We start from the raw sequence: 144,179 nt of genomic DNA, 5'->3' as shown, positions 1-144,179 counted from the left end.
TAACAATATTCAGTCAGACAACTTACCATCCCAACATTCAGAAAGACAACTTTACCATCCCAACATTCAGTCATTCAACACTACCATCACAACATTCAGTCAGACAACATAACCGTCACAACATTCAGTCAGACAAAATTACATCACAATAATAGGTCAGACAACATTACCATCACAACATTCAGTCAGACAACTTTACCATCACGACATTCAGACAACTTTACCATCACAATATTCAATCAGACAAGAATACCATCACAATTTTCAGTCAGACAACTTCATTATCACAAAATGTCTAGACAACTTTACCATCAAAACATTCAGTCAGACAACTTTGCCATAACAACATTCAGTCAGACAACTTTACTATCACAATATGTCAGACAACTTTACCATTACAACAATCAGATAGACAACTTTACCATCACAATATTTAGTCAAACAACTTTACCATCACAATATTCATTCAGACAACTTTACCATCACAACATTCAGTCAGATAACCTTTCCATCACAATATTCAGTCAGACAACATTACCATCACAACATTCAGTCAGACAACTTTACCATCCCAACATTCAGTCAGACAACTTTACCATCACAATATTAAGTCAGACAACATTACCATCACAACATTCAGTCAGACAACTTTACCATCTCAACATTCAGTCAGAAAACTTTACCATCACAATATTAGGTCAGACAACATTACCATCACAACATTCAGTCAGACAACTTTACCATTACAATATTCAGTCAGACAACTCAACCATCACAATATAAAGTCAGACAACTTTACCATCACAACATTCAGTCAGACAACATTTCCATCACAATATTCAGTCAGACAACATTACAATCACAATACTCAGTCAGACAACTTTCAAATCATGACCTTCAGACATTTTTACCATCACAAAATTCAGTCTGAAAGCTTTACCATTACAATATTCAGTCAGACAACCTAACCATCACGACATTCAGACGAATTTACCATCACAATATTCAATCAGACAAGAATACCATCACAATATTCAGTTAGACAACTTCATCATCACATCATTTTTTAGACAACTTTACCATCACGACATTCAGTCAGACAACTTTGCCATTACAACATTCAGTCAGACAACTTTACCATCACAATATTCAGTCTGACAACTATACTGTCACGACATTAAGTCAGACAACATAACCATCACAATATTCAGTCAGACAACCTAACCATCACAACATTCAGTCAGACAACTTTACCATCCCAACATTCAGTCAGACAACTTTACCATCACAATATTAGGTCAGACAACATTACCATCACAACATTCAGTCAGACAACTTTACCATCTCAACATTCAGTCAGAAAACTTTACCATCACAATATTAGGTCAGACAACATTACCATCACAACATTCAGTCAGACAACTTTACCATCACAATATTCAGTCAGACAACCTCATCATCACAAAAAATTTTAGGCAACTTTACCATCAAAACATTCAGTCAGACAACTTTGCCATAACAACATTCAGTCAGACAATTTACCATCACAATATAATGTCAGACAACCTTACCATTACAACATTCAGTCACACAACTTTACCATAACAATATTCAGTCAGACAACCTAACCATCACGACATTCAGACGACTTTACCATCACAATATTCAATCAGACAAGAAAACCATCACAATATTCAGTCAGACAACTTCATAATCACATCATTTTTTAGACAACTTTACCATCACGATATTCAGTCAGACAACTTTGCCATTACAACATTCAGTCAGACAACTTTACAATCACAATATTCAGTCTAACAACTATACCGTCTCAACATTAAGTCAGACAACATAACCATCACAATATTCAGTCAGACAACCTAACCATCACAACATTCAGTCAGACAACTTTTACCATCACGACATTCAGACAACTTTACCATCACAATATTCAATCAGACAAGAATACCATCACAACATTCAGTCAGACAACTTTACCATCAAAACATTCAGTCAGACAACTTTGCCATTACAATATTCAGTCAGACAACTCAACCATCACAATATAAAGTCAGACAACTTTACCATCACAACATTCAGTCAGACAACATTTCCATCACAATATTCAGTCAGACAACATTACAATCACAATACTCAGTCAGACAACTTTCAAATCATGACCTTCAGACATTTTTACCATCACAAAATTCAGTCTGAAAGCTTTACCATTACAATATTCAGTCAGACAACCTAACCATCACGACATTCAGACGAATTTACCATCACAATATTCAATCAGACAAGAATACCATCACAATATTCAGTTAGACAACTTCATCATCACATCATTTTTTAGACAACTTTACCATCACGACATTCAGTCAGACAACTTTGCCATTACAACATTCAGTCAGACAACTTTACCATCACAATATTCAGTCTGACAACTATACTGTCACGACATTAAGTCAGACAACATAACCATCACAATATTCAGTCAGACAACCTAACCATCACAACATTCAGTCAGACAATTTTACCATCACAACATTCAGTCAGACAACATAACCATCACAATATTCAGTCAGACAACCTAACCATTACAACATTCAGTCAGACAACTTTTACCATCACGAAATTCAGACAACTTTACCATCACAATATTCAATCAGACAAGAATACCATCCAACATTCAGTCAGACAACTTTACCATCTCAACATTCAGTCAGAAAACTTTACCATCACAATATTAGGTCAGACAACATTACCATCACAACATTCAGTCAGACAACTTTACCATTACAATATTCAGTCAGACAACTCAACCATCACAATATAAAGTCAGACAACTTTACCATCACAACATTCAGTCAGACAACATTTCCATCACAATATTCAGTCAGACAACATTACAATCACAATACTCAGTCAGACAACTTTCAAATCATGACCTTCAGACATTTTTACCATCACAAAATTCAGTCTGAAAGCTTTACCATTACAATATTCAGTCAGACAACCTAACCATCACGACATTCAGACGAATTTACCATCACAATATTCAATCAGACAAGAATACCATCACAATATTCAGTTAGACAACTTCATCATCACATCATTTTTTAGACAACTTTACCATCACGACATTCAGTCAGACAACTTTGCCATTACAACATTCAGTCAGACAACTTTACCATCACAATATTCAGTCTGACAACTATACTGTCACGACATTAAGTCAGACAACATAACCATCACAATATTCAGTCAGACAACCTAACCATCACAACATTCAGTCAGACAACTTTACCATCCCAACATTCAGTCAGACAACTTTACCATCACAATATTAGGTCAGACAACATTACCATCACAACATTCAGTCAGACAACTTTACCATCTCAACATTCAGTCAGAAAACTTTACCATCACAATATTAGGTCAGACAACATTACCATCACAACATTCAGTCAGACAACTTTACCATCACAATATTCAGTCAGACAACCTCATCATCACAAAAAATTTTAGGCAACTTTACCATCAAAACATTCAGTCAGACAACTTTGCCATAACAACATTCAGTCAGACAATTTACCATCACAATATAATGTCAGACAACCTTACCATTACAACATTCAGTCACACAACTTTACCATAACAATATTCAGTCAGACAACCTAACCATCACGACATTCAGACGACTTTACCATCACAATATTCAATCAGACAAGAAAACCATCACAATATTCAGTCAGACAACTTCATAATCACATCATTTTTTAGACAACTTTACCATCACGATATTCAGTCAGACAACTTTGCCATTACAACATTCAGTCAGACAACTTTACAATCACAATATTCAGTCTAACAACTATACCGTCTCAACATTAAGTCAGACAACATAACCATCACAATATTCAGTCAGACAACCTAACCATCACAACATTCAGTCAGACAACTTTTACCATCACGACATTCAGACAACTTTACCATCACAATATTCAATCAGACAAGAATACCATCACAACATTCAGTCAGACAACTTTACCATCAAAACATTCAGTCAGACAACTTTGCCATTACAATATTCAGTCAGACAACTCAACCATCACAATATAAAGTCAGACAACTTTACCATCACAACATTCAGTCAGACAACATTTCCATCACAATATTCAGTCAGACAACATTACAATCACAATACTCAGTCAGACAACTTTCAAATCATGACCTTCAGACATTTTTACCATCACAAAATTCAGTCTGAAAGCTTTACCATTACAATATTCAGTCAGACAACCTAACCATCACGACATTCAGACGAATTTACCATCACAATATTCAATCAGACAAGAATACCATCACAATATTCAGTTAGACAACTTCATCATCACATCATTTTTTAGACAACTTTACCATCACGACATTCAGTCAGACAACTTTGCCATTACAACATTCAGTCAGACAACTTTACCATCACAATATTCAGTCTGACAACTATACTGTCACGACATTAAGTCAGACAACATAACCATCACAATATTCAGTCAGACAACCTAACCATCACAACATTCAGTCAGACAATTTTACCATCACAACATTCAGTCAGACAACATAACCATCACAATATTCAGTCAGACAACCTAACCATTACAACATTCAGTCAGACAACTTTTACCATCACGAAATTCAGACAACTTTACCATCACAATATTCAATCAGACAAGAATACCATCACAATATTCAGTTAGACAACTTCATCATCACAACATTTTTTAGACAACTTTACCATCACGACATTCAGTCAGACAACTTTACAATCACAATATTCAGTCTGACAACTATACCGTCACAACATTAAGTCAGACAACATAACCATCACAATATTCAGTCAGACAACCTAACCATCACAACATTCAGTCAGACAATTTTACCATCACAACATTCAGTCAGACAACATAACCATCACAATATTCAGTAAGACAACCTAACCATCACAACATTCAGTCAGACAACTTTTACCATCACGACATTCAGACAACTTTACCATCACAATATTCAATCAGACAAGAATACCATCACAATATTCAGTTAGACAACTTCATCATCACAACATTTTTTAGAAAACTTTACCATCACAACGTTCAGTCAGACAATTTTACCGTCACAACATTAAGTCAGACAACATAACCATCACAATATTCAGTCAGACAACCTAACCATCACAACATTCAGTCAGACAACTTTTACCATCACGACAATCAGACAACTTTACCATCACAATATTCAGTCAGAGAACTTTTACCATCATGACATTCAGACAACTTTACCATCACAATATTCAATCAGACAAGAATACCATCACAATATTCAGTTAGACAACTTCATCATTACAACATTTTTTAGACAACTTTACCATCAAAACGTTCAGTCAGAAAACATTACCATCACAACATTCAGTCAGACAACTTTACCATCCCAACATTCAGTAAGACAACTTTACCATCCCAACATTCAGTCGGACATCTTTACCATCACAACATTCAGTCAGACAACTTTATCAGCACAGCATTTTTTAGATAACTTTATCATCACAACATTCAGTCAGACAACTTCACCATCACAACGTTCAGTCAGACAACTTACTATCACAACAATCATTCAGACAACCTTAGCATCGCAAAATTCAGTCATACAACTTTACCATCACAACATTAAGTCAGATAACTTTTCCATCACAATATTAAGTCAGATAACCTTACCATCACAATATTCAGTCAGAATTTACCATCACAACATTCAGTCAGAGAACATTACCATCACAACAATAAGTCAGAAAACATTACCATCACAATATTCAGTCACACAACCTTACCATCACAACATTCAGTCAGACAATTTTACCATCACAACATTCAGTCAGACAACTCTACCATCACAACATTCAGTCAGACAACTTTACCATCATGACATTCAGACAACTTTACCATCACAATATTCAATCAGACAATTTCATTATCACAAAAATGTTTAGACAACTTTACCATCACAACATTCAGTCAGACAACTTTGCAATTACAATATTCAGTCAGACAACTTTACCATCACGACATTCAGTCACACAACTTTACCATCACAATTTTCAGTCAGACAGCTTTACCATCACAATATTCAGTCAGACAATTTACCATCACAATATTCAATCAAACAACCTTACCATCACAACATTCAGTCAGACAACATTACCATCCCAACATTCAGTCAGACAACTTTACCATCACAACATTCAGTCAGACAACATAACCGTCACAACATTCAGTCAGACAACTTTACCATCACAATATTGAGAGAACTTTACATCACAATATTCAATTAGACAAGAATACCATCACAATATTCAGTCAGACAACTTTACCATCCCAACATTCAGTCAGACAACTTTACCATCCCAACATTCAGTCAGAAAACTTTACCATCACAATATTATGTCAGACAACATTACCATCACAACATTCAGTCAGACAACTTTACCATCACAATATTCAATCAGACAAGAATACCATCACAATATTCAGTAAGACAACTTCATCATCACAAAATTTTTTGACAACTTTACCATCACAACGTTCAGTCAGACAATTTTACCGTCACAACATTAAGTCAGACAACATAACCATCACAATATTCAGTCAGACAACCTAACCATCACAACATTCAGTCAGACAACTTTTACCATCCCGACATTCAGACAACTTTACCATCACAATATTCAATCAGGCAAGAATACCATCACAATATTCAGTTAGACAACTTCATCATCACAACATTTTTAGACAACTTTACCATCACAGCGTTCAGTCAGACAATTTTACCGTCACAACATTAAGTCGACACCATAACCATCACAATATTCAGTCAGACAACCTAACCATCACAACATTCAGTCAGACAACTTTTACCATCACGACACTCAGACAACTTTACCATCACAATATTCAGTCAGACAACTTTTACCATCATGACATTCAGACATCTTTACCATCACAATATTCAATCAGACAAGAATACCATCACAATATTCAGTTAGACAACTTCATCATTACAACATTTTTTAGACAACTTTACCAACAAAACGTTCAGTCAGACAACTCTGCCATTACAACAGTCAGTCAGACAACTATACCATCACATTATAATGTCAGACAACTTTACCATTACAACATTCAGATAGACACCTTTACCATCACAATATTCAGTCAAACATCTTTACCATCACAATATTCATTCAGACAACTTTACCATCACAACATTCAGTCAGATAACCTTTCCATCACAATATTCAGTCAGACAACATTACCATCACAACATTCAGTCAGACAACTTTACCATCCCAACATTCAGTAAGACAACTTTACCATCTCAACATTCAGTCGGACAACTTTACCATCACAACATTCAGTCAGACAACTTTAACATCACAACATTCAGTCAGACAACATAACCGTGACAACATTCAGTCAGACAACTTTACCTTCACAATATTAAGTCAGTCAACTTTGCTGTCACAACAATCTTTCAGACAACTTTACCATCACAACATTCAGACAACTTTACCATCATAATATTCAATCAGACAAGAATACCATCACAATATTCAGTCAGAAAACTTTACCATCCCAACATTCAGAAAGACAACTTTACCATCCCAACATTCAGTCAGACAACTTTACCATCCCAACATTCAGTCATACAACACTACCATCACAACATTCAGTCAGACAACATAACGGTCACAACATTCACTCAGACAAAATTACATCACAATATTAGGTCAGACAACATTACCATCACAACATTCAGTCAGACAACTTCCCATCACGACATTCAGACAACTTTACCATCACAATATTCAATCAGACAAGAATACCATCACAACATTCAGTCAGACAACTTTACCATCACAATATTCAGTCAGAAAACTTTACCATCCCAACATTCAGAAAGACAACTTTACCATCCCAACATTCAGTCAGACAACTTTACCATCCCAACATTCAGTCATACAACACTACCATCACAACATTCAGTCAGACAACATAACGGTCACAACATTCACTCAGACAAAATTACATCACAATATTAGGTCAGACAACATTACCATCACAACATTCAGTCAGACAACTTCCCATCACGACATTCAGACAACTTTACCATCACAATATTCAATCAGACAAGAATACCATCACAACATTCAGTCAGACAACTTTACAATCACAATATTCAGTCTAACAACTATAACGTCACAACATTAAGTCAGATAACATAACCATCACAATATTCAGTCAGACAACCTTACCATCACAATATTCAGTCAGACAACTTTTACCATCATGACAATCAGACAACTTTACCATCACAATATTCAATCAGACAAGAATACCATCACAACATTCAGTCAGACAACTTTACCATCACAATATTCAGTCAGACAACCTCATCATCACAACATTTCTAGACAACTTTACCATCAAAACATTCAGTCAGACAACTTTGCCATTACAATATTCAGTCAGACAACTCAACCATCACAATATAATGTCAGACAACTTTACCATCACAACATTCAGTCAGACAACATTTCCATCACAATATTCAGTCATACAACATTACAATCACAATACTCAGTCAGACAACTTTCCAATCATGACCTTCAGACATTTTTACCATCACAAAATTTAGTCTGAAAGCTTTACCATTACAATATTCAGTCAGACAACCTTACCATCACAACATTCAGTCACACAACCTTACCATCACAATATTCAGTCAAACAACCTAACCATCACGACATTCAGACGACTTTACCATCACAACATTCAATCAGACAAGAATACCATCACAATCGTTAGTTAGACAACTTCATCATCACATCATTTTTTAGACAACTTTACCATCACGACATTCAGTCAGACAACTTTACAATCACAATATTCAGTCTGACAACTATACCGTCACAACATTAAGTCAGACAACATAACCATCACAATATTCAGTCAGACAACCTAACCATCACAACATTCAGTCAGACAATTTTACCATCACAACATTCAGTCAGACAACATAACCATCACAATATTCAGTAAGACAACCTAACCATCACAACATTCAGTCAGACAACTTTTACCATCACGACATTCAGACAACTTTACCATCACAATATTCAATCAGACAAGAATACCATCACAATATTCAGTTAGACAACTTCATCATCACAACATTTTTTAGAAAACTTTACCATCACAACGTTCAGTCAGACAATTTTACCGTCACAACATTAAGTCAGACAACATAACCATCACAACATTCAGTCAGACAACCTAACCATCACAACATTCAGTCAGACAACTTTTACCATCACGACAATCAGACAACTTTACCATCACAATATTCAGTCAGACAACTTTTACCATCATGACATTCAGACAACTTTACCATCACAATATTCAATCAGACTAGAATACCATCACAATATTCAGTTAGACAACTTCATCATTACAACATTTTTTAGAGAACTTTACCATCAAAACGTTCAGTCAGAAAACATTACAATCACAACATTCAGTCAGACAACTTTACCATCCCAACATTCAGTAAGACAACTTTACCATCCCAACATTCAGTCGGACATCTTTACCATCACAACATTCAGTCAGACAACTTTATCAGCACAGCATTTTTTAGATAACTTTATCATCACAACATTCAGTCAGACAACTTCACCATCACAACGTTCAGTCAGACAACTTACTATCACAACAATCATTCAGACAACCTTAGCATCGCAAAATTCAGTCATACAACTTTACCATCACAACATTAAGTCAGATAACTTTTCCATCACAATATTAAGTCAGATAACCTTACCATCACAATATTCAGTCAGAATTTACCATCACAACATTCAGTCAGACAACTTTACCATCACAACATTAAGTCAGAAAACATTACCATCACAATATTCAGTCAGACAACCTTACCATCACAACATTCAGTCAGACAATTTTACCATCACAACATTCAGTCAGACAACTCTACCATCACAACATTCAGTCAGACAACTTTACCATCATGACATTCAGACAACTTTACCATCACAATATTCAATCAGACAATTTCATTATCACAAAAATGTTTAGACAACTTTACCATCACAACATTCAGTCAGACAACTTTGCAATTACAATATTCAGTCAGACAACTTTACCATCACGACATTCAGTCACACAACTTTACCATCACAATTTTCAGTCAGACAGCTTTACCATCACAATATTCAGTCAGACAATTTACCATCACAATATTCAATCAAACAACCTTACCATCACAACATTCAGTCAGACAACATTACCATCCCAACATTCAGTCAGACAACTTTACCATCACAACATTTAGTCAGACAACATAACCGTCACAACATTCAGTCAGACAACTTTACCATCACAATATTGAGAGAACTTTACATCACAATATTCAATCAGACAAGAATACCATCACAATATTCAGTCAGACAACTTTACCATCCCAACATTCAGTCAGACAACTTTACCATCCCAACATTCAGTCAGAAAACTTTACCATCACAATATTATGTCAGACAACATTACCATCACAACATTCAGTCAGACAACTTTACCATCACAATATTCAATCAGACAAGAATACCATCACAATATTCAGTAAGACAACTTCATCATCACAACATTTTTAGACAACTTTACCATCACAACGTTCATTCAGACAATTTTACCGTCACAACATTAAGTCAGACAACATAACCATCACAATATTCAGTCAGACAACCTAACCATCACAACATTCAGTCAGACAACTTTTACCATCCCGACATTCAGACAACTTTACCATCACAATATTCAATCAGGCAAGAATACCATCACAATATTCAGTTAGACAACTTCATCATCACAACATTTTTAGACAACTTTACCATCACAACGTTCAGTCAGACAATTTTACCGTCACAACATTAAGTCGACACCATAACCATCACAATATTCAGTCAGACAACCTAACCATCACAACATTCAGTCAGACAACTTTTACCATCACGACTCTCAGACAACTTTACCATCACAATATTCAATCAGACAAGAATACCATCACAATGTTCAGTTAGACAACTTCATCATAACAACATTTTTAGACAACTTTACCATCACAACGTTCATTCAGACAATTTTACCGTCACAACATTAAGTCAGACAACATAACCATCACAATATTCAGTCAGACAACCTAACCATCACAACATTCAGTCAGGCAACTTTTACCATCACGACACTCAGACAACTTTACCATCACAATATTCAATAAGACAAGAATACCATCACAATATTCAGTTAGACAACTTCATCATGACAAAAAAATTTTGACAACTTTAACATCAAAACGTTCAGTCAGACAACTTTGCCATTACAACAGTCAGTCAGACAACTTTACCATCACAATATAATGTCAGACAACTTTACCATTACAACATTCAGATAGACAACTTTACCATCACAGTATTCAGTCAAACAACTTTACCATCACAATATTCATTCAGACAACTTCACCATCACAACATTCAGTCAGACAACTCTACCATCCCAACATTCAGTAAGACAACTTTACCATCCCAACATTCAGTCGGACAACATTACCATCACAACATTCAGTCAGACAACTTTACCATCCCAACATTCAGTAAGACAACTTTACCATCCCAACATTCAGTCGGACAACTTTACCATCACAACATTCCGTCAGACAACTTTACCATCACAATATTCAGTCAGACAACTTTACCATCACAACATTCAGTCAGACAACTTTGCCATTACAATATTCAGTCAGACAACTTAACCATCACAATATAATGTCAGACAACTTTACAATCACAACATTCAGTCAGACAACATTTCCATCACAATATTCAGTCAGACAACATTACAATCAAAATACTCAGTCAGACAACTTTCCAATCATGACCTTCAGACATCTTTACAATCGCAACATTCAGTCTGAAAGCTTTACCATTACAATATTCAGTCATACAACCTTACCATCACAACACTCAGTCACACAACTTTACCATCACAATATTCATCAGACAGCTTTACCATCCGACATTCAGACAACTTTACCATCACAATATTCAATCAGACAAGAATACCATCACAATGTTCAGTTAGACAACTTCATCATAACAACATTTTTAGACAACTTTACCATCACAACGTTCATTCAGACAATTTTACCGTCACAACATTAAGTCAGACAACATAACCATCACAATATTCAGTCAGACAACCTAACCATCACAACATTCAGTCAGACAACTTTTACCATCCCGACATTCAGACAACTTTACCATCACAATATTCAATCAGACAAGAATACCATCACTATATTCAGTTAGACAACTTCATCATCACAACATTTTTAGACAACTTTACCATCACAACGTTCATTCAGACAATTTTACCGTCACAACATTAAGTCAGACAACATAACCATCACAATATTCAGTCAGACAACCTAACCATCACAACATTCAGTCAGGCAACTTTTAACATCATGACACTCAGACAACTTTACCATCACAATATTCAATAAGACAAGAATACCATCACAATATTCAGTTAGACAACTTCATCATGACAATAATTTTTTGACAACTTTACCATCAAAACGTTCAGTCAGACAACTTTGCCATTACAACAGTCAGTCAGACAACTTTACCATCACAATATCATGTCAGACAACTTTACCATTACAACATTCAGATAGACAACTTTACCATCACAATATTCAGTCAAACAACTTTACCATCACAATATCATTCAGACAACTTCACCATCACAACATTCAGTGAGATAACCTTTCCATCACAATATTCAGTCAGACAACATTACCATCACAACATTCAGTCAGACAACTTTACCATCCCAACATTCAGTAAGACAACTTTACCATCCCAACATTCAGTCGGACAACTTTACCATCACAACATTCCGTCAGACAACTTTACCATCACAATATTCAGTCAGACAACTTTTCCATCACAACATTCAGTCAGACAACTTTGCCATTACAATATTCAGTCAGACAACTTAACCATCACAATATAATGTCAGACAACTTTACAATCACAACATTCAGTCAGACAACATTTCCATCACAATATTCAGTCAGACAACATTACAATCAAAATACTCAGTCAGACAACTTTCCAATCATGACCTTCAGACATCTTTACAATCACAACATTCAGTCTGAAAGCTTTACCATTACAATATTCAGTCAGACAACCTTACCATCACAACACTCAGTCACACAACTTTACCATCACAATATTCATCAGACAGCTTTACCATCCCGACATTCAGACAACTTTACCATCACAATATTCAATCAGACAAGAATACCATCACAATGTTCAGTTAGACAACTTCATCATAACAACATTTTTAGACAACTTTACCATCACAACGTTCATTCAGACAATTTTACCGTCACAACATTAAGTCAGACAACATAACCATCACAATATTCAGTCAGACAACCTAACCATCACAACATTCAGTCAGGCAACTTTTACCATCACAACACTCAGACAACTTTACCATCACAATATTCAATCAGACAAGAATACCATCACAATATTCAGTTAGACAACTTCATCATGACAACAAATTTTAGACAACTTTACCATCAAAACGTTCAGTCAGACAACTTTGCCATTACAACAGTCAGTCAGACATCTTTACCATCACAATATAATGTCAGAAAACTTTACGATTACAACATTCAGATAGAAAACTTTACCATCACAATATTCAGACAAACAACTTTACCATCACAATATTCATTCAGACAACTTCACCATCACAACATTCAGTAAGACAACTTTACCATCCCAACATTCAGTCGGACAACATTACCATCACAACATTCAGTCAGACAACTTTACCATCCCAACATTCAGTAATACAACTTTACCATCCCAACATTCAGTCGGACAACTTTACCATCACAACATTCAGTCAGACAACTTTACCATCACAACATTCAGTCAAACAACATAACCATCACAACATTCAGTCAGACAACTTTACCATCACAATATTAGGTCAGTCAACTTCGCCGTCACAACATTCTTTCAGACAACTTTACCATCACAACATTCAGACAACTTTACCATCACAATATTCATTCAGACAAGAATACCATCACAATTTTACCATCCCAACATTCAGTCAGAAAACTTTACCATCACAATATTATGTCAGACAACATTACCATCACAACATTCAGTCAGACAACTTTACCATCACAACATTCAGACAACTTTACCATCACAATAATCAATCAGACAACTTTACCATCACAATATTCAGTCAGACAACTTTACCATCACAACATTCAGTCAAACAACTTTGCAATTACAATATTCAGTCAGACAACTTAACCATCACAATATAATGTCAGACAACTTTACAATCACAACATTCAGTCAGACAACATTTCCATCACAATATTCAGTCAGACAACATTACAATCACAATACTCAGTCAGACAACTTTCCAATCATGACCTTCAGAAATCTTTACCATCACAACATTCAGTCTGAAAGCTTTACCATTACAATATTCAGTCAGACAACCTTACCATCACAACATTCAGTCACACAACTTTACCATTACAATATTCAGTCGGACAGCTTTACCATCCCGACATTCAGACAACTTTACCATCACAATATTCAATCAGACAAGAATACCATCACAATATTCAGTTAGACAACTTCACCATCACAACATTCAGTCAGACAACTTTTACCATCACGACATTCAGACATTTTTACCATCACAATATTCAATCAGACAAGAATACCATCACAATGTTCAGTTAGACAACTTCATCATAACAACATTTTTAGACAACTTTACCATCACAACGTTCATTCAGACAATTTTACCGTCACAACATTAAGTCAGACAACATAACCATCACAATATTCAGTCAGACAACTTTACCATCACAATATTCAGTCAAACAACTTTACCATCACAATATTCATTCAAACAACTTCACCATCACAACATTCAGTCAGATAACCTTTCCATCACAATATTCAGTCAGACAACATTACCATCACAACATTCAGTCAGACAACTTTACCATCCCAACATTCAGTAAGACAACTTTACCATCCCAACATTCAGTCGGACAACATTACCATCACAACATTCAGTCAGACAACTTTACCATCCCAACATTCAGTAAGACAACTTTACCATCCCAACATTCAGTCGGACAACTTTACCATCACAACATTCAGTCAGACAACTTTACCATCACAACATTCAGTCAGACAACTTTGCCATTACAATATTCAGTCAGACAACTTAACCATCACAATATAATGTCAGACAACTTTACAATCACAACATTCAGTCAGACAACATTTCCATCACAATATTCAGTCAGACAACATTACAATCAAAATACTCAGTCAGACAACTTTCCAATCATGACCTTCAGACATCTTTACCATCACAACATTCAGTCTGAAATCTTTACCATTACAATATTCAGTCAGACAACCTTACCATCACAACACTCAGTCACACAACTTTACCATCACAATATTCATCAGACAGCTTTACCATCCCGACATTCAGACAACTTTACCATCACAATATTCAATCAGACAAGAATACCATCACAATGTTCAGTTAGACAACTTCATCATAACAACATTTTTAGACAACTTTACCATCACAACGTTCATTCAGACAATTTTACCGTCACAACATTAAGTCAGACAACATAACCATCACAATATTCAGTCAGACAACCTAACCATCACAACATTCAGTCAGGCAACTTTTACCATCACGACACTCAGACAACTTTACCATCACAATATTCAATCAGACAAGAATACCATCACAATATTAAGTTAGACAACTTCATCATGACAACAAATTTTAGACAACTTTACCATCAAAATGTTCAGTCAGACAACTTTGCCATTACAACAGTCAGTCAGACAACTTTACCATCACAATATAATGTCAGAAAACTTTACGATTACAACATTCAGATAGAAAACTTTACCATCACAATATTCAAACAAACAACATTACCATCACAATATTCATTCAGACAACTTCACCATCACAACATTTAGTCAGATAACCTTTCCATTACAATATTCAGTCAGACAACATTACCATCACAACATTCAGTCAGACAACTTTACCATCCCAACATTCAGTAAGACAACTTTACCATCCCAACATTCAGTCGGACAACATTACCATCACAACATTCAGTCAGACAACTTTACCATCCCAACATTCAGTAAGACAACTTTACCATCCCAATATTCAGTCGGACAACTTTACCATCACAACATTCCGTCAGACAACTTTACCATCACAACATTCAGTCAGACAACATAACCGTCACAACATTCAGTCAGACAACTTTACCATCCCAACATTCAGTCAGAAAACTTTACCATCACAATATTATGTCAGACAACATTACCATCACAACATTCAGTCAGACAACTTTACCATCACAATATTCAATCAGACAAGAATACCATCACAATATTCAGTAAGACAACTTCATCATCACAACATTTTTAGACAACTTTACCATCACAACGTTCAGTCAGACAATTTTACCGTCACAACATTAAGTCAGACAACATAACCATCACAATATTCAGTCAGACAACCTAACCATCACAACATTCAGTCAGACAACTTTTACCATCCCGACATTCAGACAACTTTACCATCACAATATTCAATCAGACAAGAATACCATCACAATATTCAGTTAGACAACTTCATCATCACAACATTTTTAGACAACTTTACCATCACAACGTTCAGTCAGACAATTTTACCGTCACAACATTAAGTCGACACCATAACCATCACAATATTCAGTCAGACAACCTAACCATCACAACATTCAGTCAGACAACTTTTACCATCACGACATTCAGACAACTTTACCATCACAATATTCAATCAGACAAGAATACCATCACAATGTTCAGTTAGACAACTTCATCATAACAACATTTTTAGACAACTTTACCATCACAACGTTCATTCAGACAATTTTACCGTCACAACATTAAGTCAGACAACATAACCATCACAATATTCAGTCAGACAACCTAACCATCACAACATTCAGTCAGGCAACTTTTACCATCACAACACTCAGACAACTTTACCATCACAATATTCAATCATACAAGAATACCATCACAATATTCAGTTAGACAACTTCATCATGACAACAAATTTTAGACAACTTTACCATCAAAACGTTCAGTCAGACAACTTTGCCATTACAACAGTCAGTCAGACAACTTTACCATCACAATATAATGTCAGAAAACTTTACGATTACAACATTCAGATAGAAAACTTTACCATCACAATATTCAGACAAACAACTTTACCATCACAATATTCATTCAGACAACTTCACCATCACAACATTTAGTCAGATAACCTTTCCATCACAATATTCAGTCAGACAACATTACCATCACAACATTCAGTCAGACAACTTTACCATCCCAACATTCAGTAAGACAACTTTACCATCCCAACATTCAGTCGGACAACATTACCATCACAACATTCAGTCAGACAACTTTACCATCCCAACATTCAGTAAGACAACTTTACCATCCCAACATTCAGTCGGACAACTTTACCATCACAACATTCAGTCAGACAACTTTACCATCACAACATTCAGTCAAACAACATAACCATCACAACATTCAGTCAGACAACTTTACCATCACAATATTAGGTCAGTCAACTTCGCCGTCACAACATTCTTTCAGACAACTTTACCATCACAACATTCAGACAACTTTACCATCACAATATTCAATAAGACAAGAATACCATCACAATATTCAGTTAGACAACTTCATCATGACAAAAAAATTTAGACAACTTTAACATCAAAACGTTCAGTCAGACAACTTTGCCATTACAACAGTCAGTCAGACAACTTTACCATCACAATATAATGTCAGACAACTTTACCATTACAACATTCAGATAGACAACTTTACCATCACAATATTCAGTCAAACAACTTTACCATCACAACATTCAGTGAGATAACCTTTCCATCACAATATTCAGTCAGACAACATTACCATCACAACATTCAGTCAGACAACTTTACCATCCCAACATTCAGTAAGACAACTTTACCATCCCAACATTCAGTCGGACAACATTACCATCACAACATTCAGTCAGACAACTTTACCATCCCAACATTCAGTAAGACAACTTTACCATCCCAACATTCAGTCGGACAACTTTACCATCACAACATTCCGTCAGACAACTTTACCATCACAATATTCAGTCAAACAACTTCACCATCACAACATTCAGTGAGATAACCTTTCCATCACAATATTCAGTCAGACAACATTACCATCACAACATTCAGTCAGACAACTTTACCATCCCAACATTCAGTAAGACAACTTTACCATCCCAACATTCAGTCGGACAACATTACCATCACAACATTCAGTCAGACAACTTTACCATCCCAACATTCAGTAAGACAACTTTACCATCCCAACATTCAGTCGGACAACTTTACCATCACAACATTCCGTCAGACAACTTTACCATCACAATATTCAGTCAGACAACTTTACCATCACAACATTCAGTCAGACAACTTTGCCATTACAATATTCAGTCAGACAACTTAACCATCACAATATAATGTCAGACAACTTTACAATCACAACATTCAGTCAGACAACATTTCCATCACAATATTCAGTCAGACAACATTACAATCAAAATACTAAGTCAGACAACTTTCCAATCATGACCTTAAGACATCTTTACAATCACAACATTCAGTCTGAAAGCTTTACCATTACAATATTCAGTCAGACAACCTTACCATCACAACACTCAGTCACACAACTTTACCATCACAATATTCATCAGACAGCTTTACCATCCCGACATTCAGACAACTTTACCATCACAATATTCAATCAGACAAGAATACCATCACAATGTTCAGTTAGACAACTTCATCATAACAACATTTTTAGACAACTTTACCATCACAACGTTCATTCAGACAATTTTACGCTCACAACATTAAGTCAGACAACATAACCATCACAATATTCAGTCAGACAACCTAACCATCACAACATTCAGTCAGACAACTTTTACCATCCCGACATTCAGACAACTTTACCATCACAATAATCAATCAGACAAGAATACCATCACAATATTCAGTTAGACAACTTCATCATCACAACATTTTTAGACAACTTTACCATCACAACGTTCATTCAGACAATTTTACCGTCACAACATTAAGTCAGACAACATAACCATCACAATATTCAGTCAGACAACGTGACCATCACAACATTCAGTCAGGCAACTTTTACCATCACGACACTCAGACAACTTTACCATCACAATATTCAATAAGACAAGAATACCATCACAATATTCAGTTAGACAACTTCATCATGACAAAAATTTTTGGACAACTTTACCATCAAAACGTTCAGTCAGACAACTTTGCCATTACAACAGTCAGTCAGACAACTTTACCATCACAATATCATGTCAGACAACTTTACCATTACAACATTCAGATAGACAACTTTACCATCACAATATTCAGTCAAACAACTTTACCATCACAATATCATTCAGACAACTTCACCATCACAACATTCAGTGAGATAACCTTTCCATCACAATATTCAGTCAGACAACATTACCATCACAACATTCAGTCAGACAACTTTACCATCCCAACATTCAGTAAGACAACTTTACCATCCCAACATTCAGTCGGACAACATTACCATCACAACATTCAGTCAGACAACTTTACCATCCCAACATTCAGTAAGACAACTTTACCATCCCAACATTCAGTCGGACAACTTTACCATCACAACATTCCGTCAGACAACTTTACCATCACAATATTCAGACAGACAACTTTACCATCACAACATTCAGTCAGACAACTTTGCCATTACAATATTCAGTCAGACAACTTAACCATCACAATATAATGTCAGACAACTTTACAATCACAACATTCAGTCAGACAACATTTCCATCACAATATTCAGTCAGACAACATTACAATCAAAATACTCAGTCAGACAACTTTCCAATCATGACCTTCAGACATCTTTACAATCACAACATTCAGTCTGAAAGCTTTACCATTACAATATTCAGTCAGACAACCTTACCATCACAACACTCAGTCACACAACTTTACCATCACAATATTCATCAGACAGCTTTACCATCCCGACATTCAGACAACTTTACCATCACAATATTCAATCAGACAAGAATACCATCACAATGTTCAGTTAGACAACTTCATCATAACAACATTTTTAGACAACTTTACCATCACAACGTTCATTCAGACAATTTTACCGTCACAACATTAAGTCAGACAACATAACCATCACAATATTCAGTCAGACAACCTAACCATCACAACATTCAGTCAGGCAACTTTTACCATCACAACACTCAGACAACTTTACCATCACAATATTCAATCATACAAGAATACCATCACAATATTCAGTTAGACAACTTCATCATGACAACAAATTTTAGACAACTTTACCATCAAAACGTTCAGTCAGACAACTTTGCCATTACAACAGTCAGTCAGACAACTTTACCATCACAATATAATGTCAGAAAACTTTACGATTACAACATTCAGATAGAAAACTTTACCATCACAATATTCAGACAAACAACTTTACCATCACAATATTCATTCAGACAACTTCACCATCACAACATTTAGTCAGATAACCTTTCCATCACAATATTCAGTCAGACAACATTACCATCACAACATTCAGTCAGACAACTTTACCATCCCAACATTCAGTAAGACAACTTTACCATCCCAACATTCAGTCGGACAACATTACCATCATAACATTCAGTCAGACAACTTTACCATCCCAACATTCAGTAAGACAACTTTACCATCCCAACATTCAGTCGGACAACTTTACCATCACAACATTCAGTCAGACAACTTTACCATCACAACATTCAGTCAAACAACATAACCATCACAACATTCAGTCAGACAACTTTACCATCACAATATTAGGTCAGTCAACTTCGCCGTCACAACATTCTTTCAGACAACTTTACCATCACAACATTCAGACAACTTTACCATCACAATATTCATTCAGACAAGAATACCATCACAATTTTACCATCCCAACATTCAGTCAGAAAACTTTACCATCACAATATTATGTCAGACAACATTACCATCACAACATTCAGTCAGACAACTTTACCATCACAACATTCAGACAACCTTACCATCACAATAATCAATCAGACAACTTTACCATCACAATATTCAGTCAGACAACTTTACCATCACAACATTCAGTCAAACAACTTTGCCATTACAATATTCAGTCAGACAACATTACCATCACAACATTCAGTCAGACAACTTTACCATCCCAACATTCAGTAAGACAACTTTACCATCCCAACATTCAGTCGGACAACATTACCATCACAACATTCAGTCAGACAACTTTACCATCCCAACATTCAGTAAGACAACTTTACCATCCCAACATTCAGTCGGACAACTTTACCATCACAACATTCCGTCAGACAACTTTACCATCACAATATTCAGTCAGACAACTTTACCATCACAACATTCAGTCAGACAACTTTGCCATTACAATATTCAGTCAGACAACTTAACCATCACAATATAATGTCAGACAACTTTACAATCACAACATTCAGTCAGACAACATTTCCATCACAATATTCAGTCAGACAACATTACAATCAAAATACTCAGTCAGACAACTTTCCAATCATGACCTTCAGACATCTTTACAATCACAACATTCAGTCTGAAAGCTTTACCATTACAATATTCAGTCAGACAACCTTACCATCACAACACTCAGTCACACAACTTTACCATCACAATATTCATCAGACAGCTTTACCATCCCGACATTCAGACAACTTTACCATCACAATATTCAATCAGACAAGAATACCATCACAATGTTCAGTTAGACAACTTCATCATAACAACATTTTTAGACAACTTTACCATCACAACGTTCATTCAGACAATTTTACCGTCACAACATTAAGTCAGACAACATAACCATCACAATATTCAGTCAGACAACCTAACCATCACAACATTCAGTCAGGCAACTTTTACCATCACAACACTCAGACAACTTTACCATCACAATATTCAATCATACAAGAATACCATCACAATATTCAGTTAGACAACTTCATCATGACAACAAATTTTAGACAACTTTACCATCAAAACGTTCAGTCAGACAACTTTGCCATTACAACAGTCAGTCAGACAACTTTACCATCACAATATAATGTCAGAAAACTTTACGATTACAACATTCAGATAGAAAACTTTACCATCACAATATTCAGACAAACAACTTTACCATCACAATATTCATTCAGACAACTTCACCATCACAACATTTAGTCAGATAACCTTTCCATCACAATATTCAGTCAGACAACATTACCATCACAACATTCAGTCAGACAACTTTACCATCCCAACATTCAGTAAGACAACTTTACCATCCCAACATTCAGTCGGACAACATTACCATCACAACATTCAGTCAGACAACTTTACCATCCCAACATTCAGTAAGACAACTTTACCATCCCAACATTCAGTCGGACAACTTTACCATCACAACATTCAGTCAGACAACTTTACCATCACAACATTCAGTCAAACAACATAACCATCACAACATTCAGTCAGACAACTTTACCATCACAACATTCTTTCAGACAACTTTACCATCACAACACTCAGACAACTTTACCATCACAATATTCATTCAGACAAGAATACCATCACAATTTTACCATCCCAACATTCAGTCAGAAAACTTTACCATCACAATATTATGTCAGACAACATTACCATCACAACATTCAGTCAGACAACTTTACCATCACAACATTCAGACAACCTTACCATCACAATAATCAATCAGACAACTTTACCATCACAATATTCAGTCAGACAACTTTACCATCACAACATTCAGTCAAACAACTTTGCCATTACAATATTCAGTCAGACAACTTAACCATCACAATATAATGTCAGACAACTTTATCATCACAACATTCAGACAACTTTACCATCACAATATTCATTCAGACAAGAATACCATCACAATTTTACCATCCCAACATTCAGTCAGAAAACTTTACCATCACAATATTATGTCAGACAACATTACCATCACAACATTCAGTCAGACAACTTTACCATCACAACATTCAGACAACCTTACCATCACAATAATCAATCAGACAACTTTACCATCACAATATTCAGTCAGACAACTTTACAATCACAACATTCAGTCAGACAACATTTCCATCACAATATTCAGTCAGACAACATTACAATCAAAATACTCAGTCAGACAACTTTCCAATCATGACCTTCAGACATCTTTACAATCACAACATTCAGTCTGAAAGCTTTACCATTACAATATTCAGTCAGACAACCTTACCATCACAACACTCAGTCACACAACTTTACCATCACAATATTCATCAGATAGCTTTACCATCCCGACATTCAGACAACTTTACCATCACAATATTCAATCAGACAAGAATACCATCACAATGTTCAGTTAGACAACTTCATCATAACAACATTTTTAGACAACTTTACCATCACAACGTTCATTCAGACAATTTTACCGTCACAACATTAAGTCAGACAACATAACCATCACAATATTCAGTCAGACAACCTAACCATCACAACATTCAGTCAGGCAACTTTTACCATCACAACACTCAGACAACTTTACCATCACAATATTCAATCATACAAGAATACCATCACAATATTCAGTTAGACAACTTCATCATGACAACAAATTTTAGACAACTTTACCATCAAAACGTTCAGTCAGACAACTTTGCCATTACAACAGTCAGTCAGACAACTTTACCATCACAATATAATGTCAGAAAACTTTACGATTACAACATTCAGATAGAAAACTTTACCATCACAATATTCAGACAAACAACTTTACCATCACAATATTCATTCAGACAACTTCACCATCACAACATTTAGTCAGATAACCTTTCCATCACAATATTCAGTCAGACAACATTACCATCACAACATTCAGTCAGACAACTTTACCATCCCAACATTCAGTAAGACAACTTTACCATCCCAACATTCAGTCGGACAACATTACCATCACAACATTCAGTCAGACAACTTTACCATCCCAACATTCAGTAAGACAACTTTACCATCCCAACATTCAGTCGGACAACTTTACCATCACAACATTCAGTCAGACAACTTTACCATCACAACATTCAGTCAAACAACATAACCATCACAACATTCAGTCAGACAACTTTACCATCACAATATTAGGTCAGTCAACTTCGCCGTCACAACATTCTTTCAGACAACTTTACCATCACAACACTCAGACAACTTTACCATCACAATATTCATTCAGACAAGAATACCATCACAATTTTACCATCCCAACATTCAGTCAGAAAACTTTACCATCACAATATTATGTCAGACAACATTACCATCACAACATTCAGTCAGACAACTTTACCATCACAACATTCAGACAACCTTACCATCACAATAATCAATCAGACAACTTTACCATCACAATATTCAGTCAGACAACTTTACCATCACAACATTCAGTCAAACAACTTTGCCATTACAATATTCAGTCAGACAACTTAACCATCACAATATAATGTCAGACAACTTTATCATCACAACATTCAGACAACTTTACCATCACAATATTCATTCAGACAAGAATACCATCACAATTTTACCATCCCAACATTCAGTCAGAAAACTTTACCATCACAATATTATGTCAGACAACATTACCATCACAACATTCAGTCAGACAACTTTACCATCACAACATTCAGACAACCTTACCATCACAATAATCAATCAGACAACTTTACCATCACAATATTCAGTCAGACAACTTTACAATCACAACATTCAGTCAGACAACATTTCCATCACAATATTCAGTCAGACAACATTACAATCAAAATACTCAGTCAGACAACTTTCCAATCATGACCTTCAGACATCTTTACAATCACAACATTCAGTCTGAAAGCTTTACCATTACAATATTCAGTCAGACAACCTTACCATCACAACACTCAGTCACACAACTTTACCATCACAATATTCATCAGACAGCTTTACCATCCCGACATTCAGACAACTTTACCATCACAATATTCAATCAGACAAGAATACCATCACAATGTTCAGTTAGACAACTTCATCATAACAACATTTTTAGACAACTTTACCATCACAACGTTCATTCAGACAATTTTACCATCACAACATTAAGTCAGACAACATAACCATCACAATATTCAGTCAGACAACCTAACCATCACAACATTCAGTCAGGCAACTTTTACCATCACAACACTCAGACAACTTTACCATCACAATATTCAATCATACAAGAATACCATCACAATATTCAGTTAGACAACTTCATCATGACAACAAATTTTAGACAACTTTACCATCAAAACGTTCAGTCAGACAACTTTGCCATTACAACAGTCAGTCAGACAACTTTACCATCACAATATAATGTCAGAAAACTTTACGATTACAACATTCAGATAGAAAACTTTACCATCACAATATTCAGACAAACAACTTTACCATCACAATATTCATTCAGACAACTTCACCATCACAACATTTAGTCAGATAACCTTTCCATCACAATATTCAGTCAGACAACATTACCATCACAACATTCAGTCAGACAACTTTACCATCCCAACATTCAGTAAGACAACTTTACCATCCCAACATTCAGTCGGACAACATTACCATCACAACATTCAGTCAGACAACTTTACCATCCCAACATTCAGTCGGACAACTTTACCATCACAACATTCCGTCAGACAACTTTACCATCACAACATTCAGTCAGACAACATAACCGTCACAACATTCAGTCAGACAACTTTACCATCCCAACATTCAGTCAGAAAACTTTACCATCACAATATTATGTCAGACAACTTTACCATCACAATATTATGTCAGACAACTTTACCATCACAATATTCAATCAGACAAGAATACCATCACAATATTCAGTAAGACAACTTCATCATCACAACATTTTTAGACAACTTTACCATCACAACGTTCAGTCAGACAATTTTACCGTCACAACATTAAGTCAGACAACATAACCATCACAATATTCAGTCAGACAACCTAACCATCACAACATTCAGTCAGACAACTTTTACCATCCCGACATTCAGACAACTTTACCATCACAATATTCAATCAGACAAGAATACCATCACAATATTCAGTTAGACAACTTCATCATCACAACATTTTTAGACAACTTTACCATCACAACGTTCAGTCAGACAATTTTACCGTCACAACATTAAGTCGACACCATAACCATCACAATATTCAGTCAGACAACCTAACCATCACAACATTCAGTCAGACAACTTTTACCATCACGACATTCAGACAACTTTACCATCACAATATTAAATCAGACAAGAATACCATCACAATGTTCAGTTAGACAACTTCATCATAACAACATTTTTAGACAACTTTACCATCACAACGTTCATTCAGACAATTTTACCGTCACAACATTAAGTCAGACAACATAACCATCACAATATTCAGTCAGACAACCTAACCATCACAACATTCAGTCAGGCAACTTTTACCATCACAACACTCAGACAACTTTACCATCACAATATTCAATCATACAAGAATACCATCACAATATTCAGTTAGACAACTTCATCATGACAACAAATTTTAGACAACTTTACCATCAAAACGTTCAGTCAGACAACTTTGCCATTACAACAGTCAGTCAGACAACTTTACCATCACAATATAATGTCAGAAAACTTTACGATTACAACATTCAGATAGAAAACTTTACCATCACAATATTCAGACAAACAACTTTACCATCACAATATTCATTCAGACAACTTCACCATCACAACATTTAGTCAGATAACCTTTCCATCACAATATTCAGTCAGACAACATTACCATCACAACATTCAGTCAGACAACTTTACCATCCCAACATTCAGTAAGACAACTTTACCATCCCAACATTCAGTCGGACAACATTACCATCACAACATTCAGTCAGACAACTTTACCATCCCAACATTCAGTAAGACAACTTTACCATCCCAACATTCAGTCGGACAACTTTACCATCACAACATTCAGTCAGACAACTTTACCATCACAACATTCAGTCAAACAACATAACCATCACAACATTCAGTCAGACAACTTTACCATCACAATATTAGGTCAGTCAACTTCGCCGTCACAACATTCTTTCAGACAACTTTACCATCACAACATTCAGACAACTTTACCATCACAATATTCAATAAGACAAGAATACCATCACAATATTCAGTTAGACAACTTCATCATGACAAAAAAATTTAGACAACTTTAACATCAAAACGTTCAGTCAGACAACTTTGCCATTACAACAGTCAGTCAGACAACTTTACCATCACAATATAATGTCAGACAACTTTACCATTACAACATTCAGATAGACAACTTTACCATCACAATATTCAGTCAAACAACTTTACCATCACAACATTCAGTGAGATAACCTTTCCATCACAATATTCAGTCAGACAACATTACCATCACAACATTCAGTCAGACAACTTTACCATCCCAACATTCAGTAAGACAACTTTACCATCCCAACATTCAGTCGGACAACATTACCATCACAACATTCAGTCAGACAACTTTACCATCCCAACATTCAGTAAGACAACTTTACCATCCCAACATTCAGTCGGACAACTTTACCATCACAACATTCCGTCAGACAACTTTACCATCACAATATTCAGTCAAACAACTTCACCATCACAACATTCAGTGAGATAACCTTTCCATCACAATATTCAGTCAGACAACATTACCATCACAACATTCAGTCAGACAACTTTACCATCCCAACATTCAGTAAGACAACTTTACCATCCCAACATTCAGTCGGACAACATTACCATCACAACATTCAGTCAGACAACTTTACCATCCCAACATTCAGTAAGACAACTTTACCATCCCAACATTCAGTCGGACAACTTTACCATCACAACATTCCGTCAGACAACTTTACCATCACAATATTCAGTCAGACAACTTTACCATCACAACATTCAGTCAGACAACTTTGCCATTACAATATTCAGTCAGACAACTTAACCATCACAATATAATGTCAGACAACTTTACAATCACAACATTCAGTCAGACAACATTTCCATCACAATATTCAGTCAGACAACATTACAATCAAAATACTAAGTCAGACAACTTTCCAATCATGACCTTCAGACATCTTTACAATCACAACATTCAGTCTGAAAGCTTTACCATTACAATATTCAGTCAGACAACCTTACCATCACAACACTCAGTCACACAACTTTACCATCACAATATTCATCAGACAGCTTTACCATCCCGACATTCAGACAACTTTACCATCACAATATTCAATCAGACAAGAATACCATCACAATGTTCAGTTAGACAACTTCATCATAACAACATTTTTAGACAACTTTACCATCACAACGTTCATTCAGACAATTTTACGCTCACAACATTAAGTCAGACAACATAACCATCACAATATTCAGTCAGACAACCTAACCATCACAACATTCAGTCAGACAACTTTTACCATCCCGACATTCAGACAACTTTACCATCACAATAATCAATCAGACAAGAATACCATCACAATATTCAGTTAGACAACTTCATCATGACAAAAAAATTTAGACAACTTTAACATCAAAACGTTCAGTCAGACAACTTTGCCATTACAACAGTCAGTCAGACAACTTTACCATCACAATATAATGTCAGACAACTTTACCATTACAACATTCAGATAGACAACTTTACCATCACAATATTCAGTCAAACAACTTTACCATCACAACATTCAGTGAGATAACCTTTCCATCACAATATTCAGTCAGACAACATTACCATCACAACATTCAGTCAGACAACTTTACCATCCCAACATTCAGTAAGACAACTTTACCATCCCAACATTCAGTCGGACAACATTACCATCACAACATTCAGTCAGACAACTTTACCATCCCAACATTCAGTAAGACAACTTTACCATCCCAACATTCAGTCGGACAACTTTACCATCACAACATTCCGTCAGACAACTTTACCATCACAATATTCAGTCAAACAACTTCACCATCACAACATTCAGTGAGATAACCTTTCCATCACAATATTCAGTCAGACAACATTACCATCACAACATTCAGTCAGACAACTTTACCATCCCAACATTCAGTAAGACAACTTTACCATCCCAACATTCAGTCGGACAACATTACCATCACAACATTCAGTCAGACAACTTTACCATCCCAACATTCAGTAAGACAACTTTACCATCCCAACATTCAGTCGGACAACTTTACCATCACAACATTCCGTCAGACAACTTTACCATCCCAACATTCAGTAAGACAACTTTACCATCCCAACATTCAGTCGGACAACTTTACCATCACAACATTCCGTCAGACAACTTTACCATCACAATATTCAGTCAGACAACTTTACCATCACAACATTCAGTCAGACAACTTTGCCATTACAATATTCAGTCAGACAACTTAACCATCACAATATAATGTCAGACAACTTTACAATCACAACATTCAGTCAGACAACATTTCCATCACAATATTCAGTCAGACAACATTACAATCAAAATACTAAGTCAGACAACTTTCCAATCATGACCTTCAGACATCTTTACAATCACAACATTCAGTCTGAAAGCTTTACCATTACAATATTCAGTCAGACAACCTTACCATCACAACACTCAGTCACACAACTTTACCATCACAATATTCATCAGATAGCTTTACCATCCCGACATTCAGACAACTTTACCATCACAATATTCAATCAGACAAGAATACCATCACAATGTTCAGTTAGACAACTTCATCATAACAACATTTTTAGACAACTTTACCATCACAACGTTCATTCAGACAATTTTACCGTCACAACATTAAGTCAGACAACATAACCATCACAATATTCAGTCAGACAACCTAACCATCACAACATTCAGTCAGGCAACTTTTACCATCACAACACTCAGACAACTTTACCATCACAATATTCAATCATACAAGAATACCATCACAATATTCAGTTAGACAACTTCATCATGACAACAAATTTTAGACAACTTTACCATCAAAACGTTCAGTCAGACAACTTTGCCATTACAACAGTCAGTCAGACAACTTTACCATCACAATATAATGTCAGAAAACTTTACGATTACAACATTCAGATAGAAAACTTTACCATCACAATATTCAGACAAACAACTTTACCATCACAATATTCATTCAGACAACTTCACCATCACAACATTTAGTCAGATAACCTTTCCATCACAATATTCAGTCAGACAACATTACCATCACAACATTCAGTCAGACAACTTTACCATCCCAACATTCAGTAAGACAACTTTACCATCCCAACATTCAGTCGGACAACATTACCATCACAACATTCAGTCAGACAACTTTACCATCCCAACATTCAGTAAGACAACTTTACCATCCCAACATTCAGTCGGACAACTTTACCATCACAACATTCAGTCAGACAACTTTACCATCACAACATTCAGTCAAACAACATAACCATCACAACATTCAGTCAGACAACTTTACCATCACAATATTAGGTCAGTCAACTTCGCCGTCACAACATTCTTTCAGACAACTTTACCATCACAACACTCAGACAACTTTACCATCACAATATTCATTCAGACAAGAATACCATCACAATTTTACCATCCCAACATTCAGTCAGAAAACTTTACCATCACAATATTATGTCAGACAACATTACCATCACAACATTCAGTCAGACAACTTTACCATCACAACATTCAGACAACCTTACCATCACAATAATCAATCAGACAACTTTACCATCACAATATTCAGTCAGACAACTTTACCATCACAACATTCAGTCAAACAACTTTGCCATTACAATATTCAGTCAGACAACTTAACCATCACAATATAATGTCAGACAACTTTATCATCACAACATTCAGACAACTTTACCATCACAATATTCATTCAGACAAGAATACCATCACAATTTTACCATCCCAACATTCAGTCAGAAAACTTTACCATCACAATATTATGTCAGACAACATTACCATCACAACATTCAGTCAGACAACTTTACCATCACAACATTCAGACAACCTTACCATCACAATAATCAATCAGACAACTTTACCATCACAATATTCAGTCAGACAACTTTACAATCACAACATTCAGTCAGACAACATTTCCATCACAATATTCAGTCAGACAACATTACAATCAAAATACTCAGTCAGACAACTTTCCAATCATGACCTTCAGACATCTTTACAATCACAACATTCAGTCTGAAAGCTTTACCATTACAATATTCAGTCAGACAACCTTACCATCACAACACTCAGTCACACAACTTTACCATCACAATATTCATCAGACAGCTTTACCATCCCGACATTCAGACAACTTTACCATCACAATATTCAATCAGACAAGAATACCATCACAATGTTCAGTTAGACAACTTCATCATAACAACATTTTTAGACAACTTTACCATCACAACGTTCATTCAGACAATTTTACCATCACAACATTAAGTCAGACAACATAACCATCACAATATTCAGTCAGACAACCTAACCATCACAACATTCAGTCAGGCAACTTTTACCATCACAACACTCAGACAACTTTACCATCACAATATTCAATCATACAAGAATACCATCACAATATTCAGTTAGACAACTTCATCATGACAACAAATTTTAGACAACTTTACCATCAAAACGTTCAGTCAGACAACTTTGCCATTACAACAGTCAGTCAGACAACTTTACCATCACAATATAATGTCAGAAAACTTTACGATTACAACATTCAGATAGAAAACTTTACCATCACAATATTCAGACAAACAACTTTACCATCACAATATTCATTCAGACAACTTCACCATCACAACATTTAGTCAGATAACCTTTCCATCACAATATTCAGTCAGACAACATTACCATCACAACATTCAGTCAGACAACTTTACCATCCCAACATTCAGTAAGACAACTTTACCATCCCAACATTCAGTCGGACAACATTACCATCACAACATTCAGTCAGACAACTTTACCATCCCAACATTCAGTCGGACAACTTTACCATCACAACATTCCGTCAGACAACTTTACCATCACAACATTCAGTCAGACAACATAACCGTCACAACATTCAGTCAGACAACTTTACCATCCCAACATTCAGTCAGAAAACTTTACCATCACAATATTATGTCAGACAACTTTACCATCACAATATTATGTCAGACAACTTTACCATCACAATATTCAATCAGACAAGAATACCATCACAATATTCAGTAAGACAACTTCATCATCACAACATTTTTAGACAACTTTACCATCACAACGTTCAGTCAGACAATTTTACCGTCACAACATTAAGTCAGACAACATAACCATCACAATATTCAGTCAGACAACCTAACCATCACAACATTCAGTCAGACAACTTTTACCATCCCGACATTCAGACAACTTTACCATCACAATATTCAATCAGACAAGAATACCATCACAATATTCAGTTAGACAACTTCATCATCACAACATTTTTAGACAACTTTACCATCACAACGTTCAGTCAGACAATTTTACCGTCACAACATTAAGTCGACACCATAACCATCACAATATTCAGTCAGACAACCTAACCATCACAACATTCAGTCAGACAACTTTTACCATCACGACATTCAGACAACTTTACCATCACAATATTAAATCAGACAAGAATACCATCACAATGTTCAGTTAGACAACTTCATCATAACAACATTTTTAGACAACTTTACCATCACAACGTTCATTCAGACAATTTTACCGTCACAACATTAAGTCAGACAACATAACCATCACAATATTCAGTCAGACAACCTAACCATCACAACATTCAGTCAGGCAACTTTTACCATCACAACACTCAGACAACTTTACCATCACAATATTCAATCATACAAGAATACCATCACAATATTCAGTTAGACAACTTCATCATGACAACAAATTTTAGACAACTTTACCATCAAAACGTTCAGTCAGACAACTTTGCCATTACAACAGTCAGTCAGACAACTTTACCATCACAATATAATGTCAGAAAACTTTACGATTACAACATTCAGATAGAAAACTTTACCATCACAATATTCAGACAAACAACTTTACCATCACAATATTCATTCAGACAACTTCACCATCACAACATTTAGTCAGATAACCTTTCCATCACAATATTCAGTCAGACAACATTACCATCACAACATTCAGTCAGACAACTTTACCATCCCAACATTCAGTAAGACAACTTTACCATCCCAACATTCAGTCGGACAACATTACCATCACAACATTCAGTCAGACAACTTTACCATCCCAACATTCAGTAAGACAACTTTACCATCCCAACATTCAGTCGGACAACTTTACCATCACAACATTCAGTCAGACAACTTTACCATCACAACATTCAGTCAAACAACATAACCATCACAACATTCAGTCAGACAACTTTACCATCACAATATTAGGTCAGTCAACTTCGCCGTCACAACATTCTTTCAGACAACTTTACCATCACAACATTCAGACAACTTTACCATCACAATATTCAATAAGACAAGAATACCATCACAATATTCAGTTAGACAACTTCATCATGACAAAAAAATTTAGACAACTTTAACATCAAAACGTTCAGTCAGACAACTTTGCCATTACAACAGTCAGTCAGACAACTTTACCATCACAATATAATGTCAGACAACTTTACCATTACAACATTCAGATAGACAACTTTACCATCACAATATTCAGTCAAACAACTTTACCATCACAACATTCAGTGAGATAACCTTTCCATCACAATATTCAGTCAGACAACATTACCATCACAACATTCAGTCAGACAACTTTACCATCCCAACATTCAGTAAGACAACTTTACCATCCCAACATTCAGTCGGACAACATTACCATCACAACATTCAGTCAGACAACTTTACCATCCCAACATTCAGTAAGACAACTTTACCATCCCAACATTCAGTCGGACAACTTTACCATCACAACATTCCGTCAGACAACTTTACCATCACAATATTCAGTCAAACAACTTCACCATCACAACATTCAGTGAGATAACCTTTCCATCACAATATTCAGTCAGACAACATTACCATCACAACATTCAGTCAGACAACTTTACCATCCCAACATTCAGTAAGACAACTTTACCATCCCAACATTCAGTCGGACAACATTACCATCACAACATTCAGTCAGACAACTTTACCATCCCAACATTCAGTAAGACAACTTTACCATCCCAACATTCAGTCGGACAACTTTACCATCACAACATTCCGTCAGACAACTTTACCATCACAATATTCAGTCAGACAACTTTACCATCACAACATTCAGTCAGACAACTTTGCCATTACAATATTCAGTCAGACAACTTAACCATCACAATATAATGTCAGACAACTTTACAATCACAACATTCAGTCAGACAACATTTCCATCACAATATTCAGTCAGACAACATTACAATCAAAATACTAAGTCAGACAACTTTCCAATCATGACCTTCAGACATCTTTACAATCACAACATTCAGTCTGAAAGCTTTACCATTACAATATTCAGTCAGACAACCTTACCATCACAACACTCAGTCACACAACTTTACCATCACAATATTCATCAGACAGCTTTACCATCCCGACATTCAGACAACTTTACCATCACAATATTCAATCAGACAAGAATACCATCACAATGTTCAGTTAGACAACTTCATCATAACAACATTTTTAGACAACTTTACCATCACAACGTTCATTCAGACAATTTTACGCTCACAACATTAAGTCAGACAACATAACCATCACAATATTCAGTCAGACAACCTAACCATCACAACATTCAGTCAGACAACTTTTACCATCCCGACATTCAGACAACTTTACCATCACAATAATCAATCAGACAAGAATACCATCACAATATTCAGTTAGACAACTTCATCATCACAACATTTTTAGACAACTTTACCATCACAACGTTCATTCAGACAATTTTACCGTCACAACATTAAGTCAGACAACATAACCATCACAATATTCAGTCAGACAACGTGACCATCACAACATTCAGTCAGGCAACTTTTACCATCACGACACTCAGACAACTTTACCATCACAATATTCAATAAGACAAGAATACCATCACAATATTCAGTTAGACAACTTCATCATGACAAAAAATTTTGGACAACTTTACCATCAAAACGTTCAGTCAGACAACTTTGCCATTACAACAGTCAGTCAGACAACTTTACCATCACAATATCATGTCAGACAACTTTACCATTACAACATTCAGATAGACAACTTTACCATCACAATATTCAGTCAAACAACTTTACCATCACAATATCATTCAGACAACTTCACCATCACAACATTCAGTGAGATAACCTTTCCATCACAATATTCAGTCAGACAACATTACCATCACAACATTCAGTCAGACAACTTTACCATCCCAACATTCAGTAAGACAACTTTACCATCCCAACATTCAGTCGGACAACATTACCATCACAACATTCAGTCAGACAACTTTACCATCCCAACATTCAGTAAGACAACTTTACCATCCCAACATTCAGTCGGACAACTTTACCATCACAACATTCCGTCAGACAACTTTACCATCACAATATTCAGACAGACAACTTTACCATCACAACATTCAGTCAGACAACTTTGCCATTACAATATTCAGTCAGACAACTTAACCATCACAATATAATGTCAGACAACTTTACAATCACAACATTCAGTCAGACAACATTTCCATCACAATATTCAGTCAGACAACATTACAATCAAAATACTCAGTCAGACAACTTTCCAATCATGACCTTCAGACATCTTTACAATCACAACATTCAGTCTGAAAGCTTTACCATTACAATATTCAGTCAGACAACCTTACCATCACAACACTCAGTCACACAACTTTACCATCACAATATTCATCAGACAGCTTTACCATCCCGACATTCAGACAACTTTACCATCACAATATTCAATCAGACAAGAATACCATCACAATGTTCAGTTAGACAACTTCATCATAACAACATTTTTAGACAACTTTACCATCACAACGTTCATTCAGACAATTTTACCGTCACAACATTAAGTCAGACAACATAACCATCACAATATTCAGTCAGACAACCTAACCATCACAACATTCAGTCAGGCAACTTTTACCATCACAACACTCAGACAACTTTACCATCACAATATTCAATCATACAAGAATACCATCACAATATTCAGTTAGACAACTTCATCATGACAACAAATTTTAGACAACTTTACCATCAAAACGTTCAGTCAGACAACTTTGCCATTACAACAGTCAGTCAGACAACTTTACCATCACAATATAATGTCAGAAAACTTTACGATTACAACATTCAGATAGAAAACTTTACCATCACAATATTCAGACAAACAACTTTACCATCACAATATTCATTCAGACAACTTCACCATCACAACATTTAGTCAGATAACCTTTCCATCACAATATTCAGTCAGACAACATTACCATCACAACATTCAGTCAGACAACTTTACCATCCCAACATTCAGTAAGACAACTTTACCATCCCAACATTCAGTCGGACAACATTACCATCACAACATTCAGTCAGACAACTTTACCATCCCAACATTCAGTAAGACAACTTTACCATCCCAACATTCAGTCGGACAACTTTACCATCACAACATTCAGTCAGACAACTTTACCATCACAACATTCAGTCAAACAACATAACCATCACAACATTCAGTCAGACAACTTTACCATCACAATATTAGGTCAGTCAACTTCGCCGTCACAACATTCTTTCAGACAACTTTACCATCACAACATTCAGACAACTTTACCATCACAATATTCAATAAGACAAGAATACCATCACAATATTCAGTTAGACAACTTCATCATGACAAAAAAATTTAGACAACTTTAACATCAAAACGTTCAGTCAGACAACTTTGCCATTACAACAGTCAGTCAGACAACTTTACCATCACAATATAATGTCAGACAACTTTACCATTACAACATTCAGATAGACAACTTTACCATCACAATATTCAGTCAAACAACTTTACCATCACAACATTCAGTGAGATAACCTTTCCATCACAATATTCAGTCAGACAACATTACCATCACAACATTCAGTCAGACAACTTTACCATCCCAACATTCAGTAAGACAACTTTACCATCCCAACATTCAGTCGGACAACATTACCATCACAACATTCAGTCAGACAACTTTACCATCCCAACATTCAGTAAGACAACTTTACCATCCCAACATTCAGTCGGACAACTTTACCATCACAACATTCCGTCAGACAACTTTACCATCACAATATTCAGTCAAACAACTTCACCATCACAACATTCAGTGAGATAACCTTTCCATCACAATATTCAGTCAGACAACATTACCATCACAACATTCAGTCAGACAACTTTACCATCCCAACATTCAGTAAGACAACTTTACCATCCCAACATTCAGTCGGACAACATTACCATCACAACATTCAGTCAGACAACTTTACCATCCCAACATTCAGTAAGACAACTTTACCATCCCAACATTCAGTCGGACAACTTTACCATCACAACATTCCGTCAGACAACTTTACCATCACAATATTCAGTCAGACAACTTTACCATCACAACATTCAGTCAGACAACTTTGCCATTACAATATTCAGTCAGACAACTTAACCATCACAATATAATGTCAGACAACTTTACAATCACAACATTCAGTCAGACAACATTTCCATCACAATATTCAGTCAGACAACATTACAATCAAAATACTAAGTCAGACAACTTTCCAATCATGACCTTCAGACATCTTTACAATCACAACATTCAGTCTGAAAGCTTTACCATTACAATATTCAGTCAGACAACCTTACCATCACAACACTCAGTCACACAACTTTACCATCACAATATTCATCAGACAGCTTTACCATCCCGACATTCAGACAACTTTACCATCACAATATTCAATCAGACAAGAATACCATCACAATGTTCAGTTAGACAACTTCATCATAACAACATTTTTAGACAACTTTACCATCACAACGTTCATTCAGACAATTTTACGCTCACAACATTAAGTCAGACAACATAACCATCACAATATTCAGTCAGACAACCTAACCATCACAACATTCAGTCAGACAACTTTTACCATCCCGACATTCAGACAACTTTACCATCACAATAATCAATCAGACAAGAATACCATCACAATATTCAGTTAGACAACTTCATCATGACAAAAAAATTTAGACAACTTTAACATCAAAACGTTCAGTCAGACAACTTTGCCATTACAACAGTCAGTCAGACAACTTTACCATCACAATATAATGTCAGACAACTTTACCATTACAACATTCAGATAGACAACTTTACCATCACAATATTCAGTCAAACAACTTTACCATCACAACATTCAGTGAGATAACCTTTCCATCACAATATTCAGTCAGACAACATTACCATCACAACATTCAGTCAGACAACTTTACCATCCCAACATTCAGTAAGACAACTTTACCATCCCAACATTCAGTCGGACAACATTACCATCACAACATTCAGTCAGACAACTTTACCATCCCAACATTCAGTAAGACAACTTTACCATCCCAACATTCAGTCGGACAACTTTACCATCACAACATTCCGTCAGACAACTTTACCATCACAATATTCAGTCAAACAACTTCACCATCACAACATTCAGTGAGATAACCTTTCCATCACAATATTCAGTCAGACAACATTACCATCACAACATTCAGTCAGACAACTTTACCATCCCAACATTCAGTAAGACAACTTTACCATCCCAACATTCAGTCGGACAACATTACCATCACAACATTCAGTCAGACAACTTTACCATCCCAACATTCAGTAAGACAACTTTACCATCCCAACATTCAGTCGGACAACTTTACCATCACAACATTCCGTCAGACAACTTTACCATCCCAACATTCAGTAAGACAACTTTACCATCCCAACATTCAGTCGGACAACTTTACCATCACAACATTCCGTCAGACAACTTAACCATCACAATATTCAGTCAGACAACTTTACCATCACAACATTCAGTCAGACAACTTTGCCATTACAATATTCAGTCAGACAACTTAACCATCACAATATAATGTCAGACAACTTTACAATCACAACATTCAGTCAGACAACATTTCCATCACAATATTCAGTCAGACAACATTACAATCAAAATACTAAGTCAGACAACTTTCCAATCATGACCTTCAGACATCTTTACAATCACAACATTCAGTCTGAAAGCTTTACCATTACAATATTCAGTCAGACAACCTTACCATCACAACACTCAGTCACACAACTTTACCATCACAATATTCATCAGACAGCTTTACCATCCCGACATTCAGACAACTTTACCATCACAATATTCAATCAGACAAGAATACCATCACAATGTTCAGTTAGACAACTTCATCATAACAACATTTTTAGACAACTTTACCATCACAACGTTCATTCAGACAATTTTACGCTCACAACATTAAGTCAGACAACATAACCATCACAATATTCAGTCAGACAACCTAACCATCACAACATTCAGTCAGACAACTTTTACCATCCCGACATTCAGACAACTTTACCATCACAATAATCAATCAGACAAGAATACCATCACAATATTCAGTTAGACAACTTCATCATCACAACATTTTTAGACAACTTTACCATCACAACGTTCATTCAGACAATTTTACCGTCACAACATTAAGTCAGACAACATAACCATCACAATATTCAGTCAGACAACGTGACCATCACAACATTCAGTCAGGCAACTTTTACCATCACGACACTCAGACAACTTTACCATCACAATATTCAATAAGACAAGAATACCATCACAATATTCAGTTAGACAACTTCATCATGACAAAAATTTTTGGACAACTTTACCATCAAAACGTTCAGTCAGACAACTTTGCCATTACAACAGTCAGTCAGACAACTTTACCATCACAATATCATGTCAGACAACTTTACCATTACAACATTCAGATAGACAACTTTACCATCACAATATTCAGTCAAACAACTTTACCATCACAATATCATTCAGACAACTTCACCATCACAACATTCAGTGAGATAACCTTTCCATCACAATATTCAGTCAGACAACATTACCATCACAACATTCAGTCAGACAACTTTACCATCCCAACATTCAGTAAGACAACTTTACCATCCCAACATTCAGTCGGACAACATTACCATCACAACATTCAGTCAGACAACTTTACCATCCCAACATTCAGTAAGACAACTTTACCATCCCAACATTCAGTCGGACAACTTTACCATCACAACATTCCGTCAGACAACTTTACCATCACAATATTCAGACAGACAACTTTACCATCACAACATTCAGTCAGACAACTTTGCCATTACAATATTCAGTCAGACAACTTAACCATCACAATATAATGTCAGACAACTTTACAATCACAACATTCAGTCAGACAACATTTCCATCACAATATTCAGTCAGACAACATTACAATCAAAATACTCAGTCAGACAACTTTCCAATCATGACCTTCAGACATCTTTACAATCACAACATTCAGTCTGAAAGCTTTACCATTACAATATTCAGTCAGACAACCTTACCATCACAACACTCAGTCACACAACTTTACCATCACAATATTCATCAGACAGCTTTACCATCCCGACATTCAGACAACTTTACCATCACAATATTCAATCAGACAAGAATACCATCACAATGTTCAGTTAGACAACTTCATCATAACAACATTTTTAGACAACTTTACCATCACAACGTTCATTCAGACAATTTTACCGTCACAACATTAAGTCAGACAACATAACCATCACAATATTCAGTCAGACAACCTAACCATCACAACATTCAGTCAGGCAACTTTTACCATCACAACACTCAGACAACTTTACCATCACAATATTCAATCATACAAGAATACCATCACAATATTCAGTTAGACAACTTCATCATGACAACAAATTTTAGACAACTTTACCATCAAAACGTTCAGTCAGACAACTTTGCCATTACAACAGTCAGTCAGACAACTTTACCATCACAATATAATGTCAGAAAACTTTACGATTACAACATTCAGATAGAAAACTTTACCATCACAATATTCAGACAAACAACTTTACCATCACAATATTCATTCAGACAACTTCACCATCACAACATTTAGTCAGATAACCTTTCCATCACAATATTCAGTCAGACAACATTACCATCACAACATTCAGTCAGACAACTTTACCATCCCAACATTCAGTAAGACAACTTTACCATCCCAACATTCAGTCGGACAACATTACCATCATAACATTCAGTCAGACAACTTTACCATCCCAACATTCAGTAAGACAACTTTACCATCCCAACATTCAGTCGGACAACTTTACCATCACAACATTCAGTCAGACAACTTTACCATCACAACATTCAGTCAAACAACATAACCATCACAACATTCAGTCAGACAACTTTACCATCACAATATTAGGTCAGTCAACTTCGCCGTCACAACATTCTTTCAGACAACTTTACCATCACAACATTCAGACAACTTTACCATCACAATATTCATTCAGACAAGAATACCATCACAATTTTACCATCCCAACATTCAGTCAGAAAACTTTACCATCACAATATTATGTCAGACAACATTACCATCACAACATTCAGTCAGACAACTTTACCATCACAACATTCAGACAACCTTACCATCACAATAATCAATCAGACAACTTTACCATCACAATATTCAGTCAGACAACTTTACCATCACAACATTCAGTCAAACAACTTTGCCATTACAATATTCAGTCAGACAACATTACCATCACAACATTCAGTCAGACAACTTTACCATCCCAACATTCAGTAAGACAACTTTACCATCCCAACATTCAGTCGGACAACATTACCATCACAACATTCAGTCAGACAACTTTACCATCCCAACATTCAGTAAGACAACTTTACCATCCCAACATTCAGTCGGACAACTTTACCATCACAACATTCCGTCAGACAACTTTACCATCACAATATTCAGTCAGACAACTTTACCATCACAACATTCAGTCAGACAACTTTGCCATTACAATATTCAGTCAGACAACTTAACCATCACAATATAATGTCAGACAACTTTACAATCACAACATTCAGTCAGACAACATTTCCATCACAATATTCAGTCAGACAACATTACAATCAAAATACTCAGTCAGACAACTTTCCAATCATGACCTTCAGACATCTTTACAATCACAACATTCAGTCTGAAAGCTTTACCATTACAATATTCAGTCAGACAACCTTACCATCACAACACTCAGTCACACAACTTTACCATCACAATATTCATCAGACAGCTTTACCATCCCGACATTCAGACAACTTTACCATCACAATATTCAATCAGACAAGAATACCATCACAATGTTCAGTTAGACAACTTCATCATAACAACATTTTTAGACAACTTTACCATCACAACGTTCATTCAGACAATTTTACCGTCACAACATTAAGTCAGACAACATAACCATCACAATATTCAGTCAGACAACCTAACCATCACAACATTCAGTCAGGCAACTTTTACCATCACAACACTCAGACAACTTTACCATCACAATATTCAATCATACAAGAATACCATCACAATATTCAGTTAGACAACTTCATCATGACAACAAATTTTAGACAACTTTACCATCAAAACGTTCAGTCAGACAACTTTGCCATTACAACAGTCAGTCAGACAACTTTACCATCACAATATAATGTCAGAAAACTTTACGATTACAACATTCAGATAGAAAACTTTACCATCACAATATTCAGACAAACAACTTTACCATCACAATATTCATTCAGACAACTTCACCATCACAACATTTAGTCAGATAACCTTTCCATCACAATATTCAGTCAGACAACATTACCATCACAACATTCAGTCAGACAACTTTACCATCCCAACATTCAGTAAGACAACTTTACCATCCCAACATTCAGTCGGACAACATTACCATCACAACATTCAGTCAGACAACTTTACCATCCCAACATTCAGTAAGACAACTTTACCATCCCAACATTCAGTCGGACAACTTTACCATCACAACATTCAGTCAGACAACCTTACCATCACAACATTCAGTCAAACAACATAACCATCACAACATTCAGTCAGACAACTTTACCATCACAATATTAGGTCAGTCAACTTCGCCGTCACAACATTCTTTCAGACAACTTTACCATCACAACATTCAGACAACTTTACCATCACAATATTCATTCAGACAAGAATACCATCACAATTTTACCATCCCAACATTCAGTCAGAAAACTTTACCATCACAATATTATGTCAGACAACATTACCATCACAACATTCAGTCAGACAACTTTACCATCACAACATTCAGACAACCTTACCATCACAATAATCAATCAGACAACTTTACCATCACAATATTCAGTCAGACAACTTTACCATCACAACATTCAGTCAAACAACTTTGCCATTACAATATTCAGTCAGACAACTTAACCATCACAATATAATGTCAGACAACTTTACAATCACAACATTCAGTCAGACAACATTTCCATCACAATATTCAGTCAGACAACATTACAATCACAATACTCAGTCAGATAACTTTCCAATCATGACCTTCAGACATCTTTACCATCACAACATTCAGTCTGAAAGCTTTACCATTACAATATTCAGTCAGACAACCTTACCATCACAACATTCAGTCACACAACTTTACCATTACAATATTCAGTCAGACAGCTTTACCATCCCGACATTCAGACAACTTTACCATCACAATATTCAATCAGACAAGAATACCATCACAATATTCAGTTAGACAACTTCACCATCACAACATTCAGTCAGACAACTTTTACCATCACGACATTCAGACATTTTTACCATCACAATATTCAATCAGACAAGAATACCATCACAATGTTCAGTTAGACAACTTCATCATAACAACATTTTTAGACAACTTTACCATCACAACGTTCATTCAGACAATTTTACCGTCAGAACATTAAGTCAGACAACATAACCATCACAATATTCAGTCAGACAACTTTACCATCACAATATTCAGTCAAACAACTTTACCATCACAATATTCATTCAGACAACTTCACCATCACAACATTCAGTCAGATAACCTTTCCATCACAATATTCAGTCAGACAACATTACCATCACAACATTCAGTCAGACAACTTTACCATCCCAACATTCAGTAAGACATCTTTACCATCCCAACATTCAGTCGGACAACATTACCATCACACATTCAGTCAGACAACTTTACCATCCCAACATTCAGTAAGACAACTTTACCATCCCAACATTCAGTCTGACAACTTTACCATCACAACATTCCGTCAGACAACTTTACCATCACAATATTCAGTCAGACAACTTTACCATCACAACATTCAGTCAGACAACTTTGCCATTACAATATTCAGTCAGACAACTTAACCATCACAATATAATGTCAGACAACTTTACAATCACAACATTCAGTCAGACAACATTTCCATCACAATATTCAGTCAGACAACATTACAATCAAAATACTCAGTCAGACAACTTTCCAATCATGACCTTCAGACATCTTTACCATCACAACATTCAGTCTGAAAGCTTTACCATTACAATATTCAGTCAGACAACCTTACCATCACAACACTCAGTCACACAATTTTACCATCACAATATTCATCAGACAGCTTTACCATCCCGACATTCAGACAACTTTACCATCACAATATTCAATCAGACAAGAATACCATCACAATGTTCAGTTAGACAACTTCATCATAACAACATTTTTAGACAACTTTACCATCACAACGTTCATTCAGACAATTTTACCGTCACAACATTAAGTCAGACAACATAACCATCACAATATTCAGTCAGGCAACTTTTACCATCACGACACTCAGACAACTTTACCATCACAATATTCAATCAGACAAGAATACCATCACAATATTAAGTTAGACAACTTCATCATGACAACAAATTTTAGACAACTTTACCATCAAAATGTTCAGTCAGACAACTTTGCCATTACAACAGTCAGTCAGACAACTTTACCATCACAATATAATGTCAGAAAACTTTACGATTACAACATTCAGATAGAAAACTTTACCATCACAATATTCAGACAAACAACTTTACCATCACAATATTCATTCAGACAACTTCACCATCACAACATTTAGTCAGATAACCTTTCCATTACAATATTCAGTCAGACAACATTACCATCACAACATTCAGTCAGACAACTTTACCATCCCAACATTCAGTAAGACAACTTTACCATCCCAACATTCAGTCGGACAACATTACCATCACAACATTCAGTCAGACAACTTTACCATCCCAACATTCAGTAAGACAACTTTACCATCCCAATATTCAGTCGGACAACTTTACCATCACAACATTCCGTCAGACAACTTTACCATCACAACATTCAGTCAGACAACATAACCGTCACAACATTCAGTCAGACAACTTTACCATCACAATATTAGGTCAGTCAACCTCGCCGTCACAACTATCTTTCAGACAACTTTACCATCACAACAGTCAGACAACTTTACCATCACAATATTCAATCAGACAAGATACCATCACAATTTTCAGTCAGACAACTTCATCATCACAAAATTTCTAGACAACTTTACCATCAAAACATTCAGTCAGACAACTTTGCCATAACAACATTCAGTCAGACAACTTTACCATCACAATATAATGTCAGACAACTTTACCATCACAATATTCAGTCAAACAACTTCACCATCACAAAATAATGTCAGACAACTTTACTATCACAACATTCAATCAGATAACCTTTCCATCACAATATTCAGTCAGACAACATTACAATCACAATACTCAGTCAGACAACTTTCCAATCATGACCTTCAGACATCTTTACCATCACAACATTCAGTCTGAAAGCTTTACCATTACAATATTCAGTCAGACAACCTTACCATCACAACATTCAGTCACACAACTTTACCATCACAATATTCAGTCAGACAGCTTTACCATCCCGACATTCAGACAACTTTACCATCACAATATTCAATCAGAAAAGAATACCATCACAATATTCAGTTAGACAACCTCACCATCACAACATTCAGTCAGACAACTTTTACCATCACGACATTCAGACAACTTTACCATCACAATATTCAGTTAGACAACTTCATCATTACAAATTTTTTTAGACAACTTTACCATCAAAATGTTCAGTCAGACAACTTTGCCATTACAACAGTCAGTCAGACAACTTTACCATCACAATATAATGTCAGACAACTTTACCATTACAACATTCAGATAGACAACTTTACCATCACAACATTCAGTCAGACATTTTTACCATCACAATATTCAGTCAAACAACATACCATCACAATATTCAGTCAGACAACTTTACCATCACAACATTCTGTCAGACATCTCTACCATCACAATATTCAGTCAGACAACCAAACCATCACAGCATTCATTCAGACAACTTTACAATCACAACATGCAGTCAGACAAGCTCTGTGAGGTAGGATGAGACAAGTACTGCGGGGGAAACAAATTACACACACACATATGCCCATGCCCTCTTAGTGAGTGTTTAGTTATGTTTCAATATGAGCACCCCCTACTCCCTGTCACCCTAGCCAGTGTACATGCAGGCAGGTAACGACAGACAGTGGTGAGCTGTGCTCAGACACAGAGCAGGCCAGGGTTGGAGGGGATAGGGTGCAGATGTTTGGCAGCTGTTTCACCCCTTCGATATACCCCCCTGGCCCCAGCACCTCTTAAACACCACACATTAATGGAACATCCCTGACCCTCTCGTGCACTCCGCTCGGGCTTTCGGATTGCCCCTCCCACCAATACTGACCACTTCATGTTGAAAAGGCTCCTCCTCGGAGTGTAACGGTAAACTTTTAGCTTCACAGATAGACTCGTTTTAATGGCTCTGTAAGGTTGAGATGTTTTAGGGCCACAGCTTGCCAGGTAATTTTATGACAGTCAAATTGGACTTCAATGGCACAGCGAGGTAGAACAGGACAGGCAGTCCCCGATTCTGAGCTGTAATTGACTGTAAGAAAGAAAAGGACAGGAGAGAGAGCATGGCTAGAGGTAATTACAGGCTGAGCCCACCTCCCTGCACGTTTAATGTGCTTGTTCTCCATTTCATTACAGCCCCACTCCCCTTTTTCCGATGACAATGCAATGCAGTTTGTCTGAGGTTGCCCTGTGCTCGCTCCGTGCCTGCCACCACATTCCCTGTGTGTATCTGCAAGTCACTCTATTGCTATTAAATGGTCTTTCAGCGGTAGCTTGTAACATATAAACACTGCTATCCGGTCCCTCAGATAGATTCAGCTAATGGCCGCAGGTGTTTACATGACGGCGGTTTCCGACAGAGGACATGAAAGGGACTTGGTATCGGTTAGAACCATACTCTCTGGCTTTATACTGCAAGCTGGGGCGCCCTCGGTCCCCAGGTCCCCAGCCCTCCAGCCCCCCTCTGACCCCAGTTCCCCAGCCACCCTCGCCCCCCAGCTGCCTTCGCTCCCCAGCTCCCTCGCAGTCCAGCTCCCCAGCCCCCCAGCCCTGGCCTCAGTCATTGCCCAGAGAGGGGCTGCCACTCTGGAGCAGGACAATCGGAACAGACCCCCCTTTGTTTGGGCCTCCACGGCCCTGGTGACAGTCACAGTAAACAGTGGTCTCAGGCTGAGGCCAGGCTGTATGAGCTGCACTGAGAGGCTAAAGCAGAACAAATAGGGTTTGAGCTTTCCGCCCCTTCACTGTCACACACACACACACACACACACACACACACACACACATTATGTATATGTAATACACACACTAAACCATTATCACACACAATCATATGCTGCATTTTCAGACAAGGCATACAATCATGTACACAGACACGCTTGCACACACACACACACGGACATAAACTATTCCTATCCTTCAGGGCAAGACCTGAAATCTTACACAATGCTCTGGTCAATATGACAAAGAGGACAGCCTCTTAGTTGTCCTCCTCCCTCTGTCCTACCATGCAGTCAGTGTGTAGCTGTGTGAAAGCCACTACTTGGAGCAGATATGCAGACAGGGGGCCCTGGTCTAGTAGACCAATCAGTGGCGGAAATGGAGGATGATCCCACATGTACATATTACTTCAACTACCTCAACTAGCCGGTGCCCCCGCACATTGACTCTGCACCGGTACCCCCCTGTATATATAGCCTCCCTACTGTTATTTTATTTTACTTCTGCTCTTTTTTTCTCAACACTTTTTTGTTGTTGTTTTATTTTACTTTTTTATTAAAAATAAATGCACTGTTGGTTAAGGGCTGTAAGTAAGCATTTCACTGTAATGTCTGCACCTGTTGTATTCGGCGCATGTGGCCAAAAACATTTGATTTGATTTGATGTGCCAGCCTACTATCATTAGCACTCTGAACAACTGAGCTGTACTCATGAAAAAACTATGTTTTGATTGCATAGGCATTAAAACCAGTAGATAGTGACAGCGCTGACGTCATCCACGTATTCCCATGGAAAACTCCCATTGGCACCTGAAGCTGGAAGTGTTTTAATTTGAAGAGCGCCATATTGCTGAATGGGGCTGAATGGCACCAAAAATTGTCAAAGGGTCATGGTGAAAGTGTCCGTAACAAGCAAAGGATCATGGTCGATGTAGTTGTTTTCATCGTGCCTGAGAGAGTCAACTCAACACAGCTACATGACATTGGTCAACCCCTCCATCTCCACTTGACAGGCTCTTGACTCCGTACTCTCATCTGGATAGGCTATGTAGGCTATGTGTGACGTTTTAAGTGTATGTATTTCAGTCCTTGACTAATAATATTGTTCTGTACTATGTATTATGTCATGTTTCATGTGGACCCCAGGAAGAGTAGCTGATGCTTTTACAGCGGCTAATGGGGATCCTAATGAATACCAAATACCAAATAGCACACCACACCCCCTTAGGTGCATGTGCAAAGAATGAGCCTCCTTGCAGCCTGCCGGTCCGTGATTGGTCTGTGTGAGTACGTGGTCCTGTGTGACGACAAAAGGTAGTCAGAATGGATCACTATTTAAAAACATATCTCGATTTGTATCGAACTTTAAAATAATTTACTGTGGGGATCGAAGTTAATCATAATAAACACATGTTAAAGTCCAAAACAGCTGTCTAAATGTTTGTGGTGATCCTATTTAAATAGGCTTTCTAGGGCAGACTAGGGCTTTTGGCACCGCTAGGTTGCTACGCAGTAGCCGACCAGCAGAGCTTGTGACTTCAAACTCCAGACGGGACACTGGGGGCCTGTTTTAATGTACCATACCTACAAGCCCTTTATATGTTCTGATGCAATTACAGTGAGGAAGTCTGACTTTCAAAGTGTTTGATTTTGTTTTGTTTGTCCCACTCTCCCACTATATATTTGTAAACTATATTTCAAGCCAGGCTTTTTCTCTTTAATCTGTAATAGGCTAGGATAGCTCTCACTCAAAACCTTGCCCTCAAGCACATATAATTTACCAAACAACACAAACACGCTGTCATGCCCTGACTCTAGGGACTCGTATTTGTTGAGTCAGGGTGTGTATTTTCTGTGTTGTGTTTGCTATGTCGATGTTCTATGTTTAAGATCTAGAATGTGTAGATCTATGTTGGCCTGTGTGGTTCCCAATCAGAGGCAGCTGTTGCTCGTTGTCTCTGATTGGGGACCATACTTAGGCAGCCTTTTGGCACCTGTTAGTGGTGGGATCTTGTTCCGTGTAAGGTATGTTGTGTGTATGCTACCTTGGACTTCACGTTTCGTTTGTTGTTTTGTCGTGGTGTTTAGCCGTAAATAAACATGTATGCTTATCACGCTGCGCCTTGGTCCTTCTCGTTCGTAAACAATCGTGACAGAAGATCCCACCAAAATAGGACCAAGCAGCGTGTTCAGGAGCAAACACCGGGAATTCAACGGGAGGTTACATTAGTTGATGTCCTCCTCGGTTGGGGGAGAATTACGGAAGAAGAGGCCGTCCGTTACCGGAGGGCGATGAATGAGGATGCCAAGGTAGGAGAGGAGAAACGGCGCCAACAGTGCCGACGACGGAGACCCGAGAGGCAACCCCAATAAAAAATGTTGGGGGGCACACGGTGTGGACGACGAGGCAGCGGGAGGCAGCGACAGGGCGATTCTGCAGGTTAGGAGAGGAGGCCACCAGGTTACGGGGGCTATTGGTTCAGAGGGAGCAGGAGTTATTTGGTCAGAGGGAGGAGCTACAGGAGGCTATAAGGGAGAAGGAGAGTGTAGAGGCACGGCGAGAGGAGCTGGTTAGGCAGCAGAAGGAGCGGGGGTTTATAAGGGAACCCAGTCCCGCTCCTCGCACCAAGAAAGTGGTGCGTGTCGCCAGTCCAGTCCGGCCCGTTCCTGATCCCCGCACTAAGCCAGTGGTGCGTGTTCCCAGTACGGCCCGACCCATTCCTGCTTCCCGCACAAGGCCAGTGGTGTGTGTTCCCAGTACGGTCCGGCCCGATCCTGCTCCCCGCACTAAGCCAGTGGTGCGTGTTCCCAGTACGGCCCGACCCGTTCCTGCTCCCCGCACTAAGCCAGTGGTGTGTGTTCCCAGTACGGTCCGGCCCGTTCCTGCTCCCCGCACTAAGCCAGTGGTGCGTGTTCCCAGTACGGCCCGACCCGTTCCTGCTCCCCGCACTAAGCCAGTGGTGCGCGTCGCCAGCCCGGTCTGGCCTGTTCCTGTCACTCGCACCAAACCGGTGATGCGCGTCGCCAGCCCGGCCCGGCCTGTTCCTGCCCCTCGCACCAAACCAGTGGTACGCGTCGCCAGCCCGGCCCGGCCTGTTCCTGTCACTCGCACCAAACCGGTGGTGCGCGTCGCCAGCCCGGCCCGGCCTGTTCCTGCCCCTCGCACCAAACCAGTGGTGCGCGTCGCCAGCCCGGCCCGGCCTGTTCCTGTCCCTCGCACCAAGCCAGTGGTGCGCGTCGCCAGCCCGGTCCGGCCTGTTCCTGCCCCTCGCACCAAGCCAGTGGTGCGCGTCGCCAGCCCGGCCCGGCCTGTTCCTGCCCCTCGCACCAAGCTAGTGGTGCGCGTCGCCAGCCCGGTCCGGCCTGTTCCTGTCCCTCGCACCAAGCCAGTGGTGAGCGTCGCCAGCCCGGACCGGCCTGTTCCCGCTCCCCGCACCAAGCCAGTGGTGCGCGTCGTCAGCCCGGTCCGGCCCGTTCCTGCTCCCCGCACCAAGCCAGTGGTGCGTGTGTCCAGTCCGGCACGGAGCCAGAGCAATCCGCTCCACCGGGGTCCAGTCCAGCTCCGGTCAGCGGCTCCACTCCGGAGCCAGAGCAATCCGCTCCACCGGGCTCTGGTCCAGCTCTGGTCAGCTGCTCCACTCCGGAGCCAGAGCAATCCGCTCCACCAGTGCCTGATCCAGCTCCGGTCAACGGCTCCACTCCGGAGCCAGAGCAGTTCGATCCACTGTCGTCGGGTCCAGCTCCAGTCAGCGGTTCCAGTCCAGACCCAGACGTCAGCCCCTCTCCAGGTTCGGGGTCTCCCACACCAGGGTCCAGACAGGGCTTGGTACGTCGTGGGAGGAAGGAGAGGGGAAGCAGCGCGCCGAGGTCCAGACCAGACCAGGGGCGCAACAGGGAGGTAGAGAGTAAGTGGTGGTCACGCCCGGAGCCGGATCCGCCTCCGAGGCGGAATGCCCACCCGGCCCCAACCCTGTTATGTTTATGTGGCGCGGTCGGAGTCCGCACCTTTGGGGGGGGGTACTGTCACGCCCTGACTCTAGGGACTCGTATTTGTTGAGTCAGGGTGTGTATTTTCTGTGTTGTGTTTGCTATGTCGATGTTCTATGTTTAAGATCTAGAATGTGTAGATCTATGTTGGCCTTTGTGGTTCCCAATCAGAGGCAGCTGTTGCTCGTTGTCTCTGATTGGGGACCATACTTAGGCAGCCTTTTGGCACCTGTTAGTGGTGGGATCTTGTTCCGTGTAAGGTATGTTGTGTGTATGCTACCTTGGACTTCACGTTTCGTTTGTTGTTTTGTCGTGGTGTTTAGCCGTAAATAAACATGTATGCTTATCACGCTGCGCCTTGGTCCTTCTCGTTCGTAAACGATCGTGACACACGCACAGGCTCACACAAACATCACACATTGAAAAACAAATCTCCCACTCTGATCTATGCCTGCCTGCACAAACACACACCTCCTGTCTCCTACAGGTTGGAGCACAACAGCAGCCTCTGAGAGACACACACACACACTCTCTCGCACACACACACACACGCTCGTTCGCACACACACAGAGATGCTTTCTCTCACACACTCTCACACCCTCACCCCTCATCTGATCACTCTTTCCCTCTCTTCTTCTTTTTTCGGTGCTGAGAGTCGGAGCTCCTCATCTGATCACTCTTTCACCCCCCCCCCCCCCCCCCCTCTCTCTTTAACAGCTCAGAGGAGAGGTCAAAGGACAGATTAATATTTATTTCGCGTGTTGCCTCGGAGAGCGCCGGGCGGCACTCCTTCGAAAAAGTGGGATCCAGCCAAGTGGCCCTGTAGAGGGTACAGTAAAACCTGCTTTTGGGGTCAACTGACATTTTTCTCCCCCCGTTTTGGCCCGTCTACATTCTCGGCACAGCCCCACTGTGTGCGCTGCACGGTGCAACAACCTGTTAAAACACAGCGACCAGGTGGGGCTGTGCGAATGCAAATGTTCCCCTTCTGTGGTCAGACACTTCCAGGGGCCTCAGGAACATATGAGAAACAGCTGTGAGACGGCCGGAGAGAGAACGAGAGGGAGAAAAACAAAACATAAAACTGCTTTAAACTTGTCCTTTGTGTTTTCCATTCCCTTTGTGGTTTTGCTCAGTGCTACCATAACAAAAGAGAGAGTCGAGACAAACTAACATCTCTCCAAATGGCACATGCTGATTTCCTGGTGATGAGGATCAGCTCATTTGAAATCCTGCACCTGTAGTTCTCCTTCCTATCATTCAGTACCTGCTTTCCCCTGTATCCTGTGTCTCTTCTCTCCCCGTCTGTGTGTCAGTCTGCAGACGGAGATAGGCCACGCAGGAACACCACAGTAGTCTGGCTCTTATTCATAGCACTCAGCAGCTCTGCACTCCCTAATCAGTTATGTTTGCTTCTGTTGACAGGCACAGATAGCATTTACTTAAGCTGTGCCCCTAATGCACCCAACACACAGAGTTGAGGCTTATTCACCACAGGATATCACCCACCTACTCTGTCACTCTGTGTCATCAGCGCAGAGAATAGGCCTGACGATACGCTGTTCTCTCCTGTCTTTACCCCACGCTCATCAGCGTTTCCATATCGGGGTGCGAGGGGTTAATAATGGCCCCTCCGGCTCAGCGGAGGCACCCAGTTATCCTTGTCTCTATGGTGAGTGGGTCCTTGTTCTCATCACTCTGTAAGCCTGTGCTGGGTTGTCAATCAAAGCCCTGGGTGATCAGCGATCAGTCACCTCCTGTTAAGAGGTGCTGGTCTGAGGCCCCATTAGTGGAGCAGCAACTCAGCCAGACCGGCCTCACTGGCCCGGGCCAAAAGCTGATGAGAAACAGGGTTAGAGGACCAGGGGAGGAGGGGTTCGAGAGGGAGGTGGACGGAGGGATTGGGTGGGGGTGTTGGGTGGTTGTTGGGTCCGTTGAGGCAGCTCTGTTTTCTATTTGTGAGGATTAGGCTGACAGATCTGTATTTGGTTTCTTTGGACCTCTAGCTTCAGCTAATCCCCCTCACCTGCACTGGGTGCAGCCCCCTCCCTCCCTCGTCTCCCTTTCCTCTGACCTTACAACCCCCCTCTAACCCCCTTACGCCCAATCCATGCTTCCCCCTTCGCCCAGTACAAACACTCCTCCTGCGACGAGCACATGACTCACTGCACTCTGTCTCTTCAGGTTAGGGCCTCACACTCGACACAACTCTCTCGCCAAAGGAACCAGTGGGGGTCCCTGCCTCTCTGGACCAGGGGGAAGAAAGAGAACCCCCACATCTTGTAGGCTTTCTTTCACAGATTATTAGTTTTTTTAGGGCGGGCGGGTGAGGGGTTGTTGCTTGTCACCTAGAGATAGCAATTACTTAGCGGTTACATTTACATTTACATTTACGTCATTTAGCAGACGCTCTTATCCAGAGCGACTTACAAATTGGTGCATTCACCTTATAGCCAGTGGGATAACAACTTTATAATGTTTTTTTTGTAGTTGTTTTTTTTTTGGGGGGGGGGGGGGGGGTAAGGGGGGGGGGGGGGGGGGGGTAGAAGGATTACTTTATCCTATCCCAGGTATTCCTTAAAGAGGTGGGGTTTCAAATGTCTCCGGAAGGTGGTGAGTGACTCCGCTGTCCTGGCGTCGTGAGGGAGCTTGTTCCACCATTGGGGTGCCAGAGCAGCGAACAGTTTTGACTGGACTGAGCGGGAACTGTGCTTCCGCAGAGGTAGGGGAGCCAGCAGGCCAGAGGTGGATGAACGCAATGCCCTCGTTTGGGTGTAGGGACTGATCAGAGCCTGAAGGTAAGGCGGTGCCGTTCCCCTCACAGCTCCGTAGGCAAGCACCATGGTTTGTAGCAGATGCGAGCTTCAACTGGAAGCCAGTGGAGTGTGCGGAGGAGCGGGGTGACGTGAGAGAACTTGGGAAGGTTGAACACCAGACGGGCTGCGGCGTTCTGGATGAGTTGTAGGGGTTTAATGGCACAGGCAGGGAGCCCAGCCAACAGTGAGTTGCAGTAATCCAGACGGGAGATGACAAGTGCCTGGATTAGGACCTGTGCCACTTCCTGTGTAAGAGCAGCTCCGTCTTACCAAGGTTCAGCTTGAGGTGGTGATCCGTCATCCATACTGATATGTCTGCCAGACATGCAGAGATGCGATTCGCCACCTGGTTATCAGAAGGGGGAAAGGAGAAGATTAGTTGTGTGTCGTCTGCGTAGCAATGATAGGAGAAGCCATGTGAGGATATGACAGAGCCAAGTGACTTGGTGTATAGCGAGAATAGGAGAGGGCCTAGAACTGAGCCCTGGGGGACACCAGTGGTGAGAGCACGTGGTGCGGAGACAGATTCTCGCCACGCCACTTGGTAGGAGCGACCGGTCAGGTAGGACGCAATCCAAGAGTGAGCCGCGCCGGAGATGCCCATCTCGGAGAGGGTGGAGAGGAGGATCTGATGGTTCACAGTATCAAAGGCAGCAGACAGGTCAAGAAGGACAAGAGCAGAGGAGAGAGAGTTAGCTTTAGCAGTGCGAAGAGCCTCCGTGACACAGAGAAGAGCAGTCTCAGTTGAATGACCAGTCTTGAAACCTGACTGGTTTGGATCAAGAAGGTCATTCTGAGAGAGATAGCAAGAGAGTTGGCTAAAGACGGCACGCTCAATAGTTTTGGAGAGAAAAGAAAGAAGGGATACTGGTCTGTAGTTGTTGACATCAGAGGGATCGAGTGTTGGTTTTTTGAGAAGGGGTGCAACTCTCGCTCTCTTGAAGACGGAAGGGACATAGCCAGCGGTCAAGGATGAGTTGATCAGCGAGGTGAGGTAAGGGAGAAGGTCACCGGAGATGGTCTGGAGAAGAGAGGACGGGATAGGGTCAAGCGGGCAGGTTGTTGGGCGGCCGGCCGTCACAAGTCGCAAGATTTTATCTGGAGAGAGAGGGGAGAAAGAAGTCAAAGCATAGGGTAGGGCAGTGTGAGCAGGACCAGCAGTGTCATTTGACTTAACAAACGAGGATCGGATGTCGTCAACCTTCTTTTCAAAATGGTTGACGAAGTCATCCACAGAGAGGGAGGAGGGGGGGGGGGGAGGATTCAGCAGGGAGGAGAGGGTGGCAAAGAGCTTCCTAGGGTTAGAGGCAGATGCTTGGAATTTAGAGTGGTAGAAAGTGGCCTTAGCAGCAGAAACAGATGAAGAAAATGTAGAGAGGAGGGAGTGAAAAGATGCCAGGTCCGCAGGGAGTCTAGTTTTCCTCCATTTCCGCTCGGCTGCCCGGAGCCCTGTTCTGTGAGCTCGCAATGAGTCATCAAGCCACGGAGCTGGAGGGGAGGACCGAGCCGGCCGGGAGGATAGTGGACATAGAAAGTCAAAGGATGCAGAAAGGGAGGAGAGGAGGGTTGAGGAGGCAGAATCAGGAGATTGGAGGGAGAAGGATTGAGCAGAGGGAAGAGATGATAGGATGGAAGAGGAGAGAGTAGCGGGAGAGAGAGAGCGAAGGTTGCGACGGCGCATTACCATCTGAGTAGGGGCAGAGTGAGTAGTGTTGGAGGAGAGCAAGAGAGAAAAGGATACAAAGTAGTGGTCGGAGACATGGAGGGGAGTTGCAGTGAGATTAGTAGAAGAACAGCATCTAGTAAAGATGAGGTCAAGCGTATTGCCTGCCTTGTGAGTAGGGGGGGGGGGGGGGGGGGGCGGTGAGAGGGTGAGGTCAAAAGAGGAGAGGAGTGGAAAGAAGGAGGCAGAGAGAAATGAGTCAAAGGTAGACGTAGGGAGGTTGAAGTCACCCAGAACTTTGAGGGGTGAGCCATCCTCAGGAAAGGAACTTATCAAGGCGTCAAGCTCATTGATGAACTCTCCAAGGGAACCTGGAGGGCGATAAATGACAAGGATATTAAGCTTAAATGGGCTAGTGACTGTGACAGCATGGAATTGAAATGAGGAGATAGACAGATGGGTCAGGGGAAAAAGAGAGAATGTCCACTTGGGAGAGATGAGGATTCCTGTGCCACCACCCCGCTGACCAGATGCTCTCGGGGTATGCGAGAACACATGGTCAGACGAGGAGAGAGCAGTAGGAGTAGCAGTGTTTTCAGTGGTAATCCATGTTTCCGTCAGCGCCAAGAAGTCGAGGGACTGGAGGGTAGCATAGGCTGAGATGAACTCTGCCTTGTTGGCAGCAGAACGGCAGTTCCAGAGGCTGCCTGAGACCTGGAACTCCACGTGGGTGGTGCGTGCAGGGACCACCAGGTTAGAGAGGCAGCAGCCACGCGGTGTGAGGCATTTGTATAGCCTGTGCGGAGAGGAGAGAACAGGGATAGATAGAGGCATAGTTGACAGGCTGCAGAAAATGGCTACAATAATGCAAAGGAGATCGGAATGAAATGAACTGAACATCTGGGAAAGGAGAGAGCGGGGCCTCCCTCACCACAACACCCAAATATAACTCTCCCAACTTCCACCTCAGAAACTATAATTGTTGTAAACTACAGCGGTTCAATGTTTTCTAGGAATAGACTAACTTAGTTTATTCAGCTAGCTAACTTGGTACAGTATTCTTCCGTGAAAATCGTCCAAGGGCACCTAGTCATAAGACGCCACAGCCAGCTAGCATGCCGGACTCCAACAACACGGTTTAGCACCAATACTCGGCCACAACAAACCACCAGTGTGTCAACACGCCAAGCAGATCGTTCGATTAAGAGCCTTTACTGCGGAAGCAGGTTGTCACAGCCCCTCAGGAGCGAAAGGTAGACCTCTGCTAAAGCAGCACGTTAGGAGACATTCAGGGTCAGGGGCAGAGACCTTCCCTTCCAAGTCCTGGCTCCCATATGCTCCCCTGCAAACCCTGAGCACACTGTGAGAGACCACAGTGCCTCTACAATCACACACAGCATGCCTGCAAGTCATTCTTTAAGGAGGAGACTCCAAAATGACCTAATGTTTCCAGAATCCAGAACAGATTCTCTGTGGTAACAATACAGTGACATGGATTTCATGCCTCTAAGTGGTTGCCAGATGAAGGGAATAGCCCCACGCAGGGCCTCTGAGAGAGAGAGAGAGAGAGAGAGAGAGAGAGAGAGAGAGAGAGAGAGAGAGAGAGAGAGAGAGAGAGAGAGAGACAGACAGACAGAGAGACAGAGAGAGAAAGAGACAGAGAGAGAGAGAGAGAGAGAGAGAGAGAGAGAGAGAGAGAGAGAGAGAGAGAGAGAGAGAGAGAGAGAGAGAGAGAGAGAGATAAAGTTAGGGGTGTGGGGCTCTCTGTATAGTGAGAAATTAAAGCTTCCCCCACTCAGCCCTATGGTGTTGTGAGGAAGGAAGGAATTTGAGGCTCAGGGGTGGTTTCGCTGTAGGGGTCACAGAGGTACCAAAAAATGTTTGGAGGGTCTAGGGGTAGAGTGCATGCAGTCTGCAGCTGGTGAAGCGATGGCACAGTATAGAGCGACACACACACACACATTCCTTCTAACACACTCCCAATGGAAAGCAGTCACAGAAAATTACAGCCATTTCCTGATGTGTCAGGCACTGCTGTCGCTTCGTGTTTCACAGAAAACACACGTTCACTTACTCCAAGACAGCTGTTTAGAGTGTATGTGCTTCTGCTGCACAGCCTTAAAACACATAAAGGTAAGCATAAACAAATTATGGATAACACATGCTCAATTTTGCACAATAAGCACATGCCAAAATCAAGTCCTCAATTTCTACATTTCAGTCAGACTAGATTATTAGCCTATGATTTGCATCTGCCCACACTGTAATAACACACACACACACACACACAGGAAGGAAGGCAGGATTATTGGTCAATTTGCAGCAGGCCTCATGTCAGGCCCTCATTAAACTCCCAGTTATCAGCAGAATGCGGTTGGAGGTGCTAATGGGGTCTAGTGGGGCGCTATGAGGTGCTAACTGGCCCACACACACTCACTGAGAAAATTACAAATGAAAATATCATCAATCAACATAGACCTAGGCTACTACAGCAGCCTATTATCGGGGTTGTTCAACATAATATCTAATATCAACACCTTCCTAATATTGAGCCTCAATTATTCGGGGCATGGACTCTACAAGGTGTCAAAAGCGTTCCACAGGGATGCTGGCCCATGTTGACTCAAATGCTTCCCACAGTTGTGTCCAGTTGGCTGGATGTCCTTTGGGTGATGGACCATTCTTGATACACATGGGAAACTGTTGAGCATGAAAAACCCAGCAGCGCTGCAGTTCTTGACACACTCAAACCGGTGTGCCTGGCATCTACTACCATACCCCATTCAAAGGCACTAAAATATTTTGTCTTGCCCATTCACCCTGTGAATGGCACACATACACAATACATATCTCAATTGTCTCAAGGCTTAGAAATCCTTCTTTAACCTGTCTTCTCCCCTTCATACTGAAGTGGATTTAACAAGTGACATCAATAAGGGATCATAGCTTTCATGTGAGAGTGTGATTTGAAGGAGTCAGGCACAGGAGGGTAAATCACCAAATACAGAGTTTATTCCGTAGTACAGTTACACTGGATACAGGGCGTAATACAGGCGCACTGGAACACAATACAAGCACACAGGGAGAAATAACCCTGGAAATACAAAGTACGGGTAGCTCAACCGAGCTACACTCATCTTCACATAAAACAATCACCCACAAGGACAAGGGGCCAGAGGGAACACTTATACACGGACTAATGAGGGGATATGAACCAGGTGTGTGTAATTGACAAGACAAGACAAATAGAATGATATATGGAGCGGCAGTGGCTAGTAAGCCGGTGACGACGAACACCGAAACCTGCCTGAACAAGGAGGGGAGGCAGCCTCGGCGGAAGTCGTGACAGTACCCCCCCTTGACGCGCAGCTCCAGCAGCGCGCCGACCCCGGCCTCGAAGGCGAGGAGGACGCGGAGCAGGGCGAGCCAGATGGCGACGGTGGAAATCCCGCAACAGGGAGGGATCGAGGATATCCCTCACCGGGACCCAGCACCGTTCCTCCGGACCGTACCCCTCCCACTCCACGAGATACTGAAGGCCCCCCACCCGACGCCTCAAATCCAGGATGGAACGGACAGAGTACGCCGGGGACCCCTCGATGTCCAGAGGAGGTGGAGGGACCTCCCGCACCGCAGACTCCTGGAGCGGACCAGCCACCACCAGCCTGAGGAGAGACACATGAAACAAGGGGTTAATACGGTAATCAGGGGGAAGTAATAACCTATAGGTGACCTCGTTGATTCTCCTCAGGACTTTGAACGGCCCCACAAACCGCGGGCTCAGCTTCCGGCAGGGCAGGCGGAGGGGCAGATTCCGGGTCGAGAGCCAGACCCGATCCCCCAGTACGAAGACCGGGGCCTCACTGCGGTGGCGGTCAGCATTGGCCTTCTGATGACGCACGGCGCGTTGGAGGTGAACGTGGGCAGCGTCCCACGTCTCCTCCACGCGCCGAAACCAGTCATCCACTGAAGGAGCCTCGGTCTGGCTCTGGTGCCACGGTGCCAGAACCAGTTGGTAACCTAAAACACATTGGAATGGCGTTAGGTTAGTAGAGGAGTGGCAGAGAGAGTTCTGGGCATATTCTGCCAATGGCAAGAACACCAACCACTCCCCCGGCCGGTCCTGGCAGTAGGACCGCAGGAACCTACCCACATCCTGATTTACCCATTCCACCTGCCCATTAGACTCGGGGTGGAACCAAGAGGTCAGGCTGACCGAGACCCCCAGACGTTCCATGAACGCCTTCCAGACTTTGGATGTGAACTGGGGACCTCGGTCAGACACTATATCCTCTGGTACCCCGTAGTGCCGGAAGACGTGTGTAAACAGGGCCTCCGCAGTTTGCAGGGCCGTGGGGAGACCAGGCAGAGGAAGGAGGTGGCAGGCCTTTGAAAAGCGGTCCACAACGACCAGGATGGTGGTGTTACCTTGGGAGAGAGGAAAATCAGTCAGGAAATCAACACGAGATGGTCATTGTGGAATTGGTAAAGGTTGTAACTTACCCGCTGGGAGGTGCCTAGGTGCCTTACTCTGGGCACACACCGAGCAGGAGGAGACATACACCCTCACGTCCTTAGCCAAGGTAGGCCACCAGTACTTTCCGGTCAGGCAGCGCACTGTACGACCGATACCTGGGTGACCAGAGGAGGGTGACGTGTGTGCCCAGTAGATCAGACGATCTCGGATAAGAGCAGGTACGTACCGCAGCCCAGCTGGACACTGAGGTGGAGATGGATCTGTGCGTAATGCCTGCTTTATATCCGCGTCCATCGTCCATACTACCGGCGCCACAATGCAGGAAGCCGGGAGTATGGGGGTGTTGTCTCTGGTTCCTCTCCTCTGTGTCATACAGCCGTGACAATGTGTCTGCCTTCACGTTCTTCGTACCCGGGATGTATGACAGTGAAAAATCGAACCGGGTGAAGAATAGGGCCCACCTGGCCTGGCGAGGATTCAGCCTCCTTGCTTCCCGGATGTACTCCAGGTTACGGTGGTACGTCCAGACGAGGAAAGGGTGTTTCGCCCTTTCGAGCCAATGCCTCCACACGGTCAAAGCTCGGACAACAGCCAACAGCTCCCGATCACCAACGTTGTAGTTCTGCTCCGCAAGGGCTGAGCTTCTTAGAGAAGAAGGCACAGGGGCGGAGCTTGGGTGGCGTGCCCGAGCATTGAGATAGGACAGCGCCTATCCCTACCTCGGACGCATCCACCTCCACTACGAACGGTAGTGATGGATCGGGGTGGGCCAGTACCGGGGCTGAGGTGAACAGACCCCTCAGTTTCCTGAAGGCCAGGTCAGCCTCAGCAGACCAGCGGAGCCGGGACGGCCCACCCTTCAACAGAGATGTAATGGGAGCTGCGACCTTGCCAACGCCCTGGATAAACCTCCGATAGTAGTTGGCGAAGCCCAGAAAGCGCTGCACCTCCTTAACCGTGGTGGGAGTTGGCCAATTACGCACGGCTGAAATGCAATCCCCCTCCATCTCCACACCTGAGGTGGTAATGCGGTATCCAAGGAAGGAGACAGACTGCTGGTAAAACATACACTTCTCTGCCTTGGCATAAAGCTCATTTTCCAACAGTCGGGCCAGCACTTTGCGAACCAGGGACACATGCTCGGCGCGCGTAGCGGAATACACCAGAATGTCGTCGATGTAGACCACTACACCGCGACCAAGCATGTCCCAAAACACCTCGTTCACAAAGGACTGGAAGACAGATGGAGCATTCATCAAACCGTAGGGCATCACCAGGTATTCATAATGCCCCGTGGTTGTGCTGAATGCTGTCTTCCACTCATCCCCCTCTCGAACATGCACCAGGTTGTACGCACTCCTGAGATCTGTATGGGTGGTCCTCTGTAGCTCAATTGTTAGAGCATGGCGCTTGTAACGCCAGGGTAGTGGGTTCGATCCCCGGGACCACCCATACGTAAAAATGTATGCACACATGACTGTAAGTTGTTTTGGATAAAAGTGTCTGCTAAATGGCATATTATTATTATTATTATTATTATCTAATTTGGTGAAGAAGCGCACCCCACGCATTGACTCGATCACTGAAGGAATGAGGGGGAGAGGATAACTAAATCTTACCGTCTCCTTGTTCAGTGGTCAATAATCAATGCAAGGGCGCAGACCACCGTCTTTCTTCTTCACAAAGAAGAAACTCGAGGAGGCGAATGAAGTGGAAGGACATATATACCCCTGGCGCAGGGACTCGGCGATGTATGTTTCCATAGCCACCGTTTCAGCCTGCGACAGGGGGTACACATGACTCCTGGGAGGTACAGTGTCTACCCGGAGGTTTATCGCGCAATCCCCCGCCCGATGAGGTGGTAACTTGGTAGCCTGCGTTTTAGAGAACGTGTGCGCCAAATCTAGGTATTTGGGGGGAATGCGCACGGTGGAGGTACTGTCTGGACTTTCCACCGTGGAAACACCTAGACACCTACCCTGACACTCTCGCGACCACCCCGTGAGAACCCTCTGCGGCCATAAAAAGGTGGGGTTGTGGAGTGCTAACCAAGGGAGACATAATATCACAGGGAAAGCAGGAGACTCAATAATATAAAACGTGACCTGCTCACAATGAGTCTCCTGGGCGATCATGGTGACTGGTGCAGTAACCTCCTTAACAAACCCGGACCCTAATGGTCGACTATCAAGTGCTCTGATGGGGAGTGTAATGGATAGGGGAACCAATGAAATGCCTAGCCGGTGTGAGAATGCCCTGTCCATAAAGTTCCCAGCTGCGCCTGAATCGACTAGCGCCTTACACTGGGGAACTACCATGTGATCACGAAAGTAGATGGGTAGGATACAGTGCGCAGCAGAGGGCTCTGAACGAGTGTGGGTGTTCGATACCTGGGGTGACGCGTGAGTGCCCTGCCTGCCGCCTCCAGACCCAAAAGAGCGCTGACAACAACGTGTGGTGTACCGTCCCTTCGTGCCACCAGTGTGACACGGTCACTGTCGTCCTCCGCTCTCTCGGATGGCGGTTCCACCCAGCTCCATCTGCTCGGAATCCGAGTCGGCCGGGGTGGGAACGGGCAGACCCTTTCCAGGACGTCCTCTGGCTGCCAGCAGGTTGTCCAAAAGAATGGCCATGTCCACCAGTTGTGCGAAGGACAACATGGTGTCACAGCAGGCTAGCTCCCATTGGACGTCCTCCCATAGATGGCACCAGAAATGGTCGATAAGGGCCCGCTCGTTCCACCCGGACCCCGCTGCCAGAGTCCGAAACTCCAAAGCGAAGTCCTGCGCGGTCCTCATCCCCTGCCTCAGGTGGACCAGCCGCTCACCTGCCTCTCGACCTTCGGGCAGGTGATCAAAGACCGCCCGAAAGAGGCGAGCGAACTCCCTGTAGTTCTCCAACGTGGCTCCTCATTCGTTCCACACCGCGTTGGCCCACTCCAGGGCTTTCCCGAGAGGCAGGAGACGAGGGCGGACTCCTTCTCCTGCTCCGATGGGGCCGGCCTGATGCTGGAGAAATAGAGCTCCAGTTGGAGGAGGAATCCTTGGCAGAGCGCCGCCGTCCCGTCGAACTCCTGTGGTCGGGATATCTGGATCCCTCCGGGTGCTGGGGTGTGGGTGGCTGGATCCGGTTGACCAGCTGGTCTCGACAGATCGGGTTCTCTCCTCTCCAGGCATTGGACGACCTGAAGAATCCGATCCATCGCTTCCCCCAAGCTGGCCAGCATCGTGGAATGCTCCTGGACCCGTGCCACAATTCCAGGCATGTGCTCCTCTCCCGCTGACTCAATTGTCAGTGTGGGTGATTCTGTGAGAGTGTGATTTGAAGGAGTCAGGCGTAGGAGGGTAAATCACTGAATACAGAGTTTATTCCGTAGTACACAGTTAGGCTGGATAGCATCAACAGCACAGGGCGTAATACAGGTGCACTGGAACACAATACAAGCACACAGGGAGAAATAACCCCGGCAATACAAAGTACGGGTAGCTCAACCGAGCTACACTCATCTTCACATAAAACAATCACCCACAAGGACAAGGGGCCAGAGGGAACCCTTATACACAGACTAATGAGGGGATATGAACCAGGTGTGTGTAATTGACAAGACAAGACAAATGGAATGATGATATATGGAGCGGCAGTGGCTAGTAAGCCGGTGATGACGATCGCTGAAACCTGCCCGAACAAGGAGGGGAGGCAGCCTCGGCGGAAGTCATGACATTTCACCTGGATTGAAAACAAATTGTTCCTAATGTTTGGTATACTAAGTGTACAGTGTATAGAATCATTGTACAATCTAAACCACTATTTACCCCACTTTACCCTACCATAAGAACACCTGCAAACGCCGGAAAGGGTGTATTTAGGCTACTCACTCCATGGAAGGGAACACTGCTACCTCGCTCACTCTCTTTGGTCTCCAACCAAGGTGCATTAATAAATTGATGAGCAAACAGAAGTGTATAGGACATTCAACTCATGGAAGACAGTGGAAGTTGATAATCATATAAGTGATTATTTATTTTTAAACGTAAAGCCAACGCATTTCGGCCCTAGCTTTAGGGTTTTACAGAGTGAAAAATGAATAGGAGGCTGGTTTGAAAAAAATCTAAACAATCACTTGATGGCGGACCATAGTCCGGTGCACCTGGTTCAGTATAATCTTACTCTTAACTGTTGAATATTGTAGGTCTACTGAGTACTTACACATTGTACCACACATGCTACTAAGGGGGTTAGTTATCATGATCTTTAGCCTACTCTCTGAACATGTCTTGTGTGTGTGGTCTTTGCGCAGCTCACAGAGCCCGCCAATCTTGGGTGCGTTCGAAAATTCGCTCTGGCTATCTACTCCGATTTCAGAGCACTCTCGTCTGAGTGTGCCAGAGCGCAGAATAACTGATGAATTTACGATGAATAACTGATGAACACCCGTTGGATATGACCGGTGTCATAAAAAGCGTAATTAAAGTGTTGCCAGCAGCACAGTTACAGTCACCAACGCTCTGGATAACATGAAAATAACCTAACCAGCTCAGCTAGGGCGAGTAAAATTGTCGGAGTGAGGTGGAAGTGGCTAGCAAGCTAGCCAACATTAGCCAGTTAGCTTGGGTGCTTGACTGCTGTTGTGAGGTCAGAACGCTCGGATCAAGCCTACTCCTCGGCCAGAGCGTCCAGTTTGCGCTCTGAATGCTCCGAGAGCGAAAGGCATTCTGGCACTCCAGATTGAATTTACGAACACACCCATTGATTTCGCGCCAAACAACATTTATCCACGCGCGAGTTTGTGCTCGGTAAACATATACATATACTAAAGCCTGAGTTAGCTAGGCCCTATTCATATTAATTTCATTCCGGTGTAGGTCCCTCCACAAGAATGGAATCAAACATGTCTGAACAGTTCGTTGAAGTTGACAATTTCGGGGTCGAGTTGTTGGAAAATATTGATATGAGGATGGAACCTCAACACAGCCATGAGGAAGTCAGCAGGTAGGCCTATATTTTTATCTACACTGTGTGATTCACAGACAACCCTTGCGGATGTGATAGCCTTGCCTAGGCTAGGTCTATCTACAACAGTTTGATAAGGCTGTTGTGGGCCAGGACACATAGCCTAGGCTATTAGGTTGAGCTAGTAGGCTAGCCTACATACGAACATCTTATTCTAATCTAGATAATGTGCTTGCAGTTTTTACTACACCTAGGCCATAGGCTTTATTGTCTTAACTGAGTTTCAACTTTAAAGGATACATTTTATGTGGTTAGGCTTATGAAAAAATGACAGGATTGTTTGAATCAGTTTTGAATTTGTGGTCCACATTTCCCATTAATAACTGGTGTAGCTAGTTAGCTTTAGGCTAGACCTATCACCAAAGTTTATTTGGTGATTTCTTATGCTCAGCCAGGAGGTTTTAATCCTCATTGAAAGGGTGATTCTAGAGATAGTCACCAGTCTGTCCAAAGATGAAGCTCCAGTTTTGGTCCTACCCAAGCGATCCAGCTGGGCCAATGTAAGGTAAGCCACTCACTTTGTTACTATAATGTCAAGCTTTTGGGCCATATTCACTCTGTTTGACCTTTGCAAGATAAACACTTAAATCTATACAACAGATGTCTTATTTATGTTGTGTAAATACAGTATAACCCAGTACATTTGAAATAAGTGGTCATGTTGTGTAAACTGAACATTGCACTCAATTTGAAAAGTCAGGTCCTACAAGTGGTCTAAATTGCTGTTAAATGCATTTGGAGGAAATCCTTTAGTTCTTTGTTCTCTCATTCTATCTGAATGTGTAAAAGAGCTAAGAAGTCAAAAGGGATTTGTGGAGTGAAAATTGTGTCGATAGAATCACCGAAAGTTTTGAATCTTAATCCTTGAAGCTGAAATAAATTCCTGACTGAATAGGTGTCAGTTTGATAAAATATTTAAAAAGCACCAGCTACACATAGAAACACACACACACAAATCTGGCGGTTTGTGGAGGTCTTTAATGTGCACAGGCTGTGGAGACCTCATGCTTAGAACAAAACAAACTGTCTGGTTGAGTCTACATCAAACCTCCTTACAGTTTAAAGCACATTCTGGCTCGGCCCTTTCAAATGTGAGAATCCCACAGATAGGGAGGCAAAGGTTTCACAGAGGAAATGCAGTCGAGGTATGGGGAGGCCTATCACAGGTAGCCCCCAGGGTTTGGGATTCTTCTAAGAAGGATCATAAAGGTGGCGGGCTCCTTTACAAAACTCATCAAAGATACAATACCAAATATTCCGATTTTGTGAAGAATTCTTTCATGAATAATTTCTTCGTCTTCATTCCCAACTTTGAGTTTTGACAATGCCGTTGGCCTTCAAATGACTTCTGGCAGTTCTGTCACCACAGTTCGGAGCGACTGTTCCTCGTCTGTCACTAAATTTGGTGAGAAGAAAGACACACACCACTGTTAATATGCCCCCCCCCCCCTCTCTCTCACTTCCCCCTTCCCTCAGCTGTGCACAGACAAAGTTACATTATTTTAATTCACAAACTTTTTAAATTACTCTAAGGAATTTAATCAGCCCTACTTCATGTGGCTTTCATTCTTATCCTCTCTGGGCTTACATGAACTAATTGCAAAAACTGCAAAGACATGGTATGCCTTATGCTGCTGGTCAGAGAAGCTTTCCTGGTGTTATTCACTATGGATTTCATTATCCATCCTAAAGAAAATCCTGAATGAACTACTTTGATGATGAAATACCTATTATCAGATATCATAGGGGATTGATTGAAAGGGTTTCTAGACTGTACTGGTGTATCACAATATACTGGTAGCCTATAATACAGCAGTTTAACTGGGTTTTCTATGCAGGGCACATTCTCAAGGTTCTATCCACCATCTACAAACTTGTGCAGAGCAACACATATGCTACAAAAAGGTAATGTCTTGTCAGATAGCCAACGCATAAGAAAATACATCCTTGCCTTAACACCAGTACTTTGAGAAGGTGTTCTCTTGTTTCCACAGGGACATCTATTACAACGACACACAGCTTTATGGTTCACAGAGGACTGTCGATTCCATTGTGGATGACATCTCCTGCATGCTCAAGGTTCCACGCAGAAGACTACATGTGGTGTGTATATAGTATGTGAGTGTGTGTGTGCCTCTGTGAGAGTACAATTTCAGTTCAAGAGGAGGTAACAATGGCCTGATGTTGAATAAAACCATACTAAAACATTTGGAAATACCTTTTGATACGACATGTTATGATTAGTTTAAGCCTATTCTCTGCCTCATACAGGAAGCAACCGTGTATGTATTTTCCATGATTTCCATTATCAAAGAGCAATGAAATTAAACTTGACTCAAAAGCATTGTCGTGTGTGTGTGTGTGTGTGTGTGTGTGTGTGTGTGTGTGTGTGTGTGTGTGTGTGTGTGTGTGCACATGCGTATGTGTTTAACGGTCTCCAGCTAGCCACGTCCAAGGGCTTCATCTCAGGTGATCTGTGTTACCTGGAGGAGGACAGCACCAAGGTGGACTGCCACTCTAACTCCACTGTAAGTCCCACTAACACTAACTACATTCCCCCAACAGCTCAGCATCGTCACAGTATGGTCATATGCATATAATGTTAGATACCTATAATGTTAGATATACAGGATCATCATCCGCCATGAACGTTTAACAGTGCTAAACTTCTCCCATTTCAATGACATAACAGAGATCCGTAGTCTCAGCCAAACCTATTAAATCCTGTGTTCACCTCTTTCTGGCCATAATCTCCAGGTTCAACCAATGTACTAATCACTCGATTTACAGCATAATTGTTCAGAAAACAAAAAGAACTCAAACAGTTTACTTGTATTCTGTCTACTGTTTGTGGGTTGCATAAATCAACTGACACCGAAACAGCTAGATTCATATCTCATTATACTTTTTTTGTTTGAAAGCTAACAGTAACTTGCTATGTTGACAATTGTGTCTCTCTTATTGTGTCTCTTAATTGTGTTCTCAGGCTACTCCAGTTTCTTCTAATGTTGGCGGAATCAGGAGTATCCTTTATAATCATGTCAGAACTCATATTTCAGCAATATTGTAACAAGTTTGTAAGACTTCCTTCCTCTTTTAACTAACTCCTCCAACTCTTATCTATTGGTGAGGAAGAGTCCATCAGTCATGTTTGTGTTCACCTTGACCCGTTCTCCAGACATTGTGTCATCTGCTAAGTTTGTTTTGATAGTGGAGAAGGACGCCACCTTCCAGAAACTGCTTGATGATGACTTTTGCACCAAGCTATCTCCTTGCATCATGATCACAGTATATCCTACTTATGGTTTTCTTTTGAGCTATTGCTTTAAATTGAATGTGCTAATCATATGATTTATTGTAAATCTGTTATGTGTTTGTGTCAGGGTAAAGGTGTCCCAGATGTGAACAGCAGGCTGATGGTGAGAAAGCTTTGGGACACCCTGCACATCCCTATATTTGCTCTGGTGGATGCTGACCCTTATGGTAATACTCTCCACTCTTTTATCCTATCAGACACACACACACACACACACACACAGGGGTTGCGTGTCCTGCTAAGCCGACATGCCTCTCTGATGTGTCAGGGTGGTTAGAATGGGGATTGTGTTAGCGTGTTCTAGCCCAGTGGAATCATCACACTGGGGCCCCTGGACTCACTGACACAGACTGTCCCTCTCCATACAGCACCTCTCTGCTCCCCTCCGCTCTCCTCACATCACATGGCGAGTCGCATGTGTAACACTTTACTTTGTTCTCTGTCCCCTTAGCTACATATCTCAGAGGATAATTGCTCTGGTATGGTGGTGATTGTATCGTGTCTCTTTCCCTCTCTTTCTCTTTCTGTCTCACTCTAATTTTCGCAGGGATTGAGATCATGTGCATCTACAAGTATGGATCAGTGGTGAGTCCTGCCGTGCCTGTGTATTTCTGTACATTATACAACGTGGCTTGTGCAGTGTCTCGGTGCAAGAAATATGTCATTATTCTCCTCTTAAAGTTGAAAAAGGGGAGCGGTCAACCATATCTGAGCATTTGAAGTGGCATGAAGTGGAAAAGTAAAGTGATTGCGTGGGATCTCATTTGTGTGAGGTTTTTGTATGTGTGTTTCTGGTTTATATGATCTAATCTAATTTTATTTGTCACATGCGCCGAATACAACAGGTGAAATGCTTACTTACAAGCACTTAACCAACAATGCAGTTTTAAGAAATGGAATCACAATAAAATAACAATAATGAGCCTATATACAGGGGGTACAGGTACCGAGTCAATGTGTGGGGGCACAGGTTAGTCGAGGTAATTTGTACATGTGGGTAGGGGTAAAGTCACTATGAAAAGATAATAAACAGCGAATAGCAGCAGTGTCAATGCAAATAGTCCGGGTGGCCATTTGATTAATTGTTCAGCAGTCTTATGGCTTTGGGGTAGAAGCTGTTAAGGAGCCTTTTGGACCTAGACTTGGCGCTCTGGTACCGCTTGCCGTGCGGTAGCAGAGAGAACAGTCTGTGACTTGGGTGACTGGAGTCTTTGACAATTTTTGGGGCCTTCCTGTGACATTGCCTAGTATATAGGTCCTGGATGGCAGGACGCTTGGCCCCAATGATGTACTGGGCTATACACACTACCCTCTGTAGCGCCTTACGGTCGGATGCCAAGCAGTTGCCATACCAGGCGGTGATGCAAACGGTCAGGATGCTCTCGATGGTGCAGCTGTAGAACTCTTTCAGGATCTGGAGACCCATGCCAAATCTTTTCAGTGTCCTGAGGGGGAAAAGGCGTTGTCGTGCCCTCTTCAAGACTTTCTTGGTGTGTTTGGACCATGATAGTTTGTTGGTGATGTGGACACCAAGGAACTTGAAACTCTCGACCCGCTCCACTACAGCCCCGTCGATATGAAATGGGGTGTGTTCGGCCCTCCTTTTCTTGTAGTCCACGATCATCTCCTTTGTCTTGCTCACGTTGAGGGAGAGGTTGTTGTCCTGGCACCACACTGCCAGGTTTCTGACCTCCTCCCTATAGACTGTCTCATCATTGTCAGTGATCAGGCCTACCACTGTTGTGTCGTCAGCAAACTTAATGATGGTGTTGGAGTCGTGCTTGGCCACGCAGTCGTGGGTGAACAAGGAGTACAGGAGGGGACTAAGCACGCACACCTGAGGGGCCCCCGTGTTGAGGATCAGCGTGGCAGATGTGTTGTTGCATACCCTTACCACCTGGGGGCGCCCGTCAGAAGTCCAGGATCCAGTTGCAGAGGGAGGTGTTTAGTCCCAGGGTCCTTAGCTTAGTGATGAACTTTGTGGGCACTATGGTGTTGAACGCTGAGCTGTAGTCAATTAACAGCATGCTCATATAGGTGTTCCTTTTGTCCAGGTGGGAAAGGGCAGTGTGGAGTGAGATTGAGATTGCGTCATCTGTGGATCTGTTGGGGCGGTATGCGAATTGGATTGGGTCTAAGGGTTTCCGGGATGATGGTGTTGATGTGAGCCATGACCAGCCTTTCAAAGCACTTCATGGCTACCGACGTGAGTGCTACGGGGCGGTAGTCATTTAGGCAGGTTACCTTCGCTTTCTTGGGCACAGGGACTATGGTGGTCTGCTTGAAACATGTAGGTATTACAGATTCGGTCAGGGAGAGTTTGAAAATGTCAGTGAAGACACTTGCCAGTTGGTCCGCGCATGCTCTGAGTACACGTCCTGGTAATCCGTCTGGCCCCGCGGCCTTGTGAATGTTGACCTGTTTAAAGGTCTTGCTCACATCGGCTACGGAGAGCGTGATCACACAGTCGTCCGGAACAGCTGGTGCTCTCATGCATGCTTCAGTGTCGCTTGCCTCGAAGCGAGCATAAAAGGCATTTAGCCCGTCTGGTAGGCTCGCATCACTGGGCTGCTCGTGGCTGGGTTTCCCTTTGTTGTCCGTAATAGTTTGCAAGCCCTGCCACATCCGACGAGCGTCAGAGCCAGTGTAGTAGGATTCAATCTTAGTCCTGTATTGACGCTTTGCCTGTTTGATGGCATAGTGGGAATCCTTATAAGCGTCCGGATTAATGTCCGCTCCTTGAAAGCAGCAGCTCTAGCCTTTAGCTCGGTGAAGATGTTGCCTGCATTAAAGTCCAAGGCCACTAGGAGCGCCGCTTCTGGATGAGCATTTTCTTGTTTGCTTATGGCCTTATACAGCTCGTTGAGTGCAGTCTTAGTGCCAGCGTCGGTTTGTGGTGGTAAATAGATGGCTACGAAAAATATAGGTGAAAACTCTTGGTAGATAGTGTGGTCTACAGCTTATCATGAAGTACTCTACCTCAGGGGAGCAATACCTTGAGACTACCTTAATATTAGATCTCGCACAGGCTGTTATTGACAAATAGACACACACCCCCACCCATCGTCTTACCGGACGTAGCTGTTCTGTCCTGCCGATGCACGGAAAACTCAGCCAACTGTATATTATCCGTGTCGTAGTTCAGCCACGACTCAGTGAAACATAAGATAGTACAGTTTTTAATGTTCTGTTGGTAGGATAGTCTCGAACGGAGCTCATCCAGTTTATTCTCCCCGTGATTGCACATTGGCCAATAGAACGGATGGTAGAGGCGGGTTACCGATGCACGGAAAACTCAGCCAACTGTATATTATCTGTGTCGTAGTTCAGCCACGACTCAGTGAAACATAAGATAGTACAGTTTTTTATGTTCTGTTGGTAGGATAGTCTCGAACGGAGCTCATCCAGTTTATTCTCCCCGTGATTGCACATTGGCCAATAGAACGGATGGTAGAGGCGGGTTACCCACTCGCCGGCGAATTCTCACAAGGCACCCTGATCTCCGCCTCCTGTATTTCCTTCTTTTCTTCATGCGAATGACGGGGATTTGGGCCTTGTCTGGGAGCAACATTATATCCTTCGCTTCAGACTCATTAAAGAAAAAATCTTTGTCCAATTCGAGGTGAGTAATCGATGTTCTGATATCCAGAAGCTCTTTTTGGTCATAAGAGATGGTAGCATCAACATTATGCATAAAATAAGTTACAAACAATGCGAAAAACACACAAAATACCATTGGTTAGGAGCCCGTAAAACGGCAGCCACCCCCTCCGGTGCCATTACTACTACCCCAGGTGGACTTGTGTGTCTGAATGTGTATGTCTGTGTTGTTTTATGTACTATATGCATGTGTATGGTTGTATGTATTCACATATGTGTGTTTTATACACAGTTTGTCAACCTGTCTGTCTGTCTGGTTGTGTATTGACGTGTTTCTATGTGTATATCTTTCCCTTCAGGCCATGTCGTTTGAGGCCCACAGTCTGACCGTCCCCAGCATTATGTGGCTAGGCCTCCTCCCCTCTGACCTCCAGAGGTTTGGCGACAACCACTCGCTACTTCCTCCTTCCTCCTCCCTACCTCTAATTGGGATTATATTCTGGGGATTTGGAGATTGTTTGTTTTGGTTTCTGTTGCTGTTGCCTTCGCTTTTTTCTCTCTCCCTGAGGAGCTGTTTTGGAGGGTATATTGAGTTTTAAGTATATGTCAGCTGGAGCAGTCTTAGCCTGAAAAGGGGGTTTTGACATAAGTAAAGTTTAATTGTAGTCTGCAAGCCTGCTCCTCCTAAGACTCCAACTGTACAGTACATTATCAAAAGTATCCACATCTTATACAGTTTGGACAGAAATGGAGAGAGCCGTAACATTGTGTCAGGGTATTTCCTTTGTTTCAGTTGTAACAACATAATTAGTATTTATATCTTTAATATGGTCATTTAGAAGACCATCATCCAAAGCTATATACAGTTAAGATATGTTTGGTATATGTCTCATAATATGACTGTTCACCTCTTGAACTGACTGAAATGAAAACTGTACTGATCATAACCCTTCTGTACTTTAGATTGAGAGTACCTGAGGATGCTCTGATCCCCCTCACACAGAGAGACCAGAGTAAACTGACCAGCCTGCTGAAGAGACCCTACCTGGCCTGCCAACCTGCCTGGCAGAGAGAGGTAAGAGGGGGAGGGCTACCTTTTATGAGTGGTTTACATACAATACAAATATGGAAAGGGAGAGAAAGAAGAATGTGTGCAGTTTGTCTGTTATTAGAAATAAGGGAGAAAAACGTTAAAGAAGAGAATGTGTGCTTTACCCAGTTTGTATTCCCACCTCTCAAGCCGTTCAGAGAATGGTTGAATGCAATGTGGGTTGGTCTGTTTAGTAAACATGTCCCTAGTCTCCACTACCCTGCTCTGAAGAAACTGTACACTTGTAGTCCTTCACTCCTGTTTAACAAGACTAGGCGGCGTTCTGTGAGTGTGTTTTTACTACAATTTAGACGTTTTGCAGGTGTGACACAGCACAGTGGAATGTGTTTGAGAGAGCTGTCAGCTCCCTGGTATTTGGGATACTTCGAGATACCAGCTCTGTTGTGAAATATATTGAACAAAAATATAAACTTCAACGTTTTTACTGAGTTACAGTTCATATAAGGAAATCAGTCAATTGAAATAAATTCATTAGGCCCTAATCTATGGATTTCACATGACTGGGCAGGGGTGCAGCCATGGGTGAGCCTTGGATGGCATAGGCCCACCCGCTTGGCAGCCAGGTCCACCCACTGGGGAGCCAGGCCCAGCCAATCAGAATGTGTTTTTCTCCACAAAAGGGCTTTATTACAGACAGAAATACACCTCAGCACCCCCCCCCCACCCCCCCCCCCACCCCACCCTCAGACTATCCCGCAGGTGAAGAAGCCGGATGTGGAGGTCCTGGGCTGGCGTGGTTACACATAATCTGCGGTTGTGAGGCCAGTTGGAAGTACCGCCAAATTCTCTAAAACAACGTTGGAGGCAGTTTATGGTAGAGAAATGAACATTAAATTCTCTGGCAACAGATCTGGTGGACATTCCTGCAGTCAGCATGCCAATTGCACGCATCTGTGGCATTGTGTTGTGTGACAAAACTGCACATTTTAAAGTGGGCTTTTATTGTCACCAGCACAAGGTGCACCTGTGTAATGATCATGCTGTTTAATCAGCTTCATTCTATGCCACACCTGTCAGGAGGATGGATTATCTTGGTTAAGGAAAAATGCTCACTAACAGGGATGTAAACAAATTTGTGCACAGAATTTGAGAGAAATAAGCTTTTTATGCGTATAGATCATGTCTGGGATTTTTTATTTCAGCTCATGAAACATGGGACCAACACTTTACATGTTGTGTTTATATTTTTGTTCAGTGGTAGATAAGATCACACCTGGTGGTCCAGGATGAACTCTGTTTGCTCATCTTCCTCTTGCACATCTCTTAAGACATGTTTTGTCGTTGTTGCAGATGGAAATGATGCATCGGAGCAAGGTGAAAGCTGAGATCCAGTCACTGGCGTCCATAGCCCCTGATTACCTCAGCCGTGTCTACCTACCCAATAAGCTGCGCTACGGCGGCTGGATATGATCACACACTGCCCCTCTGTGGACGGTGGGATGTGGGATTTGATTTGGCTGGATTCAAGCACTCATGTATGGATGTGGTACAGTTGCAGTGTCTGTCTGCATATTTTACATTTACATTTTAGTCATTTTAGCAGACGCTCTTATCCAGTTACCCAATCCTGTCTGTCACACAGTGACCTGAATGTAAAATTGTACATCACATTTTTATATTATTGATTATTTTACGTCATTATATTATATGACGTGTATATTTAACTCAATTATTCCAGATTAGAGTATCAATCCACCTGAAATGGCCAATTGACTGTGATTGACTGTGTCCTTGATGGTAATGTACCTGTGGATACTAAAAATGTAAATTTTCTGCCACTTGTATTAAATCAAATCAAATCAATTTGTATTTGTCACATGCTTCATAAACAACAGGTGTAGACTAACAGTGAAATGCTTACTTACGGGCTCTTCCCAACAATGAAGAGAGAAAAATACTAGAAAAATAATAACACGAGGAATAGATACACAATGAGTAACGATATCTTGGCTATATTCAAGGGGTACCAGTACCGAGTCGATGTGCAGGAGTACGAGGTAATTGAGATAGATATGTACATATAGGTAGGGGTAAAGTATTGTCTAAAGTTTTGTTGGTCTCCTGGAAGTGTTGACTGGTCCAGTGCTAGGTAGGTGTTGCAGACTTTACTTTCCATAGAGGACAAGGCTATGGTATCTTCAAACAAATCCTGTGGGTGTATTTAGACACCGTGATATACAGACAGTAGCTGCTAATAATTGTGCACCCAGCTTCTTGTGGCCACTAGTCAAAGGTAATGCCTCCACCCCGGTACCTTCTGTGAGTGGTCATATACAATTTGTCCTATTGTCATGTGGTCATGGAAAAATATATGTAACCAATAATATGTAACACCATATAATGATTAGTATGTGCCACCAGATGGAGACAGTGATCATTGGCGCTTATGGAACATCATTTTCATTACGAGACGCTGGCAGGGTTTCCACAAGCTTCTCTGACCACGAAGTCAGATTTGACAGTTACAAAGTCAAAATTGGCACAACAACAACAACAAAAGCTTTTTGGTCTTCATTTAAGGTTAGTGTTAGGCATAAGGTTGGCAGTGTGGTTAAGGTTAGGGTTAGGTTTAAAATCAAATTTTAAGAAGATAAATTGTAGAAATGGGCGGGGTTTATGATTTAGTGGCTATAGCAGCTATTGACGACCCTTTGGCAGGCGTGGCTCCTTACGTGGAAAACAGACAGATTGTGAGAACGAGACCAGAGAAACATCATCAGGTAAACAAACGACATTTGAAAACCAATAACTGCACGGAATGTGCGCCGTCTAGGTAGCTAGCTAGCTTGCTTACTTATGACACTTACTGGCTTCGCTGGATTGTTGTAGCAAGCGCATCCTCCATCAGCTTTCCACAACTAACGTAACGTTAGCTGGTTAGCTAGCCACAGACAGTCTGGATAATAATCAATAATTTGACATTGATCTCTTCGCTGCTAATCAGAGAGAAAAGAGAGACGTTGTCACCCTGTGGTCGCTGCCAAATAGTAGGGTATTAGAAATAGAGCGTGGCTCCGTGTTAAATTTTTTTTGGGTGTAAATGCTCTATCTGGTCTGAGTATGGTAACGATTGGTTCTAGCTATAGTGTTCGATCAGAAAGTTGTCTAGCCACAAAATTGCATTGCTTTTTGAAGGAAGCCTGCAAATTGTTGCACAGTTGTAAGTAAGTAAGTAAGCTATAGCTTGTCAATCAAATCATATCAATTTTCTCCTATTAATTTTCACTGAGTTTGTTTTGATCATTGGTAAATGTTGATAAATGTAGGTATGTCTACGAGACCTCTATCAAATTTAGACAGGGTAACCTTCGTTGTAAACCAATCCAAAAACGTAAAGTATGTGGAATTGATCATGCCATATAGCACCCAGCTAATTGGCTATGACCTTTACAGTGACTGCTTGTAGCAGTGAGTAGGTTATAGTATAGCTATGATTCCTTGAAAAAAGAGGGTAGAGTTACCTCACCCGACTTGTTGCTAGATAGTCAGACCATAACCCTAACAAGGACTGGCAATGGCTGTGGCTGTGCATACAGTGTCAATGGGTCTTTGCATTACATGAGCTGTGATGCAACATGGACCCACCCCCAGCCCCTGGTTTGATAAAGATGGAAGGTATAGATGGAATGGTAGTCCTAGGTTATATTACAATTATTCACTTGAACAGACAGATGGTTGTGCTGTCTTTTGTGTTTGGTAAGTCTCCTCTCAGCTGTTGTAGTCTTATGTGTTGTTGTCCATGGTTTCAGGACAGGCTCTTGAGTGGCCCTCATGTTTTTCCTCTTGTCAAGGGCAGCTGACTACAAGCTGAAGGAAAGCGATGCCTCGGGCTATGAGCATTTTACATCTACTCTTCTCTGTATGTTGGTTAGCTTAGTATCTGTTCAGTCATGTTTCGAAAGGTATTTTCCCTCTGTTCGGTCAAAGTGGAATGGGATGTTTTCAGGTAAAGAATGTTTGTTCTTTTTAAATGGCTGAGACTATTTGGACTTTTAGCCTTTTAATGAATTTCAACATTTTTGCATTGATCTTTATGCTCATGATAGGCTATATTTTGTGGTTGTTCGTATTCATAATACAACATAGCCTTGTCTTGCCTAAATGTCTGGTCTCTTTAGATCTCTTGAGGACTGATTGTTTTAGGCCAATGCTTTTGATTCGTTAGAATATTCAATTTATTTTCATGTTTTGTTTTGAAGTTGGAGCGCAACTTGAGATGAAAGCCTGGTGATTCTAATTTGATCTCACTTGATGATGGTCAAAAGTGGCCTACACAGACAAAGCTTAGTGTGGTAGCCCTCTCTGACCCCCCCCAGCTTATATAAATAGACCTCTGATCTCCGCTGATCGTGTTTCACCGCCTCACCAAATGCACCCAGCTCTGCCGTCCATCTGATCCGCTGTCAGTCTGGGACCAGAAAGGAGATCGTATTTGATTCCAGTGGTAGGCTAAACCAACATGTCTCTTCCTTTCCCCTTCCCAGATTTAGAGGGTCTAAGATGGACGCTGTTATCCGCCGATGTCCCTTCCTGACCATGGTGCCCCGGGCGTTCCTGCAGCTGGCAGGGAAGTCATCCCTGGTGGGCTATGCCCTGAAGTGCCCTGTGATGATGGACCTGGCCTCACGCCCTCTGGCCAGAGCTCTCTCCTCTTCAGTCTCAGTGTCCACACCAACAAACGACGGTGAGCACAGTAGTTCCCCATAGTCACTTATTATAAACGGTTTCAGATGGGCTACGTTATGGATTTATTGTATAGAGGAGCAATGTTGTTGTGCTATTTTACTAATCTAGCTTGAGGCTTGCTTATGGTAGGGCTCAATGCCTCTTTGTAAACAAATTGCTCTTAATCAAATTACTGTGCAAATGTGACTGCTAACTCGCCCATACAAATAGTCATAAATGTAACCTAATTTATGTTGAATACTCCTCTATTAAGGCTGTGAAGAATCTTACACTTGCTCAACCGCGTTTTATTTTATTTTCATATTTTCCTCAGTGCACAAATAGGCCTAAATAATTGAATAAAATATATATAAATGTATTTAAGTTAATCAAATATAAATCCTCCTCTTGTTGTCAGTGTAGAGTCAGAGAAGGGGGTCCAGCTGCCCCCGGGCCACCCCATGTCCCCTGTTGGGCAGCCCGTGGGCTCCAAATGCCCCTTCCTGGCGGCTGAGATGGTGCAGAAGAACACCAGCGTGGTGAGGGAGGCCTGCATCGAGCTGTCAGAGGACGTACAGGACAGGAGCACAGTCCACACAGGTAAACATGTGACCTGTCTTTGACCTTCTCCACTCAGTTGTGTAAGCAGAGGTCAGTTATGTATGTGTTAGGAAAGCTTGGTATGGATAGTCACCTTTCAAGGAATTTGTCATAGTAAAAATGTGTCATAGAAGGAGTTTAGTTGATCACTCTTTAACAGTGTTTATCCCCCTTTATTGATACAGAGAAGTCCCAAGTGGATCCCACTGTGGTGGACCTGATCAATACTGACAGGGCTGACCTAGGCACCCTGAAGACCATGCTGAAACAGCGCCCCCCCAAGGTCTCTCACTTACTGCGAGACAACCTGCCCAAAGGTAAGCACCTGCTCACGTGTCCTCGTACACTTGGGGCCAATGTTTCCTCTAAACTGTGCGCGCAGAGAAGCACGAGATTGAACTTCACTCAACTTTCTAGAGTTTTCCCTGTTAGTTAACAGTATCAACGTTTCCCTTTACTGTGGGAATTGTGATAAAATCAACGCAATATTAGCCACTTTCAGTGCAACATAAAGAAAATGAACTATGCAAGAGATTTAGTTGTAGGCAGAGCGCATCGGAATAGGATTCTATTGCATTGACAGGCACGACTCAGGGCTGTACTCTACAGTCGTGGTCAAAAGTTTTGAGAATGACACAAGTATTGGTCTTCACAAAGTTTGCTGCTTCTGTGTTTTTAGATATTTTTGTCAGATGTTACTATGCTATACTGAAGTATAATTACAAGCATTCCAGAAGTGTCAAAGGCTTTTATTGACAATTACATTAAGTTTATGCAAAGAGTCAATATTTTCAGTGTTGACCCTTCTTTTTCAAGACCTCTGCAATCCGCCCTGGCATGCTGTCAATTCACTTCTGGGCCACATCCTGACTGATGGCAGCCCATTCTTGCATAATCAATGCTTGGAGTTTGTCCGAATTTGTGGGTTTTTGTTTGTCCACCTGCCTCTTGAGGATTGACCACAAGTTCTCAATGGGATTAAGGTCTGGGGAGTTTCCTGGCCATGGACCCAAAATTTCGATGTTTTGTTCCCCGAGCCACTTAGTTATCACTTTTGCCTGATGGCAAGGTGCTCCATCATGCTGGAAAAGGCATTGTTCGTCACCAAACTGTTATTGGATGGTTGGGAGAAGTTGCTCTCAGAGGATGTGTTGGTACCATTCTTTATTCATGGCTGTGTTTTTAGGCAAAATTGTGAGTGAGCCCACTCCCTTGGCTGAGAAGCAACCCCACACATGAATGGTCTCAGGATGCTTTACTGTTGGCATGACACAGGACTGATGGTAGCGCTCACCTTGTCTTCTCCGGACAAGCTTTTTTCTGGATGCCCCAAACAATTGGAAAGGGGATTCATCAGAGAAAATGACTGTACCCCAGTCCTCAGCAGTCCAATCCCTGTACCTTTTGCAGTATATCAGTCTGTCCCTAATATTTTTCCTGGAGAGAAGTGGCTTCCTCGCTGCCCTTCTTGACACCAGGCCATCCTCCAAAAGTCTTCGCCTCACTGTGCATGCAGATGCACTCACACCTGCCTGCTGCCATTCCTTAGCAAGCTCTGCACTGGTGGTGCCCCGATCCCGCAGCTGAATCAACTTTAGGAGACGGTCCTGGCACTTGCTGGACTTTCTTGGGCGCCCTGAAGCCTTCTTCACAACAATTGAACCTCTCTCCTTGAAGTTCTTGATGATCCGATAAATGGTTGATTTAGGTGTAATCTTACTAGCAGCAATATCCTTGCCTGTGAAGGCCTTTTTGTGCAAAGCAATGATGATGGCACATGTTTCCTTGCAGGTAACCATGGTTAACAGAGGAAGAACAATGATTTCAAGCACCACCCTCCTTTTAAAGCTTCCAGTCTGTTATTCTAACTCAATCAGCATGACAGAGTGATCTCCAGCCTTGTCCTCGTCAACACTCTCACCTGTGTTAACGAGAGAATCACTGACATGATGTCAGCTGGTTCTTTTGTGGCAGGGCTGAAATGCAGTGGAAATGTTTTTGGAAGATTAAGTTCATTTTCATGGCAAAGAGGGACTTTGCAATTCATCTGATCACTCTTCATAACATTCTGGAGTATATGCAAATTGCCATCATAAAAACTGAGGTAGCAGACTTTGTGAAAATTAAGATTTGTGTCATTCTCAAAACGTTTGACCACGACTGTACACAGACCGGTGCACCATAACCAATCAGAGCTGCAGTAGGCTTATATGCAAATAGACTATTGCCATATGGATTTGTGCAATTCACTTTGAACTGTTTTACAGCATGAGCGGTTGTGATTATTATGTGCTTGTTTTGAGATCAAAGCGAGAGCTGCATGTACTGTAGCCACGTGTGCACATTTGTTAATATTCTTTGCTAGTTAGTGAGATATTAGCACAGTTATCGATAATTTGTAGTCAGCAATGTGGGAGTGATTGTTTCCTACAAGTGCACAAAATGTGTACATTTCTAGCTGTCTTTGAAAATAGTCAGGTAAAGATATATATTTTTTTTATGTCTTAAAGGGGCGGTGTTGTATTTTGAGACAGGCTTGAATAAGCTAAGTAGCCAATAAGCAGAGGGTGGCATAATTGAATCTTATTTTTGTATATTTTTTTATTAGGGGGTAGATTAGCTTTAATATTGCAGATAGATTGTAACTTCCATCAATGTAATTGTCGGCATTACTTCCAATCCCCCATATGTTTTTTTCTTTTTCTCTCGCATATATATATATATATATATATATATATATATATATATATATATATATATATATATATATATATATATATATATATATATATATATATACACACACACACACACACAGTGGGGAGAACAAGTATTTGATACACTGCTGATTTTGCAGGTTTTCCTACTTACAAAGCATGTAGAGGTCTGTAATTTTTATCATAGGTACACTTCAACTGTGAGAGACGGAATCTAAAACAAAAATCCAGAAAATCACATTGTATGATTTTTAAGTAATTAAGTTGCATTTTATTGCATGACATAAGTATTTGATACATCAGAAAAGCAGAACTTAATATTTGGTACAGAAACCTTTGTTTGCAATTACAGAGATCATACGTTTCCTGTAGGTCTTGACCAGGTTTGCACACACTGCAGCAGGGATTTTGGCCCACTCCTCCATACAGACCTTCTCCAGGTCCTTCAGGTTTCGGGGCTGTCGCTGGGCAATACGGACTTTCAGCTCCCTCCAAAGATTTTCTATTGGGTTCAGCTCTGGAGACTGGCTAGGCCACTCCAGGACCTTGAGATGCTTCTTACGGAGCCACTCCTTAGTAGCCCTGGCTGTGTGTTTCGGGTCGTTGTCATGCTGGAAGCACGACCCATCTTCAATGCTCTTACTGAGGGAAGGAGGTTGTTGGCCAAGATCTCGCGATACATGGCCCCATCCATCCTCCCCTCAATACGGTGCAGTCGTCCTGTCCCCTTTGCAGAAAAGCATCCCCAAAGAATGATGTTTCCACCTCCATGCTTCACGGTTGGGATGGTGTTCTTGGGGTTGTACTCATCCTTCTTCCTCCAAACACGGCGAGTGGAGTTTAGACCAAAAAGCTCTATTTTTGTCTCATCAGACCACATGACCTTCTCCCATTCCTCCTCTGGATCATCCAGATGGTCATTGGCAAACTTCAGACGGGCCTGGACATGCGCTGGCTTGAGCAGGGGGACCTTGCGTGCGATGCAGGATTTTAATCCATGATGGCGTAGTGTGTTACTAATGGTTTTCTTTGAGACTGTGGTCCCAGCTCTCTTCAGGTCATTGACCAGGTCCTGCCGTGTAGTTCTGGGCTGATCCCTCACCTTCCTCATGATCATTGATGCCCCACGAGGTGAGATCTTGCATGGAGCCCCAGACCGAGGGTGATTGACCGTCATCTTGAACTTCTTCCATTTTCTAATAATTGCGCCAACAGTTGTTGCCTTCTCACCAAGCTGCTTGCCTATTGTCCTGTAGCCCATCCCAGCCTTGTGCAGGTCTACAATTTTATCCCTGATGTCCTTACACAGCTCTCTGGCCTTGGCCATTGTGGAGAGGTTGGAGTCTGTTTGATTGAGTGTGTGGACAGGTGTCTTTTTATACAGGTAACGAGTTCAAACAGGTGCAGTTAATACAGGTAATGAGTGGAGAACAGGAGGGCTTCTTAAAGAAAAACTGTGAGAGCCGGAATTCTTACTGGTTGGTAGGTGATCAAATACTTATGTCATGCAATAAAATGCAAATTAATTACTTAAAAATCATACAATGTGATTTTTGTTTTAGATTCCGTCTCTCACAGTTGAAGTGTACCTATGATAAAAATTACAGACCTCTACATGCTTTTGTAAGTAGGAAAACCTGCAAAATCAGCAGTGTATCAAATACTTGTTCTCCCCACTGTGTGTGTGTGTGTGTGTGTATATGTGTGTGTATGTGTATATATATATATATATATATATATATATATATATATATATATATATATATATATATATATATATATATATATACACATACATACAGTGAGGGGAAAAAAGTATTTGATCCCCTGCTGATTTTGTACGTTTGCCCACTGACAAAGACATGATCAGTCTATCATTTTAATGGTAGGTTTATTTGAACAGTGAGAGACAGAATAACAACAAAAAAATTCAGAAAAACGCATGTCAAAAATGTTATAAATTGATTTGCATTTTAATGAGGGAAATAAGTATTTGACCCCTCTGCAAAACATGACTTAGTACTTGGTGGCAAAACCCTTGTTGGCAATCACAGAGGTCAAACGTTTCTTGTAGTTGGCCATCAGGTTTGCACACATCTCAGGAGGGATTTTGGTCCACTCCTCTTTGCAGATCTTCTCCAAGTCATTAAGGTTTCGAGGCTGACGTTTGGCAACTCGAACCTTCAGCTCCCTCCACAGATTTTCTATGGGATTAAGGTCTGGAGACTGGCTAGGCCACTCCAGGATCTTAATGTGCTTCTTCTTGAGCCACTCCTTTGTTGCCTTGGCTGTGTGTTTAGGGTCATTGTCATGCTGGAATACCCATCCACGACCCATTTTCAATGCCCTGGCTGAGGGAAGGAGGTTCTCAACCCAGAGATTTGACGGTACATGGCCCCATCCATCGTCCCTTTGATGCGGTGAAGTTGTCCCGTCCCCTTAGCAGAAAAACCCCCCCAAAGCATAATGTTTCCACCTCCATGTTTGACGGTGGAGATGGTGTTCTTGGGGTCATTGGCAGCATTCCTCCTCTTCCAAACACGGCGAGTTGAGTTGATGCCAAAGAGCTCGATTTTGGTCTCATCTGACCACAACACTTTCACCCAGTTCTCCTCTGAATCATTCAGATGTTCATTGACAAACTTCAGACGGCCCTGTATATGTGCTTTCTTGAGCAGTGGGACCTTGCGGGCGCTGCAGGATTTCAGTCCTTCATGGCGTAGTGTGTTACCAATTGTTGTCTTGGTGACTATGGTCCCAGCTGCCTTGACATCATTGACAAGATCCTCCCGTGTAGTTCTGGGCTGATTCCTCACCGTTCTCATGATCATTGCAACTCCACAAGGTGAGAACTTGCATGGAGCCCCAGGCCGAGGGAGATTGACAGTTATTTTGTGTTTCTTCCATTTGCGAATAATCTCACCAACTGTTGTCACCTTCTCACCAAGCTGCTTGGCGATGGTCTTGTAGCCCATTCCAGCCTTGTGTAGGTCTACAATCTTGTCCCTGACATCATTGGAGAGCTCTTTGGTCTTGGCCATGGTGGAGAGTTTGGAATCTGATTGATTGATTGCTTCTGTGGACAGGTGTCTTTTACACAGGTAACAAACTGAGATTAGGAGCACTCCCTTTAAGAGTGTGCTCCTAATCTCAGCTCGTTACCTGTATAAAAGACAGCTGGGAGCCAGAAATCTTTCTGATTGAGAGGGGGTCAAATACTTATTTCCCTCATTAAAATGCAAATCAATTTATAACATTTTTGACATGCGTTTTTCAGGATTTTTTTGTTGTTATTCTGTCTCTCACTGTTCAAATAAACCTACCATTAAAATTATAGACTGATCATTTCTTTGTCAGTGGGCAAACGTACAAAATCAGCAGGGGATCAAATACTTTTTTCCCTCACTGTGTGTGTGTGTGTGTGTGTGTGTGTGTGTGTGTGTATATATATATATATATATATATATATATATATATATATATATATACACACATATATATATATATATATATATATACATACATACATACGTATCCTTTAAAAATATATATATTTCCCTTTATTACTTTCCAACCCCACCACCCCTTCCCTAATTGGAGTAAACTAGTGAACAAATAATAATAATAATAATATGCCATTTAGCAGACGCTTTTATCCAAAGCGACTTACAGTCATGCGTGCATACATTTTTGTGTATGGGTGGTCCCGGGGATCGAACCCACTACCTTGGCGTTACAAGCGCCGTGCTCTACCAGTTGAGCTACAGAGGACCACAGAACAACAATGCTTAGGCCTCTACTTCATGCTTATACATACTATATACATTTTATGGACACTATATACATTTTATATTTTGTTTGTTTTTACTCCTGAACTTCCTCCGATCATTTTCATGATGTCCATCTGGTATGCTTCTATATGCCATATCTTTCTAACTGTGCTCTTTCACAAAAGCTCACAATATATAACCTATATACTTATTATGGACACAGCATGTCTTACACTAGTTATCTTGTTATTAGTTGTTGTTATTAGTCCCATCCTTCAGCTCCATTCAACACCTCCCATCTATCTCTTAACACCATCCATATTGGATTTCTATTTGCCATATCTTTTTCAACTGTACTGTGATGTTTTACAAAAGTTCTGAACCTTTCTATTCTCATTGTTTCTACAGTTTGTGAATTGAAAATAAACATTTTTGCTAAAAGTATTATTATATTATTGATTGATTGACTATGACTTTTCAGATCACCCAGTAGTGCTATCTGCAGGGTCAGCTCCATGCAAATATTGCAATCCTTCCTTCAGCCATTCCTGTACCTGTGTCCAGAAACAAGCTACAAATGGACAGTACCAAAACAAATTATATTAATGATTCTGTCTCTTCACAGCCAAATCTGCAGAGCTGGGAAGATTGTATCCCCCATACAAATAACATTCTATTGGTAGCAAGAATTTTATATAATAATTTAAATTGAAAAATTCTAAGTTTTGAATCCGGCGTCGTTTTACGTATCAGTTCATAAACACTATGCCATGGAATCAGTACGTCAAAAATCTCTTCCCAACTATTTTGCAATCTATATGGGACGGCTGTCAATATTTTGGTCCTTAAATGAAACTGGTAAACTTTTTTATTTATCACAATTTTCTTTAACCAATTATGTTCTTTAATGCAAGGCCGACAGACAAGTTCCTTACTTTTTCCTCCTTCCACTTTACTCTTCAATTTTTGCGATAATGCTGCAATTATTTGGTTGTAATTTTGGGTAGAGCAGACATTTCCATATGTTTTTGTTAGCCGCATGTGCGACAACTCCACCATTCGTACCGATAATATCATTTATGAAGATTATACCTTTTTATTTTTCTAAAAAAAAGAACGTCTTTTATCAATTAGTATACTTGAGTTTAACCACAATATTTGTTCTGTCATTTCTGGAGGATTAAATTGAAATTGCAACCAACTTTCTATGGCTTGTTTTAGAAATAGTGATATTTGGGAGATTATTTACTTTTCAAATACCTGAAAGTGAGGGGTTGTAATCTGAATAAAGGGAAAAAGTCCCTTCTTCAACATTGGGTGAGACAATCTTACTAGTTTGCTAGAGAACCAGTTTGGATTTAAGTATAATTTTTGTATGACTGAAGCTTTTAGTGATAGGTCTAATGCTTTAATATTTAATAATTTCTGTCCTCCTAATTCATATTCATTATATAAATAGGCCCGTTTAATTTTGTCTGGCTTGCCGTTCCAAATAAAATTGAATATTTATTTCTCATATAATTTAAAAAACTGTTCGCTCGGCGTAGGCAAGACCATAAGCAAATAGGTAAACTGGGATAATACTAAAGAGTTAATCAGGGTGATTTTTCCACAAATTGACAGGTATTTACCTTTCCATGGTAGCAAGATCTTATCTATTTTTGCTAACTTTCTATTAATTTTTTTTTGAGTGAGATCATTTATTTCATTTGGGATATGTATTCCGAGTATATCCACATCACCATCAGACCATTTTATTGGTAAACTACATGGTAATGTAAATTTTTTATTTTTTAGTGATCCAATACGTGATATAGTACATTTATAATAATTTGGTTGTAATCCAGAGAGGTTAGAAAATGTATCTAGATCCTCTGAGGCTGTGGAGGGATTCAAGTTGTGGATTTAAAAGAAAACATGAATCATCAGCGTACAATGACACCTTTGTTTTTAAGCCCTGGATTTCTAATCCCTTGATATTATTGTTGGATCTGATTTTAATAGCTAACATCTCGATGGCAATAATAAATAGATATGCCGATAGTGGACAACCTTGTTTCACTCCTCTTGACAGTTTAAAACTTTCTGAGAAATAGCCATTATTTAATATTTTTATAAGAGATTGTCTAAAATTGAAATGCTCCAGGCATTTATATATAAACCCCAGTCATACTTTATCAAATGCCTTTTCGAAGTCTGCTATGAATATTAGGCCTGGTTTCCCAGATTTTTCATAGTGTTGTATTGTTTCCAGTTCTTGCCTTATATTATCTCCAATGTATCGCCCATGTAAAAAACCTGTCTGATTCTTTGTAATAATGGTATTGGAATAATAATGCATTTTATTTTGTAAAGTTATTTCTTGCATCAAACAAAACAAAATGTTCAGTCACCTCCTTATCTGATGGACAAGTGGATAAACAGGTTAATGTCAAGCCCTGCATCTTTTTTTCAAAAGTCTCATGAAATGTAGGCCTACATTGAACGCCACACATTGGCTCCTACTGTAGGCTGAATGATAGAACCGCTATTTTCATGTTAAAATGTTATGTAATGCATTTTCTCCATAGTGTTTTATGGTATGCCACTCTGGTAGGCCTACATTATGATCAAATAGCCACAGTAGCCTACTTGGCCACTGTTAAAACAGTAAATTAAAGCGGTTCCCTCAGTGTTCACAGTAAACGTGTGCCGGAGGTTGTACAGAATTTTCATAACGTTCAAGTTTGCGCAGAGCAGACCTGAAATTTGCTCAGTGCCGGAAAGAATTTGAGGGAATATTTCTTGGGGCTACATATTATATTGTTGTATAACGATTGTTTGAGCATCCCTGATTTTAGAAAGAGGCTGCATCCAAACTACAGTCACAAGACCTTACACATCGTATTTCTGTTGCAGCGTCTGCCAACTTCCACTACGACAAGTTCTTTGAGAAGAAGATCGATGCAAGGAAGAAGGATCACAGCTACCGGGTGTTTAAGACGGTGAACCGGCGCGCCACGTCCTTCCCCATGGCAGACGACTACTCTGAGTCGCTCCTCATCAAGAGAGACGTGTCTGTGTGGTGCAGCAACGACTACCTGGGCATGAGCCGACACCCCCGCGTCTCCCAGGCCATCATGTGTGTGTGGGGCAAGCAGGTCACAGGAAATGTAGATGGTTGATTGAGGAGGATTATGGTTTAAGATGGATGGAAGTTGACCAGATGGACAGAGTTCCTAGCCTTAGGCCTGCAGTTATAACACTTTATTTATCTTAGAAATGTGGAGTTCCACTCGTAGTTTTCCAAAGAAGACAACAATTTCTTATCAAAGACCTCTCTTCTCTTTCTTTAGGGATACATTACAGAAGCACGGGGCAGGAGCAGGAGGAACACGGAACATCTCAGGGACCAGTAAGTTCCATGTGGACCTGGAGTATGAGCTGGCCGACCTGCATGGCAAAGACGCTGCGCTGCTCTTCACTTCCTGCTTCGTGGCCAATGACTCCACGCTATTCACTCTGGCTAAGATGCTCCCAGGTACTGATACTGATTCTGAAACGACTGACTCAAACCTAGTCGTTTTTCACACACTTCTTCATTCCATGTTCTATAGTAGCTAAAAAATGACTGACTCTCCATTTTACATTCGATTAAATGCTAATGGACAAAAAATGAGCTCTAAATTATCTGTATAAAAACAAAAATGTTCATCTTCCGCCACAACGACGTCAACAATTTACGAGAGCTGCTGCAGAAGTCTGACCCTGCCACCCCCAAGATTGTGGCCTTTGAGACCGTGCACTCCATGGATGGTGGGTTTATGTTTTGTTGCTCTTTTTTTTTTTTTTTTTTTTTTTTTTTTTAATTAAAACAAATCATAGTTTTCCAATCTGATTGTGGGAATCTAAAGGAGGTTGTATTGTGGTTGTTTTCTAGGCGCTGTGTGTCCTCTGGATGAGATGTGTGACGTGTCCCATGAGTTTGGGGCCATCACGTTTGTGGACGAGGTACATGCTGTTGGCTTGTATGGGGCCAGGGGAGGAGGCATCGGAGACAGGGACGGCGTAATGCACAAGATGGACATCATCTCAGGAACTCTCGGTAAGATGACTTGGGGCTAGCTTATAATGATAAGATTTAATTGCTACAGCACCTTTTGTAGTTAATTGTCTTACACCCCCCCTCCCTCAAATTAATATTGTTATGATCAAATATTTTACTCACCCAGACCATCAGATCAATTTAAAACATCTTTACCTGGTTTATACCTTACCTCGTATGTTCATTCTCCCTTCCAGGTAAGGCATTTGGCTGTGTGGGCGGCTACATCGCCGGTACCAACGCCCTGGTGGACACGGTGCGCTCCTACGCAGCAGGCTTCATCTTCACTACCTCCCTGCCCCCCATGCTGCTGGCCGGGGCCCGGGAGTCCATCCACACCCTGAAGGGGGAGGAGGGCCGCGTGCTGCGCAGGAAACACCAGAGGAACGTCAAGCTGCTTCGCCAGATGCTGATGGACTCAGGCCTGCCCGTGGTCTACTGCCCCAGCCACATCATCCCTGTTCGTGTAAGACTGGCCTGTTAATCAAGTTTTAAACCATGGAAATGAGAGAAGGGACATTCTATCAACAGTGGCTGTTATATTTCATGCCTGAAGAAAACGTTTTCTAATTTATCACCTGATGAATAATCTTTGACCCCTTGTTGCAGGTGGCGGACGCAGCCAAGAACACAGAGGTGTGTGACATCATGATGTCTCGCTACTACATCTATGTGCAGGCCATCAACTACCCCACTGTGGCTCGGGGAGAGGAGGTCCTCCGCATCGCCCCCACCCCACACCACACTCCCCAGATGATGCAGTACTTTGTCGGTAAGCACACACCCCAATGAGTCTTTGTGGTTTTTAGCATGTAATAGTTTGGGATTTTGATGATTTTGACTTATTAAATTTTGCTAAAATGGCCTCCATTTGGTGGGATAAATCTGTCGATGCTGACTGCATTCAGAACTCAAGTCTGCTATAGTTTTTACTTGTGTGTTCTTTATTTTTGAAAATAAAGTACAACTAAAATGTGATCCATTAAATGTGAATGTGTTCCTGTCCACAGAGCGTCTGGTGAAGGCCTGGAAGGAGGTGGGTCTGGAGCTAAAACCTCACTCGTCAGGGGAGTGTAACTTCTGCCAGCAGCCTCTCCACTTTGAGCTGATGACCGAGAGAGAGAGGTCCTTCTTCACCGGCATGAGTCACATGATATCAGCCAGAGCCTAAAAGTTAATTATATACCCCTTCCCCATATAAAATATCTATTTAAGATATTTATTCTCTTATCAATGTACAACTCCATCACCATGTATGAAATATTCTTAATTACAAATAAATATTTGGGGAAATATACTTTTGCTATTGTGTTTCTTGAGCAACTGTTCTGTTACTACAATTTATTTTGAAAAGATAAGGTCAGGGTTCACAGGGAAAATGATCTCTTTCTTATAATTTTGGCAAAGTGGAAATTATGTAACATTGTCTCTCAACCAAATGTCAGCCTTGACAAACATTAATTACAACCTTTGCTCTACCACACCTCACCAGAGTGATTCAGCAAATCTGAAACCACTGTCAGAACACATTTTTGAGACATTTTACTTTTAATCATTCCCAGGTATTCCCAGGTATCCCAGGTATTCCTTAAAGAGGTAGGGTTTCAAGTGTCTCCGGAAGGTGGTCAGTGACTCCGCTGTCCTGGCGTCGTGAGGGAGCTTGTTCCACCATTGGGGTGCCAGAGCAGCGAACAGTTTTGACTGGGCTGAGCTTCAGCAGAGGTAGGAGGACCAGCAGGCCAGAGGTGGAAGAACGCAATGCCCTCGTTTGGGTGTAGGGACTGATCAGAGCCTGAAGGTAAGGAGGTGCCGTTCCCCTCACAGCGCCATAGGCAAGCACCATGGTCTTGTAGCAGATGCGAGCTTCAACTGGAAGCCAGTGGAGTGTGCGGAGGAGCGCGGTGACGTGAGAGAATTTGGTAAGGTTGAACACCAGACGGGCTGCAGCGTTCTGGATGAGTTGTAGGGGTTTAATGGCACAGGCAGGGAGCCCAGCCAACAGCGAGTTGCAGTAATCCAGACGGGAGATGACAAGTGCCTGGATTAGGACCTGTGCCGCTTCCTGTGTAAGGTAGGGTCGTACTCTGCGAATGTTGTAGAGCATGAACCTACAGGATCGGGTCACCGCTTTGATGTTAGCGGAGAATGACAGGGTGTTGTCCAGGGTTACACCAAGGTTCTTTGCACTCTGGGAGGAGGACACAACGGAGTTGTCAACCGTGATGGCGAGATCATGGAGCGGGCAGTCCTTCCCCGGGAGGAAGAGCATCTCCGTCTTGCCGAGGTTCAGCTTGAGGTGGTGAGAACAAGCCACCTCTTGGATTTACTATACTCTTTGTTTTAACTGTTTTCATTCTAACTAATCTAGGTTTAGAGGGCTTCAAATGGAGAGTCAACACTCCAGCACATTACACATCATTCATTGTTTAACGTGTGTGTGTGCACGTTTTCTTTTCAAAATATACTTTCAAAACCCCATACGGTCTTTTCAAACGGTAAACGTGACATTATGAAATAGTGAAGCTTGTGGGTCAACATGCATTTTCCATTTGTTCCTTAGTACTTTTACACTTCATAGTCATAAGGCCACTTGGTCAATAGTCCCTTTTATTACTTGGGTCACTACTTGGGGTCCTATTTGACATGCTATCAACGTTTGAATACCATTGTGAAAGTAGTAGCAGATTACTACTGCCTTGTGTAGGTGATTCATTGAGGTATATAACTAACTGATCAGTACCTTCAATATGCCTTTCTTCTTTCCACCAGAGGGAGGAGCAGTGCATCTTATTTCCTAGAGTTGTGTTGCCTCATACTACTACAATAATTGCTCTTGTCTACAGTGTGTGCAGCAACTGCAATGTGTCACTAGATGGGGCTAATGCAACAGCATATTATGACTATTTTCTCCTAAATTATAACATCACCCTTGGTTTTGAAGCTATATCAATGTTTTGAAGGCATACCATACCATATAGACCATTTTCTTATCAATAGTTACAAATTGATAATGTCACAACATCTGCACATGGAAAGAGTTTGTGCACGAATGGGTGCGTGAGGTGGTTCAAAGCAGCACTCTCGAACATGCAAAGTCAGGATCCTGCAAATCAATGATATTTCCGGCTGTTCCTAAGAAAGGGAGAGAGGGAGAGTATTATCATGAGCTCACGTTCTGAGAGTATTATGGAAATGGTATGCTTTTTTGAGTGCACTAGTCAGGTGACCAGCACCACTCATGCAAAGCCAGGCATTATTGATCATAGTGAGAGTCTCATGCCACTGCAGCATTGAGAGACTGTTTATACCCTCAGAATTTTTGGGATAATATGTTATTGTTTCTTGTATGTAGTTGGATGCAAGAGAGCAATCATGAACGCACTAACTGTAAGTCACTCTGGATAAGAGCATCTGCTAAATGACTGAAATGTAAATGTAAAATGTAATTATGATATGCATTTCAAATGAAAACGTATACATATGGCTGCAAATGTTGTGTGGTGGAACAATGTTTTTAAATGGGGTTACTTTGAAATATGCATGTATGGCATTTCCCTAGTAATTACAATGTCTTTTTTATGATATGGGCTCAAAAGCTGGTGAATCAAAGCTGCTGAATCAAGTAAATGTTTGACTCAATCCCAGAACGCAAACCCAATCCCAGGATCCAATTTCCTCCTCCAGAATTTCATCCGCAGAGTAAACTTTCCACCTCTTAGTACACTTGGCAGAACCTTCTGTACACTACGTTCTGTATTGTATTTGACCTCATTTTCTTACACTCACATCATTCATCATAGTGTAAATAATGCACACCCTGCAGTTCCTTCTCAGGGAATATCAGAGGCCCACGGTTCTGCACTGCACTGCACTCTGAGGAGAGAACTCGGTGCAAAGGCATGCATGTGGGTGCTAAGACAACGTGTGTGTGTGTGTGAGAGAGAGAGAAAGAGAGATTGTACATGCAGGTTGAGCTCTGCTCCTCCTCCATTCTGCATTGAACCTTCGAGAGCTGCACATCTGTGTCTCTCCCACTCACGTGCACACACACACGCTCGTTATCTCAAAACACAAATACACACACATCAGTGGTTGTCCTGGGGATTCTTGCCACTGCAATCATCATCTTTGTAATCATCTATGCGATTATAACAAAACACATCCTGTGCTTCCTTTTCAGAAAGAAAGAGAGCTAGAGATCTATTCTGGCAGGACAAGCATGTAGGCCAGGCCAGTGTTTCTGAAAGGGTTAGTGGCTAAGATAATCAGGGCCTTAGCATTATTTAATGTCACATTCACTACACTATGGCTCTGATCACAGATGATGAATACCACAATGACTGGGGATGGGGGGGGGGGGGGGGGGGGGGGGGGTGTAGGCTATGTTAGAGGGAGAGCAGAAAGATGTGTGACCTGTTGCCACAAGAAAAGGGCAACCAGTGAAGAACAAACACCATTGTAAATACAACCCATATTTATGTTTATTTATTTTCCCATTTGTACTTTAACTATTTGCACATTTGTAATGTCTTTATTCTTTTGGAACTTCAGAGTGTAATGTTTACTGTTAATGTTTATTGTTTATTTCACTTTTGTTTACTATCTACTTCACTTGCTTTGGCAATGTTAACGTATGTTTCCCATGCCAATAAAGCCCTTGAATTGAATTGAATTGAATTGAATTGAGAGGAAGGAACATCCACAGACAGCATACTGCACACTGCACACTGCAAACAGGTAATTGGGTGGAATTCTATAAAAAATGATCAAAGGAAAGCAGCCAATTTAGGGGACTTTTCCCCCACCAACAACCCCTTTTCAGAACCCGCATCGGTCACACTTTATTTGGATATTCCGAAATAGATGATCTACAGATGGTTATACTATCAACAAACTATATGTTGATAAGTAACTGCTTGCTAAGGTTACGGTTAAGGTTAGGTTTAGAATAAGGGCAAGGGTTATGGTTAGGATCAGGGCTATGGTTAGGGGGTTTAGGATTATGGTTAGGATCAGGGCTATGGTTAGGGGGTTTAGGGTTATGGTTAGGATCAGGGCTATGGTTAGGGGGTTTAGGGTTATGGTTAGGGGGTTTAGGGTTATGGTTAGGATCAGGGCTATGGTTAGGGGGTTTAGGGTTATGGTTAGGATCAGGGCTATGGTTAGGGGGTTTAGGGTTATGGTTAGGATCAGGGCTATGGTTAGGGGGTTTAGGGTTATGGTTAAGGGGTTTAGGGTTATGGTTAGGATCAGGGCTATGGTTAGGGGGTTTAGGGTTATGGTTAGGATCAGGGCTATGGTTAGGGGGTTTAGGGTTATGGTTAGGATCAGGGCTATGGTTAGGGGGTTTAGGGTTATGTTTAGGATCAGGGCTATGGTTAGGGGGTTTAGGGTTATGGTTAGGATCAGGGCTATGGTTAGGGGGTTTAGGGTTATGGTTAGGATCAGGGCTATGGTTAGGGGGTTTAAGGTTAGGGTTAGGATCAGGGCTATGGTTAGGGTGGTTAGGGTTATGGTTAGTATCAGGGCTATGGTTAGGGGGTTTAGGGTTAGGGTTAGGATCAGGGCTATGGTTAGGGGGTTTAGGGTTAGGATTAGGGCTATGGTTAGGGGGTTTAGGGTTATGGTTAGGGGGTTTACGGTTAGGGTTAGGATCAGGGCTATGGTTAGGGGGTTTAGGGTTAGGGTTAGGATCAGAGCTATGGTTATGGGGTTCAGGGTTAGGGTTAGGATCAGGCTATGGTTAGGGGGTTTAGGGTTAGGGTTAGTGGATAGTTAGTTGAAATGTTGTTGACCGTTATCGAACATTTACTGGACATCTACAAAACATCTACTTGGGACTTTCCAAATAGTGTTACCCCAGCATGCCATGCTATGAGACTGGAGAGGATGAGGTTCAATAGTGTTACAGGATGATATTATCTCAAATATTGTGTTTTGGCCAGTATCCATGTAAAAAGGTCAATAGGCTAACCTGTAGTCCTCAGTGTTTATTATCATATGCAAATATTTACATTGATATGACCACACATTGGTTTAGGGTTAGGATCAGGGCTATTGTTAGGGGGGTTAGGGTTATGGTTAGGATCAGGGCTATGGTTAGGGGGTTTAGGGTTAGGGTTAGGATCAGGGCTATGGTTAGGGGGTTTAGGGTTAGGGTTAGGATCAGGGCTATGGTTAGGGGGTTTAGGGTTATGGTTAGGATCAGGGCTATGGTTAGGGGGTTTAGGGTTATGGATAGGATCAGGGCTATGGTTAGGGGGTTTAGGGTTATGGTTAGGATCAGGGCTATGGTTATGGGGTTTAGGGTTAGGGTTAGGATCAGGGCTATGGTTAGGGGGTTTAGGGTTATGGTTAGGATCGGGGCTATGGTTAGGGGGTTTAGGGTTAGGGTTAGGATCAGGGCTATGGTTAGGGGGTTTAGGGTTAGGGTTAGGATCAGGGCTATGGTTAGGGGGTTTAGGGTTAGGGTTAGGATCAGGGCTATGTTTAGGGGGTTAGGGTTAGGGTTAGGATCAAGGCTATGGTTAGGGTTAGGATCAGGGCTATGGTTAGGGGGTTTAGGGTTAGGGTTAGGATCAGGGCTATGGTTAGGGGGTTTAGGGTTATGGTTAGGATCAGGGCTATGGTTAGGGGGTTTAGGGTTATGGTTAGGATCAGGGCTATGGTTAGGGGGTTTAGGGGGTTTAGGGTTAGGGTTAGGATCAGGGCTATGGTTAGGGGGTTTAGGGTTAGGGGTTATGGTTAGGATCAGGGCTATGGTTAGGGGGTTTAGGGTTAGGGGTTATGGTTAGGATCAGGGCTATGGTTAGGGGGTTTAGGGTTAGGGTTACGATCAGGGCTATGGTTAAGGGGTTTAGGGTTAGGGTTAGGATCAGGGCTATGTTTAGGGGGTTAGGGTTAGGATTAGGATCAAGGCTATGGTTAGGGTTAGGATCAGGGCTATGGTTAGGGGGTTTAGGGTTAGGGTTAGGATCAGGGCTATGGTTAGGGGGGTTAGGGTTATGGTTAGGATCAGGGCTATGGTTAGGGGGTTTAGGGTTATGGTTAGGATCAGGGCTATGGTTAGGGGGGTTAGGGGGTTTAGGGTTAGGGTTAGGATCAGGGCTATGGTTAGGGGGTTTAGGGTTAGGGTTAAGGGGTTTAGGGTTATGGTTAGGATCAGGGCTATGGTTAGGGGGTTTAGGGTTATGGTTAGGATCAGGGCTATGGTTAGGGGGTTTAGGGTTATGGTTAGGATCAGGGCTATGGTTAGGGGGTTTAGGGTTATGTTTAGGATCAGGGCTATGGTTAGGGGGTTTAGGGTTATGGTTAGGATCAGGGCTATGGTTAGGGGGTTTAGGGTTAGGGGTTATGGTTAGGATCAGGGCTATGGTTAGGGGGTTTAGGGTTAGGGGTTATGGTTAGGATCAGGGCTATGGTTAGGGGGTTTAGGGTTATGGTTAGGATCAGGGCTATGGTTAGGGGGTTTAGGGTTAGGGTTAGGATCAGGGCTATGGTTAGGGGGTTTAGGGTTAGGGTTAGGATCAGGGCTATGGTTAGGGGGTTAGGGTTATGGTTAGGATCAGGGCTATGGTTAGGGGGTTTAGGGTTATGGTTAGGATCAGGGCTATGGTTAGGGGGGTTAGGGGGTTTAGGGTTAGGGTTAGGATCAGGGCTATGGTTAGGGGGTTTAGGGTTAGGGTTAGGATCAGGGCTATGGTTAGGGGGTTTAGGGTTAGGGTTAGGATCAGGGCTATGGTTAGGGGGTTTAGGGTTATGGTTAGGATCAGGGCTATGGTTAGGGGGTTTAGGGTTATGGTTAGGATCAGGGCTATGGTTAGGATTAGGGCTATGGTTAGGGGGTTTAGGGTTAGGATTAGGGCTATGGTTAGGGGGTTTAGGGTTATGGTTAGGATCAGGGCTATGGTTAGGGGGGTTAGGGTTAGGATCAGGGCTATGGTTAGGGGGTTTAGGGTTAGGGTTAGGATCAGGGCTATGGTTAGGGGATTAGGGTTAGGGTTAGGATCAGGGCTATGGTTAGGGGGTTTAGGGTTAGGGTTAGGATCAGGGCTATGGTTAGGGGATTAGGGTTAGGGTTAGGATCAGGGCTATGGTTAGGGGGTTTAGGGTTATGGTTAGGATCAGGGCTATGGTTAGGGGGTTTAGGGGGTTTAGGGTTAGGGTTAGGATCAGGGCTATGGTTAGGGGGTTTAGGGTTAGGGGTTATGGTTAGGATCAGGGCTATGGTTAGGGGGTTTAGGGTTAGGGTTAGGATCAGGGCTATGGTTAGGGGGTTTAGGGTTAGGGTTACGATCAGGGCTATGGTTAAGGGGTTTAGGGTTAGGGTTAGGATCAGGGCTATGTTTAGGGGGTTAGGGTTAGGATTAGGATCAAGGCTATGGTTAGGGTTAGGATCAGGGCTATGGTTAGGGGGTTTAGGGTTAGGGTTAGGATCAGGGCTATGGTTAGGGGGTTTAGGGTTATGGTTAGGATCAGGGCTATGGTTAGGGGGGTTAGGGGGTTTAGGGTTAGGGTTAGGATCAGGGCTATGGTTAGGGGGTTTAGGGTTAGGGTTAGGATCAGGGCTATGGTTAGGGGGTTTAGGTTTAGGGTTAGGATCAGGGCTATGGTTAGGGGGTTTAGGGTTAGAGTTAGGATCAGGGCTATGGTTAGGGGGTTTAGGGTTATGGTTAGGATCAGGGCTATGGTTAGGGGGTTTAGGGTTATGGTTAGGATCAGGGCTATGGTTAGGATTAGGGCTATGGTTAGGGGGTTTAGGGTTAGGATTAGGGCTATGGTTAGGGGGTTTAGGGTTATGGTTAGGATCAGGGCTATGGTTAGGGGGTTTAGGGTTAGGATCAGGGCTATGGTTAGGGGGTTTAGGGTTAGGGTTAGGATCAGGGCTATGGTTAGGGGATTAGGGTTAGGGTTAGGATCAGGGCTATGGTTAGGGTTAGGATTTGGGCTATGGTTAGGGGGGTTAGGGTTAGGATTAGGGCTATGGTTAGGGGGTTTAGGGTTATGGTTAGGATCAGGGCTATGGTTAGGGGGTTTAGGGTTAGGGTTAGGATCAGGGCTATGGTTAGGGGGTTTAGGGTTATGGTTAGGATCAGGGCTATGGTTAGGGGGTTTAGGGTTAGGGTTAGGATCAGGGCTATGGTTAGGGAGTTTAGGGTTATGGTTAGGATCAGGGCTATGGTTAGGGGGTTTAGGGTTAGGGTTAGGATCAGGGCTATGGTTAGGGGGTTTAGGGTTAGGGTTAGGATCAGGGCTATGGTTAGGGGGTTTAGGTTTAGGGTTAGGATCAGGGCTATGGTTAGGGGGTTTAGGGTTAGGGTTAGGATCAGGGCTATGGTTAGGGGGTTTAGGGTTATGGTTAGGATCAGGGCTATGGTTAGGGGGTTTAGGGTTATGGTTAGGATCAGGGCTATGGTTAGGATTAGGGCTATGGTTAGGGGGTTTAGGGTTAGGATTAGGGCTATGGTTAGGGGGTTTAGGGTTATGGTTAGGATCAGGGCTATGGTTAGGGGGTTTAGGGTTAGGATCAGGGCTATGGTTAGGGGGTTTAGGGTTAGGGTTAGGATCAGGGCTATGGTTAGGGGATTAGGGTTAGGGTTAGGATCAGGGCTATGGTTAGGGTTAGGATTTGGGCTATGGTTAGGGGGGTTAGGGTTAGGATTAGGGCTATGGTTAGGGGGTTTAGGGTTATGGTTAGGATCAGGGCTATGGTTAGGGGGTTTAGGGTTAGGGTTAGGATCAGGGCTATGGTTAGGGGGTTTAGGGTTATGGTTAGGATCAGGGCTATGGTTAGGGGGTTTAGGGTTAGGGTTAGGATCAGGGCTATGGTTAGGGAGTTTAGGGTTATGGTTAGGATCAGGGCTATGGTTAGGGGGTTTAGGGTTAGGGTTAGGATCAGGGCTATGGTTAGGGGGTTTAGGGTTATGGTTAGGATCGGGGCTATGGTTAGGGGGTTTAGGGTTAGGGTTAGGATCAGGGCTATGGTTAGGGGGTTTAGGGTTATGGTTAGGATCAGGGCTATGGTTAGGGGGTTTAGGGTTAGGGGTTATGGTTAGGATCAGGGCTATGGTTAGGGGGTTTAGGGTTAGGGTTAGGATCAGGGCTATGGTTAGGGGGTTTAGGGTTAGGGTTACGATCAGGGCTATGGTTAGGGGGGTTAGGGTTAGGGTTAGGATCAGGGCTATGTTTAGGGGGTTAGGGTTAGGGTTAGGATCAAGGCTATGGTTAGGGTTAGGATCAGGGCTATGGTTAGGGGGTTTAGGGTTAGGGTTAGGATCAGGGCTATGGTTAGGGGGTTTAGAGTTATGGTTAGGATCAGGGCTATGGTTAGGGGGTTTAGGGTTATGGTTAGGATCAGGGCTATGGTTAGGGGGTTTAGGGTTAGGGTTACGATCAGGGCTATGGTTAGGGGGTTTAGGGTTAGGGTTAGGATCAGGGCTATGTTTAGGGGGTTAGGGTTAGGGTTAGGATCAAGGCTATGGTTAGGGTTAGGATCAGGGCTATGGTTAGGGGGTTTAGGGTTAGGGTTAGGATCAGGGCTATGGTTAGGGGGTTTAGGGTTATGGTTAGGATCAGGGCTATGGTTAGGGGGTTTAGGGTTATGGTTAGGATCAGGGCTATGGTTAGGGGGTTTAGGGTTAGGGTTAGGATCAGGGCTATGGTTAGGGGGTTTAGGGTTAGGGTTAGGATCAGGGCTATGGTTAGGGGGTTTAGGGTTAGGGTTAGGATCAGGGCTATGGTTAGGGGGTTTAGGGTTAGGGTTAGGATCAGGGCTATGGTTAGGGGGGTTTAGGGTTAGGGTTAGTGGATAGTTAATTAAAATGTTGTTGACAGTTATCGAACATTTACTGGACATCTACAAAACATCTACTTGGGACTTTCCAAATAGTGTTACCCCAGCATGCCATGCTATGAGACTGGAGAGGATGAGGTTCAATAGTGTTACAGGATGATATAATCTCAAATATTGTGTTTTGGCCAGCATCCATCAGTGTTTATTATCATATGCAAATATTTACATTGATATGACCACACATTGACCAAGAATAAAAACCACCACTGCATACAAATGAGAAAAGAGCAGGTACTGGGCTGCAATTAATTATGTTGCATAGCCTACATTTTAAACATCATTAATGAGTGAATAAAACTGTTTTGATCATACAAAGATTGATAGAATAATGCATTTCATGAATGCCTAGTTTGATATTAAAATAACACTATTAAAATTAAAATAACACTATTAAAATAATCCCTCCTCTAATAGCCTAGAGGAGGGATTACAAACCACATTTTGCAATCTCCATCTATGTCTTTAAATCCTGAAGCAAGCACCTCCCTCTCTTGAGTTGCTCCTCAACAACATTTCCTCTGCATCGGAATAGCAAAGGGAGAACATGCTCCAAGTAGTGCGACAGTCAGTGTCGAATAGTTGTTGTTAATGTCTGGTGTTATTATTGCATAGGAACAAATGCACGAGGATTTGCTTACCTGGATGTGCGTATAAGTGGTTAGAGGGAAATGAACGCTCCCGCTCAAACCGGTAATTTGATACATTTTTCAAACATTTGAGCTTTGATGTTTGAGTTTAACAAGTTCCAGTGTTTCTCCTCGAAATAGTTATTTGTCTCTCGGTGTACAATGTAACGTTAGCGTAATTTGTGTATTAGCCTACCTGTATGAATGTAACATGATATTTAGTTCGATATGACTAATGTGACTCCAAGTAAAAGCGTAGAATGGCTCCAACTCGAGTTGGAATCCGGGGGAGGTTCGCTGCTTTTGTTGGACTGCCGATCGCACGAGCTTTACGAATCATCCCACATAGAAACGGCGATCAATTTGGCAATTCCAGCATTGATGCTGCGAAGGTTCAAGAAGGGCAACATACCCATCCGAACTATCATACCGAACCACGAAGACAAGGAGAAATTCGTTAGACGTTGCAATACAGATACAGTGATTCTGTACGATGAGTGCACTGTGGACTGGCAGGATGGGGCTACAGTCTCGGTTCTGGGACTACTTCTTCAGAAACTATGGGACGACGGCTGTAAAGCATATTACCTGGAAGGCAAGTTACATTTTTGCCATTATATTGTTTTTCAATAGGATATGTAGATTATTCCTTGTCTAACTTTCCGGGCACTGTATGTAAAGTAAGGTTAAAATATATTTAAGACAAACAACTTAAATCAATCCATTTAAATTATATAGATAGTATTTAAAATACAGCATAGTTTTGAAGGTAGCCTACATCTATTGTCTCTCAAACTTTGAGAAGTAGTGTGACTGGGATTCTCAATTAAAATTCCAAAATGGCTACGCCATGTTTTGCTACTGCTGGAAAAGGGCATGCATTTCATGAATGTTCTGCTGTGAAGGAGAGACCTATTGCCCATACAGTTTTCAGTAATGGTATAGATAGCATACAATTGTTATTGCGTCGGCCCTATTCACATGTTATTAACATGTGATTCATAGTAAACAAAACGTAGTACACAGCCTATTACTTAATTTGACCACTTGTCAGTTATTATCTTTAAACTCAAAATAATAATATTTGACCCAAATCTCTGTTCTGTTGTTACAGTTTGAATAATAATAATAATTATATGAATATAATGCTTGGCTGAGATACACAGGACAGCACATACACCATTTTATAACTCCTTGGTTCTTTTGATCTCAGGGGGATTTGGGAAGTTTCAAACCGAGTACCCAGAGCACTGTGAGACCCTCCTGGACAGCTCCTGTCCCAGCTCCTCTCCCCCGCTCTCCGTCCTAGGTTTCGGAAGTCTCCGGATCAGTTCCGACCTCTCAGATGGTGAATCGGACCGCGAGCCGAGCAGCGCCACAGAGTCTGAGGAGAGCCCCCTTCCCAACAACCAACCTGCCTTCCCAGTCCAGATCCTTCCCTACCTTTACCTGGGCTGTGCCAAAGACTCCACTAACCTGGACGTGCTGGGCCAGCACAACATCAAGTACATCCTGAACGTCACACCCAACCTCCCCAACATGTTTGAACATGACGGCCTCTTTACATACAAGCAGATCCCCATCTCGGACCACTGGAGTCAGAACCTGTCCCAGTTCTTTCCAGAGGCCATATCCTTCATCGGTGAGTAGCTGACTTATTGTGCGGGAGAGAACATGATAGATCACATTGTGTTCCAAAAATTACTATATGTGGAGTACGAGGCCTATAGGAAATGACTCACAGGAACACCTAGTATATGATATACTTCTGTGAATTACAGTGAGAAAGAGGAAGTTGTTTGCTGACCACCTAATGTTCTTGTTGTATTTGAGTCATATTTTTATTATGATTTGAATCATTGTTATCGCTCAGTTCCTGGTATACCCAGTGGTATTGCTCATCACTGAAACCCCGTTGTGTGATGAAGCTATGGCTTTTACTTTTATTTTCACGTCTGGTTACCAATGTCACAAGTCAACATAACTGTCTATTGGTGTCTGTTTAAAAATGATTTATCTATACATTTTTTTACATTATTGGTCCATCCACCACCCGCTCTTCGGGTATATATTGGTCAAAAAGAGAGCTGGACTGAAGTCCCTTGCTCGGCACAAGGGAAAGTACATGCGCTACTGAGGAACTTCCTGGTCATTGTTAGTGTCATATGTCTGTTATTTAAGGATGGATAACAAATCTTTAAAAAAAAACGTACAGCAGGTATCATCAACTAGATTCAGCCGCAGGCCGATGTTTTTCTTGAGCGGATGGTCAGGGGGCCGGAACATAATTACAAATAATTTGTAGACTGCAAATTGACCGCAAGAAGCCCAAACCTTGCTTACAGACAGTGCCTTTAGAAAGTATTCACACCCCTTGACTTTTTCCACATTTTGTTGTGATACAGCCTGAATTTAAAATGGATTAAATTGAGATGTTTTGTCACAGGCCTACACACAATACCGCTTATTGTCAAAGTGGTATTATGTTTTTCAAAATGTTGACAAATTAATTAAAAATGAAAAGCTGAAATGCTTGAGTCAATGTGTATTCAACCCCTTTGTTATGGCAAGCCTAAATAAGTTCAGGAGTAAAAATGTTCTTAACAAGTCATAGTAATTTGCATGGGCACACTCTGTGTGCAATAATAGTGTTTAACATGACTTTTGACCTCATCTCTGTACCCCACACATACAATTATCTGTATGGTCCCTCAGTCGAGCAGTGAATTTCAAACACTGATTCAACCACAAAGACCAACACGGTTTTCCAATGCCTCGCAAAGAAGGGCACCTATTGGTAGATGGGTAAAAAGAAAAAGCAGACATTGAATATCCCTTTGAGCATGGTGAAGTTATTAATTACACTTTGGATGGTGTATCAATACACCCAGTCACTACAAAGATACAGGCGTCCATCCTAACTCAGTTGCCGGAGAGGAAGGAAACCGCTCAGGGATTTCAACATGAGGCCAATGGTGACTTTACAGAGTTTAATGACTGTGATAGGAGAAAACTGAGGATGGATCAACATTGTAGTTACTCCACAATACTAACCTGATTGACAGAGTGAAAAGAAGGAAGCCTGTACAGAATAAAAATATTCAAAAATATGCATCCTGTTTGCAACAAGGCACTAAAGTAATACTGTAAAAAATGTGGCAAAGCAATTCCCTTTTTTCCTGACTATAAAGTGTTATGTTTGGGGCAAATCCAAACAACACATTACTGAGTACCACTCTCCATATTTTCAAGCATTGTGTTGGCTGCATCATGTTATGGGTATGCTTGTAATCGTTAAGGACTGGGGAGTTTTTCAGGATAAAAAATAAACAGAATGGAGCTAAGCACAGGCAAAATCCTAGAGGAAAACCTTGTTTAGTCTGCTTTCCACCAGACACTGGGAAATTAATTTACCTTTCAGCAGGACAATAACCTAAAACACAAGGCCAAATCTACATTGGAGTTGCTTACTAAGAAGACAGTGAATGTTCCTGAGTGGCCAAGTTACAGTTTTGACTTAAATCTACTTGACAGTCTATGGCAAGACCTGAAAATGGTTGTCTAGCAATGATCAACAACCAATTTGACAGAGCTTGAAGAATTCTTTAAAAGAATAATGAGCAAATGTTGCACAATCCAGGTGTGAAAAGCTCTTACCCAAAAAGATTCACAGCTGTAATCGCTGCCAAAGGTATAAAAAATAAAAAATAAACGTATACAAAGTATTGACTCAGGTGTGTGAATACTTATGTAAATTATATATTTATCTATTTCATTTTCAATAAATGTGCAACATTATGGGGTATTGTGTGTAGATGGGTGAGGAAAAAATCAATTTAATCCGATATGAATTCAGGCTGTAACAGAACAAAATTTGGAATATGTCAAGGGGTATGAATACTTGCTGAAGGTACACTACCAGTCAAAAATTTGGACAGACCTACTCATTCAAGGGTTTTTCTTTATTTTTACTATTTTTTTACATTGTAGAATAATTGTGAAGACATCAAAACTATGAAATAATACACATGGAATCATATAGTAACCAAAAAAGTGTTAAACAAATCAAAATATATTTTATAATTGAGATTCTTCAAATAGCCACCATTTGCCTTGATGACAGCTTTGCCCACTCTTGGCATTCTCTCAACCAGCTTCACCAGCTTTTCGATTAACAGGTGTGTCTTCTATGTGAGACGCGGTGTGGGTGAACGGATGATCTCCACATGTGTAGTTCCCACCGTAAAGCATGGAGGAGGAGGTGTTATGGTGTGGGGGTGCTTTGCTGGTGACACTGTCTGTGATTTATTTAGAATTCAAGGCACACTTAACCAGCATGGCTACCACAGCATTCTGCAGCGATAAGCCATCCCATCTGGTTTGGGCTTAGTGGGACTATCATTTGTTTTTCAACAGGACAATGACCCAACACACCTCCAGGCTGTGTAAGGGCTATTTTACCAGGAAGGAGAGTGCTGTATCAGATGACCTGGCCTCCACAATCACCTGACCTCAACCCAATTGAGATGGTTTGGGATGAGTTGGGCCGCAGAGTGAAGGAAAAGCAGCCAACAAGTGCTCAGCATATGTGGGAACTCCTTCAAGACTGTTGGAAAAGCATTCCAGGTGAAGCTGGTTGAAAGAATGCCAAGAGTGTGCAAAGCTGTCATCAAGGCAAAGGGTGGCTATTTGAAGAATCTCTAATGTAAAATATATTTTGATTTGTTTAACACTTATTTTGGTTACTACATGATTCCATATGTGTTCTTTCATAGTTTTGATGTCTTCACTATTATTCTACAATGTAGAAAATAGTAAATATAAAGAAAAACCCTTAAATGAGTAGGTGTGTCCAAACTTTTGACTGGAACTGTATATCTCTCTATTATGCAGGGGAATACTTTGGAACAGATTTCCTAAATTAAACTTGGAGCTGATTTGCTGGTGTTTTTACAGTATTTTATGGCCTAATTAAAAAAACGACTAATCTTCTTTTTTTGTTGCTCAGAAAACTTGGGGGGCCAAATAAAATCACTGGGCCGCCAGTTGGGGAACCCTAACTTACAAAAACCCACAACAGCACATGAAACCTTCTAGGTTATGTATGTTTGTACTAGTGGTGTTTCCAGGCTTGTTTTGCATTCGTTTGTCAATTGGGGTTAGTGGTAGAGGAAGGAAACATGGCTTCCACTCTCTATGGCTGCCTGTGTTTGGTTATCAGGTCATGAGTCTAACTCTGACGTATCCTGGTTGTGGTGGAGTCCAGGGCGTTTCACCCTGCTGGGATTAGCTCACTATAAATTATATTTCCTTTGACGAATGGAGATGTCATTCAACAAAGATAAAGGTTTACTTACTGTCTCCCTTGATCATCATGAGAAAACAATAAGAAGCAGGACTACATGTTAGCTATTGTGTGTTGAGCCTTATGAATACACTATCAAGCCCTTAGACCCCACGCCCTGAGAGTCTGAGGTCTACGTGTGACCTGATCATAAAAGCAGTCTTATTTGACCCATATTGACCTTCTTCCTCACTTGTACACGTAGATGAGGCTCGGTCCAAGCAGTGTGGCGTCCTGGTACACTGTCTGGCTGGCATCAGCCGTTCTGTGACCGTGACCGTGGCCTACCTGATGCAGAGGCTCAACCTGTCCCTTAACGACGCCTATGACTTTGTCAAGAGGAAGAAGTCCAACATCTCCCCCAACTTCAACTTCATGGGCCAGCTGCTGGACTTCGAGAGGACACTGGGGCTGCACAGCCTGTGTGACAACCGCTCCTCGTCCAATGAGCAGCTCTACTTCACCACGCCGACCAATCACAACGTGTTCCAGTTGGACACGCTGGAGTCGACGTGAGGAGACGGAGAAGGAAGGGTTTGGCTGCCATGTTGTTTCATCAGTGTCGCCATGGTATTTTGTTGCCTGTAAGGAAGAGGAAAATACTCCTGGAACTGCAACTGGTGGAGAGAGACTGAGGAGACTCACCTGTCGTGCATGGATTCTTATAGGACACGGTGCTCCCCATTATACTTTAAAAAGTACATGCTCTGTTTGGTCCACGCTCTGATGCCTTATCGTCTATAATAGTGAATGACGGTATGGTTATTGCAGGAAATGTAATTATTATGAGCTAACTCTAAAATGGTTGTAGATGGTTTAACTGTCATTTCATATTCACCAGATGTAAAGTGGATGTGTCAGTTGTTTTCCTAACAACTGTGGCTAATGCATTGGTCTGAAGGGAGATTTTGGCCATGGAGAATGTGAATCAATGTTTTCTGGGAACAAAAGGAGATTTTTTTGAATGGTACTTTTGCTGAGGGGATTGGGCTACTTTAAGTTGGCCTTGAATGACTTTAACTTTCCTATTGATGACTGTTCTAAACGTCTTCATTTGCAGCTATCTCTCTAAACATCAGTATGGAGTGATCATGGACAACAGTAGGTGACAAATGCTATGTTATGTTCTCTACTTTGCTGTCATCTTCAGAGTAAACATTTGTGTTTTCCATTTGATAATGTAGGAATGCAATACATTATGTCAGAACATTACCGTTTTACCTTTGTTGCACAGAGACAGGTCACCCTCTGCAAAATGTTAAAGATTAAACACCTATAGTTTTTATTTGCGTAGCTCTTGTAAATTGTGATAATTATAATAACATTGCATTGTTTGCATGTAATCAAGTTTAACTTCTGTTCTGTACCTCTTCTGCCTGTTGTTCCTGTGGCCTTTATCATACCGTCTAAGTTAACATAACACTTAACTGTCTTTAACCAAGGATTGTCATATGCCATGCTTGAAATGAATGACTTGTATATGATAGTTATGATCCATAATGGACATTTGTACCTTGTTTATTAAGTAATGTATAAGTCATGTTTAGACAATCTTCAGCCTGCAGCTACTCTTCCTGTGGCGGAACTGTGTTAAGGGAAACATGCAGTGTTTTGATCCGTTCTGTATTTGTCAGTAATATCTCAGAACGAGTCAGCTCGAAGTTGAATGTTTTAGTGAATGAGAGAGGGAATTAAATGAAACGAGTGATGATGATGCTAAATGTGTTCTTACCTCACAGAGACATTTTCAGGGATTTTTATATAGCACATTTGTATGTTGTTACAGCCTCTGAAATACATCAAAGGGCTGTGTTTATTTGTATGTGTTTGTAAAAGATGTACATAAGATTAGCTTGGTAACGTGGGACATTTTCTCTGAATCATGAAGGATGTGAAGTGAAATTGACCCGATTACAGTATGTATAGTGTATGTAAAACGAAATGTACAACACATTAATGTACAAGTTTATACAACAAATATATTGTATATTTTTTACCTTTAAATGTGCTATGTATTCTTGTGTTATTATTATTGACTTATTGTTATTCAGGTCTACTGCCGTGCCAAGGCTACTTTGAGTCAACGCTCAATGACTCAACATCCATAATGCAGAATATCAAGTCCAGTGCAGTCAGCCAGAAACATTATTTACTTAAGTAGGCTGTGGGACAGCCACTGTTGGTGTCGTGTTGGGTTGTGTAGCACAAGGCCCAAGGCTGTAGGTGTGGTTAGATATTTACTCTGTCCACGCTGATGCCTGGCTTCCTGTCTGATGTGGCCATGCAGGACATCTGATGCAGAGAGGGTTGGGTCTCTGAAACCACAACACAGCCACTTCCCCTCCCTGTCAGTCACTCAGAGTCACCCTGTTCGGAGAGAAGAGGAAGATGAGACAGCATAGAGCTGGAATATGTGCATTTCGTGACAGTTAAGGCCCATTCTACTTGATGACTAATACCCTTACTAAGAATAACTTTTTTTAACGGATGTTGAGCTGGTGTCTCATTCTCAGACTGAACATTTCAGTGTTTGTTGGGTAAATTCAGTAATATCCTGTTTTTCTCATATCCAAAAGCTGCTGTTTCTCATTTGAAAAAAGGAAATGAAAGCTTGCCACTACATCCTCGGTTCCTGTTGGACATTTGGGGAGGGTGATGTGGGGGTCACATTTTACTGTCTTGTATCACACTAGCTAAAGCCCATTGAGATTGGGGGTTAGGATATCCATGAAATATGTTGAGAATAGAATGTTCTCAGAGTATGAAATAATGGATAAGTTCACATTAGCGCACATATAAACTCACATACAGTGGGGCAAAAAAGTATTTAGTCAGCCACCAATTGTGCAAGTTCTCCCACTTAAAAAGATGAGAGAGGCCTGTAATTTTCATCATAGGTACACGTCAACTATGACAGACAAATTGAGAAAAAGAAATCCAGAAAATCACATTGTAGGATTTTTAATGAATTTATTTGCAAATTATGGTGGAAAATAAGTATTTGGTCACCTACAAACAAGCAAGATTTCTGGCTCTCACAGACCTGTAACTTCTTCTTTAAGAGGCTCCTCTGTCCTCCACTCGTTACCTGTATTAATGGCACCTGTTTGAACTTGTTATCAGTATAAAAGACACCTGTCCACAACCTCAAACAGTCACACTCCAAACTCCACTATGGCCAAGACCAAAGAGCTGTCAAAGGACACCAGAAACAAAATTGTAGACCTGCACCAGGCTGGGAAGACTGAATCTGCCATAGGTAAGCAGCTTGGTTTGAAGAAATCCAACTGTGGGAGCAATTATTAGGAAATGGAAGACATACAAGACCACTGATAATCTCCCTCGATCTGGGGCTCCACGCAAGATCTCACCCCGTGGGGTCAAAATGATCACAAGAACGGTGAGCAGAAATCCCAGAACCACACAGGGGGACCTAGTGAATGACCTGCAGAGAGCTGGGACCAAAGTAACAAAGCCTACCATCAGTAACACACTACGCCGCCAGGGACTCAAATCCTGCAGTTCCAGACGTGTCCCCCTGCTTAAGTTGAGAAACTTTTGTTATTGACCAAATACTTATTTTCCACCATAATTTGCTAATAAATTCATTATAAATCCTACAATGTGATTTTCTGGATTTTTTTCCCTAAATTTGTCTGTCATAGTTGACGTGTACCTATGATGAAAATTACAGGCCTCTCTCATCTTTTTAAGTGGGAGAACTTGCACAATTGGTGGCTGACTAAATACTTTTTTTCCCCACTGTATCTCATAAGAACATATTGAATAGACTACTTAACTTGATGTTAATTATTGCCAAAAATGATGTCCCCATATACAGTGGAGAAAAAAAGTATTTAGTCAGCCACCAATTGTGCAAGTTTCACTCAAAATCTCACGATACATGGCCCCATTCATTCTTTCCTTTACACGGATCAGTCGTCCTGGTCCCTTTGCAGAAAAACAGCCCCAAAGCATGATGTTTCCACCCCCATGCTTCACAGTAGGTATGGTGTTCTTTGGATGCAACTCAGCATTCTTTGTCCTCCAAACACGACGAGTTGAGTTTTTACCAAAAAGTTCTATTTTGGTTTCATCTGACCATATGACATTCTCCCAATCCTCTTCTGGATCATCCAAATGCACTCTAGCAAACTTCAGACGGGCCTGGACATGTACTGGCTTAAGCAGGGGGACACATCTGGCACTGCAGGATTTGAGTCCCTGGCGGCGTAGTGTGTTACTGATGGTAGGCTTTGTTACTTTGGTCCCAGCTCTCTGCAGGTCATTCACTAGGTCCCCCCATGTGGTTCTGGGATTTTTGCTCACCGTTCTTGTGATCATTTTGACCCCACGGGGTGAGATCTTGCGTGGAGCCCCAGATCGAGGGAGATTATCAGTGGTCTTGTATGTCTTCCATTTCCTAATAATTGCTCCCACAGTTGATTTCTTCAAACCAAGCTGCTTACCTATTGCAGATTCAGTCTTCCCAGCCTGGTGCAGGTCTACAATTTTGTTTCTGGTGTCCTTTGACAGCTCTTTGGTCTTGGCCATAGTGGAGTTTGGAATGTGACTGTTTGAGGTTGTGGACAGGTGTCTTTTATACTGATAACAAGTTCAAACAGGTGCCATTAATACAGGTAACGAGTGGAGGACAGAGGAGCCTCTTAAAGAAGAAGTTACAGGTCTGTGAGAGCCAGAAATCTTGCTTGTTTGTAGGTGACCAAATACTTATTTTCCACCATAATTTGCAAATAAATTCATTAAAAATCCTACAATGTGATTTCTGGATTTTTTTTCTTCTCAATTTGTCTGTCATAGTTGACGTGTACCTATGATGAAGATTACAGGCCTCTCTCATATTTTTAAGTGGGAGAACTTGCACAATTGGTGGCTGACTAAATACTTTTTTCCCCCACTGTAAATATCCCTACCTCAGGGGTTTCATTACCAATGACCTATGATTAGCCTGAGGCTAGCCCTCTACAAGCCTCACCTCAACTCCTCCAAACACTGGCCTGGTTTAGCAGATTGGTACATTCCTCCCACTTCTGACCTGGGCCAAAACAGACATGATTCTCAGGCAATGCAATCCCTCTATCTAAGAAGAACCGGTTATGAAAATAAGCTTACAATATTCGTAGCCCTGAGCTAAGCTGAAGAAAACTATGTGTGAAGAGTGGTGTAGAGGACTTCTGCAGGGCTTACTTACATTACAGTATAGCCTACTCATGAACTAATGACAGCAGAGTATCAGAGCTCACTATGAATGTGGTTTTAAAATGGAGTTGGCTAGGCATGGGTTGTTTCTTGTCCAGTTCCATCTTCGTAAGTAGAGCACTAAAAAGTACTTAACATAACTAAATGAAAGAACATTTGTTTCTTTCAATTTTATTCCCCAATGTCAAGACAGAAATCTCCTCCGCCACTGTCTTTCTTTGAAAGAAGCACAGCAGTGCAAGACCAGACTTGCCTAGCAACACCTCGCAGCTACGACAATAAAACTCCCGGTGTCTGGTGGGTTTTCCAGCATGACTGAACCTGGCTGGCTGCATACCTAGAGGGAAACACCTTTGATTATGTCTCAGAGCCACCCACCCACAGCTAGGGCTAGACCAGGCAGAGGCTATGGTTCCCTACCTGCAGTCCCAGCCTGCCAAGTCGGCCTTGCGTGCCAGATAAAAGAACAGAGACGTCTGACGCTCTGGGCTGTTGATGGGACAGACAATGTAGGTTCAATCGACTGGCCAATGAGGTTTAGGGCTGAGGCACATCCGGAGTGATATAGGCCTGATTGAGAAAGCTCCCACGGCAACGTAACACTGCAGGGGATAAGGGGAAATACCCTGCCCTGATCAAGAAGAATAGTGGGGGGGGAATGAGAGTTTTGCCCCTTCCAAGTTTGAGGTGATAGAATCTCCCTACAGCAACACATACAGTGTTAATTGGTAGATACTATAACACTTCCTATGTGGAAATTCCCAGACATTTGATGTGTAAAAGGTATGCCACGATTATAGAATCACATACCACCTTATCTTTAGAGGCAGACCTCATCTTTGGTATCACATAATTCCCTTTCAATCCATTGCCTTCTGCTTTTACAGTTATTATGTAATTCTCCAGAGCATTATGTACAACCATATGTTTTCAAGGAATTCCGGTTATATCATTCACGTTTCACTCATATTTGTACAATCGGATTAAACGTGAGAGAACAAAGAATATGTGAGTGTAATCTGCTATGGTACTAGCCTTTGTCTGAGAGCCTTAAAAGTGAACCTTAGAAAACTGAAACATTATTTACTTCTGTGTGCCATGACATCATTGATTTATTCATAATCCATCTTGGCACATTTAACCTTCTTAAGCAGGTATATAGCCTCTGTCCAGCCCTATGTTTCAGTGAATGTACTCTGAAAGCGATTAGTGAAGTATTTTTGTCCTGTTGTTGTAATCACTAGCGAAGGGAAGCAGAGGTTAAGTCGCTGCTTACTCAGCAGTGGTGGCAAGGGAAGCAGATGTGCCCTGAGACTGACAGGGTTTTAGGGAGCGAGCGGGAGGGTGGAGAGGGATGGAGAGAGAGGGAGACAGGGAGAGAGAGAGGGGGAAGGACAGTGTGGTTTGTGTGTGTGTGTTTGAGAGAAAAAGAGACAGAGAGCAGAAGCTGCTCCACACCTGCTGTGGTTTAGCACATCCACAGGCCTCACATTCAGCACATTGCATGACAGTAAGAGAATCTCACAGCTACCACTGACTCAATGGCACAAGTATGTCTGGAATAATTGACTTATTTGTTTATCCTTCATTGAACCTGGAGAGTTTCAGAGAGATAAATCACATTTTAAAGAGAGGTCTGACTAATGGGATAATAGTGTATGTTAACTTACTGTATAACTTTCAATCAGTCCCTCCAAGACTGACATTATACAGTACTCCTAAAACCCATTCATTTTAGAAATATCAACTGTACACTAGTACAACAATGATCTGATATTCACTTCAATCATGAAAATAAATCAGATTAAAAGATTGAATGAAGTCCTATCTATTACAGGTGCTGGCTCAGTTCATTCCCAGTTCTTTGTCAGACCATTGAGCTTTTCCAGTGTGAAAGAGAATCTCATCTGAATCAATACTATCATCGCTGGGAGGACTTTTCCCTGGTCACGCTTTGTCTGTGGAAGGCAGATGTTCTCAGGGCTGGCCGTGTAGAATAATCCTAATCTCACAGTTTGGCAAAATGTGCAGGATTGACATCAAGTTGTTTTTCCCTGCCTCGTGTTGATTTGGCCTACCTTAGTTAGCCAGGATAGAGCGATAGAGGCTGAATTAGGCCTCACAACTGGATGTGATCTGGATGTAATCTTATTGACATACGTACGTGATGAACTGGGTCATATTGATCTGAACCAATCCTCATGTACTAGATACCGGGGAATTTGTTGTAAGCTGTTTCACCCCAGTGAGGACATGGTAGTGTCAGACAATACAAATAATGCTCACCAATTGCCTGTGCAATGCCAATGAGGAAATAATAACAGTGGTCAAACAAAATTCTCGCCCTGTATAGCTCAGTTGGTAGAGCATGGCGCTTGCAACGCCAGGGTTGTGGGTTCGATTCCCACGGGGGGCCAGTATGAAAAAATATATATATGCACTCACTAACTGTAAGTCGCTCTGGATAAGAGCGTCTGCTAAATGACTAAAATGTAAAATAAAAGCAACAAGGAGTTGAACAGTCACCTTTCTGCTGCCACTGAGGTCACATCGTTTATAATGGCATCATGTTTACATTCTTTAGCCATCCTTTCACAGAACTATACATGCACCACATTGGAATGTAATGCACTGCCGTCCCTATGTTATTTCCTATTCTTGCGGTGATTACAGAAAGATTCCAAAAAGCAGCCAATTATTTCAGGCCCTGTACCATCGCTGGCCCGCGGCTGTGAAAGATTCAGCAGGCTAAAAGACTACTGTAGCTCTGTTGGCAAAACTTTTATAGGTAACTATGACACCTTTTGGAAACAGAAGATGCTCTACAGGAATGACGGTTTCCATCCAAATCATCTTGGCTCCTGGACCTTGTCTGCGCATTTCAAGGCTGCGTTGAGACAATTATTTATTAGTGACCCAAACCCTGCTTAGATAATCCCTACCATTGTGTCGCTGAGTTGTCGTAGTGCTGCTGCAAATGTACATTGTCCCAGGAGCGTTGACAATCATAATATAAGTAATATATAATGTAAGTCCCTCTAACTTCCCTGAATGCCTCTGTCAATCCTACAGCTATTGTATGCAGTAATCATGCGCCAATGAACCTGAGTTATACTGTTAGCACTTAGGCGGTTTGCCCTAGTAGAAAGTCCACTGTGTGCAGTTCACCCTGCACTATCAGCTCAAACATAAACATCACTGTCATGTCTACCTCTGATAAGCCTCTCAGTAAAGCAATAAAAACAATCAAGTATCTCAGAAAAGTGCTTAAAAATAGCCCACGTTTACATATGTAGCCTAAGAAACATGGTTAATGAAATCGATAACTTGCTAGTAACAGATAACATTCATATACTGACTATCTCTGAAACCCAGATAATACCTTTGATGATACAGTGGTAGCAATACATGGTTTCAACATCTTCAGAAGAGACAGGAATGCCAATGGTGGAGGTGTTGCCATTTATGTTCAGAGTCATATTCCTGTAAAGCTTAGAGAGGATCTCATGTCAAATGCTGTTGAAGTAATATGGCTACAGGTTCACCAGCCTCACCTAAAGCCCATTCTAATAATATAATAATAATATGCCATTTAGCAGACGCTTTTATCCAAAGCAACTTACAGTCATGTGTGCATACATTTTTGTGTATGGGTGGTCCCGGGGATCGAACCCACTACCTTGGCGTTACAAGCGCCATGCTCTACCAGTTGAGCTACAGAGGACCACAGTGAAGCTGCTATAGACGCCCAAGTGATAACAGTCATTATTTGGATAATACACTACATGATCAAAAGTATGTGGACAGCTGCTTGTCGAACATCTCATTCTAAAATCATGGGCATTAATATGGAGTTGGTCCCCCCTTTGCTGCTATAACAGCCTTCACTCTTCTGGAAATGCTTTCCACTAGATGTTGGAACATTGCTGCCGAGACTTGCTTCCATTCAGCCACAAGAGCATTAGTGAGGTCAGATACTGATGTTGGACGATTAGGCCTGGCTCGCATTCAGCGTTCCAATTCATCCCAAAGGTTTGATGGAGTTGATGTCAGGGCTCTGTGCAGGCCAGTCAAGTTCTTCCTCACCGATCTCGACAAACCATTTCTGTATGGACCTCGCTTTGTGCACGGAGGCATTGTTATGCTGAAACAGGAAAGGTCCTTCCCCAAACTGTTGCAACAAAGTTGGAAGCACAGAATCGTCATTGAATGCTGTAGCGTTGAGATTCCCCTTCACTGGAACTAAGGGGCCTAGTCTGGACCATGAAAAACAGCCCCAGACCATTATTCCTCCTTGACCAAACTTTACAGTTGCCACTATGCATTGGGGCAGGTAGTGTTCTCCTGGTATCCGCCAAACCCAGATTCGTCCGTCGGACTGCCAGATGGTGAAGCATGATTCATCACTCCAGAGAACCTGTTTCAACTGCTCCAGAGTCCAATGACGGTGAGCTTTACACCACTCCAGCCGAAGCTTGTCATTGCGAAAGGGGATCATTTCATTAAGCTCCCGACGAACAGTTATTGTGCTGACATTGCTTCCAGAGGCAGTTTGGAACTCGGTAGTGAGTGTTGCATTTCAGCACTCGGCGGTCCCGTTCTGTGAGCTTGTGTGGCCTACCACTTCGCGGCTGAGCCGTTGTTGCTCCTAGACGTTTCCACTTCACAATAACAGCACTTACAGTTGACCGGGGAAGCTGTAGCATGGCAGAAATTTGACGAACTGACTCGTTGGAAAGGTGACATCCTATGACGGTGCCATGTTGAAAGTCACTGAGCTCTTTAGTAATGCTGTTCTACTGTCAATGTTTGTCTATGGGGATTGCATGGCTGTGTGCTTTTATACACCTGTCAGCAACGGGTGTGACTGAAATAGCCAAATCCATACATTTGAAGGGGTGTCCACATACTTTTGTATATATAGTGTATGTGTGAAATGCTTGATAATATATGTGATATGAACAGAGAGGTATATTTTCTGGGTGACCTAAATATTGACTGGCTTTTATCAAGATGCCCACTCAAGAAAAAGCTTAAAACTATAACCAGTGCCTGCAACCTGGTTCAGGTTATCAGTCAACCTACCAGGGCATTTACAAACAGCACAGGAATTAAATCATCCACATGTATTGATCACATCTTTACTAATGCTGCAGAAATCTGCTCTAAAGCAGTGTCTAAATCCATCGGATATAGTGATCATAATATAGTAGCCATATCTAGGAAAACCAAAGTTCCAAAGGCTGGGCCTAAAATAGTGTAGTTTTGTAGTGATTCCTATGTTGAAGATGTAAATAATATTTGCTGGTCTGTGGTGTGTAATGAGGAGCAACCGGACGCTGCACTTGACACATTTATGAAATAGATTATTCCAGTTACTAATAAGCATGCACCCATTAAGAAAAGGACTGTAAAAACGGTTAAATCCCCATGGATTGATGGGAATTTTAAAATGGTATGGTTGAGAGGGATGAGGCAAAAGGAATAGCTAATATCCCAAGCAAAAAAAGTATATTTTAATATATTACAAGTATACTAAAGTATACTTAAATATACAAAACATTTAAATTATATACTTCAAATGTGAGATGCACCTTTCTAGTATATCTTAAGTATACTATAAATATAATATCATTACACTTCAACACACTTATTAAAAGTGTACTTTCTATTAACTGTTTTTTCAGTCTTTTAGTGTACTTTAAATATACTATCATCAACCTTCAATACACTGATTAAAAGTGTACTTTAAATTCATTATTTTTCAGTCTTTTATTATACTATAAATATACTGCTAAAACTTGAAAAATTCAAAGGGGTATAAATACTTTTGCAAGGCAAAAAGTGCCAATAATGAGTTTTGAAGTACTTTTTGAATTCCTTTTCAGAAGAGTGCAGAGAAAGTTGATAATGATAACGATTGTTTATTCCACATCAGGAAACATGTACAGCTGACGAACATGCTTCCTGAGAGTATACTTTTTCATATCTCAAGAAATTATACTTAAGTATACTTTCAAAAATGGCTTAGCATATTACCCAGCATCCTTTTCTGCTGCTGAAGTTTTGATTTATAATATGATATTGTTCTTCATATTTGTGTGTTTTGATGTTCATTTTCAAACGGAATAATGTTGTACTTTTAATTACACATTACATATTACACATAACACATTCTATTGAAATGTTAATTTATCACCGTAATGTGAACAACTAAAGTGTGAAATCCCACTGGTTAACAGTTCTCAAAAGTATTACATGTAAATTCCTGTTCCAGCTTCAACTACTTTGTAAGTAGCAGGATAACATTGGTTGAGAAGATGCCTTGGTCAATCAAGGTAACCTTTATATGACTTACTAAACTCAGCAAAAAAAGAAATGTCCCTTTTTCAGGACCCTGTCTTTCAAAAAAAAAAAAATATACAAATATCTTCACAGATCTTCTTGTAAAGGGTTGAAACATCTTCTTGTAAAGGGTCCCTGCTTATCTGCTGACCGTCCTCGCAGTGGCAGACCACGTGTAACAACACCTGCACAGGATCGATACATCCAAACATCACACCTGCGGGACAGGTGCAGGATGGCAACAACAACTGCCCGAGTTACACCAGGAATGCACAATCCCTCCATCAGTGCTCAGACTGTCCGCAAAAGGCTGAGAGAGGCTGGACTGAGGGCTTGTAGGCCTGTTGTAAGGCAGGTCCTCACCAGACATCACTGGCAACAACGTCGCCTATGGGCACAAACCCACCGTCGCTGGACCAGACAGGACTGGCAAAAAGTGCTCTTCACTGATGAGTCGCAGTTTGGTCTCACCAGGGGTGATGGTCGGATTCGCGTTTATCGTTGAAGGAATGAGCGTTACACCGAGGCCTGTACTCTGGAGCGGGATCGATTTGGAGGTGGAGTGTCCGTTATGGTCTGGGGCGGTGTGTCACAGCATCATCGGACTGAGCTTATTGTCATTGCAGGCAATCTCAACGCTGTGCGTTACAGGGAAGACATCCTCCTCCCTCATGTGGTACCCTTCCTGCAGGCTCATCCTGACAAGACCCTCCAGCATGACAATGCCACCAGCCATACTGCTCGTTCTGTGCGTGATTTCCTGAAAGACAGGAATGTCAGTGTTCTGCCATGGCCAGCGAAGAGCCCGGATCTCAATCCCATTTAGCACGTCTGGGACCTGTTGGATCGGAGGATGAGGGCTAGGGCCATTCCCCCCAGAAATGTCCGGGAATTTGCAGGTGCCTTGGTGGAAGAGTGGGGTAACATCTCACAGCAAGAACTGGCAAATCTGGTGCAGTCCATGAGGAGGAGATGCACTGCAGTTCTTAATGCAGCTGGTGGCCACACCAGATACTGACTGTTACTTTTGATTTTGACCCCTCCTTTGTTCAGGGACACATTATTCAATTTCTGTTAGTTAAATGTCTGTGGAACTTCTTCAGTTTATGTCTCTGTTGTTGAATCTTGTTATGTTCATACAAATATTTTGTTAAGTTTGCTGAAAATAAACGCAGTTGACAGTGAGAGTTGACAGTGAGTGAGTTTACAATAGCTAATGTGGTTAATGAGTAGAAGTGTACATTTATACTTGAAACACATTACAAATATACTTTATTTGTAAATACAGGAATTCTAATTCAAATACCGTTTTAGTATATTTCTAATTTATGACAAATATACATAAAATCTACTTCAGGTGTATTCAAAGTAAATTTGTTTTGCTGTTTATCTAATATAGTAAGAATATACCTAAGTACAAAATAAGTGCCACAATTTAGATAATTTGAAATGTATTGAATATACTTAAATGCTAATAAAATACAAATAAAATTGACATGAAATGCATTAACTTATTTATAATTGTTAAAATTTAGATCATTATTAATTATTATCACAAATATACTTAAATATATTTAAATATGTTAATGAAGTATGATTTAGGTATATACAGTGAGGGAAAAAAGTATTTGATCCCCTGCTGATTTTGTACGTTTACCCACTGACAAAGAAATGATCTGTCTATAATTTTAATGGTAGGTTTATTTGAACAGTGAGAGACAGAATAACAACAAAAAAATCCAGAAAAACGCATGTCAAAAATGTTATAAATTGACTTGCATTTTCATGAGGGAAATAAGTATTTGACCCCCTCTCAATCAGAAAGATTTCTGGCTCCCAGGTGTCTTTTATACAGGTAACGAGCTGAGATTAGGAGCACACTCTTAAAGGGAGTGCTCCTAATCTCAGTTTGTTACCTGTATAAAAGACACCTGTCCACAGAAGCAATCAATCAATCAGATTCCAAACTCTCCACCATGGCCAAGACCAAAGAGCTCTCAAAGGATGTCAGGGACAAGATTGTAGACCTACACAAGGCTGGAATGGGCTACAAGACCATCGCCAAGCAGCTTGGTGAGAAGGTGACAACAGTTGGTGCGATTATTCGCAAATGGAAGAAACACAAAAGAACTGTCAATCTGCCTCGGCCTGGGGCTCCATGCAAGATCTCACCTTGTGGAGTTGCAATGATCATGAGAACGGTGAGGAATCAGTCCAGAACTACACGGGAGGATCTTGTCAATGATCTCAAGGCAGCAGGGACCATAGTCACCAAGAAAACAATTGGTAACACAGTACGCCGTGAAGGACTGAAATCCTGCAGCGCCCGCAAGGTCCTCCTGCTCAAGAAAGCACATATACAGGCCCGTCTGAAGTTTTCCAATGAACATCTGAATGATTCAGAGGAGAACTGGGTGAAAGTGTTGTGGTCAGATGAGACCAAAATCGAGCTCTTTGGCATCAACTCAACTCGCCGTGTTTGGAGGAGGAGGAATGCTGCCTATGACCCCAAGAACACCATCCCCACCGTCAAACATGGAGGTGGAAACATTATGCTTTGGGGGTGTTTTTCTGCTAAGGGAACAGGACAACTTCACCACATCAAAGGGACGATGGACGGGGCCATGTACCGTCAAATCTTGGGTGAGAACCTCCTTCCCTCAGCCAGGGCATTGAAAATGGGTCGTGGATGGGTACTCCAGCATGACAATGACCCAAAACACATGGCCAAGGCAACAAAGGAGTGGCTCAAGAAGAAGCACATTAAGGTCCTGGAGTGGCCTAGCCAGTCTCCAGACATTAATCCCATAGAAAATCTGTGGAGGGAGCTGAAGGTTCGAGTTGCCAAACGTCAGCCTCGAAACCTTAATGACTTGGAGAAGATCTGCAAAGAGGAGTGGGACAAAATCCCTCCTGAGATGTGTGCAAACCTGGTGGCCAACTACAAGAAATGTCTGACTTCTGTGATTGCCAACAAGGGTTTTGCCACCAAGTACTAAGTCATGTTTTGCAGAGGGGTCAAATACTTATTTCCCTCATTAAAATGCAAATAAATTTATAACATTTTTGACATGCGTTTTTCTGGATTTTGTTGTTGTTATTCTGTCTCTCACTGTTCAAATAAACCTACCATTAAAATTATAGACTGATCATGTCTTTGTCAGTGGGCAAACGTACAAAATCAGCAGGGGATCAAATACTTTTTTCCCTCACTGTATATATTTTTTAATTCTCCACTTGGAAAGTCTGGCTGCACAGCTGATTGGCAAACGTACTGTAAATTGAGAAATCATGTGACCAAACTGAACAAAAAGAAGAAGAACTGTACTATAAAACAAAGATAAATGACATAAAGAATGACAGTAAAAAGCTTTGGAGCACCTTAAATTAAATTATGGGCAAAAAGGTGAACTTGGCTCAATCATTCATTGAATCAGATGGCTAATTCATCACAAAACCAACTGATATTGCCAACTACATGAATTATTTTTTTAATTGGCAAGATTAGCAAACTTAGGTATGACATGCCAACAACTAATTCTGAACCTACACATGCAGGCATAACTGACCAAATTATGATAATTATGTGATGTGAGTGTGGAAGAGGTGAGTTTTTTGTTGTTGTCTATCAACAATGACAAGCCACCTGGGTCTGACAACTTGGATGGAAAATTACTGAGGATGATAGCGGACGCTATTGCCATTCCTATTTGCCATCACAGGAGGTTGGTGGCACCTTAATTGGGGAGGACGGGCTCGTGGTAATGGCTGGAGCAGAATCAGTTGAATGGTATCATAAACATCAAACACCCGGTTTGATGCCATTCCATTCGCTCCGTTACAGCCATTATTATGAGCCGTTCTCCCCTCAGCAGCCTCCACTGTTTGCCATCTCTTCAACCTTAGCATACAGGAAGGTGTGTGCCCTCAGGCTTGTTTGACTAGATACAATGCTATTTCACAGTAAACAAATTAACAACAGATGTTCAACATTCTTAAAGGGTAAGGCATTCAACATGTACTGCACTTACACAAATGACTGATGATTGTCTGAGAAAAATTGATAATAAAAAGATTGTGGGAGCGGTTTTGTTAGACTTTAGTGCAGCTTTTGACATTATCAATCATAATCTGCAGCTGGAAAAACGTATGTGTTATGTCCCTGCTAAATTGTGGATTGAGAGTTAGCTGTCTAACAGAACACAGAGGGTGTTCTTTAATGGAAGCCTCTCCAACATAATCCAGGTAGAGTCAGGCATTCCCCAGGGCAGCTTTCTAGGCCCCTTACTTTTTTCTATCTTTACTAATGACCGGCCACTTGCTCTGAGTAAAGCCTGTATGTCTATGCATGCTGATGACTCAACACTATACACGTCAGCTACCACAGCAAGTGAAATCACTGCCACATTTATCAAAGAGCTGCAGTCAGTTTCAGAATATGTGGCAAGAAATAAGTCCTAAATATTTCAAAAACTAAAAGTATTGTATTTGGGACAAATCATTCACTAAACCGTAAACCTCAACTAAATCTTGTAATGAATAATGTGGAAATTGAGCAAGTTGAGGAGACTAAACTGCTTGGAGGAACCCTGGATTTTAAACTGTCTTGGTCAAAACATATTGATGCAACAGTAGCTAGGATGGGGAGAGATCTGTCCAGTCCTGTGGTCAGGTGTTACAAATAGGGACTTAGGAAAATTACAATTGGCCCAGAACAGGGCAACACGGTTGACCCTTGAATGTACACTGAGAGCTAACATTAATAATATGCATGTCAATCTCTCCTGGCTCAAAGTAGAGGAGAGATTGACTTCATCACTACTCGTATTTGTGAGAAGTATTGACATGTTCAATGCACTGAGCTGTCCGTTTAAACTACTAGCGCACAGCTCAGACAACAATGCATACCCCACAAGACATGCCACCAGAGGTCTCTTCAAAGTCCCCAAGTCCAGAACAGACTATGATCAGAGCCATGACTACATGGAATTCTAGTCCACATCAAGTTACCCATGCAAGCAGTAAAATCAGATTTAAAAACCAGATAAAAATACACCTTATGGTACATCGGGGACTGTGAAGAGGAACGCACACAGGCACAGACACACGCATACACACACACAATAACGTACGCACTATACACATACGTACACATGGATTATGTGTTGTAGATATGTGGTAGTAGAGTAGTGGCCTGAGGGCACACACTTAATGTGTTGTGAAATCTGTTGTGAATTGCATTGTAATGTTGTTGTTTTTATTGTATATACAGTGCTTTCGGAAAGTATTCAGACTCCTTGACTTTTTCCACATTTTGTTACATTACAGCGTTATTCAAAAATTTATTTAAAAAAAAAATTTCCTCATCAATCTACACACAATACCCCATAATGACAAAGCAAAAACACGTTATACATTTTTGAAATGTATAAAAAATTAATAACAGAAATACCTTATTTACATAAGTATTCAGACCCTTTGCTATGAGACTCGAAATTGAGCTCAGGTACATCCTGCTTCCATTGATCATCCTTGAGATGTTTTCTACAATGTGATTGGAGTTCACCTGTTGTAAATTCAATTGATTGGACATGATTTGGAAAGGCACACACCTGTCTATATAAGGTCCCACAGTTGACGGTGCGTATCAGAGCAAAAACCAAGCCATGAGGTCGAAGGAATTGTCCGTAGAGCTCAGAGACAGGATTGTGTCGAGGCACAGATCTGGGGAAGGCTACCAAACAATTCTGCAGCATTGAAGGTCCCCAAGAACATAGTGGCCTCCATCATTCTTAAATGTAAGAAGTTTGGAACCACCAAGATTCTTCCTAGAGCTGGCCGCCCAGCCAAACTGAGCAATCGGGGGAGAAGGGCCTTGGTCAGGGAGGTGACCAAGAACCCAATGGTCACTCTGACAGAGCTTCAGAGTTTCTCTGTGGAGATGGGAGAACCTTTCAGAAGGACAACCATCTCTGCAGCACTCCACCAATCAGGCTTTTATGGTAGAATGGCCAGACGGAAGCCACTCCTCAGTATAAGGCACATGACAGCCCACTTGGAGTTTGCCAAAAGGCACCTAAAGCACTCAGACCATGAGAAACAAGATTCTCTGGTCTGATGAAACCAAGATTGAACTCTTTGGCCTGAATGCCTAGCATCACGTCTGGAGGAAACCTGGCACTATTCCTACGGTGAAGCATGGTGGTGGAAGCATCATGCTGTGGGGATGTTTTTCAACGGCAGGGATTGGGAGACTTGTCAGGATTGAGGGAAAGATTAACGGAGCAAAGTACAGAGAAATCCTTGATGAAACCCTGCTCCAGAGTGCTCAGGACCTCAGACTGTGCCAAGCGTGTAGCGTTATACACAAGAAGACTCAAGGCTGTAATCGCTGCCAAAGGTGCTTCAACAAAGTACTGAGTAAAGGGTCTGAATACTTTTGTAAATGTGATATTTCCGTTTTAGATTTGTAATACATTTGCAAAAATTTCGAAAAACCGGTTTTTACTTTGTCATTACGGGGTATTGTGTGTAGATTGATGAGGAAAAAAACAATTGAATCCTTTTTAGAATAAGGCTGTAACGTAACAAAATGTGGAGAAAGTCTGAATACTTTCCGAATGCACTCTAACTGCCTAAGTTTTGCTGGACCCCAGGAAGAGTAGCTGCTGCCTTGGATCCATAATAAATACAAATACAAATCCCTGACTCACATATAAAGACATTAGCGTTGCTTTCTCCACCCCCATCTCTGTAATGGAATGAGCTCTAGATTTAACATTAGCATGGATTCTCCCACACAGAGATGGAGGAGTGTGTTTGAAGAAGGGGATGGAGGAACTAGGGTACATGGACGCCTACATACAGTATCATGCTAGTGTTTTGTGTAACATCCCAGAGCTGTTGAAAAGTTATATAAACATAGATTTATTTCACAAATTCTCATGATAAAAAAAGATTCTTGTGAAGACATAGTCAACATATTCAGGACTAGTCTGAACTCATTGTGCTCATATGCTAAAGTAAATTGCTGACACATATTTTTCTTTTCATCTCTATGTTTTTCCAGTAGTATCTCTGAGACACTCTCCATTGATAATCAGCTGAGCTCTTTTGGAAACAAGCTTGATAACCTTCATGACAAAGACAGAATACTGTATAGATACATCAACAAAAGTATACAGTCAAATCAACCATGGGAAAGTTACTGTATGTGTTTTGATGGTGCAATAATGATATTATTTATATTCTTAGAACAAGCTTGAGTGGTATAAGGTTTTCATCATTATATGATGAGATTAAGTGGCTTGAATAATTTAATATCTGTAAATAAAGTTATTCCACTAAAGCTTAGTAACATAATGAATCCAGTTTGCATGTTGTTCAGTAGCCTAAGAGGTCTAAGTGTGTACTCTTTGCAACAATTTGAGTTAGGTCTGCTACTTGGTCTCTATACTTAGCTTGTAGTGTCGTTGGAAAGTATTGTATTCACATCAATGATGTAGCTATTGTATCAACATTGGTGAAATTATGTGGCTCTTTCTACCTCCTTATCTAATCGAGAAGTGTTGTATGTTTCCAGGACGGCTCTTGAGATAAGAAAACATTTCCTTTCCAAGAGAGATATCCCCTTATCTACGGAGTCATATCTGAGTGTACAAAACATTAAGAACACCTGCTTTTTCCATGACATAGACTGACCAGGGGGATCCAGGTGAAAGCTATGATACCTTATTGATGTCACTTGTTAAATCCACTTCAATCAGTGCAGATGAAGGGGAGGAAACAGGTTAAAGAAGGATTTTTAAGCCTTGAGACAATTGAGACATGGATTGGGCAAGACAAAAGATGTATATACCTTTGAATGGGGTATGGTAGTAGGTGCCATGCGCACCGTGTTGTGTCAAGAACTGCAATGCTGCTGGGTTTTTCACGCTCAACAGTTTCATGTGTGTATCAAGTATGAAAAAATGTATGCACTCACTAACTGTAAGTCGCTCTGGATAAGAGCGTCTGCTAAATGACTAAAATGTAAAATGTAAGAATGGTCCACCACTCAAAGGGCATCCAGCCTACTTGACACAACTGTGGGAAACATTGTAGTCAACATGGGCCAGCATCCCAACTCAATATTAGGAAGGTGTTCTTAATGTTTTGTACACTCAGTGTATTATCTACCAAAACAAACACTAACTCGTTTCTAAGTACGTATCTATGTAGAAGGAAGTGGAGTGTGAGTGTTGGCACTGAGAATAGTGGGTCATGTGTAAAGTAGAGCCACATGGAGTACGAGGGGCAGGGAGAGGATGCCATCTGCTAAGACCAGAAGTCACTGTTTCCATGGCCAACTCCACCATCCGGCCTGGGACATGTACACTAACTCTGTACTTACCAAGAGAGGCAAAACGGAGTTATCTATTCAAACGATTAACTGCACATTTCTGTGGCAAAGTTCAGTGGGACAGTGGAGACTCCTTGGAAAGCCCCTCAACGTTAGATAGAGGGTAAGAGTTTACAAGGCAGGGTCGATCCGTACAGCTTAAGGGCGCATTCCTCACTCATAGACAGACCCAACACAAAACACTATCTCTCCTGTATGTAAACCCAGACTACAGAGAAGGATCATACGTGGGAATGGAACACTTTCTCTCTGGCTGGTATCCCACTCATGGGAGGCCATATGGTGCTTACAGTATGGAATAGCTGGCTGAGCCAATCAGAGCCATGGTTCGGGCCTTGGAATCCCAGCACACAGGTTACCATAACAATTATGTCACTGGTTGAGAGTGGGTTCTTTGAGTGTTAATCCCGGGCAAGGGAGTTCTGCTTTGGTCACTTTGTCTCTACCCCTACACCATAGAGATTACATTGATAGCACATACACTACCAGTCAAAGGTTTGGACACACCTACTCATTCAAAGGTTTTTCTTTATTTGTACTATTTTCTATATTGTAGGATAATAGTGAAGACATCAAAACTATGAAATAACACATATGGAATCATGTAACCAAAAAAGTGTTAAACAAATCAAAATATATGTTATATTTGAGATTCTTCAAATAGCCACCCTTTGCCTTGATGACAGCTTTGCACACTCTTGGCATTCTCTCAACCAGCTTCATGAGGTAGTCACCTGGAATGCATTTCAGTTAACAGGTGTGCCTTCTTAAAAGTTAATTTGTGGAATTTCTTTCCTTCTTAATGTGTTTGAGCAAATCAGTTGTGTTGTAACAAGGTGGGGGGGTATACAGAAGATAGCCCTATTTGGTAAAATACCAAGTCCATATTATGGCAAGAACAGCTCAAATAAGCAAAGAGAAATGACAGTCCATCATTACTTTAAGACATGAAGGTCAGTCAATACGGAACATTTCAAGAACTTTGAAATTTTCTTCAAGTGCAGTCGCAAAAACCATCAAGAGCTATGATGAAACTGGCTCTCATGAGGACCGCCACTGGAATGGAAGACCCAGAGTTACCTCTGTTGCAGAGGATAAGTTCATTAGAGTTACCAGCCTCAGAAATTGAAGCCCAAATAAATGCTTCACAGAGTTCAAGTAACAGACACATCTCAACATCAACTGTTCAGAGGAGACTGTGTGAATCAGGCCTTCATGGTCGAATTGCTGCAAAGAAACCACTACTAAAGGACACCAATAAGAAGAAGAGACTTGCTTGGGCCAAGAAACACGAGCAATGGACATTGGTCTGGAGTCCAAATTTGAGATTTTGGTTCCAACCGCCGTGTCTTTGTGAGAAGCGGTGTGGGTGAACGGATGATCTCTGCATGTGTAGTTCCCACCGTAAAGCATGGAGGGGGAGGTGTTATGGTGTGGGGGTGCTTTGCTGGTGACACTGTCTGTGATTTATTTAGAATTCAAGGCACACTTAACCAGCATGGCTACCACAGCACTCTGCAGCGATACGCCATCCCATCTGGTTTGGGCTTAGTGGGACTATCATTTGTTTTTTAACAGGACAATGACCCAACACACCTCCAGGCTGTGTAAGGGCTATGTTACCAAGAAAGAGAGTGATGGAGTGCTGCATCAGATGACCTGGCCTCCACAATCCCCCGACCTCAACCCAATTGAGATGGTTTGGGATGAGTCGGACCGCAGAGTGAAGGAAAAGCAGCCAACAAGTCCTCAGCATATGTGGGAACTCCTTCAAGACTGTTGGAAAAGCATTCCAGGTGAAGCTGGTTAAGAGAATGCCAAGAGTGTGCAAAGCTGTCATCAAGGCAAAGGGTGGCTATTTGAAGAATCTCAAATATAAAATATATTTTGATTTGTTTAACACTTTTTTTGGTTACTACATGATTTCATATGTGTTATTTCAAAGTTTTGATCTCTTCACTATTATTCTACAATGTAGAAAATCATAAAAATAAAGACAAACCCTTGAATGAGTAGATGTGTCCAAACTTTTGACTGGTACTGTACATCAGGAGAGTTGTCTGTTTCATGTGTGATTTACATGTTTCCCCCAACATGGTTGCATTTAGAACACACAGGGCTCTGAGAAGTGTTGTTGTGAGCGAGAAATCACAAACACTAAAATAATGCTATATTTTTTGAATATTGTAAAAATAGACAAAGCGTTATATTTCATGTAACAATACATTAAATCAAAAACAATTGCTCTCATTGATTTGAATCGATGAATAGAACAGTGGAATTTGGAGATTTCTATTTCTCGAATCCTTACTCTTCCATGGCCCATTGTGGTTAGTACAGCCAAACAGTACTTCAGTGTTCTCTAGAGGAGAGAAGTGGGATGGAGCATCATAATACAATATTCTGTCTGTTCCAGTCTGATTTGCAGTCTTTCTACTCTCTCTTTGTGTAAGCTTTCCACTCCCTCATTGTGCATTTACAGTAACAAGGACCAAACTACTCATTTCATTTCCTCATGAAAAAAGAATGGTTTGAGATGCCACATACTTTTTGGGATCTGTTATGCATCTTCTTCCTAGGAGTAAATTGTTTGGCTTTTAGATCATCTGCGATAATTCTCTACTTCTGCCTCTTAATCTTTATAGGGTATTATTCTCAACTTGCTGCATGAAATTATTCTCACACCCTAAGGTGTTCTTACTTGATTATTAATAGTGTGTGCTCACATCAAAGACAGATAATTATTGTCATATTATAGAAATTGTTCTACCTTGACCTAAAAAGAATCAGCTCACCAACATTTTTAGAATTTCCAGATATTACAGACATGATACCCTTATATTTTGTGCCTTTGTCCTTTGGAATACTTCCAAGACTATACCATGTAGTCGAGAGGGTAAAACAGGACTCCCACAAGCCCAAAAGCCTGCTACTTTCAACTAAGCTCCATTTCCATGTGGGAGGTAGTGACATTGTATACATTTTGCCAAAAATGTAGAAACACATTTGAGTTGGTTAAGAGTTCCAACAGGTGTAGGATCTTAATTTGAGCCAGTTTTGTTACACCAGGAAAATAATTATGCAGCAACAGGAAATTTGAATTATTATGTGGATTATAATTAATGGAAATTTTTGTAGGTGTTGATACATTTTTCATTAGGGCAAATCAAGTCTAAAATTTCAAAGTGGAAATTACAAACCTTAGAAGACTTAAAGACTATTTTAAAAATTAAAATACACTACAGGTTTGCGTTTACTGTTTTGCAGGAAAGTTCTTAGCAACAAAAGCAATCAAATTAAGATCGTACATCTGTATAAAACAGTTTTTATATCTTGTCATGTGGATTACTTTCATAGATCCATCATTTAGATCCATCATTTCACTAGATCTTACTCGTGCCATGTGATGACGTGCGTCATCATTGATAGTGGATCAATCAGTGGATCAATGGTGTACGCACACACTCTGGACAGTCTCTAGCTTTATGACAGCCAATGGGATAACAGCATTCCACACACACACACACACATTACATTTGGTCGATGAGACATATTTATATCCACCTTGTCTCGATCACTGTCAGAGGTCATAGTTACAGGGGTGCAAGCATCAGGCACAGCATACACAATAGAAAAGCAGGTCATAGGCATCCTGTGTGTCCCTGAAACACAGATATATTACCCAACATGGCTCTTTAAGACATATAACCACACTGCAGTGTGTGTTAATGAGTCATCAGTCCTGTCTGAATCACTCCCCAGCCCTGCCAACTGCCTCTGCACCACACCCAGACCCATTCATTCACATTCACAGTCACACACGACCAGCATGGCCAAGGGTCTTCAGAAACAAATGCTGTGTTTCTGTGAATAGCAAAATATGTGACAAAGCAGAGCTTTTAAAAACAAATTGCAACGGAAATGTATTTCACATATTCCTTCTGCTTTGATGTGTTTTATTGTACTCTAAACACACACACACACACACACCCTGACTCACTCACAAGCCTTGTATGAATACTCCACATTTACAGTAATATCAGAAAGAGCAGGACCCCAGTGGTTGCTGCTGCCAAACAGCTTTCTCAGGGCCTCATTCATCCAGCCTTCTAGTCAATGTAAGGTCCTGGTCTTAGTAATTTAGACCTTTTGTAAGAGTGTGTCTGTCTGTGTGACTTCCTTCTGTCTGTTGGACTCGCCATCCAATCATTCTCATACATTCTCTAGCTTATTTACTTCAGTCTGACCTGAGTCTGGATTTGTTTTTTTCTTCTCAGTCTTTAAACAGATTGATTCAAAATGTTTTAGGTGATCATTTTATATGTATTTTGTTTCGTTCGTTAATATTCTATTAAAGTGTTTGTTTTTGATCACATGTTCGTGTTTGAGGTTTGTATTACAGTCCTAGAGCGGTTACAGTTGTTTTTACTAAAGTAAAATAACAGAATTGTGTATTACAATGTAGTAATATGATATCATTACACTCGGGGACTGACATGCTGTTTTCCATCAATGATGATTATGGCCTCTCAGTGATTTAATGTATTTCTATTGACACCTAGTGGTAAGAAAGATAACTGCACGATGTTGATCTTTTGAGTATTTAAAAAGCATGTCTGTCTAATGTGTATTCACCAGGACAGGTTTTGTCCGCAATCAATAAAACATAGAAAGGCAATATCTGTAGATTAATTTGAATTTAGTGCATGTCAATGATTGTGACTACAGCAATCTGAAAATCTGTTTATAGTTACTCAATTAGTAGGGTTTTACATTTTCTGAAAAGGAAATTCCTTACTCCTTACCAGGACCCCAATAATTCCAACACTCCATTGAACTGAAATATCCTATCCCAGACACTGAGAACACTGTATGTCAGTATAGTACACTAACACATTGTCTCACAGGCCTTAGCACAGAGCATATTCTTCTCTGTACTGGTCCTCTCTGCCTTATAAGGGCTAAAGGCATTTGATCGTCAACTTGATTGTCATCTGATTGCCATCATCTGTCTAAATTGTCGGCACACACACCTGGTTTCTATTCCAATGATAATTGCATATGTCACATGATCGGGCAAGTAAATACATCAGAAAATCTATAAATCAGTACCTAGAACAATTTTAGTTTTTAGTTTAGTTTATTAATTAGACTATTTAAATAAATAAAAACAAGCACACATAAAACTTGAAAAAGCCATACATGCACATGAGTAAAATCATCGAGGATAACACAATAAAGTCTGGGACTTATTTCGATTATGGTCCTCTTAAAACAAGATGGCTAGGCAAAATCCAACGCGGTTACACACAGTATGACAGCGAGATAATAAAACATAAAAACAAAGAAGAAGAACATCTGTCTCATCATTGCAGTTACATCGTAGGGGACATTCATATGGGCACAGAAGACATCAAACTGTTTTTACTTTATTTTTAAAGCTGCCCAGAGAGGACGTTGTTTTTATGGGCAGAGGCAACTTATTCCACTCTGAGGCTCCAGTGTACAAGACAGTACCTTTCCCAGCAATACTCCTGAACCTGTATAAGCACACATTAGCAACACCTGATCTGGTGCTGTGATTGTGTGCATCCCTAACATGGGGAAAATAATCAGTTAGATATCTGTGCGCAGAACCATAAATACTCCTGTAAACCAAACCCAGTCTAATCTGGGACACCCTAGCCTCAACAGGCAGCCAGTTTCTGAAAGCAGCTCCTGCCTATGTGAGTACATTTTACATTACATTTTCGTCATTTAGCAGACGCTCTTATCCAGAGCGACTTACAAATTGGTTTTTTTGGGGGTGGGATAAGGGGGGGGTAGAAGGATTACTTTATCCTATCCCAGGTATTCCTTAAAGAGGTGGGGTTTCAAGTGTCTCTGGAAGGTGGTGAGTGACTCCGCTGTCCTGGCGTCGTGAGGGAGCTTGTTCCACCATTGGGGTGCCAGAGCAGCGAACAGTTTTGACTGGGCTGAGCGGGAACTGTGCTTCCGCAGAGGTAGGTGGGCCAGCAGGCCAGAGGTGGATGAACGCAATGCCCTCGTTTGGGTGTAGGGACTGATCAGAGCCTGAAGGTACGGAGGTGCCGTTCCCCTCACAGCTCCGTAGGCAAGCACCATGGTCTTGTAGCAGATGCGAGCTTCAACTGGAAGCCAGTGGAGTGTGCGGAGGAGCGGGGTGACGTGAGAACTTGGGAAGGTTGAACACCAGACGGGCTGCGGCGTTCTGGATGAGTTGTAGGGGTTTAATGGCACAGGCAGGGAGCCCAGCCAACAGCGAGTTGCAGTAATCCAGACGGGAGATGACAAGTGCCTGGATTAGGACCTGTGCCGCTTCCTGTGTAAGGCAGGAATTTGGAAACCTACAGGATCGGGTCACCGCCTTGATGTTAGCGGAGAACGACAGGGTGTTGTCAAGGGTCATGCCAAGGCTCTTTGCACTCTGGGAGGAGGACACAACGGAGTTGTCAACCGTGATGGCGAGATCATGGAACGGGCAGTCCTTCCCCGGGAGGAAGAGCAGCTCCGTCTTGCCGAGGTTCAGCTTGAGGTGGTGATCCGTCATCCACACTGATATGTCACAGAGATGCGATTCGCCACCTGGTTATCAGAAGGGGGAAAGGAGAAGATAAATTGTGTAGTCTGCGTAGCAATGATAGGAGAGGCCATGTGAGGATATGACAGAGCCAAGTGACTTGGTGTATAGCGAGAATAGGCGAGGGCCTAGAACTGAGCCCTGGGGGACACCAGTGGTGAGAGCACGTGGTGCAGAGACAGATTCTCGCCACGCCACCTGGTAGGAGCGACCTGTCAGGTAGGACGCAATCCAAGAGTGAGCCGCGCTGGAGTTGCCCAACTCGGAGAGGGTGGAGAGGAGGATCTGATGGTTCACAGTATCAAAGGCAGCAGATAGGTCTAGAAGGACGAGAGCAGAGGAGAGAGAGTTAGCTTTAGCAGTGCGGAGAGCCTCCGTGACACAGAGAAGAGCAGTCTCTGTTGAATGACCAGTCTTGAAACCTGACTGGTTTGGATTAAGAAGGTCATTCTGAGAGAGATAGCAAGAGAGTTGGCTAAAGACGGCACGCTCAAGAGTTTTGGAGAGAAAAGAAAGAAGGGATACTGGTCTGTAGTTGTTGACATCGGAGGGATCGAGTGTAGGTTTTTTGAGAAGGGGTGCAACTCTCGCTCTCTTTAAGACGGAAGGGACATAGCCAGCGGTCAAGGATGAGTTGTTGAGCGAGGTGAGGTAAGGGAGAAGGTCTCCGGAAATGGTCTGGAGAAGAGAGGAGGGGATAGGGTCAAGTGGGCAGGTTGTTGGCAGCTAGCCATCACAAGTCGCAAGATTTCATCTGGAGAGAGAGGGGAGAAAGAAGTCTTCAATACTACCCTGATCAGCTTATTCTGGAGCTTCCCCTTCATAAATTTAGATAAACCCCAAAATAGAATGCATATAGATTATATACGAATAATACAAAATATACAACACCACTAGATGGGTGTATCGAACACAAATAAGAGGCAAAATACCAGTTACAGAAAACACTTCAATGACAATTCTTCATTCATGCCTTCATGCCTGATGGGTGGAGAGTTTTTAAATAGAACATCCACCTACATTCTGTCTGGAGAAGACTTAATTCAAGCTTACCACCCCTACGTGAATGTTTTATCTGCTGTATAGCACAGAAGGATATGGAGGAGACGGGGCCTCTGAGAAATGACATGCGATAGGGGATTTAGGGTAATTTCTCCTTACAGCACTCTTGTGTTCTATAATACTTGTTCTTATCGGTCTACAGGTTTTGCCCACATATTGCTTATTGCATGGAAAAGAGATAAGGTATATGACGTTAGAAGAGCTGCATGTGAGGAACTGTTTGATAGTGTATTGTGATTAGGCATAAATAGCGCGTCTCGATACATTGTGTAACTAGATACCGTCCCTCCAACCATATGAATGCTGGAATATGTTCAACCTCCCACATACCCCTGCAGAGAAGATCCTATGTGTTGCACCAAAATGTACAGTGAAATCAATAGGAGAGCAATGTGGATACATCAGAAGGAAGAGTTGGAGTAAAAAGAGAAGTTCACAGGTTATGATGAAAGATTCATACAAACTAAATATATGACCTTATTGAGTTTTAGCCCATTGTATACTTTTTAAAGTAAAGCAGGACTCTTATACTTTTGATAAAAGGAAAGAAAACATTTAAACAATGTTTCTCCTGGTAAATAATTTTCAGCCCAAAAACTCTCCTTTGAACCAAATACATTCAAACTAATATTTACATTTACATTTACATTTTCGTCATTTAGCAGACGCTCTTATCCAGAGCGACTTAAAAATTGGATATAATGGCCTTACTATAATAATAATGACTTAGAATATCAATACCTTATGGTATTCAAAAACAAGATTGTGACATCTTTAAAAACATGACGTCATGATAAATGACACAATACAAAGACTGAATTCATTGTGTTGATGTTCTCCAAACATTTGAAGTTAGAACTCTTGAATTCCAATGAAATGCCATTGATCTGGCAAATACAGAGCAAATGTGTTTACTAAAGATCTAAACGGTCATTTATTTATAAAAAAAGATGTATACATTTTATATTCAGCCTTTGGGAATGGTGGAAAAAAAATTAAGCTCTTATTACTGCCCTCATAAACAAGTCTGTTCCCACCACACTAGGGGTTTGGGGGTGGTTTGAGGGATGGACCCTCCCCTCCCTCTGGCTTGCTCAGTCTTAAGCGGTTGCGTCGGTGGCTGTTTTTTCTTCTTCTTCAGGCAGCTGAGCGGGTTAGGATTGGAGATTTTCCTCTTACGCTTCTTGCCCCGGCGCTCTCCATCCTGCCCGTTCCCCTGCACCTCCTTCAGGCTGTTGATGCTCTGCTGCTGGGCTGGTGTGACCATCTCTCCCAGAGCCACAGCCTGCACATGGTTCACCGAGCACGGGCTGGGCTTGTTCAACACTATGGTGTTGAAGATGATATACAGAAGAGGCACGCCTAGGATCTTCTTTAGGCCTGCTGTCACCTCTTGGTCCTATCAGACAAACCAGATGTTGCTTTGGCTAACACATTTATTACTTGAGTGTACATTCTAAGCAGACGTATGGTGGGTACATCCACCACAGGCTCTCCAGCAGAATAACTAGCCCTGAGAGAATATGTTAAACATACAGTGGGGGGAAAAAGTATTTAGTCAGCCACCAATTGTGCAAGTTCTCCCACTTAAAAAGATGAGAGAGGCCTGTAAATTTCATCATAGGTACACGTCAACTATGACAGACAAAATGAGAATTTTTTTGGCCCATTCCTCCATGCAGATCTCCTCTAGAGCAGTGATGTTTTGGGGTTGTCGCTGGGCAACACGGACTTTCAACTCCCTCCAAAGATTTTCTATGGGGTTGAGATCTGGAGACTGGCTAGGCCACTCCAGGACCTTGAAATGCTTCTTACGAAGCCACTCCTTCGTTGCCCGGGCGGTGTGTTTGGGATCATTGTCATGCTGAAAGACCCAGCCACGTTTCATCTTCAATGCCCTTGCTGATGGAAGGAGGTTTTCACTCAAAATCTCACGATACATGGCCCCATTCATTCTTTCCTTTACACGGATCAGTCGTCCTGGTCCCTTTGCAGAAAAACAGCCCCAAAGCATGATGTTTCCACCCCCATGCTTCACAGTAGGTATGGTGTTCTTTGGATGCAACTCAGCATTCTTTGTCCTCCAAACACGACGAGTTGAGTTTTTACCAAAAAGTTATATTTTGGTTTCATCTGACCATATGACATTCTCCCAATCCTCTTCTGGATCATCCAAATGCACTCTAGCAAACTTCAGACGGGCCTGGACATGTACTGGCTTAAGCAGGGGGACACATCTGGCACTGCAGGATTTGAGTCCCTGGCGGCGTAGTGTGTTACTGATGGTAGGCTTTGTTACTTTGGTCCCAGCTCTCTGCAGGTCATTCACTAGGTTCCCCCGTGTGGTTCTGGGATTTTTGCTCACCGTTCTTGTGATCATTTTGACCCCATGGGGTGAGATCTTGCGTGGAGCCCCAGATCGAGGGAGATTATCAGTGGTCTTGTATGTCTTCCATTTCCTAATAATTGCTCCCACAGTTGATTTCTTCAAACCAAGCTGCTTACCTATTGCCTGGTGCAGGTCTACAATTTTGTTTCTGGTGTCTTTTGACAGCTCTTTGGTCTTGGCCATAGTGGAGTTTGGAGTGTGACTGTTTGAGGTTGTGGACAGGTGTCTTTTATACTGATAACAAGTTCAAACAGGTGCCATTAATACAGGTAACAAGTGGAGGACAGAGGAGCCTCTTAAAGAATAAGTTACAGGTCTGTGAGAGCCAGAAATCTTGCTTGTTTGTAGGTGACCAAATACTTATTTTCCACCATAATTTGCAATTAAATTCATTAAAAATCCTACAATGTGATTTTCTGGATTTTTTTTTCTCGTCTGTCATAGTTGACGTGTACCTAGGATGAAAATTACAGGCCTCTCTCATCTTTTTAAGTGGGAGAACTTGCACAATTGGTGGCTGACTAAATACTTTTTTCCCCCACTGTACAAGCATTGCATTATACCTTGTCTGCAATGTGGCTACATCGCATTTGGTATTGGTATTATCGTATTGTATTAGGATCCCCATTAGCTGATGCGATAGCAGCAGCTACTCTTCCTGGGGTCCACACAAAACATGAAACATGACATAATACAGAACATTAATAGACAAGAACAGCTCAAGGACAGAACTACATAAATGTACATTTAAATGTAGGCTTAGACTACTAATGGGCTGATCAAAGTATGGTCTAATTACAGGGACTTATAGGAACAGATGCACTGTCCTATGCCTAATAGGATGCATTTCAAACAGCATTCTGTCTGACAGCACAACATCAGCAACTTTGAAAAAGAAGAAACTGAAGTGATATGCAAGTTATGTGATTATTTTCAGGTGGTTACATTTAAACAAATGCAGTCTATGGACACCAAAATGAGTTACAAACTGTATTTACAACAATGCAAGAAATGGTAGAAAGTTCTAAAAAAAAATACATAAGCAATTAGATAGATTGATTATTCAACTAAATCTTGCAAGTCGTTCAGAAGTTCTACCGATGACATCCAAAAGTCAGCCTCCAGTTGTACATAGATGTCTGTGATGTTGAAGTGAAACATACAAATATCATCAAGGGCCAGGGGACTCTGTCTTCCCTTGACGCTGTTTATTCTACTCCTTTCATGAACTCTAAGAACTCTGGAACAAAGGGCAGGGAAAAGGGAGTGATTTAGTCAACTACAATCTTAATTGAACACAAAGAAAAACATTTTCCTCACTTTGGTCACTACACTGCTTTACTTGTGAATAATATGTTACCATGCTTAATTTATATTGGCAATTTCCTTTTCTAGCAGTGAAATATCCAGCTGTTCAATTGCATCATTATCATGAATACAAGATCAGAGGAAGGAATTATTCTGTCTCTACAGTATGTGGTTAACTTTCATTGTCAAAACCTCACCGTCGTAGTCGATTTTCCCGTCGTTGTTCTTGTCTCCGTCCTTCATGAGCTCCTCGATGTCGTCCTCAGTGATGGCCTCCCCTGTGGCCTCCAGCATTACCTTCAGCTCCTCCAGGTCTATGTAGCCGTCTGCATTCCTGGGGGGCATAGGAGAGGAGGATTATTTATACTGCTTTACAAATCTGTTCCTGCTGGGACCACCCATACAAAAATGTATGCACGCATGACTGTAAGTCACTTTGGATAAAAGCGTCTGCTAAATGGCACATATGATTATTATTTTCCGTATTGACTGACCTTCATGTCGTAAAGTAATGATGGACTGTCGTTTCTCTTTGCTTATTTGAGCTGTTCTTGCCATAATATGGACTTGGTATTTTACCAAAAAGGGCTATCTTCTATATACCCCCCTACCTTGTCACAACACAACTGATTGGCTGAAACGCATTAAGAAGGAAAGAAATTCCACAAATTAACGTTTAAGGCACACCTGTTAATTGAAATGCATTCCAGGTGACTACCTCATGAAGCTGGTTGAGAGAATTCCAAGAGTGTGCAAAGCTGTCATCAAGGCAAAGGTTGGCTATTTGAAGAATCTCAAATATAAAATATATTTTGATTTGTTTAACACTTTTTTGGTTACTACATGATTCCATGTGTTATTACATAGTTTTGATGTCTTCATTATTATTCTACAATGTAGAAAATAGTAAAAAAATAAAGAAAAACCCTTGAATGAGTAGGTGTTCTAAAACTTTTGACCGGTAGTGTATATCAACCATGTCGGTGCTGCACATTGGTGATAGACAGGGTAAGGTACTCCTATACCGTGTTGAACATGTTAGTCCTGGTGAAAAGCACTTTATAAATCCAATACGCTATAATCCATCCATAAACTGTGGGTTAGTTGGGTAAGACTATGAAGAGTTACTTTTCCAGACTTCATCCCCCTTATGAGTCTCCGTATGTACTTATGAGGATAAACATACTTGTCAAACATGCAGAAGAGATCTGCCAGTTCCTCCTCTGTTTTCCCTTTGCTGTCGTCCTTCATGCACCTCACCATCATCACCAGGAACTCATCAAAGTCCACCGTCCCACTGCCTGCAAAGACACAGCAACAGGATGATGTCACACAACGTTTTGGGTCAAGGAGCCTGTCTTTGATATATAGACCTTCATTTGATCACTCTTTTGTTGCTGAGAATTTTCCTGCACCGCAGGAAATGCATATGAGCTTCGGGATTTGCATAAATTCACTGAAAACCTTCACCAACACACGGTTATATTAACCGTATTGCAGTTTTCATGTAGCCTACTTTTGGCCAGCTAATAGCCTAACCACTGATCAAGCAACATTATGGACTAAACGTTATTTGGCTATGACAATATAGGTCAAATTAAGATCCTACATATGTAGCTGTTACACGTGACGAGATACTCTACTCAGCCATGTGATGTTTTTCTTTTGTGTGTTTACGGTCTTAGAAAGAACAGTGTACAACTGTCCCTGGTGAACCATCAATGAGGCATGAATTGGCCTTTTGATGAGCAGACTACAAGTGCTTGTCTTTGTTGTGTACCATTCTTGTCCACGTCTGATGAGCTCACCAAATACTCTCATACGTGAATCATTATGGGAACTATCGATGGGAAATAAATGGGCCTATTGTGATAATTTGAGTCTCTCTTTCATGTGTGTGTGTGTTTACCGTCTTCATCCACCTCGTCGATCATCTCCTGCAGCTCCTCGGGGGTGGGGTTCTGCCCCAGCATCCTCATCACCTTGCCCAGCTCCTTGGTGCTGATGCAGCCGTCCTCCGCATCCTGGACAAAGATGTCAAAGGCCGCCTTGAACTCTGCAACACACAGCACAGCACAGCACAGGACCATGCTTCTTATTCTGTTCCCACTCCCTCCTTTTTTCATGGTCAGTTATATGTGTGGGCTACTGTAGTGTAAGAGATACTTTCTCAGTCAATCATCTTATTTAATCTTCTGAGAAATCTAACGTTTACTTTTCATTTAGGCCTGAAGTAGAGAATGGTAAAAAAATGTAAGCCTAATATTGTTATAGATGTGATTCAATTGAGCAAAACTTGAGGATATATCCCACATAAGTTAGCAAACCATAATGAAATACAGATGAATACACATTTTACATACCGTTTTTCTGCTCGTCTGTCAGCTGCTCTACCTATTTAAGAAAGGGAAAGTTTTCAGAAGCAATCGAATCAATATATTTTATGGAATCCATTCTTTAACTGCAGTTGTACATTACTTTTACAACCACATATCATAACGTTTGATTTACTGTTTTTCTTTGATAAGCATAATATCATATTTTGCATTCTTGCAATAACATGTGTGTGATACCTCTATTACCTTTGTTCTTCCATTCATTTTAATCTTATTTGTGGAGTTTTCAAATTCAGCTGTGAGAAAGGTCCAGTCCTAAATCATAAATATTTGATAGAGAAATCTAGTGTATGAAAATAATCCTTCAGAGGATTTACAGTAAACTCCAGAAGGCGGAACCCATTCTCTGGAACAGTTCACCTCAAATGTTTCTTTAATTTACACAAAGCTTATTCACCCACCAAAGGTACAGTTATTTTTGGTCCTTCACACTTGGTCATCCATCCTGGAAAAGCTACCGCAAATGAGAGGGCGACAGCTGCTTATATAAGAGTTATTGTCTGTTGTCCACCACAAATTAAACACACACTCCGTTGGTGATGATCTATAGGAAAAAGAGCAATGTCCATCCAAACATTGCTAGGCAGATAAACATACAGGGGGGGGGGGGGGGGGGGGGGTATCTAGACCTGAAGCCCTCTTCTGACATCACAGAAACACACATGCAGGAGGCTCTGAGCAACTGGCCTAAATTAGCCCATGAGAAGTGGGACTGCTCCATTTGTAGTCATGAATGAACCCACAGTGTGGACCAGGGGCATCTGACCCCTGGAGTGCTCCTATCAACCCTGATAGGCTTCAAGAGGCACGGCATCTAGATGTATGGTATCTCGCCTCTCTCGTCAAAGGCTGGTGTTGTGTGTGTTCGCTTGACAGACACAGTTTGTTATGGAAGTTGAATTATCTGTGCAATGTCAGAATTACAAATTGCAAAATTCTTGGACATTTGGCTAGGGAATATCCATATGTACCTCATTTGAAGGAATTGTTTATCTGAAAAATGTTACCCTCTATAAAGTTTTTTACTAAATATTACAGGTACCTTTCATTAAAATCAAGGGTGAATCCTGAAGTGTTCATTTGAAATTGTAACCTGCCTAAACCTTTACACTGCATCAACCTTTACACAGAAATCTGACAACAACAATTTGGACCTAACTTGGCAGAGACCACATAACCAAAAAACTTGTCTCACCTATCACTGAAAATCCCAAATTGAGCAATATTTCAATCAATTCTTATATTATGATGCTCCCTACCAAATACAAACACTTTCACAGTCTCCCCAGACAATGTACCCTGTTGTAGGAGTGGAGTGGGACATACCGCTGCTTTGTAGATGTCGTTCATGGTGGCGGCTTGGCTTGGCCGCTGCCCGTCTGTCCGTGGGGTGTAGTGGCACAGATGAGGGAGTTAGAGCACAGCTAGGAGCAGGACACTGGCCACATCCTGGGAGGGTTTTATAACTGGAGCCTGGCAGGGCCTGGTCCCTCTCTACCCTGCTTGCCTGTCCAGCCCCCTGGGTGTCTCACGTGCATCTGTGTGTGTGTGTGTGTGTGTGTGTGTGTGTGTGTGTGTGTGTGTGTGTGTGTGTGTGTGCGTGTGCGTGTGCGTGTGTGTGTGTGTGTGTCACAATAGCCAGGCTCAGATAAAAATGTGTCCGCTCTTAGGGGGCACACTTTGGAATGGAATGAAGTGAAGGGGAATGCATTGCGAACCGTAATCTCCAGGGAGGGGGCTAGAGACACTCTACATTCCACCATTAGACTGTGACCAGAGGGGCAAAGGAGAGGGACGGGGAGGGCAGACCAGAGCAAATGGGGGCTTGGAACAGGAGCGGGCATAGGGTGAGTAACTGTGAACAGAGCATGGGGTTCAGGGGGGGGAGGCAGGGTGATTCGGAACAGAGGGTTAAAGCCTGCCATTACCAAACACAATCACAGAGGTGTGTGTTTGTGTGTTGTGGAGTGGGAGGGGTCTGCAGCATATAGGAGTGTGCATCACAGGAGGTTGGTGGCACCTTAATTGGGGAGGATGGAGCGGAATGGTATCAAATAAATCAAATACATGATATGCCATTCCATTTACTCAGTTCCAGCCATTATTATGAGCCGTCCTCCCCTCAGCAGCCTACACTGGTGTGCGTGTGTTTGTGAGTGTGCACGTGCGTGGGTGTGTCTGCGTGTGTCACTAATACACATTTAACTGACAAGGGCTTTTGTCCTATTTTGAATTATCTTATCTGACACTTTCCATTCAAAATGTCAGCTAACTCCCTCCAAATTAAGATTGTACAGTTAAATGTAAATGTACTCTAATGGATGAATGTATAGATTGTACTACTCATTGACTAACAGCATTTTACAACATAGCATTCTGAAGAAAAAAGGAAATAAAAAAACGTTGAAAAATATAGAGTTAACAATATATTTTATTATATAATACATGTGATAGTGGGCCCATGAACCTATATAAACCACATAAAGTCAGTCAGCAGAGGGCGGTGTTGACTGTGTGTTGTTTTAATAGAGATGTTGTTACGCAGGTAGGTGTGCAACAGAACATTCCATTTATCAACACCGGGCTCAAGTCAGAAATCTGGGTCAAATACAAGAACGTGAATTTGCCTAAAAACATGTGAAAACATGAATGAAATAGACACCTTACAATAGACTAAGGAATATCATTCCTTTGTGCAGTGAATATCATGGGTAGGCCTACAGACAAGCCTATTGTGGATGTGGAATGAAATAGTAGCACCTCAGCTCACCCCTCTGGACACATCTGAACCCAAATCACGTCCTCGACTACAACAGAATGAACCATTTAAGCCACAGAATTTCCAATATATTCCTGCTACTGTGCTGCACTCTCCCCGCTATCCCACTGACTTGGATAGGAAAGGACAGCCACTCCAAAGGCATCACACATGTGCCTCATGTGCCTTGTCAATATCATCCATTTGTATACACACACAGTTTCTTCTACACAGGAATATTATTCAGAGACACTGAATAT

General features: G+C 41.4%; 4 protein-coding genes across 4 annotated transcripts; 3 read left to right on the top strand and 1 right to left on the bottom strand.

The window, feature by feature from the left end:
* Nucleotides 1-66,623: 66,623 nt before the first annotated feature.
* On the top strand, nucleotides 66,624-76,194 carry LOC311149726 (meiotic recombination protein SPO11-like; the record flags this gene model as incomplete). The annotated part of the gene is made up of 13 exons (XM_084186935.1): nucleotides 66,624-66,736; nucleotides 67,149-67,262; nucleotides 68,074-68,162; nucleotides 68,596-68,662; nucleotides 68,752-68,860; nucleotides 69,199-69,285; nucleotides 69,744-69,780; nucleotides 69,936-70,045; nucleotides 70,141-70,240; nucleotides 70,621-70,658; nucleotides 74,033-74,109; nucleotides 74,637-74,748; nucleotides 76,075-76,194. The coding sequence occupies 13 exons, from the start codon at nucleotides 66,624-66,626 to the stop codon at nucleotides 76,192-76,194; spliced, it is 1,173 nt and encodes a 390-aa protein (XP_084043061.1).
* A 2,158-nt stretch (nucleotides 76,195-78,352) lies between these two features.
* Nucleotides 78,353-91,791, top strand: LOC311149533 (5-aminolevulinate synthase, non-specific, mitochondrial-like; the record flags this gene model as incomplete). The annotated part of the gene is made up of 11 exons (XM_084186712.1): nucleotides 78,353-78,399; nucleotides 79,269-79,468; nucleotides 79,873-80,049; nucleotides 80,235-80,366; nucleotides 89,435-89,657; nucleotides 89,872-90,123; nucleotides 90,219-90,331; nucleotides 90,456-90,620; nucleotides 90,818-91,086; nucleotides 91,230-91,392; nucleotides 91,631-91,791. 11 exons carry the CDS (start codon nucleotides 78,353-78,355, stop codon nucleotides 91,789-91,791), a joined length of 1,902 nt encoding a protein of 633 aa, XP_084042838.1.
* Nucleotides 91,792-102,000: 10,209 nt separating this feature from the next.
* On the top strand, nucleotides 102,001-109,450 carry LOC311150005 (dual specificity protein phosphatase 7-like). The gene is made up of 3 exons (XM_084187243.1): nucleotides 102,001-102,693; nucleotides 103,312-103,740; nucleotides 107,648-109,450. Exons 1-3 carry the CDS (start codon nucleotides 102,327-102,329, stop codon nucleotides 107,956-107,958), a joined length of 1,107 nt encoding a protein of 368 aa, XP_084043369.1. The 5' UTR covers nucleotides 102,001-102,326; the 3' UTR covers nucleotides 107,959-109,450.
* Nucleotides 109,451-138,665: 29,215 nt separating this feature from the next.
* LOC311149636 (troponin C, slow skeletal and cardiac muscles-like) lies at nucleotides 138,666-142,511 on the bottom strand (the record flags this gene model as incomplete). Its single annotated transcript, XM_084186829.1, has 6 exons — nucleotides 138,666-138,697; nucleotides 138,963-139,099; nucleotides 139,952-140,066; nucleotides 140,675-140,821; nucleotides 141,129-141,159; nucleotides 142,488-142,511. The coding sequence occupies 6 exons, from the start codon at nucleotides 142,509-142,511 to the stop codon at nucleotides 138,666-138,668; spliced, it is 486 nt and encodes a 161-aa protein (XP_084042955.1).
* Between the last annotated feature and the right edge of the window lie 1,668 nt (nucleotides 142,512-144,179).

This window comes from Coregonus lavaretus (assembly GCF_964263955.1).
Source record: "Coregonus lavaretus genome assembly, chromosome: 22".
Classification (NCBI taxonomy): Eukaryota; Metazoa; Chordata; class Actinopteri; order Salmoniformes; family Salmonidae; genus Coregonus; species Coregonus lavaretus.
This window is presented reverse-complemented; position numbering and strand designations above follow the sequence as displayed.

Bases quoted from the DNA above. Each gene is read 5' to 3' on its own strand.
- LOC311150005 (XM_084187243.1), top strand. From the start codon at position 102,327: ATGACTAATGTGACTCCAAGTAAAAGCGTAGAATGGCTCCAACTCGAG. The intron at 102,694-103,311 runs GCAAGTTACATT...TTTTGATCTCAG, and splicing joins TAAAGCATATTACCTGGAAG to GGGGATTTGGGAAGTTTCAA. The intron at 103,741-107,647 runs GTGAGTAGCTGA...TTGTACACGTAG, and splicing joins AGAGGCCATATCCTTCATCG to ATGAGGCTCGGTCCAAGCAG.